The sequence below is a fragment of the Zootoca vivipara genome, chromosome 12 (genome assembly GCF_965207765.1).
Source record: "Zootoca vivipara chromosome 12, rZooViv2.hap1.1, whole genome shotgun sequence".
Taxonomy (NCBI): Eukaryota; Metazoa; Chordata; class Lepidosauria; order Squamata; family Lacertidae; genus Zootoca; species Zootoca vivipara.
In genome coordinates this window covers 45,583,217-45,727,395 of record NC_142595.1, presented here as the reverse complement: position 1 = coordinate 45,727,395, position 144,179 = coordinate 45,583,217, and the positions used below count along the sequence as shown (strand labels likewise).

The 144,179-nt window shown below is 43.8% G+C and overlaps 11 protein-coding genes across 11 annotated transcripts in view; 9 read left to right on the top strand and 2 right to left on the bottom strand.

Annotated features, from left to right (window-relative positions):
• LOC118095039 (vomeronasal type-2 receptor 26-like) overlaps positions 1-2,231 on the top strand; it is a 14,088-nt gene extending 11,857 nt beyond the window's left edge. Inside the window, exons 5-6 of the mRNA XM_035135909.2 lie at positions 1,110-1,236; positions 1,336-2,231. Coding sequence (XP_034991800.2) covers positions 1,110-1,236; positions 1,336-2,231 — 1,023 coding nt within the window. The remainder of the gene's footprint in view (positions 1-1,109; positions 1,237-1,335) is intronic.
• Positions 2,232-61,591: 59,360 nt separating this feature from the next.
• On the bottom strand, positions 61,592-62,593 carry LOC118095689 (olfactory receptor 6X1-like). The gene has a single exon (XM_035136920.1). It carries the CDS (start codon positions 62,591-62,593, stop codon positions 61,592-61,594), a length of 1,002 nt encoding a protein of 333 aa, XP_034992811.1.
• A 5,533-nt stretch (positions 62,594-68,126) lies between these two features.
• LOC118095690 (olfactory receptor 6X1-like) lies at positions 68,127-69,161 on the bottom strand. Its single transcript, XM_035136921.1, has one exon. The coding sequence runs from the start codon at positions 69,159-69,161 to the stop codon at positions 68,127-68,129; it is 1,035 nt and encodes a 344-aa protein (XP_034992812.1).
• Positions 69,162-85,722: 16,561 nt separating this feature from the next.
• Positions 85,723-86,685, top strand: LOC118095691 (olfactory receptor 6X1-like). Its single transcript, XM_035136923.2, has one exon. The coding sequence runs from the start codon at positions 85,723-85,725 to the stop codon at positions 86,683-86,685; it is 963 nt and encodes a 320-aa protein (XP_034992814.2).
• A 3,925-nt stretch (positions 86,686-90,610) lies between these two features.
• On the top strand, positions 90,611-91,558 carry LOC118095692 (olfactory receptor 6X1-like). Its single transcript, XM_035136924.2, has one exon. It carries the CDS (start codon positions 90,611-90,613, stop codon positions 91,556-91,558), a length of 948 nt encoding a protein of 315 aa, XP_034992815.2.
• Positions 91,559-95,703: 4,145 nt separating this feature from the next.
• On the top strand, positions 95,704-96,657 carry LOC118095693 (olfactory receptor 6M1-like). The gene has a single exon (XM_035136925.1). It carries the CDS (start codon positions 95,704-95,706, stop codon positions 96,655-96,657), a length of 954 nt encoding a protein of 317 aa, XP_034992816.1.
• Positions 96,658-100,446: 3,789 nt separating this feature from the next.
• On the top strand, positions 100,447-101,394 carry LOC118095694 (olfactory receptor 6X1-like). Its single transcript, XM_035136926.3, has one exon. It carries the CDS (start codon positions 100,447-100,449, stop codon positions 101,392-101,394), a length of 948 nt encoding a protein of 315 aa, XP_034992817.1.
• An 8,992-nt stretch (positions 101,395-110,386) lies between these two features.
• LOC118095695 (olfactory receptor 6X1-like) lies at positions 110,387-111,337 on the top strand. Its single transcript, XM_035136927.1, has one exon. It carries the CDS (start codon positions 110,387-110,389, stop codon positions 111,335-111,337), a length of 951 nt encoding a protein of 316 aa, XP_034992818.1.
• Positions 111,338-116,810: 5,473 nt separating this feature from the next.
• Positions 116,811-117,728, top strand: LOC118095696 (olfactory receptor 6X1-like). Its single transcript, XM_035136928.1, has one exon. The coding sequence runs from the start codon at positions 116,811-116,813 to the stop codon at positions 117,726-117,728; it is 918 nt and encodes a 305-aa protein (XP_034992819.1).
• Positions 117,729-125,859: 8,131 nt separating this feature from the next.
• On the top strand, positions 125,860-126,789 carry LOC118095697 (olfactory receptor 6X1-like). Its single transcript, XM_035136929.3, has one exon. The coding sequence runs from the start codon at positions 125,860-125,862 to the stop codon at positions 126,787-126,789; it is 930 nt and encodes a 309-aa protein (XP_034992820.3).
• A 9,707-nt stretch (positions 126,790-136,496) lies between these two features.
• LOC118095698 (olfactory receptor 6M1-like) lies at positions 136,497-137,444 on the top strand. The gene has a single exon (XM_035136931.1). It carries the CDS (start codon positions 136,497-136,499, stop codon positions 137,442-137,444), a length of 948 nt encoding a protein of 315 aa, XP_034992822.1.
• Positions 137,445-144,179: the final 6,735 nt, after the last annotated feature.

The following is a 144,179-nucleotide window of genomic DNA, read 5'->3' as shown; positions in this document are numbered from 1 at the left end:
GAGGAACGAGGTGGGGAAACAATGAACGGGACCTAAATTAAGCGAAGGCACGAGGCAAAGGCAAAAAAAAACCAAGGACTGCGACGAGTGCTTCTGTTCGCTCCGGCGAACAAGGAGAAAGAGAACGGGCCCCGGCCGCGCGAAGGGGTTTAAACGCTGCGGCCCCGCCCCCTCATCCCTATTGGACAAGGGGGCGGATGACGCAGGCGGGCACTACCATTGCGTAGGGGCTGACACTGCAGCCCCCACGCAATGGGCTCGTCGGGCTGCCCACAACTCCACCTCCGGCAAAGGCACGGAAGTGGCTTTATTATTATTATTATTATTATTATTAACACCTAACATGGTTTTCTGGTGAATCATCAAGTTCTGGAAAGCAGTCAGTGCCACCTAAAACTTCAACACTATTTGAAAGGTTGCAATGCCAAAAGAAAGGGGGGGGAACGCAGGTGGCACTGTGGGTTAAACCACAGAGCCTAGGGCTTGCTGATCAGAAGGTCGGCGGTTCGAATCCCTGTGGCGGGGTGAGCTCCCGTTGCTCAGTCCCAGCTGCTGCCAACCTAGCAGTTCGAAAGCACGTCAAAGTGCAAGTAGATAAATAGGTACTGCTCCGGCGGGAAGGTAAACAGTGTTTCTGTGCGCTGCTCTAGTTCGCCAGAAGTGGCTTTGTCATGCTGGCCACATGACCTGGAAGCTGTATGCCAGCTCCCTCGGCCAATAATGCGAGATGAGCGCCGCAACCCCAGAGTCGGTCACGACTGGACCTAAAGGTCAGGGGGCCCTTTACCTTTACCTAACATGGTTTTCTGGTGAATCATTAAGTTCTGGAAAGCAGTCAGTGCCACCTAAAACTTCAACACTATATGAAAGGTTGCCATGCCAAGTATCTCAATTCTTATGGGGAGAAATGCATTTAGTATATTGTTTAAACTTATTATATTACTTCTGAATATACCCTACTCTGGGAACATATGCTGAAGGGTGGGTCAAGGGTGCTGATAATGAAGGAATACTATTTCTTCATGAGCTACCAGGCATGCTACTGGGCTAGACAAGCTCCCCCCCCCCCAAATGCCACCCAACATAAACATTTTCATGTCTATGGATAGGTGCTTCCTCTTTCTATGTGTAATGATCACTGCCAGCCTGGTCATCAGAAGAAGAAAAAGGAAGGAGAAAAGTTTTGCTGCTATGATTGCACCCCATGCCCAGAAGGGAAGATTTCAAACCTGACTGGTATATCATGTCATTTTGCCATCATAATTAGATGCCCTCAATGAATATACACTGAAGCTAGATCTCTCTCTCTCCAACACCCCTTGTTCTATTTTTCAGATATGGATGACTGCTTCAGATGCCCAGAAGATCAATATCCAAACAAGAATAAAAATGGGTGCATCCCCAAAGTCAAAACTTTTCTCTCATATGAAGAACCAATAGGGATCACTTTAGCCTCACTTGCAATTTCTTTTTCTCTGATCACGGCCTTGATTCTAGGAACTTTTATTAAGCACAGAGACACCCCCATAGTCAAAGCCAACAACCGGGAACTTACCTACACTCTCCTCATCTCCCTCCTGCTCTGCTTCCTCTCTTCTTTGTTATTCATTGGCCAACCTGGGAAAACGATCTGCCTTCTCCGACAACCAACATTTGGCATTATCTTCTCAGTGGTTGTTTCATGCGTTCTGGCAAAAACAACCATTGTTTCTCTGGCATTTATGGCCTCAAAGCCTGGCTCTGGAATGAAGAAATGGCTGGGGAGAAGACTGGCTTTTTCCATTGTCCTTTCATGCTCCCTTATTCCAGTAGGCATTTGTGCTGTGTGGTTATCAACCTCTCCCCCATTCCCCCATTTAGACATGTATTCAGTAACTGAAGAAATTATAGTGCAATGTAATGAAGGGCTTGTTGCAATGTTTTACTGTGTCCTGGGCTACTTAGGTCTTTTGGCCATTGCCAGCTTCATTGAGGCGTTCCTTGCTCGCAAGTTACCAGACAGTTTTAATGAAGCTAAATTTATAACATTCAGCATGTTGGCATTTTGCAGTGTGTGGGTCTCTTTTGTTCCAACCTATCTAAGCACAAGAGGAAAACACATGGTGGCTGTGGAGGTCTTCTCCATCTTGGCTTCCAGTGCTGGTGTACTGGCTTGTATCTTCCTCCCTAAATGCTACATCATCCTCTTGAAACCTGAACTGAACTGCAGGGAGCAGCTTAGCAGGAAATAATAATGGATAGCTGTACTTTATGTGGGTTATATTGTTATGTAGATAGTGTTCAGGAATACATTCTTTACTGTGAACTTTGTAGTTAAAGTGTCAATAGGGAAGATATTTTAATGCATCAGACTGTTATGCCCTGTTCATAAAACATATTCAGTCAAAATATAATTTACAGTATGATAGAGGAGAGCAATGGTAGTTGCGATCTGCAGTGTATCTTTGACACCCCTGCTCTTTTCTGGGTTTCTCCTTTGCACTTTCTATCAGAACATCCTGGCCTTGGTGTTTGCCATAAAAGAGATCAATGACAATCCATAGACCTTGCCCAATGTCACCCTTGGTTTCCACATCTATGACAGCTATTCTGATGGGAGAATGACCTATCAAACCACTTTGGACCTTCTTTTCAAATGGCAAAGATTTGTCCCCAACTACAAATGTGACACTCAGAAAAACCTCATGGTTGTGATTTGGGGGTCTTACTGACACTTCTATCCACATGGCAGATGTCTGAAGTCTCTACAGGGTCCCACAGGTAGAATCAGTGCATAGGGGAATGCGGGGAAGTTTCTTTTGTAATTCTTTGATTCAGAAGGAAAAGATAAATATTAGTGTGTGAGAGAAATAACTTGGAAATTTCATTATTTCTCCATAACTAGAAATTCAGCCAGTGGGTTTTTGTTTTTTGGGTTTTTTTACTAATTCAAATTGTACCTACAAATTTCTTATGCAGATGTTCTTCTAAATTATCATTTTCTTTTAGGTCAACTATGGCTCATTTGCTTCAGAAGAGAGTCAATCAATGCAGAAGTCTTTTTATATCATGGTCCCAAATGAAGAAGAAGGAGAAAGAACTTACGCACAATCTTTGTTTACTGATTCTGTTGCTGCTGCTGCTGAATAAATGTATCTGGTTGAATAGTGAAAGCACTGAAATATAATAGGCTAAGTTGGATGGGGGATATGTGAGGATGAAATGTTCTTATGTAATGTGTACTTAAAATCAAAAAGTCCATTGCCCTCATTAGGTGATTAGTTTTGGTTCTGGAGTAACCTTCTGCCTTGGAGCTCCATTCACTCTTCATACTTTCTTTGACTTTGACCAGGTTGCTCCAGTGATCTTCTAGGCTTAGTTTGCAGATGACACCAAATTGGGAGGGGTGGATAATACCCCAGAGGACAGGATCACACTTCAAAATGACCTTAACAGATTAGACAACTGGGCCAAAGCAAACAAGATGAATTTTAACAAGGAGAAATGTAAAGTACTACACTTGGGCAAAAAAAAAATGAAAGGCACAAATACAGGATGGGAGACACCTGGCTTGAGAGCAGTACATGTGAAAAGGATCTAGGAGTCTTGGTAGACCACAAACTTGACATGAGTCAACAGTGCGATGCAGCAGCTAAAAAAGCCAATGCAATTCTGGGCTGCATCAATAGGAGTATAGCATCTAGATCAAGGGAAGTAATAGTACCACTGTATTCTGCTCTGGTAAGACCTCACCTGGAGTACTGTGTCCAGTTCTGGGCACCACAGTTCAAGAAGGATACTGACAAGCTGGAACATGTCCAGAAGAGGGCAACCAAAATGGTCAAAGGCCTGGAAACGATGCCTTATGAGGAACGGCTTAGGGAGCCGGGTATGTTTAGCCTGGAGAAGAGAAGGTTAAGGGGTGATATGATAGCCATGTTCAAATATATAAAAGAATGTCATATAGAGGAGGGAGAAAGGTTGTTTTCTGCTGCTCCAGAGAAGAGGACACGGAGCAATGGATTCAAGCTACAAGAAAGAAGATTCCACCTAAACATTAGGAAGAACCTCCTGACAGTAAGAGCTGTTCGGCAGTGGAATTTGCTACCAAGGAGTGTGGTGGAATCTCCTTCTTTGGAGGTCTTTAAGCAGAGGCCTGACAGGCATATGTCAAGAATGCTTTGATGGTGTTTCCTGCTTGGCAGGGGGTTGGACTGGGTGGCCCTCATGGTCTCTTCCAACTCTATGATTCTATGATTCTAATGATACATATTATGTAAACCTGATATATGCAGTAGTAATATTTTGCCACTGACAAAGATGTGCTTTGTGAGTTATACTCTGCGCTTTGTGGGTGTTAAAAACCAGCAGCACAACCTCTTTTTTTAAACCACCACCACCACCTTAATTTTCTTTAATCTTCAGATAGAGGACAGTGCGAAGAAGAAGAAGAAGAAGAAGAAGAAGAAGAAGAAGAAGAAGAAGAAGAAGAAGAAGAAGAAGAAGAAGAATCTATTCATTCATATGATGTCATGCTCTGGTGAAATTTGTAGGCCATCTGCTTCCTGTGTTATCCCATGTGGGAGATGGGAGAAAAAGAATCTCCGTGTTATTTTTCGGTGAAAAGACAAAAAGTCCCCTCAGTTCTGACGACAGTGCCTCTTGTGCTCCCCCACTAGACAATGCCTTCTAGAGTTGCTTCGCCACAAGAGTTTTTGAATGATCACATATGCATTTTCTCTCACTGTGTCTCTCGCACAGTAATAGACAGCAGTGTCTTCAGGAGTCAGAGTGTTCATTTGCAGATAAAAATTGGAGCTGTCCTTGGAGGCCGTGAAGCGTCCTTGGATGGCAGGCAAATAGTAATTGGTTTCTGAAGATTTCCAGTAACTCACCAGCCATTCCAGTCCCTTCCCTGGTTTCTGCCTTATCCATCCCATATAAAAGTCATTCAGGACAAACCCACTGGTGGCGCATTTCAGTCTGACAGACTCTCCGGGTCTCTTCAGTTCTGAACCCAGTTGTGTCAGAACAACACTTTGTGAATATAAACCTGCAAGGGAAATGTGAAAAATGAAAACAGCAGCAGTTATGATCAGAGAAATTAAATTACTTCATTCACAGTAAAGATCAGTATGTAAGATATTGTTTATAATTACAGCCAAGGAAAATAATTTTTCCCCATATTTAAAAAGGAGGAAACTACCTTCCCACGTTGTAATGAGAATCATCAAATGAAGCCAAAGTGTCATTATTTTTAAGCGTTTGGGAGATATTCTAAAAGTGATTTCTTGATATTTTCTTCTGAAATGGGGAGGTGAAGGTTGATCCACCTAATGTTGTTTGACTGGAACAAGGCTGATTTATAGAAGTGTCTTCTACCACTATTTGCATATTTCTCCATAGGGCAGACACATTCAGCCTTATAAGAATCCGCCTTATTATGAACCAGACCATTCGTCCATCTACCTGAGTATTGTATACAGTAAATGTCAGCAGCAGTTCCAGCCCTACAGAGAGATGCTGAGCTTGGAACTGGGCATCACCTGAATACAAGGGTTGTACTCTATCACTGAGCTATGGCCCTTCACATTTAAGAATCTCCTCTGAGTTATAACTTTAGGTGCTCAAGATGTATAACAAGATAACTTCTTAAATCATGTCTGCAGTCTTTTAACGTTTTGACCTTTTTCTGTTTGATCTTTCGGCAGGTGAGGTGACATGTTTTTTGAAAGGCATTTAAACCAATTAAAGATGCATGACTTCCTTGCGCTGCCAAACACCCTCCCTCCCTCCTTAGTTTTAGGCGGTGCTGCTTTGGCCTTGCTTTGTTTTGGAACAGGGGCTGGGTAGGATTCCCCCCCCCCATTGTGGCAGATTGGCTGTGGCCACTTGGTTTTCGCCTACCCCCTTAAGCAATCGTCACAACTTTGTAAGGTTAGGCAGTTAGGCATTGGCTTATTGAAGTGTGTGGGAGGGGAGGTGCGGCCATCACCTTCCCCTCCATGAATAAGGGTATTCCGGTAAAGGAATCTGGTGGTCCTGGATCTCGTCCGAAGTCCGCTTGAGGGGCTAGGGCCATGGCAGGACCACACAAGGTCCTTTAGCAGCCAACCATCAACTTTATGTGCATGCAATTCCCCCAGTAACCCAGAGCAGTGGACACGCAAAGAAACAAAACAGAAGGATTTATTTACAATTAAACAGTGTATAAACTTTTTACTTTACATTCAACTTTTTAAAAAACAACAACTTGTTTTTCTAAATTTATTGGTATCAGTAGTGCAAAGCCTGAAGTCAAAGTCTGAGGCATCTGTCACAAACTGACCTGAATCACCTTATGAATACACAGTGCCAACTAATAATTTCAAAATCACAAACTGTCTCATTTCTTTTGACTGTTGTGAGAGCAGAAGGATTCTGGACTTCTTTGAACCTTGTCCTGATCCATCAAAAATCTCTTCATGGGAAATGGAGGACAACATGGAACACACTGACATCTATCCCACAGTTCAAAATATTATTCTGCGGACGTTTTCCACATCTGAGGTTCAAACTCATCCCTCTTTTTAGAAATCAGATGGTGATGACATCCCACAATATTATATGTTTTCATAGCTGCCAAGTCTCCCGCTGAAAAATGCGGGATCAGCAGCGGCGCGGGACCGGAAGTCGCTTCTACGCATGCCTGGACATGCGTAGAAGCGACTTCCGGTGCCGCTCTGCCCGATTTCCGGTGCCCAGACATGGGCAGAGTGGCACCCGAAATGGAGCCTCTGGCAGGTAGGAAATCTGGGGGATTTCCAGGATTTTCTTTCCATTCGGGAGAACAGCGGGAAACGGATTAAAATCCGGGGGTTTCCCGTGAAAAATGGGAAACTTGGCGGCTATGTATGTTTTGCTGCTGAACTCTGCTGGGCTACATGCATCTGTGCTGTATACATTTCTTTGTGGTTTGCCTCCTGTGTTTGCTGTGTGTCTGCTTCCCCCTTGCCATGAACAGAAAAAGTGCAGTCAAGAAGACTGAAGATTTTGTCCACTGACTGATAGCTTTTCAGTCACTGTGTTTCTAGCACAGTAGTACAAGCCTGAATCTTCCACCTTCAAACCATTCATCTGCAAGTAGAGTGTGCTGATGGAATTGTCCCTGGAGATAGTAAATCGACCCTTAACTGAATCAGCATAGTATATAGTAGTGACATCAATAAAGGCAACCCATTCCAAGCCCTTTCCAGGAGCCTGTCGCACCCAGCTCATTTGGTAGCTGCTGAAGGTGAACCCAGAGGTTCGGCAGGTGAGGCGGAGAGACTCTCCTGGCCTTTTTACATCCCCTCCAGATTCTTCCAGTTGAATCTCTGATTGGACACCTAGAAGGAAAGAGATGCCATAAATTCTGCTTCAGATTAATAATACGCGAACCTGTAGCCCTCTAGTTGTTGTTAGAGTCCCATCACCCCCAGTCAGGAATGCCAGCGGTCCAGAATTATGGGAGTGTCAGCAGACTAATGACACCTGAAAGGTCACCGTTTCCCTGTCCCTGCATTAGCCCCTAGAACATACTGATTTTTTGCATACTAACTGCATCTAATGGATAATTACCTCTGATGGCTGCTGAAAACAAACCAAAACAAATCCACAGAAGCATTTCGCTCCACTGATGTTTTGAGGCAAATTAAGAAGAAACTTGACACTGGCTAACAGGGTTGTGAATCTCTATACCTGTATCTCTTATAGGCAGGGAAGGGCTAGTGCACATTTACATAAAGCTCAGGATAAAAGAGCAACACAGCCCTTTGGCAATCAGAAGCCTCTCCAGCTTTCATGATTGAGGAGAGATGATTGGCCGTCTCTTACTGTTTCCATGAGATGGCATTGGGCGGTAATGATTATTTCCATGTATATGATTTAAAATCAGGTTTAGGTTAAATTTTACTTGAAATAAAAGCATGACAAGTCTGCAACGGAAGAATCTATCTCTATATCTAATCTGAATAGTTTTCAGGTAAATTTAACCTGGTCAGTCCAAGGCCTGAAATGGAAGAAACAGGAAAAAGCTATGGGATGCATCTTTACACGTGACCCCTGGAAAGATGACATACCAGCAAGTCAATAGGCACAGGACCTTGTTCCAGTTCCCGTTTATTGATTAAGAGGTTTTCTCAATGTATACACTAAATCCACTTTAGTCTATTGCTCCTATCACCTGGCACTGGTTAGAAGGGGAGCAGTGGAGAGGTTTGGACCTTGGCACACTAAGCTTCGTTGCCTGGCCCTCAGGACTCTTCCAATGCCACCACACCACACCCTCTCTCTGGGCCATGCCACTCCCAGGCTTTGCTTCACATCTTCATTGAGTGTCTTTGTCTGGCTGGAATGTGTTTCCCTATGTGGCCTGTAGGACCTTGTCGCTTCTAGGTCCAGCCCATCAGCCAGATCCACTTCCCTCCCCACAGGATGCTCTACCACTTGGGATAACATGTGGGTGCTTCGTGTGATATATGTGGAGAATCTTTATTCTAAAGAATAGCAAAAGAACAGTAGGAATGTTGCATTGTGTCTTCCAGGAGTCGTTTTAAAAATGGAGAGGCTGAAAGAGGACTCTGTTTTGGGCTAGACAAAAAACCCTTGCATGGCTGATCCCTCATTTTCTGGAGGGTAGATTTTGTACTGCCTCTCAGAGGAATTTGCTCAGTGTGGGGGTGCATCTCTCGAACAACAGCAATACATGGCAGTGTCTTCAGCCTTCAGGGAGTTGCGTTGCAAGAAAACTTGATTTCTGGCAATGTCTTTTGTGATGCTGATCCAATTTTAGAAAGCATTGTTTAATATGTCTTGCCATTACCCTGGATGAGTCCGACCCACTTTCATCCCTTCCCTGGTGACTGACTGATCCAATGTACACCAATGCTGTCTGCAGAAAATCCAGACACTGTACAGGTCAGTTGTAGAGTCTCTCCAGATCGTTTCATTCCACCACCTGCTGCTGCATAAGACTCTGCTGAGATACCTGCATGACAGGAAAGAATATATAGACAGTAAAAATGCATATGAGTAATAGGTACCACATCATCAAGATTGTCACCTGCACAAAGGAAGAAATTAACCCTTTCTTATATGCAGGGGTGCTCATTAAGATACTTATCAAGAGCTTCAGTTTCATGATTCTGACAGGGGGTAACAATTCCTAAAACTGGAAGGATGTGGGGTGGGGATGTGCCACCCCGAGTGTCATCACTGAGGGGGTGACATTTGGTGTGCCGCCTGCCCATGACTCCCAAGCCTACCCCAAGCTGTCAGGGGAAGGGGCGGAGCTGCGCTGCCTTGCTGGTGGTCTTCCCCCCTTCCCCCTTTGTTTTGACAGCTCGGGGGAGACTTGGGAGTCGTGGGTGGGCAGCATGCCTTTGCCTCCCCGCTTCTGGTCTGCTTTCTGGGGGGGGGAAGCCTCTCAGGAAGCAGCCCCCATGGGCGTCTTGCCCCCTGGGACTCTCGCTGCGGCGGCTCCCTGGGACACTCTCCACAGGCAGCGCCCCCCTGGGACGTTCACTCCACCCCCATGGCCCTGCCCCCAGGTGCGCAGCATGTGAGCCACTCAGGGTGTTGGAGAAGCTAGCTCCACCTCTGGGAGGAGATGTCACTGGACTTACAGCTTCCCTGGCTCCCTGAACCAACAGCTTATAAACTATGTACAGGCTGGATTTGTAGCCCCTGTTGATCCAACATACAGACGCAGTGACCTCACCTTTGCCTCAAAGATGGGCCAACCCTAGCGGGTTGTATCCCTATGGGAATAAATTATGAGAAGATACAGAAATGAAGCCATTATTTATGCTGTGGAATGAGAATGCACTTTGCAAGTACACAAGAGCTTGCTAGGAGGAAAATAAAACTGGGAGAACCCTGCTGATTTCTTTGTTCCCAGGGGCATGGAGGTTAGGATAAGGAATTTGCGGGCTAGGATAAGGGGGTTCTGTCGCCTTTGGCATTAGGTGGGGAACTAATGTAGAAAGACTTGATATGCTTGTGGTTTATTCAGTACAATCATTTGAACTGAAAGCTCTTCAGTGCCACCTGCAGTCTTTTAATTTTACACACAAAAGTTTTAGACTGAGCTCAAATTCAATTTCCACCACTGTGTCTCTGGCACAGTAATACACAGCCGTGTCTTCTTGCTTCAGGCTGTTCATCTGAAGATAAGGGTTGGTGCTGTCCTTGGAGGCAGTGAACCGCCCTTGGATGGTTGGGGAGTAATAATTGGTAGCAGTTGAAGAGTAATAGTATATCAGCCACTCCAGACCTTTCCCCGGAGACTGCCGGACCCAGTTCATCCAATAGCTGCTAAGATCAAAACCTTTCGTGGTACAGGTTAACCTCACAGATTCTCCAGGCTTTTTCATTTCTGGGCCTGACTGAGTGAGGATAACCTGTGAACTGGCCCCTGCAGAGAGAAGAGACATGCTGCTTAACTGGGTGAAAGCAAACACACAAAAACAGGTACCTACCTCATCTGGATTGAAAAAGTGACCGAATGTGGAAATAACTCCCCACACCACTAGTAGATATAATAAAGATACATAAGAATTGACTTACATGGCAACATGCTTATAATCATGATGAAATGCAACAGCTACAACATTTTAAAAATTATAATGGATGAGTTGAGAACCAAAGAAATTACTGAAGCAGATCCACTGAGCTTTGATTCAGTCTGAGGGATCTGGTGTTTACCTTTAAAGATGAACTGAAAGCTTTTGGTTTTGCATATTTTGGGCGGGCCTGGAAACCTCTGATATAAAAGAGATGAGCCGTACTGGACCTCAACTTCAGTATTTTCTTGTTCAGTTGAAATTTCCCTTGTTGGACCTAGGATAGGACCTTGGGCCAGGAGAACCTGTCTCCAAATCCTGGCTTGTTCATGTTGTGACGTTGCTGCAGATGGTTTAGTTCCTCCTCCATTTACACCATCACCTCATGCATGAGTCCTCTGAGTTAGCTTACAAAGCACACCATGAATAAACACAAAGAAAGCAAATCACTATTATATGTAAAAAAAAAAAAAACGATGCCAATTTACTTTAAAATGAAAGCACCCATTGAAATGCAAATCTGAGAAGCTAAGGTTATAAAATGTATGTTATTCATAATATCTGGTTGCCTATGGTGGCCGATTATTGGGATGGCAACTCCATTAACTGGAGCACCAATACCAGAAAAAAGGCCATCTCCTTTTTGGTTATCCATTTCACTTCATTTGTTGGAGAACAAACTAGCGGTTGGACAGTTGATTCTGTCTCACTTCAGTCTCACTGACACTGCATCATAAGTCTCTTGTGTTCTAGTGAATCCCGATTCACCCCATCCATTCATTTCCACTGTACACATTTGGGACACATTTTGGGCATACTCCCCCCCCTCCAATAACACACACACTTCTCAGATCTGAAAATTCGACTCCAATCCACAAGCAAGTATCAGTGTCCTGGCAAAAAAAGTAGACTGAAATAAATCCTCCCCAGTTCGTGCTTTACAGAGTAAAATGTGAATTAGCCAGAGACCCAGACAGTATCACATCCATATCTCGTTTTGGAGGAAGACATTGTTCCTGGACCATATAACTCAAAGAGTAGGTATAACTCGAAGAGTAGGTGCAGTTAGCACAGCACAGTTGAAGTTGTCGCAATTCAAGGAAATATCCCCTGGGTAAATGAAAATGATATTTAGCTATAGAGCAAGATTGTGACAGCAAGGACAGGGACTGTCTTGTTAGGTCTCACTGAAAATTTGGAACTGGCACTTATATTCTCTTCTGAGTGAAAAAAATACTAAGGAATGGAAAGAATGTGAGAAGAAAGAAAGAAAGAAAGAAAGAAAGAAAGAAAGAAAGAAAGAAAGAAAGAAAGAACAACCCTTAGATGAAGAGATAACATGGTTCAGGAGAGGGCCAGATAAAAGTGAAACATTAAATGTCCACATTCTACATTCATTTGCTTCAAAAGAGCAGTTCCTAGACACCTGCTTCCTCTGGTGAAAGGAGATGTCCCTCTCTAGTATCTCTCCTACTTGTGGTTTTGTGGTTTTTCTGAGTTTCAAGACACCTGTGGTTCTGTGGTTTTCCTCAGTTCCCACCACCACGGAACAAGAGCACCACCACCAGCAAGTCATTGGCTTAACTTACAAAGAAGGTTTCTTCTTCATTTGCTGGTTCTTTAGGAGTCCTGGCTGCATTGCCTTCACAGTACATCACTGGTGCAGCAATTAATGGTTGCAACACTAAACTGCCTCATTTGGGGCTGATCATTTGTTGATCGAAGTTGAAGCCATCCTTTGAAGGGTTGAGTTACCCTTGGCTTGTGGTTGAAGAAGAGCCACTGCTTTCTTCCATTGTGGATACTTGGGATGGAGGCTTCTTATTGGAGCAAAGGATTAAAGCTTCCCTCCTCCCACACCATAGTCCAGATTTTACTCCTCTCATGCTTGCCATTTATTTACTTAAACATCAACTATTGAAGGCAAACCATGGGGAATCCATTATGTATGTCTGGAATAGCCCCAAGGTACAATTTCATCACAGAGTGGATCCTGGGATGTTCTCACTGGTAGTAACTGGCCAGAGGTCATTTCTGTCACTTGCTATCTGTTTCTTTTAATGGATTGAACCTGGGATTTCCTGCATGCAAAACACATTCTCTGTCTCTGTAACACCCTCTGTTATCACTCATGGAAACTGAAGGTTCCATTGAGATCTGAACTCAAAATCAGTGGCTTCAAAGTCCACAGGGCTCACCACCCTTGTAAGTATTTCAGTTCTCCTATGTTGAACAGCTAAAAAGACACTCAGATAAAATAAGCCCCATCCAGAGTGCCACCCCCTGAAGGAAAAAGTTGCAGTAGTGCCACATGACTGTGTTTTGAGAGTAATGAGATCAGATGGGAGTTATAGTTAAGGAACAGGGCCACAGGTTTCCTAGTGATGGACTTTGTATATAGCATCTTTCTTTGCTCCTGTGATATAAGACATTCTAAGGCAGGGGTCAGCAAATATTTTCAGCAGGGGGCCGGTCCACTGTACCTTAGACCTTGTGGGGGGCCGGACTATATTTTGAAAAAAAATTATCAACGAATTATTATGCCCCACAAATAACCCAGAGATGCATTTTAAATAAAAGGACACATTCTACTCATGTAAAAACATGCTGATTCCCGGACCATCCACGGGCTGGATTTAGAAGGTGATTGGGCCGCATCCGCCCCCCCCCCAGCCTTAATTTGGAGCCCCTGTTCTAAGGCAATTTTGAAGGATGTTTTCCCATTGTTTGCTTTTCAAAACAGAGCACACTTCTGTCATTAATGAATTCGAAGGGAGAGGAAATGAACAGGCAGAAAAAACAAGGCTATTTCAAGCATATGCAACACTGAAGTCTGGTTCTCATTTGGGGTGGTTTTTGTGCAGTCCTGGAGTTGAGTTGTCTCACTGTGTCTCTTGCACAATAGTACATGGCAGAGTCTTCAGACTTCAGGGTCCTCAGTTGTAGGGACACCTGGCTTTTTGAGATGTCCCTTGTGATGGTGATCCGGTTTTGGAGAGCAGCGTTATAGTTATTGCTTCCATCATACCGCATTCGTCCAGTCCACTCCAGCCCTTTTCCAGGAGGCTGACGGATCCAGTGCACACTATTGCTTGATAGAGAAAATCCAGACACTGTACAGGTCAGCTGCAGAGTCTCTCCAGGTCTTTTCAGCCCATTGCCAGACTGTGTGAGGGTAATCTGTGAGGAACTGTCTGCATTTATCAGAGAAGAATAGAAGAAGACAAAAAATAAATAAGAAACACGATGATATTACACACAAATTACCCCTTCTTAAGAGGAAACAGGAAACCTTCTTACATGCAGGGAATATCATTAAGAAACCAATCAAAAGATTCCTCTCCATGACTTGGATGGTTGCAGGACCAGAAGAAGATCTGGATGCTTCTGAAAACCTCGAATTTGGTATCTTTGACCTGCATGCCCTCTTTAAAGAAGGCGGTACCAGAAACCCATTTGCATGTTGTCCTGGGTGCCTCTAATAAAAGGGAACTGAAGGCTGAAAGAAGATGCAATAATAGAGTAGCGAAGAATGAATGTCGGGATCCCACCTTTCCTACCTGTGTTTGCCCATCATGTTTTCTGGAAACAGGGGTGTGAGCTGATGCCATCTTGCCCAGAGTTTCTCTGGCTTTGGGAGTGAACAGAAATTACAATGCAGTACTTAAGGCACTCAAGCTATAATTGAGAAATGCAGTTATTTAGAATAGCATTGGTCCAGTATAGGGTGGGGGACATTTTTTAAGGTCTTTCGGACAACCTGCCGTGAGCCACATGGCAGTGTTTTGGGGCAAGTTCAGCAGCAAACATTTGTGAAAGTCTTTGCAAATCCCCTCCCCCAAATATTGGCTCCCTGCTGTTGGGGATGTCAAAGTGATTACTACCTTCTGTCCTGAAGCCATTTTGGTTCGCTCTAAATAATGTCCTTTTGCAGATCGTTCTCTAGCTGCACTGGTGGGTCAAAGGGGCAAACAGCCTCCATAGGAGATAAGTAGACAATCTACTTCGAGATGGATTCATCCAGGGTCGGCTCTAGGTTGAGTGCCGGTGGTGCAGGGCACCAGGGCACCGGGCTGGTAGGTGGGGCGCTGCACGCTGCGAGGGTGGGGGCGCCAGAGCGATCTCCGCCCCTCAGCTCCAGGGCGCCCGACCTGCTCGAGACTGCCCTGGATTCATCTGTCAATTTCAGTTTACCCCCGTTGCTCCTTTTCCCATTCAGTTCACCACATTTCTACGTCACTTAAAACTTCACATTAAAATTCACCTGCACTTTCATGACCATAAAAATGTTGAGCTTATTTAATCCTATATAATAATGTCCAAGTTGTCCCTGCGTCCAAGCTGTCCCGTGTGTCCCTGGGTCACTGCGCATGTCCCCCAGAGACACAGGGATTGGACGGAGAGACTGCACCCGCGCGCACACACACACGCTCCCCCCCGCCAACCGCAGCTTGCCCTCGCCCTCGCCTCTCGCATTGCCGTTAGAGAAGCCGCAGCCCCTTAGCCCACACAGCCAACGAACACGAGGGAGGACATAAGCAGCCACCACGGAGCTCGCCGACGGCACCTTGCCTCCGCTCCCACCTCATTTAGTGAGGGGGAGTGAGGCGCTCAGCACAGCACAGTTTGCAACATAGCAAGATACATTAAAATCATATTATTTAAAAAGCAACTGCTGCAGATGTAAGAAATACAGTTGACAGTCAGGGAAAGACTCAATAGTCTCTCTCTTTCTCTCGGCCCTCTCTGCACCCCGCCGGGCAGGTCTACTCGGGAGGAAGCGGGCTTCAGAAGGCTGCCCTCCCCTTCTCCTCCCAGACGCAGCAGCCGAGCGCAGAGAGGGAGGTTAGGAGGAGCAGCGGCGGCAGCAGCAGCAGCCTGGCTGCACCAGGCAGCTCATGGAAAGGCTTTTCCGCTTTCTACCCACCCCTGCCCCTCCCCCAGCCCAGCCTCCCCTGGAGAATGAGAGAGAGAGAGAGACCGGGAGAGAGAGAGCTCTAGGCGCTCGCTGCTTTTTGCCTTGCAGCCTCCCATGGAGAGCTTTCCCGCACGCGCTGGCTTCCCTTCGCAGAAACAAGCTCCTCCAGAAAGGGGTGCTTTCCTCTCCCTCTCTCGCCTTGCCTGCTTTGCCTCAACGCCCCCCCTCCCCACCACACTATAGGTAGGCATTGTTTGAGGCGCAAATACGGTGCCTGAGGTGGCTCTCCCAGCAAGCACCCTCTCCAGCTCTTGCCTGCAGCGCTCTTTGAATCCTGTCTCCATGCTACCCACGGCATTTCCCCTGCGCTAACACCAGCCCTTACCTATAACTCTCTGGGGCATGAACTCGACCCTTCCTGCACTCAGCCCCAAGGGATAAGAATCTACAGCTCTTAAGCACCTCTCTATTCCCCCCATTTCATCCCCAGCATATTCTTGCACTCTAGCTCAGGTTTTAGACTGTGTGAGATTGCTGTGTGTGTGTGTGTGTGTGTGTGTGTGTGTGTGTGTGTGTGTGTGAGAGAGAGAGAGAGAGAGAGAGAGAGAGAGAGAGAGAGAGAGAGAGAGAGAGAGAGAATCAGAATTATAGAGCTGGAAGGGACCTGGAGAGCCCTGTAGTACCCTTCCATGCAGTGCAGGAATCTTTTGTCCAACGTGGGGATCGAACCCAAAACCCTGAGAGGAAGAGTCTCATGTTCTACCTATGGAGCTCAGGGCTAAGAGAGAGAGAGGTGTGTGTGTGTGTGTGTGTGTGTGTGTGTGTGTGTGTGTGTGTGTAAGAAGGGGGTATGGTTTGGCCCTGCCCACCACCTGAACGGGCTCCCCAAACCTTTTCCCCCAGAGAATGTATTTGTCAGGTTCCCCACCCCTACCTTCAAGGGATTGTTGTGGATACCTAACCCCAGGCATTCCTGTTTAGGGCCTCTAGCTCAAATACAGCTAGCTGGCTGACTCTCCTCCCTTGCAAAAAAAAAAGTTGTCATCCTTTCACTGCTCCTGTGTTTCCCTGCTGTGAAGCCATCATGCCAAAAGGGCTTTTTTTGTGGTGCCTCAAGGCTACCCACTTCCCCAGTTCAGTCATACCTACCTACCGTACATATGTTCCACAACATATGTTTCACCACATATGTTCTAGCACCCGTTATTTTTAACGGGCTTCAAGATACTAGTATTACATAAAATGGTTTATAACTGTGTGTGAACTATACCATCTATACATCATCTTCATATAATTCTCTTTTAGCGATATTTCACCGGTTAAATTAGCACAAATATATAAAACTGAACAGAGGGTATGTTTGAGGTGCAAAGAAGTTGACGGTACTTTTCTCCACATGTGGTGGGATTGTAAAGTTGTTAAAACATATTGGGAATAAAAATTATTTTAAAATAAAAAAATAAAACGTATTGGGAAAACATACAGTATTGGGTAATGATATATAATGAATTGAAAATAATGTTTAAAATAACATTTGTTAAGCAGTCAGAAGCCTTCCTGTTGGGCATTTTAGGCCAAGACCTGCCGAAAGAGAAAATGACATTTTTTATCTATGCTCCCATGGCGGCGAGAATATTGATAGCACAAAATTGGAAGACCGGAGAAATTCCAACAAAAGAGCAATGGCAAGAAAAAATGATGATGAACTATGTGGAGCTGGCAAAGCTGATGGACAGACTTCGGGGAAAAGACAAAAGTGACTTTGAAAAAGAGTGGGAACCTTTAATATTATATTTACAGAAACAAAGAAAGAATATGAACTCGATTTGATAGGGATATTGATAGGGAACAAATAATGTAACAAAGGGAAGATATGATACATTGTTTAAAAAAACCCAGCAGAATACAATAATGAATATAACAAATTGGAAATGGGAGTTGAGGGAAGTCCAAAGGGAGGGAAGGGGGTGATGTTATGTGAATTGCATATTATGGATATATTTGTAATGAGAAAAACGAAAATCAATAAAATTTCTGTGGGTGTGTGATTGGGTGAACTGTATTTTTAAGTTACTGTGAAAAATGTATGAACACGTGATGAAGGCTTGTATTTTCCGATTGCAAATATTCGGGGAAGGTGCTAGGTTTTGTGACTGAGCGACGGGTCTTTGGATAACATTTTGGAATGTTTACTTATATTAAGGAAGTAGCCCACACCATGGATTCCTGATCCCAGAAAATGGATCTTACCTATATTTTAGCACTCTGCTATCCAAGCCTTCATTAAATTTAAGTACTGTGGGGGATATGCCCCCCCTAAAACTTATAACAATACAAATATTTTCATACAGAGGCAGTGATTAATTGATGATCATTCCTATGCTTCTTTTCCCTAGATCCTCTTCACTCTGTGAAGAGGATCTAGGGAAACCTCATATGACCTAAAAACTTCATATATTTCCACATTTAGAGGAGAAATCCTAGACACCTGCTTCCTTTGGTAAATGAAACTTCATTCTTCACAAACTCTTCACACTGTGCTTTCATCTCATTGCTGTGTTTTTCTTAATACTTTTGTTGTCGAACGTGTATGCCCCCTACAGGATTTCTCTTTCCTGAGCTTACATAATGGAATGGTTTTTGCCAGACCCGAAACTAGCTTTTCATCACTGTGAGCCTCTGGCACAGTAATACGTGGCTGTGTCTTCTTGCTTCAGGTTGTTCATGTGCAGATATAAGTTGGAGCTATCCTTGGAGGCAGTGAACCGCCCTTGGATGGTTGGGGAGTAATAATTGGTACCAGTTGAAGAGTAATAGTATATCAGCCATTCCAGCCCTTTCCCTGGAGGCTGGCGGAGCCAGTGCGTGTCAGCGCTGCTAAGATCAAATCCGGCTGTGGAACAGGTGAGTCTCACGGATTCTCCAGGCTTTTTCAATTCTGGGCCTGACTGAATGAGAACAATCTCTGAACTGGCCCCTGAAAAGAGAGGAGGCACACAAAGTGGATTTATAAATAAATATAGAGCGGATGTTTTCATGGAGTGCACTTAGCTAGATTGAATGCTTCCGAAAGATAATGATTTGTTCAAATATAACTTTTGAAGAATTACTTACAAGCAATCCCAGTTATGAATAGAATGGAATTCAATAGCCAGAACATTGTGAACAGAGAGATGAGGAACCCCACAGACGGTTGAAGCAGGCTCAAGGAGATCTTTTGTTTCTCCAGAGGAGGAGAAAAGTTAGCCATTTAAAAGCAAATGAGAGTGTTTGATTTTTGCATATGCTGGGCAGGGCTGGGCACAACTTAGACAAAAAGGGAGACTCTCATCAGTGCAGGGAATGGAGTGAAGTAATAAAAGCTAAGAAGCCTAAAGAGGGAATTCCAAATGGTCTTCAACCATCAGTAATACACATGGCGTTTACGTTACTGTAAATTTCCTGGGGAAGTTTAAGTGAAATGAATGGAGCCCTTGTTTATTTTAATAAACATCTGTTTGGTTGTCAAACATCTGTTTGGTTGTCAAACATCTGTTTGGTTGTCAAACATCTGTTTGGTTGGATCTGGTGTTTACCTTTAAAGATGAAATAAAAGCTTTTGGTTTTGCATATTTTGGGCGGGCCTGGAAACATCTGGTATAAAAGAGATGAACCGCACTGGACCTCAACTTCAGTATTTTCTTGTTCAGTTGAAATTTCCCCTGTTGGACCTAGGATAAGGCCTTGGGCCAGGAGAACCTGTCTCCAAATCCTGGGTTATTCATGTTGTGACTTTGCTGCAAATGGTTTATTTTCTCCTCCATTTACATCATCACCTCAATGCATGAGTCCTCTGAGTTGGCTTACAAAGCACACCATAAATAAACACAAAGAAAGCAAATCACTACTATATGTAAAAAAAATGATGACAATTTACTTTAAAATGAAAGCACCCATTGAAATGCAAATCTGATAAGCTAAGGTTAAAAATGTATGCTATTTATATGTATGTTATCCTCAGATAATGTATGTTATCCTCAGAACAACCCTATGTGGTAGTTTAGGCTCAGAGACTGACCCAAGGTCACCCAGTGCACATTCTTAACACCCACACAACACTAGATGTGAAGATTTCTGGACTATTGTTTGAGTCAACAACATCTGCTCTGAAGCAACATTAAAAGCTCCTGATGTTTTACAAGATCTGTGCCAACTCTGTGATTTGCTTGATCACCCAACGGAAATTCCAACAGTTTTTACAACCCTTAGAAGCCACCAGATTTTTTTTCTTCATGCTATCCTCCAAATGGGTTCTTGTGTAAACTCAGATTCACTTTCCACCACTGTGTTCTCTACCACAATAATACATGCCGGTATCTTCAGCTTTCAGACCAGTCATATGTAGATAGACCAGTATTTTGGAATTGTCTGTGGAGATTGTGAACCGTCCTCTAGCAGAATCTGCATAATAAGTGATGCCCTTAGTAATTTGTGAAAGCCATTTGAGTCCCTTTCCGGGAGCTTGATGGACCCAGTGCACCCAGTAGCTGTCTATGTTGAATCCCGATGTTGTGCATGTCAGTCGAAGGGACTCTCCAGGTCTTTTCACATCCTCACCAGATTCCACCAGAGAAATATCTGCATGGACCCCTGGAAAGAGAGGTAGATTGAGTTGCAAACCTTACATATGTGGATTAGAATGGCTTCCTGATACATCACACCAACTGCATTCCAACCAAAGGGGTTAAATACCATTGAAAATGAAGAAGCTAAATATGAAAGGTATCCACAGAATCATTTCTATTGGTATGTTTGGATGAAAAGCTGGCGTCTGTCTACCAGATGAGGATATTTCTACAAACTCAGCTGGAACCCACAGCAAGAGGACGGCTCAAGTTTAAAGTGTGGACTGTTTCAATATTTGCATATCCTCCTCTATATATAATATTTCCCAGAGGAGATTTGTCAGTTGAAATGCTTCTCAGTCCTTAATGCCTTTGTTTCCATTTGCCTCTATACACATTGCCTTTGTCGTTTTGTAAACAGAACTTTTGGTCTAACATAATTCTCCCCAACATTAAGGACACATTATTTCTATTTTTTAATCTACATTATCAATATTATAGGATCTCTCCTCTGATTTTTTTTATGCCCGCCAATTCTTGTTGAAAAGCAAACAACTGAAGTCCTGAATTATAATAGAATATCCTTTTAAAAATGCCAATTAACAGGCAATAAAATTGTAAGCAAACGAAAGACAGGAGGTAGAAATAGATGATGAAAAACAGTGATAATAGTATTAATACGGTATTTCTAAATGAAAAAATAAGAGACTACTAAAATATGGAGCCACATATACCTAAGTGGTTTATAATGTGATCTTTTGCAAATGGTTGCCATTTGTATATTCTTAAAGCTAAGGTTATAAAATGTATGTTATCCATAATATCTGGTTGCCTATGGTGCCAATTATTGGGATGGCAACTCCATAACTGGAACACCAATACCAGAAAAAGGCCATCTCCTTTTTGGTTATCCATTTCACTTCATTTGTTTGAGAACAAACTAGCGGTTGGACAGTTGATTCTGTCTCACTTCAGTCTCACTGACACTGCATCATAAGTCTCTTGTGATCTATTGCATCCATTCTGTTCCACTGTATGTAATTAGGACACATTTTGGGGACACTTCTCTCCCCCCCCCCGAATAACACACACACACACCTCTCATTGCTCTTAATTGCATTCAATAGTAATATGTGTGGTTTGTCTTCTACCAGAGATCCTGCCCCTCCCCATAGATCACCTCACCTGACGACACAGGAGCACTATTCTACTTATGTATCCCAGCAACTAGTATTTAGAGCCATGCTGTTTCTGATACTGGAGGGACACCATAGGCAGCATAGATTGTTGACATGAATTCATCTAATGGTCCTTGATAGCCACCCAATTTGTGCTCACTATAATGCCAGAACTCTGCCAAAGTGCATTGGACTGCAGAAAACCACTGAATTTTCAGACATAAATGCTGACAGAGTAACCGGCTATGTGTTTACTACAAGGGACACATATGCAGTGCACGGGAGCCAGGGATGTGATTGGCTGGGTGGCCGATAGCATGATTCATAAATGCCAGTGCACATAGAGGTTTTCATGAGTGATGACCAGGGCCGTCTTAGGTGTACCAGACGCCGTGGCGCGATGATCCCTCCGGCGCCCCTCGCGCTACGGGACACTTCAGACGGCCCTGGCAACACCCGCCGCCGCTCTGCACCTTGCACTTCCTAAACTGGGGATCCCCCGTTTGCAACGAGGAAAGCACACATGCGCCATATGCAGGAGAAGGCAGAGATGGAGAGCCAAGCGCCGCTGCTGCCTTCTCTCGCCTTCCTGGGGCAGCGCGCAGTGTGGGACTGGTGCCGAGTCGAGAAGCGCTCTCGGTAGCAACTCCTAACTTGGGGTGGGTAGGGGTAGGTGGGGGTGTGGAGAGGGGAGGGGAAAGGGGGTGATTCCCAGCCCGCAGTGCCAACAATCGCAGCGCAGCCTACCGGGAGGCAGAGCATGGCAGCGGCTACAGCAATGCAGGGAGCCATGTCTCCTTCACTCGCCAGCGCAGCAAAAAAGGAGCGGAGCGGCTCTGTGTGCTTACATGATGTGCCCCCTGCTGGGCGGGTGCCCTGGCACACCACGCCAGTCAGCCCAATAGGAAGGATGGTCCTGGTGATGACCCATGATTTGGAATTTTCTCCCCCACCCCCACCCCTTAGGACTCCATAAGTACAGTATCTGACTCCTCCTCTTTCAGAGAAATATAGGAGGCTCAACGTATTCTCTGTCCTCCCAATGTTTTACAAGGCCACTCGGTCATGTGGTGAAGTGGCAGTGTCATAGCTGCCAAGTTATCCCTTTTTTTAAGGGATTTTCCCTCATGCTGAATAGGCTTCCTCGCGAGAAAAGGGAAAACTTGGCAGCTATGGGCAGTGTCTCCATCATCAAGATTGCCACCAACCACCCATATGAGCCAACAGCAGCTCCCTCCCCCTGCAATTTCATAATGCCTAGTGTTGACTACTGCATGAATACATAATCATGCATCCCACAGGACCACCCACTTCTAACATACAGCTATTGAATATATATTTATTTTATTTAAATGAAGAAATCAGTAGTCAAATTGAATATATATTTGGCTTCTATGTTGTTGTTGTTGGTGGTGGTGGTGTTGCCCCAGGTTTCCTCCAAACAACTCAAGTTTGCATGTAGGGTTCTTCCTTGCCCTGTTATATCCTCAGAACAACCCTATGTGGTAGTTTAGGCTCACAGATGGACCCAATGTCACCGAGTATGCAAAATCTTAACACCCCATAATACACTGGATGTGAAAATTTCTGGACTAGGGTTTGAGTCAACAACAACTGCCCTGAAACACCATCAGAAGTTCCTCTGAGTATTACAAGATCTTTGCCAACGATATGATTTGCTTGATCACCCAACGGAAATCCCAACAGCTTTTACAACCCTTAGAAGCCAACAGATTCTTTCTCTTTATACTATCCTCCAAATGAGTTTTTGTGTACACTCATATTCACTTTCCACCACTGTGTTCTCTAGCACAATAATACATGCCGGTATCTTCAGCTTTCAGACCAGTCATATGTAGATAGATCAGCTTCTTGGAACTGTCTGTGGAGATTGTGAACCGTCCTCGAGCAGAATCTGCATAATTTGTTCTGCCCACATTAATTTGTGAGAGCCATTTGAGTCCCTGTCCAGGAGCTTGATGGACCCAGTCCATCCAGTAGCTGTCTATGTTGAATCCTGATGTTGTACATGTCAGTCGAAGGGACTCTCCAGGTCTTTTCACATCCCCACCAGATTCCACCAGAGAAATATCTGCATGGACACCTGGAAAGAGAGATTGAATTGCAAACCATACACTTGTGGGTTACATAGGCTTCCTGATAAATCACACCAACTGCATTCCAACCAAAGGGATTAAATACCTTTGAAAATGAAGACGCTAAATATGAAATGTATCCACAAAATCATTTCTACTGGATTGTTTGGATGGAAAGCTGGTGTCTGTCTAACAGGTAGAGGATATATCCACAAGCTCAGCTGGAACCCACAGCAAGAGGACGGCTCAGATTTAAAGCGTGGACTGTTCCATTATTTGCATATCCTCCTCTATACATAATATTTCCCAGAGAAGCTTTGCCAGTTGAAATGCTTCTCAGTCTTTAATGTTTTTGTTTCCATTTGCCTCTATACACAATGCCTTTGTCATTTTGGTAGCAGAACTTTTGGCCTGACGTATTTTGCCCCAACATTAAAGACACATTATTTATATATATAATTTTATATTATCAATGTTATAGGATCTCTCCTCTGATTTTTTTATGCCTGCCAATGCTTCTTGAAAAGTGAGCAACTAAAGTCCTAAATTATAATAGAATATCCTTTTTTAAAATGCCAATGAATCAGGCAATAAAATTTTAAGCAAACAAAAGACAGGGGGTAGAAATAGTTGATGAAAAACAGTGATAATAGTATTCATATTTCTAAATGGAAAAATAAGGGACTTCTAAAATATGGAGTCACATATACCTATAGACAGTGGTACCTCAGGTTACAAACACCTCGGCTTACACACAGTTTGGGTTACAGACTTTGCTAACCAGGAAGTAGTACCTTGGGTTAAGAACTTTGCCCCAGGATGAGAACAGAAATTGTGCGGTGGCAGCAGGAGGCCCTATTAGCTAAAGTGGTACCTCAGGTTCAGAACTGTTTTGGGTTAAGAAGAGACCTCCAAAATGAATTAAGTTCGTAACCAGAGGTACCACTGTGGTTTATAATGTGATCTTTTGCAATGAAAAGGTTGTTTGGGTTTCCATTTGTATATTCTTAAGGTTGGCAAGTCAGTGGTGGACCTTGGCATCTCAAATTTCAGTGGTACTCTGTGTTACTCCAAAATCTGGCACCTTCCATTTGACATCATTGCTGTGGCGCTTGCTGTGGAGTCCCAGAAGCTCTGCAGCCATTATGAACAAAGCTGTCGTGCTGCCCTAGATCTCTCTTGGTGTGAGTCGTTTGGCTAATACTGTTGAGGTTCCATCTCTAAAGCTTCAGAGAAGCTAATGCCTTACAAGCTTCTTCTATTGTCTCTCCACACACACACACACACACACACACACACAGAGTACCGTTTTATTATGCCTTATTATTACTATTACCAAAAAAAATGAATGTGTATTTTATGGTTGCAAGGAGAACTGATCAGTATTAGACATAGGGAGGAATATTACTTTTTGGTGTTGCTTTCTTCCCAGCTATTGCACAAATGTGAGCTTTGACCTCCCATCTACACACTAGCATGAGGAGCAGTTGCTGTGGATTGTCGCATTATGCTATCTATTGATAGATGTGTGTTGTATCACTATGGGAATTTATTCTGAAAATAGACAGTAAATAAATTTATTATTTATTGTTTGGGGTAATCTTCTTTGGTGATCACCCGTAGTTGTGTAAGATTGTCTTCCATAAACACGGTTTTCACAATGAGTCCGCAAGTGACTGTGGAGGCCTATTCTGGACCTACATGCAGGGGCGTAGCGAGGTGCCGCGGCACCCAGGGCAGCAAATTGCCATGCACCCTGGGGGCGCGGCGTTGCTACGTAACGACGCATGCGTCGCTATGTAACGACATGCTAGATCCAGCGCTTGTGCAGTCCGTTTGGGGTGCTGCTGGCATGCGGCGGCTCCACAGAGCACCGTTTGCACACGGCGGCCCGTTAAGGGGTGCTGCGCGAGAGCGGCACCCCGCAAGGGCTGCCGAGCATGTGAGGCACACTGTGGAGCCGCCACACGCCAGCGGCACCCCAAATGGACTGTGCATTTGCTGGCAGAGGCAAGGGGCTGGCCAGGGAGGGGGCGGCGAGTGTCACCCCACCCCAGGATAGCACCCGGGGTTGCCCACCCCCTGCTACGCCCCTGCCCACATGTCCTTCCACAGTGGGGACATTGGTTCCTAGGTTGATCACGGTGTGGATTTGCCAAGCGTGCCTTCCTCTTAGCATGTTTCTCCCTTGCATCCTGAGATCGAGTTTCTTCAAAGCCCACGACACCTTTGGTAAAGGCTGTTCTCCAACTGGAGTGCTCGCAGGCCAGTGTTTCCCAGTTGTTGGTGTTTATACTGCCTTTGGAGAGTCTTTAAACCTCTTTTGTTGACCACCAGCATTACGCTTTCCATTTTAAAGTTCGGAATAGAGTAGTTGCTTTGGAAGATGATCATCAGGCATCCACACAACATGACCAGTCCAATGAAGTTGATGATGAAGAATCATTGCTTCAACACTGCTGATATTTGCTTCATCCAGTACGCTGATATTAGTTCGCCTGTCTATGTACTTTGGTACAAAATGTTCTTAATTGCCTTGAAACTTCCGGGTATAGGGCAGTATATAAATTCAATTGGTGGTGGTGGTGGTGGTGGTGATGATAATAATACTTTGCACTTCCCTGTATAGCAGGGAAATAAAGCCAGCGGAACCCATTTGATTTATTTGATCCCAAGGGCTTTGGGGGCTAAGATACGGAGATTTTGCCATATTTGTGGATAGATCGGGAACTAATGTAGAGAGAGACTTGAAATATATTTATTTCCTTGTGGTTTATTCAGTGCAATCATTTGAACTGAAAGCTCTTCAGTGCCCCCTGCAGTCTTTTAATTTTACACAAAAAGGTTTTTGTCTGAGCTCAAATTCAATTTCCAGCACTGTGTCTCTGGCACAGTAATACACAGCCGTGTCTTCTTGCTTCAGGCTGTTCATCTGAAGATAAAGGTTGGTGCTGTCCTTGGAGGCAGTGAAACGCCCTCGGATGGTTGGGGAATAGTTATTGCTGGATGGGGTGTGATAGTAAACCAGCCATTCTAGCCCTTTCCCCGGAGACTGCCGGACCCAGTTCATGCCATAGCTGCTAAGATCGAAACCTCTCACGGCACAGGTTAACCTCGCAGATTCTCCAGGCTTTTTCATTTCTGGGCCTGACTGAGTGAGGACAACCTGTGAACTGGCCCCTGCAGAGAGAAGAGACATGCTGCTTAACTGGGTGCAGTTTAAGGCAAACACACGAAAACAGGTATCTCATCTGGATTAACAGAGTGACCCATTGTAGAAGTAGCTCCCCACCCACCCTATGTATATACAATAAAGATTTTTTTAAAAAATGTATGACTTACATGGCAACCTGCTTATAAACACGAGGAAATTGAACAACCACAGCATTTTTAAAAAGTATAATGGAAGAGTTTGAGGACCCAAAGATATTACTGAAATGGATCTTTGATTCAGCCTGAGGGGGCTGGTGTCAACCTTTAAAGGTGAAATGAAAGGTTTCGGTTTTGCATATTTTAGGCAGGCCTGAAAACATCTGATATAAAAGAGACGCAGTTCACTGGATCTCAGCTTAAGCATTTCGTTGCTCAACTGATAGTTGCCTCCGGGTTTAACAATCAAGTCTTTTCCCCAGGGAACTCTGGGTATTGTAGGTCTGTGAGAGGAATAAGGGTTGCCTCAGCACTCTTATCACCCTTAACAAACTACAGTTCCCAGGATTCTCTGGTGTAGCCACAACTGTTTAAAGCGGTTTGATCCTGTGTAAAATATAAAATGCAGATGAAATGTAGGATAGCATCTTTTGTCTGAGGCAAGTTAACTTCAGATCCTGTTTGTGTTTTTCTTGCATGTACACCACCATCGCATCACTCTGAGTTACTCACTCATTCTCTGAGTTAGCTCACAAAGCCTAGTGCAGATAAACACAAACAAAGCCAAATATTAGTATATTTTTTTAAAAAAACTTGAAATATTCCCAATCAAATTTTTAAAATGATAACACAAATGGGAAGCTGAAGTCATAAAATATGTTGTTATGGAGTTATAAAATATGTCTGGATGTATATAATAAGCTTCACTTGGTCCCAAAAAAAGACCATAAAGATGATGCAAGTCATTGGGATACCAAAGGGGGGGGCACTCTCAATTTAGGTTTCCATTTCATTCATTGGGTGAAGGTGCTCAGAAGAAACAAGTGGTTCAGCAGCTAATTCTATACCTCAACACTCTCTCACTGGTCCATAGGTCCAATCAGTGGTTTGTTTGTTTTTCTACAAATTGTTTAGGGGTACTCTCATTTTGACTCAAGAAAATCACCATTATTGTTCAATAAAATAAACACAGTGAATGGACAAAAGTACCAAGATTCACAAAATGTTTAGGGGTATGCGTACTCCTGCTTCCCCCCCCCCCGAAAAAGGACTGGGTCCAATCCACCCTAATCCATTCCATTTCACCCCATCCATTCTGTTCTACTGTGGTTTGGATATATTTTGGGCAGACCTTTTCCACAACATACACATTTCTTCAGTTTCCTTCAACACATTCACTAGTAGAATATGTGTTTTGTACTCATCTTTTCTGTAAAATGCTATTTTTCATGTGCACGTGAAGAATGCAAAATATGGAGACATGTATAATCTAATTGACGGTTGTCTCGCTATCCACAAGGAACCTCAGGAGTGCTGGTTTGGGTTAGTCCATCTTACAAAACAGGCCAAACAGATTCCTCTCCATACTTTGTTGTGAAAAGTGTGAAGTGGCCAGACACTCAGAAAACAGGACAGTCTAATCTCATTTCAATGAAAGGCAATATCCCTGGATCATGTGACTCAAAGAGTAGGTACCGTACGTTGGCCACACTTGAGGAAGACAAGTTTCCAGTTCAAGGAAATGTTACATCCCTTCAGTATATGGAAACAATATTTTGTTAGGGAGCTAGATTGTGAGACTAAGAAGAGAAACTCTCTCAATTTTATGTGAAAATTGAAATTGGCTATCTCTTTTGGCTGAATAGCTTAGAAATTGAAAGGACTTCAAAAGAAACGGAGAAAGAAAGAAAGAAAGAAAGAAAGAAAGAAAGAAAGAAAGAAAGAAAGAAAGAAAGAAAGAAAGAAAGAGGGACAAACCCTTTCTTTTCCTTTCTTTAGGGAGGCTTTTAATGTTTAATCGAGCCAGATGGGTGGGGTATAAATAATAAATGATTATTATTATTAAACCACAGGTGAAGAGATTAGGTGGTGCAGGACAGGGCCAGATGAATGTGAAAAATTAAATTTGTGCATCCTGTCTTCATCTACCAGTATTTCAAAAGAGCAGTTCCTAGACACCTGCTTCCTCTGGTTAAAGGGGATTTCTCTCTCTAGTATCTCCTCTACTTGTGGTTTTGTGGTTTCTATCATTTTCTAAGTACCTGCTGTTCTGTGGTTTTCCTCAGTCTCCACTACCATGGATCACAAGCGCCGCCATCAGCAAGTCATTGGTTTAGCTTATGTAACAAAAGGTTGCTGTTGTTTTTTTCCGTTCACTGATTCCATATAAACCCCAACTGGATTCCCATCTCTATGCAGCTCTTATATGCCTATCTCTGGCAACGAGCCGGCTGACCAGCAGTAAGAAGATTCCCGTCAGTTCAAGGTAGTTTTATTCACAGAAACAAACATCCAGACCGTCGCTTCACACTCCCTCTCAGCAATGATAGGTGCTCTAGTCTGAATCAGACCCCCGCCCCCAACAGGAACTATGGAAGAACCTTGTCTTTCTACCCCTCCTCTTCCGTTCTTTGAGTCTTTCTCATTGCCGGGAGCGAGGACAGAGAGCCTGGATTGGCCCTTCCACACTGTCAGTGGACAGAGATTTCTTATCTGTTTGCAGCCCAGCTTTGCCTTGGCTGCCTTCTACCTTTCTCTCTTCATCCGAGCTAGCAGTGTCTGGCCTGGAAAGGACGAGCTATGGGCTGTCAGCTCTGGAATTTAACATGTTCCTGACATCTTGTGCTTTAATTAATGGGTGCAATGAGCTGCCATGTCCTCTACTTTCAGGCTGATCATTTGATGATAAAGATTGAACACCATTTCTCCCCGTGGACAGCATAAATCATGCCTGCTTATATTATACCTGTGGGATGTAAAGCTGCAGTCAAGTACAACATTCCTACAGTAGACATGTGACTTGAAGTGGGTGTGGTCTGTTGTACTAGCATGGAGGAGCACATGTAGGGTTGCCAGACTCAATAGAGGACAGGACTTCTGTGCCTTTAATTGCCCTGCTCTCTTTTGAGTCTGGAAACCTTAAAGAGAAACCAGCAGACCCTTTGTTTAATTTCCAAGCAAAGGGTCTGCTGGTTTCTCTTTAAGGTTTCCAGACTCAAAAGAGAGCAGGGCAATTAAAGGCACAGAAGTCCTGTCCTCTATTGAGTCTGGCAACCCTAAGCACATGGCTATGCCCCACCTAAGGATCTCTAAAATCCTGATGCCCCCCCCCCCACCTCCGTGACATATAACCCTGAGGCCTCCTGCCAAAGACAGAGGACACCAGCAAGCCCTATTCTTCCCTCGAGGGACCAATATAGAGACTTTATGAGTATTGTATTGTGTTCAGTTTAGTGCAATCATTCTAACTGAAAGCTCTCCAGTGCCACCTGCGGTCTTTGTGTTTAAAAGGGAAAGTTTTTTGTGTGAGTTCAAGTTCAGTTTCCAACACTGTGTCTTTCTCTGGCACAGTAATATATGGCTGTGTCTTTTTGCTTCAGGCTGTTCATCTGAAGATGAAATCTGGAGCTGTCCTTGGACACAGTGGAACGCCCTTTGATAGCTGCAGAGTAGGTATAGCTAGATGATGATTGATAATGAACCAACCATTCCAGCCCTTTCCCTGGAGACTGGCGGAGCCAGTGCATGTGAGCACTGCTAAGGTCAAATCCTGCTGTTGAACAGGTGAGCCTCATAGCCTCTCCAGGCTCTTTTACTTCAGGCCCCGACTGGGTGAGAACAATCTGTGAACTGGCCCCTGAAGAAAGTAGAGGCAAACATAGGTTAACCAGCTGCATTTGTAAATAAATATTGTGCTTGGATCAGATTGTTATTTTTCTTGATTGACATTTTGCTAAAATAAATGCTACCAAAATGCAATTGCTTGCTCAAAAGTGTCTGCTGAATAATTTACTTACAAGAAAGCCCAGTTATGAATACGAAGGAATTCAATAGCCAGAACATTGTGAACACTGAAACAAGGAACACCACTGGTGGCTGAAGCAGGTTCCAGGAAATCTTTGTGTGTTGTTACTTTTTTCCTGAGGAGAAGAAAAGTCGGCCTTTTAAAAGGAAGTGAGAGTATATGAGTTTTACATATTCTGGGCAGGGCTGGGCATAGCTAAGATGAAAAGGGTGGCAGGTGGTAAAGAAAAGGACAAAATGCTAAGGTTTTTCAAGGGGGATATCCAATTGGACTTCAGCCATCATAAATGCACACAAGGGACAATTAATTGGGAACTTCGCATGAAAGGAATGAAGCTGTTCTTCATTTCAATGGAGCAGCGATGGGTGAGGGAAACTACCAGATTCTGACCCATTAGACAGATCTATCCAGCTCCACAAGACCTGTTGAGAAGAAGAGGCTTGTCGTGCTTCAGAGGTTTGCCTAAATGCCATGTCTTCCAGTGACCAACCACTGAGGTCTAGGGGATCCTCACAAGCAGGACGTGAGTGAAATAGCCCTCTCTCCACTTGTGATTCCCAGTGTTATGCAGGGGCATATTGCCTCTAAGAGTGAAGGGGAGAGCATAACCACTGTAAGGTGTAGTCGGGGGGGGGGTTTCCTTCCAGTAGCACCTTAGAGACCAACTAAGTTTGTCATAGGTATGAACTTTCGTGTGCATGCACACTTCTTCAGATACTGTAAGGTGTAGACATGGATAGACTTACCCTCCGTGAATTTTATAACCTCCCATGTTGTCATAACCCTACCAAAGTGCATTTGTCTGTAGTTATCAGCTGCAGCTTTCCATGGTTCTTTGACACCCTGGGTTTTTGTGCAGAAGGAAACCACTGTGCTGCCCCCATGTTCACCATGCTAAATTCTCATACATAAAGGCTAACAGGGAACTAGAGAAACCAGCTGTGTGCTTTTCTCAGGGGAGGTGAATTCAACATGCTTGTGTACACACAGATGTTAATGACTTACAGTGGTACCTCGGTTTATGAACACAATTGGTTCCAGACGTCTGTTCATAAACTGAAGCGTTCATAAACTGAAGCGAACTTTCCCATTGAAAGTAATGGAAAGTGGATTAATCCATTCCAGACGGGTCCGTGGAGTACTCAACCTGAAGCGTACTTAACCCGAAGCATGGGTGTAATTGGTTCTGGAAGTCTGTTCATAAACTGAAGCGTTCATAAACTGAAGCGAACTTTCCCATTGAAAGTATTGGAAAGTGAATTAATCTGTTCCAGATGGGTCCGCGGCGTTCATAAACCGAAAATTCATAAACCGAGGTGTTCATAAACCGAGGTTCCACTGTATCACTCTTTTTGGGGGGGGAGGGATTTTTTTCCTTTTTAAGCAGACTTGGAGCATCAGCACCCCACTTAAGAGCAGGTCTCTTGCACAATAGCATGGGCAAATGTTTTCATGCTTGCAGGAACACACCAGTGGGATCCTCTGGTTTTCTGTGCCTTGTGATGTTGATCCAGCTCCAGAAAGTGCAGTTGTAGATAGATAGATAGATAGATAGATAGATAGATAGATAGATAGATAGATAGATAGCAGGGGTGTCAACTTGGCTGAAATATTGGGGGGTGGGGTAAGCCCCGGCCCACACAATCAATTGCATCATGTGGTGCACAAACATTTGAATGACAATGACCATCAATTTCAGGGGGCCTGGCCCCCTAAATGTTTTATGGGGTGGGGGAGATGGACATCAGCTCCTAGAAGTTGCTTCATATGGCGCAATGGGAATCAGCAAAATCCCCCCCCCCAAAAAAAATTTGTTTGTTTGTTTGTTTGTTTATAATTTTCAAATTTATACATTTCACTAATTTTATACACTTCACTAGTTTTACAATCCTTTTGACATTTCAAAACTTGACTTCCTTCTCCCTCTTTCTGCGGTTCCTTAAATTTGTTTTTAATATCTACTCCTGCATATCCCAATTAACTTAATTTGCTCATTTATTCATCTTCATTAAATATATACTCTTATAAAACTGCAGGTTGTTACAAGAACCCTGTCAATGTTTTTATCTGTTTATAATTTATCTGTAAATATTCAGTGAAACATTTCCATTCATATATATATATATATATATATATATATATATATATATATATATATATATATATATAAGAATTGTTATCTTGATTCCTTATTCTTCCGGTAAGTTTCACCGTTTCTGCATCTTCCATAGATTTTGTTTCCATTCTTCCTTTGCTAGCACTTCTGCTTCTTTCCATTTTTTGGGCAAGTAACATTCTTGCTGAGAATCAGCAAAATTAACACTGCTGACATGGGCTGCTAGATGTCCGGATTTCTCCTGGACACTGCTTGTGGCTGCAGTTTTCCGGCTATGTCTGGGAAATTCTGGACATATGCAACCCTAGACATACTGCACCTGTATATATCTGTATCTGAACTGCCTATCAAGCTGGAACATAAGTTAAAGGGACCCCTGACCATTAGGTCCAGTCGTGAACGACTCTGGGGTTGTGGCGCTTATCTTATTTAATGGTCAAGGGAGCTGGCGTACAGCTTCTGGGTCATGTGGCCAGCATGACTAAGCCACTTCTGACAAATCAGAGCAGGGCACGGAAATGCTGTTTACCTTCCCGCCAGAGCGGTACCTATTTATCTACTTGCACTTTGACTGCTAGGTTGGCAGGAGCAGGGACCAAGCAACAGGAGCTCACCCCGTCACAGGGATTCGAACCGCCAACCTTCTGACCAGCAAGCCCTATGCTCTCTGGTTTAACCCACAGCGCCACCCACATCCCGCGTATTTTCAAGCTGTTTGCTGAGCCTGAGACTACTACTTCTACAGCAGTAAAACATTTGGAACGTACTCTGCTTCCATGTGGTGACTATTACTGTGAGCAAGATCCACATTTCCCACTGTGTGTCTATCTCATATCAGATTCCCAGCAATTTCCCAAGGAACTGTGAATAGAATTGTCACTGTAATACTAAAACAGTGTTTCTCAACCTTTTTTGGGCCAAGGCACACTTGTTCCATGAAAAAAATCACGAGGCACACCACCATTAAAAAAGTTTAAAAAATTTAACTCTGTGCCGCCCTATATTGACTATATCATTATGACTGTAAGAAACACTTGCCAATTGCTGTGTTGGTTGCAATCTCCTGTAATAAGGCTTCAAAAGCCGCTGATTTCTCTGCCAGCACAATCCTTTGCTCAGCAAGTTTCAGGTTGAGCTCATCCAGCCAGCTTCTTTAAGTTTGTCTAAAACCACCCTCCCGTGGTGGTGGCTGTTGAGAGCTGCGCTCGCTCCGCGTCGTGACCCGGCCGGCTTCCTTTCCGGTGGGTCAGTGTTGTGTATTGGCGGCCGCCAGGCACGTGACAATGTAAATCGCCCTTCTCGTCGGCGCACGTCGCGGCACACCAGCCAGCATCTCACGGCACACTAGTGTGCCGCGGAACAGCGGTTGAGAAACGCTGTACTAAAATATCTGGTATCGATGTGTACTGCTAGGTCTTTGGTGAGCACATATAAGCAACTTTCCCTAACCAGGTGTCATCCAGATGTTTTCATAGAATCGCAGAATTGTAGAGTTGGAAAGGACCCTAAGAATAATCTCAATGCAATGCAAGAATGTGTAGTTGTCTCATAAGGGGATTGAACCCGCGACCTTGGCATTATGAGCACCATGTTTTAACCAACTGAGCTATTCGGGCTGTACAATCACTTTCATCAGCCCTCGTCAGCATGAGGACTATGGGGGCTGGAGTCTGTCCGTCTGTCCGTCTGTCCGTCTGTCCGTCTGTCCGTCTGTCCGTCTGTCCGTCTGTCCGTCTGTCCGTCTGTCCGTCTGTCCGTCTGTCCGTCTGTCCGTCTCTCTCTCTCTCTCTCTCTCTCTCTCTCTCTCTCTCTCTCTCTCTCTCTCTCTCTCTCACACACACACACACACATTTACCAACACAATTTAGATCCATGCAACTTCATGCCTATGTAGAATGTCATCACGAGCTCTTGTACTTCAATAAATTATCATTGATGATTACAAATTTTGATAGGAACATATTTCTGAAATTCAAGGTTATTGTGTTTAAAGGTAAAGGTACTCCTGACCATTAGGTCCAGTCGCAGACGACTCTGGGGTTGTGCACTCATCGCGCTCTATAGGCCAAGGGAGCCAGCGTTTGTCCACAGACAGCTTCCGGGTCATGTGGCCAGCATGACTAAGCTGCTTCTGGTGAACAAGAGCAGCACACAGAAACACTGTTTACCTTCCCGCCGGAGCAGTACCTATTTATCTACTTGCACTTTGACGTGCTTTCGAACGGCTAGGTGTTTAAAGGAAGGCTATTGTGACATGAATACTGTGGAACTGAATGCACCAGTGATTCAGGAAATGAAATGTCTAAAGAGTAGTGCACAAAAATAGCTGTCTGTAGTGCACAAAAATATATGTATCACTGGTTTTCCAGAAGAGTAGTTTTTGCACAGCCTGTGAGAGACATTTTCTCTCTGTGTGTCTCTTGCACAATAATATGTGGTGGAATCTTCCAGTTTCAGGCCACGCAGTTGCAGGAACACCTGGTTTTTTGAGGTGTCTCTTGTGATGGTGATCCGGTCCTGGAGACCACTGTTATAGTTCACATTTCCATTGGACCAGATTCGTCCACTCCACACCAGCCCTTTCCCAGGAGCCCGATGGGCCCAATCCATGAGACTGCTCACTACAGAAAATCCAGACACCGTACAGGTCAGCTGTACAGTCTCTCCTGGCCTCTTGACACCACCACCAGACTCTGTAATGGTAACTTGGGATAAAACACCTGTATCAGGGGAGAAAAAATTGGAAGATTGAAGAAGAAGAAGAAGAAGAAGAAGAAGAAGAAGAAGAAGAAGAAGAAGAAGAAGAAGAAGAAGAAGAAGAAGAAGAAGAAGAAGAAGACTATACAGTGACTCAATTGCTTGGAGAATTTCCTTACATGCCGGGAAGATCATTAGGGAAATGGTCAAGAGTGTTAATTCCATGATTTGAACGGTTGGCAATAACTCACAGGTCCTGAAGGGGAGCTGTATTCTACTGAGAAGCTATGCATTCTCTGTTTCCTTTAATGAAGTCCACAAGTAAGAATTATTTGCATGGTACCACAAACACCACTAATAAAGAAAAGAGAAACCTCCAGGATCTGCCTAGAAAGGTCTTTACTAGAAAGGACCCCTGGATGGTTAAGTCCAGTCAAAGGCGACTACGGGGTTGCAGCGCTTCAGGCCGAGGAAGCCAAGTCATGTGGCCAGCATGACTAAATTGCTTCTGCTGCAATGGAACACCGTGACAGAAACCAGTGTGCACAAAAATGCCAGTTACCTTCCCGCCGCAGCGGTGCTTGCACTGGTGTGCTTTCGAACTGCTAGGTTGGCAGGAGCTGGGACAGAGCAACGGGAGCTCACCGTGCATGGGCGTAGGCAGGGGAGCAGGAGGGGGCAGTTGCCCCCCCTAGAAGCAGGGCTGCTGGTGGCCTGCCCCGCTGCCCGCTGCCGCCCGCTGCCGTCTCCCTTCTCCCTGGCTGGCTGGGGGTGGGTGGAGGGAAAGCCCCAGAGCCGCGCAAAACATTTGGCTGGCTTTCCCTCCGCCCACCCCACAGCCAGCCAGGGAGAAGGGAGACGTCCCTTCTAGCCGGCTGGCTGTGGGGCGGGTAGAGGGAAAGTCAGCCAAACGCTTTGCGCGGCTCTGGGGCTTTTCCTCCACCCGCCCCACAGCCAGCCAGCTAGAAGGGACGTCTCCCTTCTCCCTTGCTGGCTGTGGGACGGGTGGAGGGAAAGCCAGCTTTCCCTCCACCCGCCCCGGCGATCGTGGAGGGGGAGGAGGGCGTTGGAGCAGCCCAATTTTGGGCTGATCCTGGCGCCCCCTTGCCCCTGCCGATTGCGGAGGGGGAGGAGGGGGTCAGAGCAGCCCGATTTCAGGCTGATCCTGGCGCCCCCTCGCCCCTGAACTACCATGGCTTTCCTTGCCCCACTGTGGCCCCTCCCCCGTGCCTTGGCCCCACCCCTTACCCCCCTAATTTTGATCCTGGCTACGTCCCTGTCACCGTGTCATATGGATTCGAACTGCCAACCTTCCGATCGGCAAGCCCAAGATGCTCAGTGGTTTAGACTACAGCGCCACCCGCATCTATGAGGTACCAAAAGCATCGATTCCACATCTCCTCCTGCATCTGCCCTGCAATGTACAGATGTACTTGCAGAGATAGGACATCATGCCATCTTGGCCGGAATCCAGGACTCTGAACTACTCTTTCTTTGGAAACAAGCATACACAATTGAATGTGGGTACACAATAGAATAGGATGCAGGTGGCGCTGTGGGTTAAACCACTGAGCCTAGGACTTGCCAATCAGAAGGTTAGTGGTTCGAATCCCCGCAGTTCAAAAGCACGTCAAAGTGCAAGTAGATAAATAGGTACCGCTTCAAGCGGGAAGGTAAATGGTGTTTCCGTGTGCTGCTCTGGTTTGCCAGAAGCGGCTTTGTCATGCTGGCCACATGGCGCGGAAGTTGTCATGTGGCCAATAATGTGAGAGGAGCGCCGCAACCCCAGAGTCGGTCACGACTGGACCTAATGGTCAGGGGTCCCTTTACCTTTACACAATAGAATAGGGTTACTGCTAAAACCATGCAAAAAGTCCTCTGAAAAGTAAGAGATTATATAGTTATTTCTTGTGGTTTTCTTCTTCCTACATCAGTAGCAGCTTTTCTGTCAAAATAGGAGATCCTAGACATCTGCTTCTCGTGGCAAAATTATATTTTTATTCTCTGTCTCTCTGTCTGTCTCTCTCTCTCTCTCTCTCTCTCTCTCTCTCTCTCTCTCTCTCTCTCTCTCTCTGTGTGGTTTCTATTCCTAGGTCATTGTCCTTAGTTGCCCAATTACATGAAACACTCTGCTTTCTACTGCAGAAGGTTTTTTGCCAAGAAGCAGAAAAAAATAAAATAAAAATGGTCAAACAAAACTGAAGCAGATCAGAAGTCCCAATGGGGTGTTACAAACCCTATAACGACAGGATGTTTTGCTGAGTTTCCAACCAAGATCTCAACGACTGATTCATAAATAACCCTCCAGGAAACCTTTGCCAGCTTCACCATGGGTATTTTCCAGAGCTCAGATTCACTCTGCACCACTGTGATTCTCGCACAGTAATACGTTCCAGTGTCTTCAGCTTTAAGGCCTGTCATACGCAGATCAATCCACTGATTGGACATATCCATGGAAGTTGTGAATCGGCTTTTAACAGAATCTCCATAATATGTGGTGCTTCCTGAAACCCATGACACCCACTCGAGCACCTTTCCTGGAGCCTGGCGGACCCAGGCCATCCAGTAGCTGGCTATACTGAAGCCTGATGTTGTACACATAAGCCGAAGGGAATCTCCAGGCCTTTTCAGGTCTCCTCCATTCTCTACCAGAGAAATGTCTGACGAAACACCTAGGAAAAAGGACAAAGTTACAAACCTCCCTGAATACATTCTCAGCAAGTCCAAGTCAGATCATTGCAACCAAAGGGAGGAATTACCTTTGAAAGCTGAAAGAGTTAAGAGGAGATGGATCCAAATAATCATTTTTATTGGATGGTTTGCAGAGAAATGCTCCTTAGGAGGATTGGTAGCTACAAGGGAACTATGGTTACTCTGCAAGATCAAAGTCTAGGGCAGGAGGGAGGGAGTTTTAAAGAATGGACTGAATCAATATTTGCATATGCTCTGCTATATAAGACACCACCAGTCCATGAAAAACTTCAACCCCCCCCCCAGAAGGGCTTAGCAATCAAAAAATTGTGTCCCTAGAGACAGGGGTCATAACTCATAACAGGGAGGACAAAGGAAGCTGCCGAATGGAGAAGATTATGTAATTCCTAACAATTCTCAGTCCATATCATAGCTCCCACAACACTATTTCACATTAACAACTTCTTAAATTCTTCTTCTTCTTCTTCTTCTTCTTCTTCTTCTTCTTCTTCTTCTTCTTCTTCTTCTTCTTCTTCTCCTCCTCCTCCTCCTCCTCCTCCTCCTCCTCCTCCTCCTCCTCCTCCAATTTCATATTTATTTAGATAAGCCTCAATCCAGGCACTTCCTGTGCACCAGGTGTCTGGTGGCTCGGGGCCCAGATAATTGGATCAAAACTGGAGAAGCTAGAGATCTGCACAATTCAATTCCCATCCTGTTGTGGTATCTACTACTGGGCTGTTGTGAGCAATTGCCCAGCATCATGGAGTATGAGCACCACCATCAGGCAATTCTTTCCTGGGCATTTTTCTAGGAAGTTTTCTGCCATGAACACAGGTAGGTGTCCTAGCATGGCATGTCTCTAGCACAAAAATACATGGCAGTTTATTTGCGTGACCAGGCGGCGACCGCCCCAGTCCCCAGGGACCACCAGAAAGGAATAATGACTCTGACAACAGGTTATGGAATTAAAATTTGGCCATAACTTTATTAAACTCTCAAATGTAGGAAGACCTTGGCTTAGGCATTGGGTGTGTATCCTTCCCAGCCCCCCAGCTGGGGGAAATGGGGCTTCCCCAGAGTGGCTGGGGAAACCTAGCCAGATGGGCGGGGTATAAATATATTATTATTATTATTATTATTATTATTATTATTATTATTATTATTATTGGGATATGGGGGTGGTCTGCAAGATGTATGTGGACACAGGCAGCTCACCCCATATCCCCACACACAGGGTAGTTCACTTTCAGTGTATGGCCAGTGACACCCATTTTACAACCCCTTTAAGAGGGGACCCTGGAATCGCTGCCGCGGGGGGGGGGGAGTCACCACTTCACCCCCAACCCCCAATTTTAGGGAAGAAAAGACTAAAGGATTCTGCCCAAGGCCTTAAACTGCCAAAGTTGTGACAAATTGCTACGGGGGAGACAAAACCTGCCAATGCAGGAAAATTTCTTCCCGGTTTTTCAATGGCAACCAGTCAAAAGACCATAGCACCACCCAGTAAACAGGAAGAAAAAGGTTAACATGCAAACAAGAAACATTAAACAAAGGGAGGGTTGGGTGGGTGAAGCTCCTGAGCCGACTGCCTGGCTGCTGCCGGCCCCGCCCCCTATTTATGCGACTGGCCCCACCTCCCAGCAGTGTAAATTGACTAACTGAGGCTGGGCATGAACCTCCAAATAATGACACTCAGAGGCAGGCCAGCCCACACAACCGGTAAGTTCCCTGGAGTCTGAAGCACCGTGAGCGATCCCGCAACGGGCACCCATAGTGTAAAGCAGGCATCCCCAAACTTCGGCCCTCCAGATGTTTTGGACTACAATTCCCATCTTCCCCGACCACTGGTCCTGTTAGCTAGGGATCATGGGGGTTGTAGGCCAAAACATCTGGAGGGCCGCAGTTTGGGGATGCCTGGTGTAAAGTGTGAGTGCTCATTGCAGGCAGAAGCTGGAGCTGTCTTTGGAGGAGATTATCACCTTTGAATTGTGGGAGAATAAGCATCATAATTCATCATGCGAAAGGCTGGACTAGATGAATCCCAAGCAGGAATTAAGATTGCCGGAAGAAATATCAACAACCTCAGATATGCAGATGACACAACCTTGATGGCAGAAAGTGAGGAGGAATTAAAGAACCTTTTAATGAGGGTGAAAGAGGAGAGCGCAAAATATGGTCTGAAGCTCAACATCAAAAAAACCAAGATCATGGCCACTGGTCCCATCACCTCCTGGCAAATAGAAGGGGAAGAAATGGAGGCAGTGAGAGATTTTACTTTCTTGGGCTCCTTGATCACTGCAGATGGTGACAGCAGTCACGAAATTAAAAGACGCCTGCTTCTTGGGAGAAAAGCAATGACAAACCTAGACAGCATCTTAAAAAGCAGAGACATCACCTTGCCGACAAAGGTCCGTATAGTTAAAGCTATGGTTTTCCCAGTAGTGATGTATGGAAGTGAGAGCTGGACCATAAAGAAGGCTGATCGCCGAAGAATTGATGCTTTTGAATTATGGTGCTGGAGGAGACTCTTGAGAGTCCCATGGACTGCTAGAAGATCAAACCTATCAATTCTTAAGGAAATCAGCCCTGAGTGCTCCCTGGAAGGACAGATCGTGAAGCTGAGGCTCCAATACTTTGGCCACCTCATGAGAAGAGAAGAATCCTTGGAAAAGACCCTGATGTTGGGAAAGATTGAGGGCACTAGGAGAAGGGGACGACAGAGGACAAGATGGTTGGACAGTGTTCTCGAAGCTACGAACATGAGTTTGACCAAACTGCGGGAGGCAGTGCAAGACAGGAGTGCCTGGCGTGCTATGGTCCATGGGGTCACGAAGAGTCGGACACGACTAAACGACTAAACAACAACAAGCATCATAATTGCTTCTTATTTCAAAACCATTCACAGTGAATTTGAGCAGGACTGATTGTCCAGGTCTCTTGATATTCAGACTTGACTGGGTAAGAATAACCTGAGTGTAGGCCTCTGAAGGAGCGAGAGAAAATCCTTATTAAATTATGGCACTGAGAAGCCATTTGCTGTAATTACTTATTGATAGTTTCCACGGGTAATCTATCATGGAAGCATACCTTCCAATTGCCCTGTTTTAAGTGGGACAACCCAGCTTTCTCTGAAGGTGCCCGGGGCTCTGCCTTTGTTCTGGGGCACCCCAATTTCTTGGGGACTGTGGAAGCAGCTCCCACAGCGGCAGCAACATTGGGAAGGCGGCATGAGAACTGGAACCCTCCTGCCTCCTTGCCAAATCTGGGCAAGCACTTTCCGGGTTTGGGGAAGGAGGTGGGAGAGCTCTTGGATACTCCCAGAGCCCTCCTGCCTCCATCCCTAAGTTGGGTAAGCACTTAGTGGGCTTGGGGAAGGAGGCATGAGTCTCTAACAGGATCCTGGAGCCCTCTTGCCTCCTGCCCAAAGTCAAGCAGGCTTTGGGAAGCAAACAGGAGGGTTCTTGGTTCCTGCCTATGAGCATGAGATACCCCACCCTTGAGTTCAGAGATTCATTGGAAAATACGACGAGGAGCCCAGTTTGCAGTTCTTTACTCGCAATTCTAGCTTGTCACGCAGAATGGCAAAGTGGTGACTGGATGGTGTGGGACGTCTTAGAATCATAGGATCATAGAGTTGGAAGAGACCACAAGGGCCATCCAGTCCAACCCCCTGCCAAGCAGGAAACACCATCAAAGCATTCTTGACATATGCCTGTCAAGCCTCTGCTTAAAGACCTCCAAAGAAGGAGACTCCACCACACTCCTTGGTAGCAAATTCCACTGCCGAACAGCTCTTACTGTCAGGAAGTTTTTCCTAATGTTTAGGTGGAATCTTCTTTCTTGTAGTTTGAATCCATTGCTCCGTGTCCGCTTCTCTGGAGCAGCAGAAAACAACCTTTCTCCCTCCTCTATATGACATCCTTTTATATATTTGAACATGGCTATCATATCACCCCTTAACCTTCTCTTCTCCAGGCTAAACATACCCAGCTCCCTAAGCCATTCCTCATAAGGCATCACTTCCAGGCCTTTGACCATTTTGGTTGCCCTCCTCTGGACACGTTCCAGCTTGTCAGTATCCTTCTTGAACTGTGATGCCCAGAACTGGACACAGTACTCCAGGTGAGGTCTGACCAGAGCAGAATATAGTGGTACTGTTACTTCCCTTGATCTAGATGCTATACTCTTGAATTTGTCTTGAATTTGTCACTGTGGAAACAGATGGGATGAATAATGAATTGCTTTCCAGCTGTTGTTCACAAGCCCATGAAAGACAAGTGCATGCTTCTTGTACTGCCACTTATAACATTTTCCTCACAGTGTTGTTCTCTTCCACAATACCGGTAATACCTGCCTGCTTCTTCGGGCTTCAGGCCAGTCAGTTGCAGAGTCACTTGGCTTTTTGAGGTGTCTCTTGTAATGGTAATGCGGTTTGAGAGAGCACTGTTATAGTTAGCGTTTCCATTTTTCCACATAATTCCCATCCACTCCACCCCCTTTCCTAAGGGTTTTCGGATCCAGTGCACATGATAACTTGTTAGAGAAAATCCAGACACTGTGCAAGTCAGTCTCAGAGTGTCGCTTGGCCTCTTAAAGCCATCACCAGTCTCCGTAAGAGTAATCTGGGATGAAATACCTGTATCGGAAAGAAAATATGGGAAGGAAAAATATATGAAAAATGTTACACAGGAAAATGCCAGGTGGCTCATATGAAGGGGGAAATGAAGATTTTTCTTACATGCTGGATAGACCATCAAGAAACTTATCAGAAACTTCTGTTCCATGTCTTCACTTGATGGCAAACCCTCCCACAGACTTGAAGTGGAAATGAATTAGATCATAGACATGAACTATGGCATTCTCTACATGTGGCTTCTTTTTAATGAATAACACCCCAGGAAATCATTTGCATAATGTCATCAGTGTTACCAATATTAAGCAATGTACAGAGGCACAAATAAGAACTTATGCAATAGGTGTACTTTCCATGGGGAAAAAACACAGCAATCCAACATCTCCTGTGAAGTAAATTCTTTTGAATGCTGATGTTTGATATGTTGCTATCACAAGCAGATGTTTCTGTGGCTCCTGTGAACAACAGCCACTGAAACGTAGTAGCAAATGTAGAACTTTTTTATTATTGGAGGTTTTTAAGCAGAGGTTGGATGGCCACATGGCATGGATGCTTTAGTTGAAATCCCTGCATTGCAAAGGGTTGGACTAGATGACCCTTGGGGTAACTTCCAACTCTACAATTCTATGATTCTATGGAAAGAACTATTTTAAGGAGAAAGAGGGGAGATTTGCTTTAGCAACAACCAGATTCATTCTTTGCTTTGGGCTGACCAAACGGAAATGGATGGGACCCAGGGAAACTTCACCACATATGTAAGAAACACACACACACACACACACACACACACACACACACACACACACACACACACACAATGTGCACCCTCAGGCAGGTAATATGCATGTCTATTTATTTATCTTCCCTTATCTGGTTATTTGCAGATCAGGAAAATCCTAATTTTTGGGGGGGGGGGGGTTACTGGATTCCACACATGGATGCTACACATACAGTAGAGACACAATCAGCTTCAAATTCCCATTCACTGGACCAAACCCATGACAAATATCATGATGTTATAAGAAAAAACTGCTCCTTTCCCCCTTATGGGGTACGCAAGAACCCGTATAGAGCCCTTATGTAGGTTTTCTATCGGTAGGAGAAAATAACAGAGGCCAACCAGAGAATATTGAGAAGCAAAGCAGCTAGTAAGCATGACTAAACTGTTGCAACAGGGTGCTCACCCCACCAAACGCAGGAGGGAGGAGGAACCCAGAAAAATGGTGTGCAAGCCCTTATATAGACTTTTGAAATTGCCACCCTGTAGCTCAAGACCACCCCCAAATACATCATACATACATCACAGAAGGGGTGGTCTACAGCAGAATCCTGTCTGGCAGGAAACCTGTTGATGGGTTTACCTGGAGAGCCTGGCCATTCTTTCGTGATGATAAATACTTAATTTCTGAGTCCAGGTCACAGGCTTACCCTATTCATACACAAATGTGCCCTTAAGGCAAGATTTGTGAGCACAGAGACAATGGGGAGGTTTTTTCCATTTCCATCCAAACTGCAGAGGAATATTTGAGGTCACTGAAATAGTCAAAATGTCTTTAGGACTGTTTTCCTGTACCGTTTCAGACATGTAGTTTATATATTTGTATGTGTGTTTGCCTGGTACATTTATGAATATTTATTTTATATCTTAGACCTTATAATTCTCATAACAATGATCTGCATGTCTAGGCTTAATTTGCAGATTAGAACTGAACTGTCCAATAGCTTTCACACTAATGTGTGTCAAAGAGCTTTAAATATTATTATTATTATTATTATTATTATTATTATTATTATTATTATTATTATTTATACCCCGCCCATCTGGCTGGGTTTCCCCAGCCACTCTAGGCGGCAACCAACAGAAAAATAAAATAAAATAACCAATTAAACATTAAAAGCCTCCCTAAACAGGGCTGCCTTCAGATGTCTTCTAAAAATCTGGTAGCTGTTTTTCTCTTTGACATCTGATGGGAGGGTGTTCCACAGGGCGGGCGCGACTACCAAGAAGGCCCTCTGCCTGGTTCCCTGCAACTTGGCTTCTCGCAACGAGGGAACCGCCAGAAGGCCCTCGGTACTGGACCTCACTGTCTGGGCAGAACAATGGAGGTGGAGCAGCTCCTTCAGGTATACTGGACCGATGCCATTTAGGGCTTTAAAGGTCAGCACCAACACTTTGAACTGTGCTCGGAAACGTACTGGGAGCCAATGTAGATCTTTCAAGACCGGTGTTATGTGGTCTCAGCGGCCGCTCCCAGTCACCAGTCTAGCTGCCGAATTCTGGATTAGTTGTAGTTTTATTAATTTATTAATGGAATAAATATTTTGAGGGCATGGGAAATAAGAATGTATATAAATATTTTAAAAAGTATAAATATGCATTTGAATAATTTTCTATTTTAAAGGATTCTCTTATTCATGCCTTAAAATAGTTCCTCCATTGGAAACGGAGAACCCAGACATCTGTTTCCTGTGAAAAAGGAGATTTCTTTCTCTACTACCACTTTTCCGGTTATGATTTCTACTGCTTAACCCTTGAGAATGGAACACGAGCGCCGCCACCAGCCAATATTTTTCTGTGGTTACACTACAGAAGGTTTTTGACATGAGTCCAGAAGGGTTTCCTCTCACTGTGTGCCGTCTTTAGTACAATAATACATGGCAGTGTCCTCTTCTCTCAGGTTGTTCATCTGCAGGTAGAAGCTGGATCTGTCTTTGGAGGCTGTAAACCGACCTCGGAATGCAGAAGGCTGAGCTTCGTATCCTGGTTTCCTGAACCGAGACAACCCTTCGAACGTCTTTCCGGGTGCCTGCCTGACCCAATCCATGTAAAAAGTTTCCATATCAGCATCCAAACCATTCACAGTGCACTTGATCATTACCGAGTCTCCAGGCCTTTTGATTTCTAGACCAGACTGAGTGAGAGTCATCTGAGAATAGGCTCCTGAAAAGGGGGCATTAAAGCAGGAGGGTGACAGATAAAAATGAATAAAGAAATGCTTCAATTATGACAAGGAGCAGCTGTTCAATTCCCCATCCCCAAATACATTCCGGAACTATTTGCCAATCTCCAGAATATTTTTTTGCCTGTAAAAATGTACAGAGAAGCATACCTCCCAACGCTGATAGAATGAAAAGTAAGTGTAGTAAAGTCATCTTTTTCTCTGTCTCTTCCTCCAGTCCTTTCTTTCTAAATGACTTCTCTGGGAAAAGAATGACGGAAAAGGCCAAGGGTAAAAAGCAAGATGACAGCAGACAGCAGAAAGAGGCTTTATCAAGTGCTCCATGAGACTCTTTGCATACGGTCCCCCATTTAAAAGGCACTGGGCTACTCAGGGGCGTAGTGCCATTCACCAGCACCTTGGGCAGGGGCGGAGTCAGGGGCGGAGCTTCATGCTCCGGCACCGGGGGGGCGGAGAGCAGGCGACGGCATGGCTGTCACGTGTCCCGGGGGCATAACACGCATCCTGGGGGTGTGGCGTGCCACCCACAGGGGTGTGGCATGTGCTCTGGGGGCATGGCACCCAGTGAGGGGGGGAGCTGCAATGGCACCCCACCAGGATTGCCGCTCCCCTGGCCCCCTCTTCCTCTGCCAGTGGGCAGAGTGCGCTTGTCCAGACTTTGCTGCTGACACCGCTGGGTGGACGCTCACAGGCAGGGCATAGGGGGTGAAGAGCAGGGGCGGGATACAGAGGGTGTTCTTCACCCTTTGAACTCACCCAGCCCTCACTGCCGAAGCCAGGCAGGGCACGATAGGGAACTCTGAGGGGAAGGCATGCTGCACGGAGCCACCATGGAGTCCGCCTGCCTCCTCCTCCTCAGCTGTAAGGCACCTGAGGGGGAGGCGGAAGGCAGACGCAAGCCCCACACTGACACTTTGGGCAGCATGGAGCCTGCAGGCGCCTGGGCCACAGCGTCACTCCCAGGAGAGATGAAACAAAATGAAAAAAAATCTTTCCAGCAGCACCTTAGAGACCAACTAAGTTTGTCATTGGTATGAGCTTTCGTGCGCATGCACACTTCTTCAGATACACTGAAACAGAAGTCACGAGACGCTTTATTTTGTTATATTTTATTATTATTATTATTTTATTTTTTATTTATTTTTGTTTATTTATTTTTGTTTCGACTGCATCAGACCAACACAGCTACCTACCTGTTCCCAGGAGAGATGTGTGGCTTAGGCATGCTGCAGGCCAGGGTGGTAAGTGCCACCCCGGCGGTGTGGCACCCAGTGTGCCCTGCTGCCCTGCTCCCTAACTATGCCTCTGTGTAATTGAGAATGTCTATGAAGCTGCAAAAGGCTCCCTTGCCCCTGGTCTCACAGGACCAGGAGAAGTATGAAGCAGGGGGAGCAAAGGCAAGCACACCAGTGTAGTCTCAGATTGCTTGGGAAAGATGCGGGAGAGGATGAGACCTAGGCAGCTGTGATAAAACCTTCAGTCTCCACAACTGCCTCACAGGGGCAAGATCTATCAAAGAATGGTTGCTGAGCTCATTAGGCCTGCCACTCCTGAGCAGATCCTGTTTCTTCTAATAAAGAGTTAGCTTCACTTACTCTGTGTGATTTATTGCTGGCTCACTCTGGCTTGCTTCTGATACCCACCTTCAGTTGCCTTTCTTTAGGAGAAAATAAGTTCCCCTCTCTCTCTGTTTAGCTGCCAGTGGAACAAATATGCTGAATTTTCAATGCCCAGATCCTGTAAATGGTAAAATCTTAAACTAACTTGGGGGGTGGATTTTCAATTCCACTAACATGAAAAAATAGTCAGTGGAATAATAAACATATAGCAGTTGCATAACTTCACAGTTAAGCAGCAGTTAAAGTCTTTCTTTTTTGTGTTTTTAACAGTTACATTTCATTAGTTGATGATTTCTTGACTGATTTAGTACATCAGATGGTTGGAATAGATGGCCTCTATGATTCTATAAGTCAGTCTCAGAATTAGATGCATTTAGGTTAGCTAAAGTACTTAACATGGAAATCCTAGACAGCTGCTTCCTGTAGCAGTATAAGATCTCCTCCTTCTTGTGGTTTCTACCAGGAGGTCAATTTGCTCCATTGCAATATTGTGAAAAATAAGCCCAATCTGCTTGTGTTTGTTTCAATAGATTCCTTTCCACTGAAAGTTTTCTAGCACCACATGCAGTATTCTCCTTTTATCTATATCATATATTCTTCTACCATTATTTTTGTCTGAAATCAACCTCAGTTTCTACAACTGTGCATCTCTGGCACAGAAATAGACAGCTGTGTCTTCTTGCTTGAAGCTGTTCATTTTCAGGTAAAAGCTGGAGCTGTCCTTGGTGGCAGTGAAACAATTTTGGATTGCTGGAGAGTAGCCAGCACCGCTTGAGTAATGGTAAAGGAGGTATCCCAGCCCTTTTCCAGAAGACTGTCAGATCCAGTGCATAGTATAACTGCTGGGAGCAAATCCACTCACAGAACAGATGAGCCTGGTAGATTTTCCAGGCCTTTTCAGTTCTGAGCCTGACTGAGAGAGAACAATCTCCGAACTGGCCCCTGAAGAGAAAAGAAACACAAAGTGTAAAAAATCATATGAATTACAAGCACAGCCTTACTGGCTCAAATGGTTTTGCCCAAGATGGACTAAGTTTACCCTAATGAGTCCTTTGATTATAATGGATCTGCTCTGAGTATGACTGACCTGTTGGAGACCAATCATAATAATTTGCTTCCAGATAATAGATGCAGCTCTAAAAGGAATTGACCTACATGACAATGTACTAATGAACATGAAAAGAATTAAGAACCATAGCATTTTGAATGGTGAAGCTGATGACTTGAAGACACCCTGATATAATCAAACCGGATCTAGGGAATTTATCTGACTATGTTGAAGTCAACCTATTTAAGGAATTGAGAGCTTTGAGCCTTTGCATACGAGCTGGGCAGTCCTGGGGTCATCTGAGATAAAAAGGGATGGAATTCCTTGAATCTGGTAACAGAGTGCTTTGAATGCAGAAGGCCCCATGTTCTACCCTTAGCAGTTTCAGCAAGGGCTGGGAGAGACCCCACTCTAAAAACCTGGAGAGGCATTGCCAGTAAGAATAGTACAGCCTTTCCCAACCTTGCACCCCAGATATTATTGGACTACAACTCCCATAATTCCTGGTCGGCATGCCCAGTGGTCAGAAACAATGGTGTTCTAGTCTAACAACATGTGGGAAAACAAGATTGGTAAAGGCTGCTGTATAGAAAACTGAACCAGGTAGACCAAAACACTCAAATTCAGTATTATTATTATTATTATTATTATTATTATTATTATTACAGTATTATTATTATTTAGTATTTGTACCCATCCCATCTGACTGGGTTGCCCTTGCCACTCTGGGAAGCTCCCTATGCTAATAATAATAATAATAATAATAATAATAATAATAATAATAATAATAATAATAATACCGGTAGATTTATTTATACCTTGTCCACCTGGCTGGGTTTCCTTCACTTCCCCACTGAGTTTGGAATTGAGATCTCTCTCAAACCAGGCACAAAGAGGGCGGGATGAGGTACATTGTCCAGAGAAAGGGGGGGAGGGGAGTGGTCTGGGTACAATCCCAAGGGATGAATAGAGAACTCTGGAGGGCCACACTTGTCCTTATATCATGTGATGAGAGATGCATTATGGAATATAATGCCTGTGATTCTCTGTGAGCAATGGATTTGTTATTCAGGAAACAGATGGGATGATAAACGAGCTTCTTTCCAGATGTTGTTCACAAACCCATGAAGAACAAGGTCATGTTTTTGTATTGTGTCTCAGAAAATTTCTCTCACTGTGCATCCTACACAGCAATACCGGGCAGAATCTTCAGGCTTCAGGCTATTCAGTTGCAGGGACACCTGGCTTTTTGAGGTGTCTCTTGTGATGGTGATGCGGTTTTGGAGTGCACTGTTATAGTTAGTGGTCCCACTGGCCCAGATACCTCCAGTCCACTCCAGGCTCTTTCCCAGGGGCTGACGGATCCAATGCATGTTGTAGCTTGTTAGAGAGAATCCAGACACTGTACACAGCAATTGCAGAGTGTCCCCTGGCCTCTTAAAGCCATCACCAGTCTCTGTGATTGCATTCTGGGGTGAAATATCTGTAATAGAAAGAAATATGAGTGGAAGAAAAATAGGAAATATGTCACAGAGGAAAATGTCAGGTGGCCCACTTGAAGGGGAAAAAGAAGGTCTCTCACATGCAGGGTAGATCAATAGGAAGCTTATCAGAAGGTTTGAGTGCATCACTTTAACAGATGGCAAACACTCTCATAAACTTGAAGTGGATTTCAATTATGCCACAGACATCAAATACTGCACCCTCTACATGTGGCTTCCTTTTAATGAGGAAGAAACCAAGAAATCATTTGCATAATGTCACCTGGGCTGCAAATATGAGCAAAGGGACAAATGAGGACTTAAGCAGTTCTTCTTTGGCGATCATTCATAGCCGAGTAAGATTGTCTTCCATAAACACGGTTTTAACAATGGGTCCGTAAGTGACCGTGGAGGCCAATTCTGGGTCCACACGTCCTTCCACAGTGGGGACATGGGTTTCCAGGAGGAAGTTGATCACGGTGTGGATTTGCCATGCGTGCCTTCCTCCTAGCACGTTTCTCCCTTGCGTCCTGAGATCAAGTTTCTTCAAAGCCCATGACACCTTTGGTAAAGGCTGTTCTCCAACTGGAGCGCTCGCAGGCCAGTGTTTCCCAGTTGTCAGTGTTTATACTACATTTTTTAAAGATTTGCCTTGAGACAGTCTTTAAAACCTCAGGTCTTCATCCTTGGATAAGAACATGGGGGGAATTGTACCTTTTAAATAACAAAGAAGAACCATTGAGTCACTTACATAAATTGAAATCTACCTTTTTCTTACATGCTATAAAGTCCTGATGCAAGGAAAGGTAGGTATATAAAAAGGAGAACTACTGAATGCCAGGATACAAGTTTGGGGCAACACAGATTTAGAGTCAGAAATCATGAAGCAACGTAAGGTATGGAAATATAAGCTGTCAGACATTTGAAATATGGCCTTTAAAGTGAGTTCCAAACTTTCCCTCAATAGTTGATGAAGGGCACAAATGACAAAAGTCTAAGAAAATGAAATTAGTTTAGGACAGTTCAGTCTGGGGTAGGGCAAACTTAGCATCTAGTTTGGTCCTAAACTTGGGGATGTAAAGGGCACTGTCCAGTCAAAGGATTGCATACGGCAGACAGTTAAGTATTTATTGTCAAAGATAACACTTCCAGTCATTTCTACAATTCTAGATATCTCCACATACCAGTCTAGCTTCTTGGCAGCAATACCCAGGCCCACACACTATGGAGCAGTTGTAGCAACAAGGGACCACAGCCCCTCCACCAGTTTATGTACCTTCCACCAACAAACTGCATGCACACAGCCAAAGTCCGTGCCTGCATGGAAAATTCCTCTGCTCATCATTTTCCAATTCCCTCTTGGTTCTGGGAAACAGTGGTGCAGAAGAGGGAGGAGAGGGAAGGAAAGCGCTTGGCAGGGACGTAGCACCTTTTGCCAGTGCCTGGCGTGGGTGCAAAAGCATATGTGGCATGTGGGAGGGGAAATGTGCTTGCAAAGCCCTTGCCACTGCTGGGCGGGCACTTGAGTACTGGGCGGGCGTAGGGTGCAGAGGGTGCTATTCACCCTCCGCTCGCCCAGCCGTCACCCTTGAAGACTGGGTGCTCACATGCCAAGCATGGGTGGGTGGGGCACAGAGGGTTCTTTTCACCTTCTGCATTCACCTTGACTGCTGGAGCCAGGCAGGGCAGAACAGGGAACGCTGCCTCAATTGTGCAGCCCGGTCAATGGGTCCCTCCCCCCCCCACCTTATGCTACTGGCACCTGGCCCTTCACTTTCCTGACATCCCCCTCCCCCTTGTTCTTCCAACCAATCCTGTGCTATAGCCTCAAACTCTGCAGCTTCCCCTGCTTCTGATTTTTGCTTTCTGGCTGGTACAGGTTCCCACAAACCGCTGCCCCCCTTTCCTGAATCAGACCCCCCGACGCCTGGTGCACACTCATCAGTGTCCTGCCAATCCCAGACAGGGGAGGATTAGACATTACTGACATTTTTCTTTACTAAGCAGTACAAGTTGTACCCATAGCTGCCAAGTCTCCCGTTTCTCACAGGAAACCCCCATTTTTAAAGCCGTTTTCTGCTGGCAGCCCAGAATTTTTTAAAACCCCGTAAATCCCCCGGATTTCTTACCAGCCAGGGGAGGCTCCTTCTGCACATGTTTCTGGCGCTGCGGACATTTTGGAAATGGGCAGAGCGGCACAGGAAGTCACTTCTACGCATGTGCTGGCGCTGCTGATCCCGTATTTTTCCTTCCAGGACTTGGCAGCTATGGTTGTAACTCTTTAACAAATGGATTTTGAAAACACATGGAAGAGGTGTGCTGGCAATTCTATTTTTTGCAGTTCAACATTTGTAAACAAAGAAGTCTGTTGAGCGCAGAATGCTACCTGGCATGACATCATGCATATGCTTTTGATAGAGCAGATTATAGACGGCATTGAACCCAGCTGCTGCAAGAAAACATATGAATGACTTATATTTTCGTTTTCAGGAAGCAGAGTTTTTGTACTACCCGTTAGAACATTTAGCTCAATGTGTGGCTTGAACAGAAATACACTGCAGAATCTTCAGGCTTCAGGCTGGTCAGTTGCAGGAACACTTGGTTTTTTTGAGTCGTCTCTTGTGATGGTGATCCGGTTTTGGAGGGCACTGTTATAGTTAGTGCTTCCACCACCCCAGAGAACTCCAGCCCACTCCAGTCCCTTTCCTAGCGGCTGACGGATCCAGTGTACTCCATAGCTTGCTACAGAAAATCCAGACACTGCACAGGTCAGTTGCAATGTTTCTGCTGGTCTCTTCACACCACTGCCAGACTCAGTGAGAGTGATATGTGAAGAAATATCTACATTCATGGGGGAAAGAACATAAAAGAAGGGAAAGAGTCATGAGAAAAGCAGAGCAAAATCATTGGCTCATCTACAGAAATGAAATTGGGGACTTATCTTACATGCTGGAAAGAGCAGTAAGAAAACCATCAAGAATTTCAGTTCCATGATGGATGGCAAGCACTATGAAGACCTGAAGTGGAGCTGAATTATATCAAGGACCTTGAATTCTGAGTCCTCTACCCGTGGCTTCTATTTAATGAAGGACCCGCAACTACGGTAAGTGATTTGCATGATGTCATCCCTGCTACCAATATAAGTAGAGACATGCAGCTGAGACCACATGGAGGAAGAGTGGTGTTTCCACCAAAAGAACAGTAATGCCATTTCCCCACCCAATTTCTGCCTAATAACCAATAAGCAAAGCAGATGCTGCTGCGAATAAAAGACAGCAGCAAATGAAAACGTATCACTTTCAAAACTGCAGCTCATCATCCACTCCATTGTCTTCTAAAACCAACAGTTTGGTCAGCAGAGGAATAATTTGGAGGCGAAAATATTCTAGGCCTGTGCTGAAATTACTCCCTGCAAGTTTATAGACCCCTTTAAAGGCAGAGGGAAAGCATGTTGCAAGTTAGGGGGCGTACACAAGACCACAACCTTTTAGAAGGCAGTAGTATTCAAATAGGCATCCCATTTTAGTTCCTAAGAATTCCACTGGGAATGATTTCCATGAAGTCTGTGTCACAGCAGCAGGGTGGTTGAATGTTCCACTTAACATTCTCCAAAATCCATCCATAGATGTAATTAGGAGGGAGAAGCATGCAGGCCTGGGTGCTGAGAGCCAGGTACATCCTGAGCCAACAGCCAGCATATGCCCCAGAGCCTGATCTTGCTGTGTATTAACCTTTAGCTCTCTGGGAAATAAAGTTATTCAGCAAAATGCCCAAGTACTAGTGTGATGATGCCCGCATTATCTGAATAGGGACCAGATCGAGTGCAATAGAGATGTTGCAATGTGACCCAGAGCAATCTGCGGCTGACCTAACCTGTCTAGTTGTAGAGAATTAATTCTGTTATGGAACAATTGGTGTGGGGCATCATATTATGCTTTTGTGGTTGAGGGAAAACACAGGATGGCATATGGCCTTGCTCACTATTAGAATGTTTTGTTGTTGTCCAATACTCCGAATTGGCAAATAACTATGAACACAACTATTAGCTGTGTTGTAGAAGCATTGTAAAAAACTTCTTGCCCAGCACACTTCCTTCACGAAAGTCAAACCTCGTTTCTAAATGTCCAGGAATTTTTCCTTCTGAAGTTTGCATAACAGTCTGCAGTCTTCTGTGGCAGCGGAAGTCTTATTCAGCTTTCTATGCTCTTGCGTGCCTGAGAAATAAATCACTTTCACTCCTGTGTTCATTAAAACAGAGATTTATTGCTTAAGGCAACTCCAGCCAGGAGAAGACAGGTCCATCTCGGCTGGAACTGTGACACAGACAGACAGAATTAAAACATACGGTGTCATATGTTACAGAACACAACAGCAACAGGTACTACTTCCTGTTTCCTGTTTACATGACACATCACAGACCCCATGATCCAGGACGACTGCTGAGCTATTAACCCTCTCAGCTCACACTCACAGCATATAAATATGGGAATGAAATGGAAGCATTCAGGAAAATATATAAAGAGATAAGGTTAAGGGTTGTCCCCTTCATCCATTAAAAATGTCACCTCCATATAAAAGGGATATCCTAGACAGTTTATTTCTGTGGCAAAATTAGATTTCTCTCTCTGCCTTCTCTTGAAGGTGGTATTAGGCCTTTGGACTCCATTGCCCATCATCATGGAACGTGAGCACCACCAGCAGAATTTTTTTCCTCTGTGTTTACATCGTAGGAGGCTGTTCAGATGACTTTATAGCACAGTAATACCCAACAGAGAATGAAATGTTTCTGTGCAACTGTCACATGAATTAATTCTGTTATGGAACAATTGGTTTGGGGCATCATATTGTGCTTTTGTGGTTGAGTGAAAACACCAGATGAAATACAGCCTTGCTTCCAGATGCTGTCCACAAACCCACGATTGACTTATATCTTGCTTTCAGGAAACAGAGTTTTTGTACTGCCTCTGAGAATGGTTTGCTTACTGTGTCCCTTGAACAGTAATACATGGCAGAGTCTTCAGGCTTCAGGCTAGTCAGTTGCAGGAACACCTGGTTTTTTGAGGTGTCTCTTGTGATGGTGATCCGGTTTTGGAGGGCACTGCTATAGTAGGTGCTTCCATCACTCCAGATACTTCCAGCCCACTCCATTCCCTTTCCTGCTGACTGACGGGACCACTCCACTGCATAACTTGTTAAAGAAAACCCAGACACCGTACAGGTCAGTTGCAGTCTCTCTCCTGGTCTTTTCACGCCACCTCCAGACTCAGTAAGGGTAATCTGTGAGGAAATATCTGTATATGGAGAAGAAAAATGAAACATGAAATGAAATGGAATGACACAGCAAAGCAACGGATTGTCTACGGGAGTGGGGAGAGAATTTTTCTCTTACATTCTGGGACGAACATAAGGAAAATCATCAAGGGTTTCATGATCATTGGCATTATCTCCCAGGACCTGAAGAAGACCTGCATTATATGAAGGACCTTGAATTGCATCCTCTGCAGAGGACTTCTTTTTAATGAAGGCCCTCCAGGATGTAATTTGCATGGTGCCATCAGTGCTGTCATTATAATCGGCAAGCAAAGGCACACATGCAGTAGGTGTGGTTATCATGCCAAGAACAGCAGCTCCACATCTCCCTGCAATTTCAAAGGCCCATTTAAGAACAGAGAAAATTGAGAAATTTCATAATGATACTCATTTCATTATATTCCATTTACAAAAGCACATTCCAAATCTAAAGACTAATATAACATAACAGCAAAGGAAACTCTCTTTTCATAGGTGATATGTGACTGTAAACATTTATTGGGTTGTACATTTGTCTTATCAGTATCTTTAATGTATGCAACACTTTGATCAGCTGCATTAGATGAATAATAATAAAAAAGCAAAGGAAACTGAAATCAGCTATGATGGGGCCTTTAAAAAGAATTACTAGCCCTCACCATTTGCATATCTAGAGAACCAGGAGAAATAAAGTACCAGTGCCTGAGGAAATCAATCTTTAATCACCAACTTTTAGTTCATGTGCATTTCACAAATCTGCTATGCAATAAATTCCATCCGCTTCAGCGGTTTAAATGTGTAAAAACATACATTTAAATACATATTTTGAGACAAAGGTTGAATACGCACAAACACACACATGATTTATTTTAAACTGTTTTATAAACAAAATCATATATATATATGGGAATGAAATGGAAGCATTCAGGAAAATATAGAAATAAATACGTTTATTTTAAGGGTTATCGGAGGGGACGACAGAGGGCGAGTTGGTTGGAAAGTGTTCTCGAAGCTACGAACATGAGTTTGACCAAACTGCGGGAGGCAGTGCAAGACAGGAGTGCCTGGCGTGCTATGGTCCAAGGGGTCACGAAGGGTCGGACACGACTAAACGACTAAACAACAACAACAACAAGCAACATTTTAAGGGTTGTCTTCTTCATCCATTAAAAATATCATCTTCATCTAAAAGGGATCTCATAGACAGTTTCTTTCTGTGGCAAAATTTGATTTCTCTCTCTATTTTCTCCAATGCCCAACATCATGGAGTGTGAGCACCACCAACAGCATTTTTTTTCTCTGTGCTTACGACATAGGGGGCTGTTCCCATGAGTTTATAGCACAGTAATACCCAGCTGGGAATGTAATGTTTCTGTGCAACTGTCACGCTTGGAAAGAAGTGAATCCGAAAGGTATATGGAGCAGACGGCCAAAATTAGCTCTAGCTGTGATTCCTTTTCACTCTTGACATAATTTGAAAACACTTGGAAGAGTTATGCTGACCAATATGTTTCAATTTCCCAACATTTGTAGAGAATTAATTCTGTTAAAGAACTATTTATGTGGCATCATATTGTGCTTTTGTGTTCAAGGGAAAACACAGGGTGAAACATGGCCTTGCTTCCAGCTGCTGCCAACAAACCCATGACTGACTTACATCTTTCAGGAAGCAGAGTTTTTGTACTGCCTCTGAGAAGGTTTTGCTCACTGTGTCCCTTGCACAGTAATACATTGCAGAGTCTTCAGGCTTCAGGCTAGCCAGTTGTAGGAACACCTGGTTTTTGGAGGTGTCTCTTGTGATGGTGATCCGGTTTTGGAGGGCACCACTATAGTAGGTGCTTCCACCACTCCAGATACCTCCAGCCCACTCCAGTCCCTTTCCTAGTGGCTGACGGATCCAGTGTACTCCACTGCTTGTTAAAGAAAACCCAGACACTGTACAGGTCAGTTGCAGTCTCTCTCCTGGTCTTTTCACGCCACCTCCAGACTCAGTAAGGGTAATCTGTGAGGAAATGTCTGTATATGGAGAAAAAAATGAAACATGGAATGGCATGGAATGATACAGCATAGCAATGGATTGTCTACGGGAGTGGGGATGGGATTTTTCTCTTACATGCTGGGAAGAACATCAGGAGAATCATCAAAGGTTTCATGATCAATGGCATCATCTCCCAGAACATGAAGAAGAACTGAATCATATGAAGGACCTTCGATTCTGCATCCTCTACACTGGACTTCTTTTTCATGAAGGCCCCCAGGATGTAATTTGCATGGTGCCATCAGTTCTGTTATAATAAGTGGCAAGCAGAGGCACCCATGCAGTAGGTGGGGTTACCATGCAAAGAACAGCAGCCCCACATTCCCCTGCAATTTCAAAGTCCCATTTAAGAACAGAGAAAATTGAGAAATTTCATAATGATACTAATTTCATTATATTCCATTTAAGAAAGCACATTCCAAAACTAAAGACTAATATAACATATCAGCAAAGGAAACTCTCTTTTCATACGTGATATGTGTCTGCCTGTAAACATTTATTGGGTTGCACATTTGTCCTATGAGTATCTTTACTGTATGCAACACTTTGAGCAGCTGCATTGGTTGAATAATAAAAAAGCAAAGAAAACTGAAATCAGCTATGATGGGGCCTTTAAAAAGAATTACTAGCCCTCACCATTTGCAGATCTAGAAAACCAGGAGAAATAAAGTAACAGGGCCTGAGGAAATCAATCTTTAATGAGCAACTTTTGGTTCATGTGCATTTCACAAATTTGCTATGCACTAAATTCCATCTGCTTCAGTGGTTTAAATGTGTAAAAAAATGTTTTTAATAAAATAATAATAATAATAATAATAATAATTTATTTATACCCCACCCATCTGACTGGGTTTCCCCAGCCACCCTGGGCGGCTTACAACAGAAAAATGAAATAAAATAATTAAACATTAAAAGCCTCCCTAAACAGGGCTGCCTTCAGATGTCTTCTAAAAATCTGGTAGCTGTTTTTATCTTTGACATCTGATGGGAGGGCATTCCACAGGGCAGGCGCCACCACCGAGAAGGCCCTCCGCCTGGTTCCCTGTAACTTGGTTTCTCGTAGCGAGGGAACCACCAGAAGGCCCTCAGTACTGGACCTCAGTGTCCGGGCAGAATGATGGGGCTGGAGACGCTCCTTCAGGTATACTGGACCGAGGCCATTTAGGTCAGCACCAACACTTTGAACTGTGCTCGGAAACGTACTGGGAGCCAATGTAGATATTTCAAGACCGGTGGTATGTGGTCTCAGCAGCCGCTCCCATTCACCAGTCTAGCTGCCGCATTCTGGATTAGTTGTAATTTCCGGGTCACCTTCAAAGGTAGCCCCATGTAGAGTGCATTGCAGTAGTCCAAGCGGTAGATAACCAGAACATGCACCACTCAAAATGCACCACTATTTTGAGACAAAGGTTGAATACACACAAACACACACATGATTTATTTTAAACTGTTTTATAAACAAAACCATATAAATGTGGGAATGAAATGGAAGCATTCAGGAAAATATAGAAATAAATACGGTTATTTTAAGGGTTCTCTTCTTCATCCATTAAAAATAGCATCTTCATCTAAAAGGGATATCCTAGACAGTTTCTTCCTGTGATTTCTCTCTCTATTTTCTCCAATGCCCAACATCATGGAGTATGAGCACCACCAACAGCATTTTTTCCTCTGTGCTTACAACGTAGGGGGTTGTTCACATGAGTTTATAGCACAGCAATACCCAGCTGGGAATGTAATGTGTCTGTGCAACTGTCACACTTGGGAAGAAGTGAATCCCAAATGTATATGGAGCAGACGGCGAAAATTAGCTCTAGCTGTGATTCTTTTTCACTCTTGACATAATTTGAAAACACTTGGAAAAATTCTGCTGACCAATATGTTTGAAGTTCCCAACATTTGTAGAGAATTAATTCTGTTAAAGAACTATTTCTGTGGCATCATATTGTGCTTTTGTGGTTGAGGGGAAACACAGGATGAAATACAGCCTTGCTTCCAGATGCTGTCCACAAACCCATGATTGACTTCTTTCTTGCTTTCAGGAAACAGAGTTTTTGTACTGCCTCTGAGAATGGTTTGCTCACTGTGTATCGTGAACAGTAATACATGGCAGTGTCTTCAGGCTTCAGGGTAGTCAGTTGCAGGGACACCTGGTTTTTTGAGGTGTCTCTTGTGATGGTGATCCTGTTTTGGAGGGCACTGCTATAGTAGGTGCTTCCACTACTCCAGATACCTCCAGCCCACTCCAGTCCCTTTCCTGCTGACTGACGGGACCACTGTACTCCATAACTTGTTAAAGAAAACCCAGACACCGTACAGGTCAGTTGCAGTCTCTCTCCTGGTCTTTTCACGCCACCTCCAGACTCAGTAAGGGTAATCTGTGAGGAAATGTCTGTATATGGAGAAGGAAAATGAAACATGAAATGACATGGAATAACACAGCAAAGCAATGGATTGTCTACAAGAGTGGGGAGAGGGTTTTTCTCTTACATGCTGGGAAGAACATCAGGAAAATCATTAAGGGTTGCAGTTCCATGACCAATGGCATCATCTCCCAGGACCTGAAGAAGAACTGAATTATATGAAGGACCTTGAATTCTGCATCCTCTACAGATGACTTCTTTTTAAATGAAGGCCTTGCAGGACGTAATTTGCATGGGGCCATCAAGTGCTGTTGTTATAAGTGGCAAGCAGAGGCACATGTGCAGTAGGTGTGGTTATCATGCAAAGAACAGCTCCCACATCTCCCTGCAATTACAAAGGCCCATTTAAAGACAGAGGAGATTGGGAAAGGGGAAACAGCACCTTGCAGATTGCAGGGATATAGATGCAATATGGAATGACTTGCAGAATGATACTCGTTACATTTGATTCCATTTACAAAACCACATTCCGAAATTAAATACTGGCATAACATATCAGCAAATGAAACTGTGCTCTCAGCTTCTTCCCGTGGCAAAATTATATTTCTCTCTCTATTTCCTCTATTGCCCAACATCATGGAGTGTGAGCACCACCAAGAGCAATTTTTTACTCTGTGCTTCCATTGTAAGGGCTGCTCAGATGAGTTTACAGCACAGTAATACCCAGCTGAGAATGTAATATGTTTGTGCAATTGCCTTTGTTTCGAGAGATGTGAATCCCAAAGGTATATGGAGCAGACAGCCACCATTAGCTGCAGCTAAGAATCTCTCTGCTTCCTTGATTGATTGCGATTTGATTATTTAATTTCTATATGATTTAATATATTTAAAATCCCTCTAAGCAACAACAGACAAGTTAAACAAAATATACAAAAAGTACAGAATTACATATAAAAAATGTCACATCAATGCAAAGTTACTAACATATATGAATCAACATCAGTCCATTTTCCTTCTGACACGTGCTCCCTCTCAGCCTCTGGGTTCTCAGCCATGATCCATACAAACTCTTAGCTCACCCACAAAAGTTTCACAACAAGAAACTTCTTCTTCTTCTTCTTCTTCTTCTTCTTCTTCTTCTTCTTCTTCTTCTTCTTCTTTTCAATCTTAAATTCAGTTCTTCACATTTCTGTAGCAATTTCTGGTTTTTGTTTTGTTTAGAATAAGGTTACCAGATTTTTTCCAAATGAATCCGGGGACACTTTTCAGTTTCAATGGATTTTGTATGGGGACTGATTTGTAAATCTGGGGACTGTCCCCGGGAAACGGGGATGTCTGGTAACCTTAGTTTAGAAAGTCTAATGTAACTTCACCAGCATTTTAGTGTAAATTCAACAGTATTTTCCTGTGACTTTTCCCTAATAGATTCATTTTTCTATGCAGTTTTGACTAATATATTGATTTTTTCCAGAAAGTGTCCCTTAACAGAATGCCATTTTAAGGCTCCTCCCGCCCACTAATTTATGAATTTGTTATGCACACTTCACCCTCACATATGCATTTCAGTTCACATTGATTGGAGAACCACATCGCAAAATTCAGAGACATGCAAATTTTGAAGTATGACTGTTTTGCTTCATTTATTAGTTTGAGTAGTGTGTTTGTGCAATAGAGTACCATGAAAATCAAGCCTGGCAGCACCCTCTCTAGTGTGGATATGGGTGCATAATTTGAGTTTATTGCCACAGAATGTGTGCCATTGTTCAGCGAGACCACTGCTACCTGTTTTCAGTGCAAATGGCCCAGGCTTTATCAAAGAACACAGTTGGTTATTCCACAGGCGTTTACATGCCATAGACAGAGAAACTTGTTTTGTTTGTGCTCAGTGCCAAGAGTCTGCAAGCTTCTCTTTCTGACCGAAACCAAGAGACACTTCTCCCCTGTTGGTTTCACTGCAGGATTTTGTAAATGTTTCAATTCACTTTCTGTTTGCCTCTTCTGTGCAGTAATTGATACCTCTGTCCTCAACTTTTAGGCTTCCCATATGCAGATAACCTGCTTTTTGGAGCTATCCATGGAAACACCTAACAATATGCCATTCATCTCAGTAGTAGTCTAAAGTCATTAAATAATTTGTTGAGGACATTTTTTCAAGGACCCCATCTTGGTTAATTTCATGACAGCAAAGGAAGGGAGGATGCAATTTCTGTGCATTGCTCTTTTTGCAGCAGTTTTGAAGTCACTGTTTCGGATTGTGAAGATGAAAGGGCTTAGGGGAGGCAAAGCAACAATGGTCACAAGGAACACGACTTTGTTGATTTGGGTGTCACTTTGGGTCGAAGGCCTCAGGTACATGAAAAACATTGCTCCATAGAATAGGCAAACAATAGTGAGATGAGAGGAACATGTGGAAAATGCCTTGGAACGTCTATTAACAGATGGAATCCGCAAGATGGTGTTTATAATGCTGGCATAAGAGATAAGTGAAAAGAAAAACGAACCCCACATAAGAATGGTGCCGTAAAAGAGACCTACAAGCTCCATCACAGTTGTGTCAGCACAAGCCAATTTCAAAACAGGCCCAATATCACAGAAGCAATGATCAATGACATTCTGTCCACAGAATGGATATGTCCACAAAACTATGGATTGAGACAATGTAGCTATAAACCCTACAACCCAAGCCATTAATGACAGGTGGAAACACAGTCTATTAGTCATCATCACATTGTAACGAAAGGGCTTGCATATGGCTGTGTAGCGATCAAAAGACATGGTGGCAAGGTTGATGAACTGTATAGCTCCCAGTGAGAAGCTAAATAAAACTTGTACCAGGCAACACGTGAAGCAGATGGTGTTTTGGTTCAAGAGGATATTAGTCAGCATCTTGGGTATCACTGCTGTGGTGCTACAGAGCTCAGTCAAGGAGAAGTTGCTGAGGAAGAAATACATGGGTGTGTGGAGTTTGGGTTCCATGAAGACCACTGAGATGATGAGACAGTTGCCTGAAATGGACAGCAGGTACATCAGAAGGACAGTCCCAACAAATGGCACCCTCATTCCATGAAATTCAGGGAATCCCAATAGAATGAACTCCGTGATCGATGTTACATTGGCTGCCTCCATTTCCTTGTTTTCCTCCTTTAAAAAATAAATAAATTAAATTAAGTTGCAGCACAACTTATCATAAGTACACAAGGATACATATGTCTACTGATATGCATTGTAGTAAACAGTGCATGAATTTATCACTAGGTGTTATGTTTAGTTACATACAGTAATATGAATATTTCTTCACTTTCATGAAATGAATTCCTATCCCATGACACTTTCCCCGTTCATCTGCATGCATGTATCAGGGAGGTACATGGTGTAGTAGAAGTGGATATAGTTTTTAGAGGTGGTTCATGAGGGACGTAGAAGGCAGCGGTACCTTAGGAGCATCAGTGGCGCATCGCTCATCAGGATGGAGATGGGATGAGGCTTCTAAGGCAAGGCTGGGGGAGCTCTGGGTAGTGGTTGGTGGCAGCACCACAAATACAAACACACATATTTAACTTCATCTATCAATTTTGATTTCTTTAAAGTTTCTCATTTTCTCGATTTTACATTCACTTCCACGCATTTTCAGCTCAATTTGTGCATTGCTTTTTTTATAGAAAAAAGCCCTCATGAAAATTCACCAGCATTTTTTTTGTGTATTTCATCCTCATCCAGTAATAAGTATTTCTGCAAGAAATTTCCCTTGTTATAATTAAACTGTGTGTATTAGTTTCAGTGATTTGTGTCTTAGCCTAGCATATGCACCACTTGGTTGGGAAAGTGCATTACATAATTCAGAGAAATGTGAACCTTGAAATATGGCTGTGTTTTTGGTTCTCAAATTGTTTCAGAAGGTGAGGATTGGGTACTTCGGCCTTGTAATGCAAGCTGAATCAAATTACCTCCCCATCCCTGCCTGCACATCTCCAAGGCCACTGCTACCGTGAACCTTCTTGTACAGTGGTGCCTTGACTTACGAATTTAATCTGTTCCGAAGGCACCTTCATAGGTCGAAAAATTTGTAAGTTGAAAAACGTCATTGGAAACACGATTTCCCATAGGAATGCATTGGAAATGGAAAAAATTTGTAAGTCGAAGCAACCTATCTAAAAATTCGTAAGTCGAAAAATCCCTATCTAAAACCTCTGCGGTTTGCTTTCGGATGTCAAGACATTCGTAAGCGTGCGGCCATTACCCCCATTCATAAGTCGAAAAATTTGGTTGTCGAGTCATTCGTAAGTCGAGGTGCCACTGTATTTCATTGCTGCTACCTTGTCCCACTGCATCTCCCACCCAAGTAGTACAACAGTGAAGAGGATGCTACACTTACAAGTTAGGAAAAGGCATGTGCATTAGGCCTGCATTTCTCAGCTACTCCTAAGTGTGCGCCCGATGAAGCAGATGCAGCAATAGAGAGGCCTCACCACTAACCTCAGCTTATGTATCTTCCCCACCTGAGCTGCATGCAAGTAGGCAAAAACTGAGCCTGCATGTAGTCTGTTTCTGCTCCTGCATCTTCAAGCCTCTTCTGGTCCTGGGAGGAAGTAGAACAGGAGAGGTAGAAGCAGGAGGAGGAGGTAGGGAAGCCTTTGATTCTACACCGATCTCTGGCTCCTCCTGCACGTGCTCTTCATCCTCCAATCCTGCAGCTTCTACTGCCTCTGAATCTCATCTCCTGGCCATTACAGGTTCTGTCGGAAAACTGACCCTTCTTCCAAATCAGTCTCCAACCCCAGTTCTCCTGGTGTCCACTCATCAGTATCCAACCACCACTCCTCAGTGTCCAGCCAGCCCCTGACATGCGCTAACATTCTGATCAGGTACAACACCAACGGACCCCAGACACCAATGTTCTCAGGTTAATTCATAAAAGTACATACCCAGTAATGTCAAGAACCAGGGGGAAACTCTCTGATGTTCCGCATATTGTTTTGTTCTGTATACATTTGACGAAAGGTAGCTGGGAATAAATACACCATCTCTCTCTCTCTCTCTCTCTCTCTCTCTCTCTCTCTCTCTCTCTCTCTCTCTCTCTCTCTCTCTCTCCATATATATATATATAATATCGGTCGAAAGAGACAGAGAAAGTAGAAAAGCTGAGATTTTCTTTAAAAATTATTGTAATCCTATTGCTAAACATCAGTTTTATGAAATTATTTCCTCTCCCTTCTCTGCTTGTGAACAGTTCATTAGTGCCTCCTGGGGCTGAAAGAGAAAGCCTTTGAAGACTTCTATAGTTTATCCCATGTCAATTAAAATCCCTAATTAAGGTTTTAGAAGTTGTTGGGTTGTTGTTGTTTTTTTAAAAGCAAAGTTAACTTAGGAAGTAGCAGGAATGGTTGACTCAGTATGAGGGAGCTTCCTAATTTCTCCTGCATCCCCATCCCTTGCCCAAAACTCCTCCAACATTTCTAATTTATAGAATTGTTTTTATATGCATAGATCTCTCTATGCTTCGAGATGCTGCTTGGGAAGTGATTCGTGAAGGAAACAAATAAAGAAGCAAGCAAAACTATTTTGGCACTAAGTGGTATATAAACAAACCAATAATAAAACAAACCAATACTAAAAGAATCAATAGTAATGAGGGATTCTTTTTTCCTATCCCCTTCTTGTTTAGTAATTTTATTATTATTAAATGTAACAGCAAATGGGAGAAATATATTCTGTCGTTGCAAGTTTTTTAATGAATCAGTTAATAATGCAACCACTTTCCAAACACAATCTAGTGAAGATGAAGGATCTGAGCTCCCTTTTAGGCTCCAACCATTCCCTCAATGAAGCCACACATAATCACATTGAAAGCTCCCCCCCCCCCTTTCCCTCCAGTAATTCCAGAACCTGAGGTCATCTGAAGGAACTAATTCAAAAGGAATTTAGGACAGACTTCTGTCCACTTCATCACACAACACTTAAATAATGGTTTGGAATTTGCTACCATAGCATGGAGTGATAACTAATAGCATAAAGGTAAAAGGTAAAGGTACCCCTGACCCATTCGATCCAGTTGGGAATGACTCTGGGATTGCGTGCTCACCTCGCTCTATAGGCCAAGGGAGCCAGTGCTCGTCCATAGACAGCTTCCAGGTCATGTGGCCAGCATGACTAAGCCGCTTCTGGCAAAGCAGAGCAGCGCACAGAAACACTGTTTACTTTCCCGCCGGAGTGGTACCTATTTATCTACTTGCACTTTGACGTGCTTTTGAACTGCTAGGTTAGCAGGAGCTGGGACCGAGCAATGGGAGCTCACCCTGTTGCAGGGATTCGAACTGCCGGCCTTCCGATCGGCAAGCACTAGGCTCTGTGGTTTAGACCACAGCACCACCTGTGTCCCAACTAATAGCAAAGACGGCTTCAAAAGTGGATTAGACATATTCATGGATGAAATGACTATCAGTGGCATTTACTTATAATGACCTCATGGAACTCACCATAAGTTATTTTTGTTGCTGCTGTTGTTTAGTTTATTTACTCATGGAAATAAACCAAATTGACTTACAAACATATTAAAAATACTAGAACCATTTTTCAATAGGCACAATAAAGAAATAAATACCCAGAACACAGGTGTAACAGGTCCTGGCCTACTGAAAGAGGCCACAAATGCTCACTGGAGAGAACATTCCACTAGTGGGGAATCATTGCTGAAAAGGCCAATGTCATATTGCCACCTCTGGGCAGGGGGTGGAATATGGAATAGGGCCTCAAATGACAGCTGGAGGATTTGAGTTGGTTCGTGTGAGGAAAGGTACAGGGATCCTGAGGCATGGATGATGATGATGATGATGATGATGATGATATTTATACACTTCTGTTTCAGTGTATCTGAAGAAGTGTGCATGCACACGAAAGCTCATACCAAAATAAAAACTTAGTTGGTCTTTAAGGTGCTACTGAAGGATTTTTTTTATTTTGCTTCGACTCAGACCAACATGGCTACCTACCTGTAACTAGAACTAAAGAAATAGTTATACAAAAGGATTGAGTTGGTGGGGGGGAGAGAAGAGGGGAGGGTCATCCTGCAAGGTTATAGTCTGCATTTGGAATGTATGTGTGATATTTTTGTACTCTGCATTTGTACTTTATTATGAAACTCAATAAAAAATAATTAAACAACCACTGAAGCACTTTGAATTGATTCCTAAAACTACAGTAATTGTTAAACAGTTTCATCAGAACTGGAGTTACATGCTCAGATCTTCTTTCCCTAGTGAGCAATCTGCCCACTGAATTCTGCAATAGCTGTGGTTTCTGAACTGTATCGAAAGACAGCCCAACGACAGTAATTTAAGGTAGAGGCTACCAGAGCATAGGCAATTGAAGGTAGCCAGTCTGTATTAGATGGTGGGCTTCCCAAAAGCACCTGGCTGGACACTGTGGGCTAGAAGATGCTGAACTTAATGGGCATGTGCTGTGGTCCAACCAGTCTTTTCCTATACCTTAAATAATGATTTTTGGAAGGAGGATTGCCAAAGACCTTTAACTTGTCAGAGTCAACAATAGTTGTCTATGTGGGTCAATGAATGATAATATAGATTCATATGAAAGGCCCCAGGTGTCAAAATATATTTAAAGCCTATGACAAAATGTATTAAGGCAAAAATCAAAAAAATCCTAAAAAGAAAAATAATAAGAGCTAGATGCTATAGAAGTGGTTCAGGAGAAAGACAAAGCACACTAGAACCAGCATTATAAACATTAGGTTTTAAGTATGAGATTCTTCCTTGATTAACATCAGCTTATTTCTGGAGAGAGATGTTCTAAGGCAGCTGCTTCCTGCAGTAAAATTAATTTATTTCTCTAGTCTTTCTTTTAATTAGGATTTCTGTTAGCAGCTCATTTTGTACACTTGCTATTATTGTGGAAAGTCCACACCATTGTCAGAGTTTAATTCCAGAACCAATAGCATAAACAGCATCAATAGCAGCAGAGAAATAAAACTGGATCCATCTCAGTGATTGAGAGTCTTCTATAGTAAGAACATTTGATACTTATCCCACCTAACGAAAGTATTCAGAAGACCTTACAGAATTTAAATGAGACATCTTTCTCATTAAGCTATGATCTCCATTCTTCAAACAATAACAATCAAAACTTTGAACTGATCTTGAACACCAATATTATGTCCTGAAATTGTCAGAAATAAACCAAATAATCACTTGTACATAGAACCACTGTGAAATAATAGCAAGCAAGCGACATAAGATTCAGTTCCTCTTCTTTCTTCATGAAAAATAGAGAGAAGGACCAACAAGCAGCAGGATCTGCTTTGAGTTGAGATATATGTGTATATTTTTTTAAGACTGGAAGAGCCTGATGGGATCATGTAGCAGAGCTCTTTGAATTCCACCCCAAAGCTCCTGGAAACAAATGATAAACAACTATTTTTGCAACTTTAGACAAAAGGAGAGTATGGGTGGTATTCAACTGAGTACTACTCAAACGGACATGACTGCTAGGTCCATTCATTTAAATGTGCCTACACTGAGCAAATGTTATTGCACTATCAGGGAGAACCTGAATTATATCTACCAAATGAGCACCCTGAGTATTATCACATTTTCCCTTCTGTTAAAAAAAAAAGTTATAAGAAATAGCTGACAATATACCCCCGATCTCAGTGACACTCCAAAGTCTTCTGATTATGCTTATTGAAGAATTTGCTGAATGTGCTTTGCAAGGAACACTGCTTGATCAGTCTCATGACCACAGAGGAAGGCAGCTGGAAAATTCTGCCCATTGCTTTTCTCGCAGCAGTTTTGAAGTCATTGTTTCGTATTGTGAAGATGAAAGGGCTTAGGGTTGGCAAAACAGCACAGATCACCATGAATATGACTTTGTTGATTCGGGTGTCACCTTGGGTCGAAGGCCTCAGGTACATGAAAAACGTTGCCCCATAGAAGATGCCCACAACAGTGAGATGAGAGGAACAAGTAGAAAATGCTTTGGATCTCCCGGTGACAGATGGAATCTGAACAATGGTCTTTAGAATGCATGCATAAGAGCCCACGGAGAAGAGAAATGAACCACACGTAATGATGACACTATAAAACAAGCTCGCAAGCTCCCACACAGTTGTATCAGTACAAGCCAATTTCAAAACAGGTCCAATATCACAAAAGAAGTGATCGATGATATTGCCGCAGAATGGGTAAGTAGTCCACACAACTATGAGCTGAAAAAATATAACTGTAAACCCTACAGCCCAAGCCATCAATGATAGGTGGAAGGAGAGTGTGTTAGTCATCTTGATATTGTACTTAAAAGGTTGGCAGATGGCTGTGTAGCGGTCAAAGGACATGACAGTGAGGTTAATGAACTGAATGGCTCCCATCGAGAAGACCATAAAAGTCTGAGTCATGCAACACGTGTAGCAAATGGTGTTTTGGTCCAAGACCATGTTGGTTAGCATCTTCGGTATCACAGTTGTGCTACTGCAGAGCTCAGCCAAGGAAAAATTGCTGAGGAAGAAATACATGGGTGTATGGAGCTTGGGTTCTATGAAGACCACGGTAATGATGAGGCAGTTGCCTGAAATGGAGAGAAGGTACATCAGAAGGACAATCCCAACAAAGGGCATTCTCATGCCATGGAGTTCAGGAAATCCCAGAAGAATGAATTCAGTGATTGATGTAACATTTCCTTCTTCCATTTCCTTCCTTCCTTCCTTTAAAAGAACAATAAATTTAATAAAATTTGCTCATCACCACACCAGCAAACATATCTATAACAATATGCTTTGGGATAACCCATGGCTGAATATATAAATAGGTGCTACGTTCAGTTACACTATATGGATACTGTTCCTTTTATGCAGTGAAAGCAATTAGGTAACAGCTCAGAATGACTAGGAGCAGTTTAAATGAAACTCAGTTTAGACTGTGTCATCTGCTGCATTGGGAGGAGGGTGGTTCATTAGGAAAAATGGGGGGCAGTACCCAACCAACCTCAGTCTGCCCTCTGCAATCCCCCCTCATGCTGTCTTACTTACATCCATTCCAGAGGGTGGCACTGCCTGTCAAATTCCTCCTCATTTGTCTCAGCGGAGCTCTTATAAAACTCAGCACAGACCAGGATGAGGGAAAAACTAGAATTAGTTGGATGTGACTCCACCTAGTGTTGGTCCTCCTGTCTTATGTCCTATGGAATCCAGTGAGCACTGTTTTCCCATTAACTGGTAAAGGTAAATTCGAGAACAAGGGGGAAAGCACCCTATTCCACATACATATTTTTTTCTTCTGAAAGCATTTGCCCAAAGGTAGATGAGAACACACACACACACACACACACACACACACACACACACACACACACACATTGAAGTGAATGTTAAAAGAAGCAGAAGCAGAATGACAAATGAGTGGGCCACTGTAATAGTCCTAATGGAAAACATCATTTTTATGAATTCTCCTGTTCCCATTTCTACTTGTGAACTTTTCATCAATGGCACATGGGATTGCAAGAAAAAAGTCATCCAAGATTTTAATAGTTTTCCCCATGCTAATTAAAAACACTAATTAAAGAGTCAGAAAGTTTTAAAAAGGAAACAAGGGCAACTCATCAAGCAGCAAGAATGCTTTGTTATGTTTTAGGCATAAGTTGAAAATGAAGCAGAGATTATATGTACAAGGATTGCTGGCTGTCCCCTGAGATGGTGAGCCTCAGTTGACATCACCATGAGACCAAGTCCTTAGTGTCATTGGCCCAGTCCTGTGGAATGTTCTTGCAGTAGAGCTTCAGCAAGCAACTTCTATTTTATTTGTTAGAAATTTTATTTTATTTTATTTTATTTTATTTTGCTGTCAGGTTTACACAAATAATTTAGAAATACTAGCATTAGAAATTATTCACCCCACTATTAAAAAGCATTGTCAAACATAAACCCACTCATCTTTTTTTGTTGTTGGATTGCAGTGAAATAATCAAAAGTGACAGAAGAGCTAGTTCCTCTTCTGTCCTCATGAAAAAAGAGGAAAGATTAACAAACAGCAGTTTCAGCTTTGCCACGAGCTGTTTGTATATGTATTTAATAAAATAGCAAGTTTATTCAGGCCAAGAAAGCATCCCTGGTTACAAAAATGCTAATTAAGAGACTACTTAAGGTTGTAGAAAAGTTTTTTTTTTAAGTACTACAAATTTTATCTGAGATTGCCCACACCAACTAATAATGCTAATTAATCTTTCAGAATGTCCCCCAAACCCTGAGAATAGTTAACTCCTTACAGAAGAGGCAACCCAGCCAGGTAAAAGGTAAAGGACCCCTGGACGGTTAAGTCCAGTCAAAGGCAACTATGGAGTTGCGGCACTCAGCTCACTTTTCAGGCCGAAGGAGCCAGTGTTGTCCACAGACAGCTTTCTGGGTCATGTGGCCAGATTGACTAAACCGCTTCTGGAGCAATGCGACACTGTGACAGAAACCAGAGTGCACGGAAACACCATTTACCTTCCTGCTGCAGTGGTACCTATTTATTTACTTGCACTGGTGTGCTTTCGAACTGCTAGTTGGCAGAATCATAGAATCATAGAGTTGGAAGAGACCACAAGGGCCATCCAGTCCAACCCCCTGCCAAGCAGGAAACACCATCAAAGCATTCTTGACATATGCCTGTCAAGCCTCTGCTTAAAGACCTCCAAAGAAGGAGACTCCACCACACTCCTTGGCAGCAAATTCCACTGTCAAACAGCTCTTACTGTCAGGAAGTTCTTCCTAATGTTTAGGTGGAATCTTCTTTCTTGTAGTTTGAATCCATTGCTCCGTGTCCACTTCTCTGGAGCAGCAGAAAACAACCTCCCTCCCTCCTCTATATGACAACCTTTTATATATTTGAACATGGCTATCATATCACCCCTTAACCTTCTCTTCTCCAGGCTAAACATACCCAGCTCCCTAAGCCGTTCCTCATAAGGCATCGTTTCCAGGCCTTTGACCATTTTGGTTGCCCTCTTCTGGCAGAAGCTGGGACTGAGCAACAGGAGCTCACCTGTCGCATGGATTCAAATCACCAACCTTCCGATCAGCAAGCCCAAGAGGCTCAGAGGTTTAGACCACAGTGCCACCCATGTCCCCAAGCCAGGAGAATGCACCAAGGAAAGGGAGATGTGATATCAGATTTGCCCATCCGTGCAATGAATTCAAGACGCAGAGGTTCAAGAGTTTGCTAAAGGCCAGCAGTCCGGCAGGTGCAGACCAAAACACAAAACAGAAGCAGAAAAGTGTCTGCTGGGTGGATCGAGTGATTACCCACACAGAGATAAGGGCAGCATTGTGACTTTTTGATTGCATGAATCTACGTTTTTACACGGGTCCAGGATCCTTTTTGAATGCATGTGCACCCACAGGATCAGTGGTGTGAGATTCTAGCCCTAGAACCTGACCAGCAGACGGAGTGAAGGCATAGCAGCAATTTCTGGTTTCTGTATGATTCCGTTTCACTGTGGGCGCTGCAGTAATAGAGACGACTGTCTTCAACCTCAAGCTTCCTTATCTCTAAGTAAACAGTGTTCAGTGCGTTATTGCGGGAGATGGTAAATCTTCCCTTCAGAGGCTGGTGCATACCAGTTGTTCTGCCATCTGGGCTGATCTCTCCAATCCACTGAATTCCCTGGTCACCAGTTTTCCGACTCCATTGCATCCAGTACTGATCCAAAGAGGAGGAACTTTTGCAAGTCAGGGACAAGGTCTCTTCTGGGCGTTTGATTTCTGAGACAGGCTGGATCAGGGAAATCTGGGACTGAGTAGCTGGAATCAGAATGGTGGAAACAATTTTTGACCATCAAACCGGCATCAAATATGTGCACAAAGCATTTACATCTTTAATCAAGTCTTTTGCCCAGCAATTATGTCTGAAACATTGTCAAACCGTAGAAGGCCATTGTGCTCAAAGTCTGGTTTGAGCTTCCCAACACTTTATCTGATGGCCTGCTGATATCTTGATGGCTGGAATTTAACTGCATTTTACATATCCACAAATAAAGCAACAGAACGGTGGAGAGAGGAAAGAAAGTTTCTGGTGTTTGGATAGAAAGGAACAGACAAGCGTAAGAAGTCCACTCTGTATAACACCAAGGCAACCAAGTTCCACACCTCATTTCCCAAAAAGAAATGTCCCATGCTGTTTCTGGAATCCCTATATTCTAATTGGCATATAGAAATACTCACCAAAGAACAAGCTCGTGAGTATAGAGGATGTTAATAAAGTCTGCATGATAATGTGTTTATGGGCATAAGCAATTGATGAAAGCTATGTATTGGAAGGAACAATGTGCCAGAAGGTATTTGAGCAGGGAAAAGGGATACTAGAGGAAGTATCATTTGCATGAGGATGCCTATAAGAAGATCCAGTTCACTGTTTCATATGCAGTTGTGTGGAGAATGGAAGACCAGGGGAAAATAACAACTCAGCAGCAGATAGGGACGGGCAAATCTATCATTTTAAGTTTCTCATTTGCCCGATCTAAAGTCCAGTTCTCTACATTTCAACATCAATTGGCAGGTTTGGTTGTTTGGGTGAAATTTCATCAGCATTTCTCCTAAAATGCAATTTTGCCTAATCTTCATATCTTTGCAACACAGTTTTCTGTGCTATGATGCATTTGTAATGTTATTTTAACTAATGTATTGCATTTCTGAACATATTATGCATGTATGTGTATGTATGTGTATATTTAGAGCTTTTGTACCCTGCTCTTCGGGCACCAGAGCAGCTTCCATACAATCAATTACTAGAAGAGAACTGCATTCCAAAATTCAAAGGCTAGCTGGTTTAATTCACCTATTGTTTCAGAAAGTGTGAAGTGGCGCTGTGGTCTAAACCACAGAGCATAGGGCTTGCCAACTAGAAGGTCGGTGGTTTGAATCCCTGTGACAGGGTTAGCTCCCATTGCTCGGTCCCTGCTCCTGCCAACCTAGCAGTTTGAAAGGACCTCAAAGTGCAAGTAGATAAATAGGTACCGCTTCGGTGGGATGGTAAACGGCGTTTCCGTGCACTGCTCTGGTTCGCCAGAAGCGGCTTAGTCATGCTGGCCACATGAGTCCTGGAAGCTGTCTGTGGACAAATGCCAGTAAAGTGAGCTGAGCGCCACAACCCCAAAATCATCTGCGACTGGACCTAATGGTCAGGGGTCCCTTTCCCTTTCCCTTTCCCTTTCCCTTTACAGTGTGTGATGATTTCCACTGTAGGGAACTCAAAGCACACCATGGACACAATTCCTATCTGGAAAGCATGAAAAACAGCTAAGAGCAAAAGAACACATGTTTGTTTGTTTGTTTGTTTTAATTTTCTGTATGTGGTTGCACAAGTAACTTAACAGAAAATAAGAGCTTTGTTTTTTGAATATCAAATAATTTTAAAATATGCTTACTAGGCATTTCACACATATAGATACCTAGCCAAATCAACGAAGTGGAAACATAGACAAGATGTCCTCTGTGTTGCTTGGAGTCTCGGGACCTCTAATGACTATGGGAGGAAGCTGTAGAACTCATAACACAACAATGCATGGATGGGGAATCTGGGGTCTTTGAGATCTTGTATAGATCTCAAAGCAGCTGTTTTATTACAGAAAATTTTCAGAAACAGACTGGAAAGAGAAGTTGCTGAATTGCAACTCATTAGAAAGCTTAAAACCATGGAGCCACCTGGAATGAACAGAGACATAGGATTCTTATCTCATTATACATGGTCAAGCTTTCCTTAGCACCTCAGCCCTTGCTTCCCCCCCCCCCCCGCAAGACCAATTACAGTCATTAACAGTCGTTAACAGTCATCAAAAGGTTTACCACTCCTATCAGCCCATCACCCATTCCCATCACCCCCACCCTCTGAATATACATAAGAGTCTGGTTACTTCTGTTTCAGTGTATCTGATGAAGTGTGCATGCACACGAAAGCTCATACCAAAATAAAAACTTAGTTGGTCTTTAAGGTGCTACTGAAGGAATTTTTTTTATTTTGTTTCGACTCTATTTTGTTTAGTTACAGGTAGGTAGCCGTGTTGGTCTGAGTCGAAACAAAATAAAAAAAAATTCCTTCAGTAGCACCTTAAAGACCAACTAAGTTTTTATTTTGGTATGAGCTTTCGTGTGCATGCACACTTCTTCAGATACAGTGAAATGGGAGTCCCCAGGCACTTATGTAGAGAAGGGGTGGGGAGGGGTGGGGAGAGGGAGGGGGGATCACTCAGAAGGGTGGTGGAAATGGGTGATTGACTGACTGATAGCTGTTGATGACCGGAAATGACTGCAAATGGTTTTGCATGAAAAAGCAAGGGTTGAGAGGCTGTCCAGGAGAGGCTGTAGATCTCTGATGATGCGTTGTACTGTTTTAACTTGGGAGCTGTATGTGATTACTAGTGGTGTTCTGATGACTAGACAGAAATCTGACATCAGGAACCAGAAGACAGAAAAACCAGTAGGAGAACACTTCAATCTCCCAGGACATTCTATACAAGATCTCAAAGTAGCTGTCTTACTACAAAAGAATTTCAGAAATAGACTGGAAAGAGAAGTTGCTGAATTACAACTTATCACCAAGCTCAAAACCATGGAGGGACCTGGTTTGAACAGAGATATCGGATTCTTATCTCATTATACATGATAAGCGATCTTCAGCCATCTCAACCCTTGCTTTTTCACGCAAAACCATTTGCAGTCGTTTTCGTGCATGCACACGAAAGCTCATACCAAAATAAAAACTTAGTTGGTCTTTAAGGTGCTACTGAAGGAATGTTTTTTTATTTTACCTGTAACTAGAACATTGTTAAATTGTTATAAATACATGACACCAGAGGGTGGTGTAGAACAATCAATGGAAAATTGCATTGAGAGCTATATAACTATTTTTAAGGGTTTTTACAGCTCGGTGTAGATCAAGCATAGGCAACCTTGGCTCTCCAGATGTTTTGGAACTACAGCTCCCATGAGCCCTGACCACTGGCCCTGTTAGATAGGGATCATGGGAGTTGTAGTTCCAAAACATCTGGAGAGCCAAGGTTGCCTATGCCTGGTGTAGATCCAGCCAAGATCCGATTGAAGGCCCAAGAGGAATCTCCATGCATCACTTTCTAATACAGATTAGCAACACTCTGGATTAGTATATTTTATTTTTGTGCCAAATATGAATTGAGTACTTCGTGTTAATCCTCCCATCTGGGTGCCTAGTAGGGATCTTCTGCCATGCATGACCTTTGCTGGTTGTAGAGCAGGGAGTATGTATATGTATGTGTATATGTGTGTACAGTGAATATGTGCTTATAGTACATCCTTATAGTACACATGTGTTGTAGACTTTGACTATGTCCATGCTTTGCAGTTCTTTGATTTCTGCACCAACAGTTTAGCAGGTTTTTTGCTTTGCTTTGTTTTGCTTTCTCTGCCACTGAGTTCCCCCCAGAGGGTTTTTGACTGCCTGTGCATGTAGTCTTGCCCTGTGTGTGCCTTGCACAGTAATATACAGCTGTGTCTTCAGCTTTCAAATTGTTCAGCTGCAGATATAAAGTGCTGATGGAGGTGTCCACACTGAGGGTGACTTGACCTTTGAGAGACTCAGGATAGAATGTTTTGAAGTTATCTGTCCGTATAGTACCGACCCACTCCAGTCCTTTTTCCGGGGCCTGTCTGACCCAAGCAAGTGAGTAGCTGGTAAATGTATATCCAGATGCCCTACAGGTGAGTTTAATTGATTCTCCAGGGCTTTTAATTTCATTGGCAGATTGAAAAAACTGGATTTGAGACTGGACATCTGTGGACAAAAAAAAGAGATATTATAATTCATTCTTATACTCTGCTGTCTATGAGAATAATGTACTGACTGTTTCTTCCCATTCTGCCAGACTTGTCTTTTTATTTAATTTATTGTCTAAATTCAATAGAAGCCAATAAACTGGTCCTCTTTTTTCCCCTTCAGTCTCTTTTGAGACTGGCCAAACATGTGCAGTATACGTTTCCTAAATAAATGAATGCAATATTTTTGCTGTAGCATTATCCAACCAAACAATCATTGTTTCTCCAGTATAAATAATAGTTTGGTAGATAAATACTACCATGTATATATCTACCTTGAGAACTGCCATGACCAAAAAGACCAATAACATTTTGATGTATATTTTGACCTAGTGCTCAAGGAGTAGGGAATTGATGTTCCTCGTGTCCCATATAATACCGTATCTGTCTTCTCTCTCTTCATTGTCTTCTTCGTTATGCATCACAACATTTTCAGAATCTATGACTGACAAACAAAAAATATAATTTAGGACAGATCATTCACAGGCCATCTTCCTTACCTGCTAATGTCACTGCCCAGAAGAAAAGACACAGTGTAAAACTCATCGTGTCTGTTTTCAAAGGCAAGAGGATGATGCCAGCCTGCTGGCCAAAGCATTGCTTTAAAGGTTTCTAGGAAAGGAAACATAGATTTCTGATTTGCATATAGACATTACAGTAGCTTTAAAAAACAGAGCTTTCTGCGACGTTGCCTCTGAGCAGTTGTATGTCTCATCTCTCACCTCTGGAAGGTAGTGTCTTTAGTTTTACATACTGTTGTTGTTGTTGTTGTTGTTGTTGTTGTTGTTTTGTTTCCGCAACAATGTTTCTTGCTTTTACAATTTTGTATGTTTTTAAACTTGAAGTCACATGGAGATTCCCCTGTCTTGGGTGAACAGCACATTTGATTAATTTAGTAATAACCAGACAATAATCATTCTGAGAGTCAGTTCTTCTAAATGGGAAGATACACGAGGAATTTCCTCAACACAAAACAAACACCCAAGATCGTCCATAGTGTTGTTTGTTTGTTTGTGTGTATGTGTGTTCCCTTATGTGCATGTTCACAAACTGTGATCATCTTTGGTGCCGTGATCCTACTCTGTGTGTAGTTGAGCAGATTTGCCATAAATTCTACCCATGTCAGGATGTTAAGAGTAGGAAGCTGAAATATACTCGGAGTCGAGAGTGAATTTCATGCTCTTTATTCAGCTCATATTCATCAAGGAGAAGAAGAGAAGACGAATGGCTCTTTTCCCAAAACCATCTGCTTATATACATTATTTACACAATGGGCCTTGCGTGATTGGCTACTTCAGGGCTACACCTGTGGGCCAATTATATTGTGGATTGACTTCTGCCTGCAGCCTGATTGGCTGCTCCTACAGGCCAATCAGGTAGCAGATTCACTTCTGCCAGCCGCCTGATTGGCTGCTCCAGCAGGCCAATCAGGTTGCGGATTCACTTCCACCTGGAGTTGGATTGGGTAGCTCCCGCTGATTCTGAATCCTATTGTTCTAAAAGGGGCCCTTTTATCTAGGAGTCTGTGTAGGGGCTCCGCTACCGCTGCCTTATGGGGAAGGAAGGCATGGTAAAAGTTCAATAGTCCCAAGAATGACTGAAGTTCGGGCTTGCTCTTGGGCGCTGGGGCCTCACAAATGGCCCGTACCTTGTCACCGGTTGGATGGACCCCTTCTGCGTCCACCTTAAATCCCAGAAAGTCCACCTGCGGCACTCCCAGTAAACACTTTTCCCGCTTCACCTTGAGGCCCGCCGTCTGGAAACGGTGCAGGACGGAGCGGAGGCGGTCCTCAAATTCCTCTGGTGTGGGCCCGGCGATCAGTACATCATCGAAGAAGGGGGTGACGCCAGGAATCCCTTTAAGGAGAGAGTCCATTAGATTCTGGAATATGCCTGGTGCCACGCTAACGCCAAATTGCAGCCGCTTTACTCTGAATGCCCCTCTGTGCGTCACAATCGTCTGAGCCTCTGCTGTGGCTTCGTCCACAGGCAACTGTTGATACGCTTGGGCCAAGTCCAGTTTGCCAAAGATTTTTGACCCAGCCAGGGTGGCGAGGACATGGCTGACCACTGGCACTGGGTATGCATGGGCCGTGAGAGCCTTGTTTATGGTGCATTTGTAGTCTGCACAGATGCGGACCGAACCGTTAGGCTTGACGGGTGTGACAATTGGAGTTTCCCAGGGGGCGTTGGGCACCGGCTCCAGCACTCCTTGCTCCACGAGCCGGTCCAATTCCTCGTCTATGCGGGGTTTCAGGGCGAACGGGACCCGGCGGGCCTTGTGCCTGATGGGTCGTACAGCGGGGTCTAGCTGTAGGGCAATGGGGGGTCCTGTATATTGTCCCAATGCCCCATCGAAAACCCCTGGAAACTCTTTGCATATGGCGTCCACGTCCACTTGTAAGCTAGTGCGGTTCACCCCGGTAACGGCTAGCCCCAGAGGTCCAAACCATGCCAGTCCCAGTAAGCTAACGTAGGGGCCCTTAACTACCAGCAAGTCCAATTGTTGCTTTCGCCCTCGATATTGCACCCTGAAGGTCCCCACCCCCATTGTAGGGACCTTACGTTTCTGGAAGTCCCGGAGGGTGAATGGGGCCGGCCTTAGTTTGGGACCCCCATTAGGGCACAGTTCCCTTAATGTTCGGGCCGAGATTATGGATAGAGTTGAACCCGTGTCCAGCTCCATGCGGCATGGGGCTCCCTCTATCTGTACCTCTATATAAATTTTCTCTGTGCTGGGATGGGGCAACTGGAATACCTGGTAGTCCGTGATCTCCGTCGAGTTGCCTTGGTGCATGGTGCCGTGTGACCTGGGGCTCCTGGGTCGGTCATCTGATGCTTGTCGACGGGTGAGTCGAGCCCGACACACCCGGGCGATGTGTCCCAATTTTCTGCACTGCCTGCACTCTGCGTTGCGGAAACGACAGGTCCTCCTCTCGTGGTTCTCCCCGCAGCTTGCACAGTTCCCTCCTTCTCGTCGAGGCTGCTGTGGTGTGTGTGCTGCTTGAGTGCGCCGCTGTACTCGGTGTACTTCCTCCCTGTCAGATTCGGATTCGTCGGTGAGGTCTTCGTGGTAGACCCTCGGTTGGGATGGCGGGGCCGGTCGTGCCTCTTGCGTTGACCTCTCGGCGGCTTCGGTTGCCAGGGCTTCCTCCAGAGCAATCTGGAACGTGAGGTCTTTTTTGGCGTAGAGGCGTCGTTGCAACATCTCGTCCCTCAGGCCACCGACGAGGCGGTCACGAAGCATGTTCTCCAACTCTGAGAAGTTGCATAACCGGGCGGCTTGGCGGAGGGAGGTCACAAACCCAGTTATGGTTTCCCCCGGGGCTTGCCGCTTTGCGTAGAAGGCATTTCGGCAAGCTACCACCGAGGGCTGTGGTGAAAAGTGCTCCTTCAGCCGTTCCATTATTGTTTTGTAAGAGACGGTAGCGACATCTCTAGGTGCAAGGAGAGCCCGGGCGATTTCAAACGTCTCCTCTCCACAGACGCTGAAGAATGTCGCCCTCCTCATGGCATCGTTGGTGACTTCTTTCGCTTGCAGGAGGAAGTTGAAACGGGCGGCGTACCCTTCCCAGTCTCCTGATGCTGGTTTGAATGGCAAGAAGCTGCTGTCGGTTGCCATTCTGGGTTCCTTGGGTCCTGGAGCTGAAACCTGGATGCACGGTGCGATGCAGCGGTGCAGCAGGTGGCGGTGCTGCGGTGCAGTGCGTGGTGGCGGTCAGCTCAGCAGGATCCCACCTTCGTCGCCAGTGAAATATACTCGGAGTCGAGAGTGAATTTCATGCTCTTTATTCAGCTCATATTCATCAAGGAGAAGAAGAGAAGACGAATGGCTCTTTTCCCAAAACCATCTGCTTATATACATTATTTACACAATGGGCCTTGCGTGATTGGCTACTTCAGGGCTACACCTGTGGGCCAATTATATTGTGGATTGACTTCTGCCTGCAGCCTGATTGGCTGCTCCTACAGGCCAATCAGGTAGCAGATTCACTTCTGCCAGCCGCCTGATTGGCTGCTCCAGCAGGCCAATCAGGTTGCGGATTCACTTCCACCTGGAGTTGGATTGGGTAGCTCCCGCTGATTCTGAATCCTATTGTTCTAGGATTCAGCTCAGTACATAACAGAAGCAGTCAGATCCGGCACCTTTTCCCATCTTTTCATAATTTTCTGTAGAGTATTTATACTGGAGGAAAACATTGTGGCCAGCTCCCACAGTGATAGATTCTCATTGATATGCATCTGGGCAATTCTCAGAGGAACATCTCCTCGGGGATAACGTGGTGGTGGAGGGAGATATATTTAGGCTAAAAAAAAAAATTACAGGAAGCAATGGTTCCCCCCCCCACTTCAGATACTGGAAAACAGGAAATGATTTAATCTGTTCTACTAAAATGCTAGTGGTGTTATTAGTAGAACAATTCGAGAATGAAGCACATCACTGCATTAAATGCAACGTTGTATACACGTATATAGCGGGACGCGGGTGGCGCTGTGGGTTAAACCACAGAGCCTAGGGCTTGCCAATCAGAAGGTGGACAGTTTGAATCCCCGTGATGGGGTGAGCTCCCGTTCCTCGGTCCCTGCTCCTGCCAACCTAGCAGTTCGAAAGCACCTCAAAGTACAAGTAGATAAATAGGTACCGCTCCGGCGGGAAGGTAAACGGCGTTTCCATGCGCTACTCTGGTTCACCAGAAGCGGCTTAGTCATGCTGGCCACGTGACCCAGAAGCTGTATGCCGGCTCCCTCCCCCTAATGCGACATGAGTGCCAAAACCCCAGAGTCGTCTGTGACTGGACCTGATGGTCAGGGTTCCCTTGACCTTTACCTTTATACACGTATATAGGTGAGTAGTTTTGTGAGAGGCAATGTAGTGTTCAAAGGCGGAGGGGCAGATTTGGGCAAAGATCTATTTTATGTGTGCTAATTAGAATTATGGCATTGGAATCTGAATGGCGGGAATCCACAGAGGAACCTCAATGGTAATATATTTCAAATCCCTGCTGATGCGACAAATCTACTGCTATAACATCCCTAATAGGTGTCGTCCCAGCCACCACTTAAAAACCACTGGCAAAGGACAGCCCACCACCTTCCAAGGCTTTCTGTTCATCTCATACAGCCAGGCAGTTCTTTTTAATGCTTTGTTAGAATTCTTCTCACTTGAACCCATTGGTTTATGCCCGACCATTTGCAGCAACGGGAAACAAACTAACCCCATCATCTACCCCAGGCATCCCCAAACTCGGCCCTCCAGATGTTTTGGGACTACAACTCCCATCATCCCTAGCTAACAGGACCTGTGGTCAGGGATGATGGGAATTGTAGTCCCAAAACATCTGGAGGGCAGAAGTTTGGGGGTGCCTGATCTACCCTATTGCATTTGTGCAAGAAGTTTGAGGAATAGGTGTATGCTTATAAAGGCTTATAAACCCTTTATGCTTATTGCACATAACCAATGCAGCTGATCAGCCCTGACCTGGAGTACTGTGTCCAGTTCTGGGCACCACAGTTCAAGAAGGATACTGACAAGCTGGAACGTGTCCAGAGGAGGGCAACCAAAATGGTCAAAGGCCTAGAAATGATGCTTATGAGGAACAGCTTAGGGAGCTGGGCATTTTTAGCCTGGAGAAGAGAAGGTTAAGGGGTGATATGATAGCCATGTTCGAATATATAAAAGGATGTCATATGGAAGAGGGTGAAAGGTTGTTTTCTGCTGATCCAGAGAAGCGGACACAGAGCAATGGATTCAAGCTACAAGAAAGAAGATTCCACCTAAACATTAGGAAGAACTTCCTGACAGTAAGAGCTGTTTGACAGTGGAATTTGCTGCCAAGGAGTGTGGTGGAGTCTCCTTCTTTGGAGGTCTTTAAGCAGAGGCTTGACAGCCATCTGTCAGGAATGCTTTGGTGGTGTTTTCTGATTTAGAATACCAGATCATGGGTTCCTTCGAGTTTCTTGAGCACTACCACCCACTAGTGGTCATGGAATATGAGAACTCATGGTATACCAGCAACTAGCTGAGTTTCTTTGTCACTACAAAGTCTTTCTCATTCCAGTGGGCATATCAAGGTGATGTTTAGATTTATGCTCAGTGCCAGTTCCATGAATCAAAACAGTTGAATGGACACATGTGAGGTATAATATTTCAGCCTATATGCTACTCCAGGCATATAACAAATATTGTCTGCTTTAGATACATCTACATATGTCACATGCTGACGTTGGATATCAAATCTTCACTATCTAATTCACTATCAACATTTGGATATGTTTTTTTAGACTCTCTCTCTCTCTCTCTCTCTCTCTCTCTCTCTCTCTCACACACACACACACACACACACACACACACACACACACACAACACACACACATTTCTCTTTGAACTGTGAGTTTTCTTCTTCTAAATCAACAATTCTGTTTGCTAAACTACATTGGCAGGTTCTAGTTACAGGTAAGGTAGCTGTTGGTCTGCCGTAGTTGAAACAAAATAAGAAAATTCCTTCCAGTAGCACCTTAGAGACCAACTAAGTTTGTCATTGGTATGAGCTTTCGTGTGCATGCACACTTCTTCAGATACCAGGTTGATGGACTTCCATTTCATGCGACTCAATGTGGTGCCTTCCACAGTTCTAGTTACAGGTAGGTAGCCATGTTGGTCTGCCATAGTCGAAACAAAATAAAAAATAAATCCTTCCAGTAGCACCTTAGAGACCAAATAAGTTTGTCATTGGTATGTGCATGCACACGAAAGCTCATACCAATGACAAACATAGTTGGTCTCTAAGGTGCTACTGGAAGGAAGTTTTTTTACATTGGCAAGTGTATAAGTTTAGCAATCCCAGTTAGAGGAATAATAAGTGTACAAGAAGGAAATCCCTCTTAATGAGGTCCCTGGAGGATATTATTGTTTGCTGCTGCTTCAAAACAAATTCATTGTTTGAAATAAAATCATTGAAAACATAAAATAACTCAGTTCCAAGATGACGTTCCTCATAATACTGAGAACTGGTATTATTTATTGTGTCCTCATAAAATCTGCACTCATTATCTTGCTGTCACTTACAATTTGAATATATCTTCTTTAGTGCCTTGAGTTTAAAGTTTTAGATTCTATTAAAGAAATGTTGGTTGTGTCTTGTTTTTTGTTCGTGATCTAAGACAAATTTCTTGCAGTTGAAGGTCCATAGGCTGTATGAATAGACTCATCCTGGCTGATCTTGCCATTTCTTCATATCATTTATTTCATGTTCAGTAAGTACATTTTACCTACTATGCCTATGTTGTATTTTACTATGTTGTATTTTACACTGCAGAGAGTTTGTGCTCCTGCAAGTAAAACCTGAAAGCGGGGAAGGCACAGAGAAATAATGTATGCTTAATTTGAACATAATTTGACTTAGTTACAGGTTTAGTCGCATCAGGGCGAAGGAAATTTTAGAGCACAGAGCAGCTAGGGAGCATGACTTTATATTTCTCTTTTCTCTCTCATCATTTTAAAACAGATTTCTCACACCACTGTTTCTGAAGATCAGTTTGGAAGTTTGTGGGTAGCGTCTGGAGATGGAAGGATATATCAATTACAATTTCATTTTATTTATTTCTCCCCCTCGCTTTTCGGAATCTTAAATTCAGTTCTCTGCATTATGCAGCAATACAATTCTAAAAAGAAATTAACCAGTATTTTAGTGCAATTTTTCTTAATCAATACCTTTTTTATATGCAGTTTGGACTAATGTACACCTTTTTTGCAAGTAATTTCTCCTAATAAAAAGGATTTTGTATGCCCTTCCCTACTAACCTTTTTCATATTTTATACACTTTCCCAATAAAATGCATTTTTATTAATATTGCTAGGTTGGAGAACTTCATTGCAAAATTTAGTGTGAATTTGGAAGCACAGCTGCATTTCGGTTCTCATACTGTTTTGGAAATTACACATTTGGTAGATTTGGACTGAAGTGCACACTGAATCAAATCTCACCTCCATCCCTTTTCAAATCTCACATGCCAGACATCTGTGAGCATTATTCCTGACTGGTTGAGTTTTAGTAGTGGGATTGGTTTTTGTCATTGCCCGCTACTAGCAGGAGCAGAATAATATACATAATATATTAGGACCCATTGAAATAATTGATTTTTGATGTGCAACTATGAGTTAAATGAATGGCCTTTTAAAATGCAACCATCTTAGTCTTGGTTGTGTGTTTTAAGTGAACCAAATTCTAATGGGAAGTTTAAGTGCCAAGTCCCAAGACTTACGTGTTAAATTAAGATTGAAATGTGAAGGAGGTTTAATAAGTTCTGATTGAAGATTTAAGCAAATTAAGTTCTGCTTTCTCCTAAAATATGTTTATTCATCTGGAGGGGGGCATACCATTTTCCCTTGCTTGTTATTGCTCCACCACGGCTGGAAAAATATTAAGCAAACTTATTATTCTGATATGAGCTATAATAATCAAGCAGACATTGCTGTGTCTATCTTGGTGGAAACCAGGAAGGTTAACTTGTGGTTGTACATTTGCTAGAGAAGGACCTTGCAAAAGTTTCAACTTTTGTTTCATTTCCCTAGACGGAACAAAATCTAAATCTAAATGTCTCTTTCTCTTTATACATCATTCAATTCCTGCCTCAAGAATGAATTCACTGGATTCTCAAAGGGAACTTTCATCCTACTTGCAATACTCACTTTAAAAGGTTGTATGGATTGGTGAGAATGTATGGAATGCAATCCCACAGATCTATACTAGGAGCAGCTGGTATGGTGTCCTCCCCTCCCCCTTGTATAACATGCCTATTGCTTTAACATAGGGTACCTGAGCCTGTTCTGAAATTAAACTAGAAATCTAAGCAGGCTGGTGATACAGCTAGTTTGTTAAGTATAATTGTATAATTGACACCGAAAGGGGAAATGCCTTTGTGCATTACGGAAGGTTTTAATGTGGGGTTTTGGGCTCTCTAAACTCCTAGATCTGTTGATAACTAACTATTGTTATTCTCTGCTAGCTAACACATGAGTGTTTAACCTTAGATCAGGTAACAAAGGTACCAGGTAGCAAATCCTGGTTGATAATGGAGCTCACTCTAGGAGCACATAACCTCAGGCTGTAATGAAGGCTGTAATGGGGGAGAGCTAGAGTTTTGACCTCAGTCCTGTTTAAAGTTATTTTTAAGATAATGAACTTGGATATTACAGAACTGTTTGGATGTATCATTTACTGTTGTTGTTGTTTGCTCTGTTTTGAAGAAAGTTATGCAGGTAAAGCTTTGAATCAAACTTTTGGGCGTGGACAATCTTTTATTTCAGAAATGAGTCAGTTGTTATGCATTCAGTCCCTTCAAGCTGCACAATATTAATATCAGCAATAGTTTGCTGTCTTATTCATCTTTCCCCCCCACACTCTTAGCAGGTATATAGAAAGGAGTCAGGCAGATGAGTCTTCTCCGGGAAATGCCTCAAACAAATCAAACTGTCCTCACTGAGTTTATCCTCCAAGGGTTTCCAGGCTCCGCAGAGCTGCAGAAGTATCTATTTGTTCCTGTTCTGCTTATGTACATCCTCACTGTCACAGGCAACATCCTGATTGTTTTCATCATCATCCATGATCACCATCTCCACAACCCCATGTACTTCTTCCTAGGGAACTTCTCCTTCCTGGAGATCTTTTATGTCACCACCCTGTCGCCCAAGATGCTGGCCAATTTCCTGGCAGAGAGGAGGGCCATCTGCTTCTACTGTTGCATCACCCAAGCCTTTTTCCATTTCCTTCTTGGGGCTACTGAATTCTGCCTGCTTGCCTCAATGTCCTTTGACCGCTACATAGCCATCTGCAACCCACTGCATTACAGCATCATCATGAACAGCAAGCTTTGCCTGCAGTTAGCCTTGGGGTCTTGGCTGGGAGGTTTCTTCACTGTCATAGTGCAGACCATCTTGATCTGCCAACTCCCATTTTGTGGCCCCAACCTAATCAACCATTTCTATTGTGATGTGACCCCATTGCTGAGCTTGGCTTGCTCTGATACCCACCTGCTCGAGCAGATAGTGTTAGCGGGGTCGGCCCTTCTCCTGTTCAGCTCCTTCTTACTCACTGCCATTTCCTACATCTTCATCATCTCCACCATACTGCGCATCCCTTCTTCGTCGGGGCGACAGAAGGCTTTCTCAACCTGTGCCGCCCACCTGATGGTGGTGTCCATACAATACGGAACAGTGATGTTCATGTACGTGAAGCCCAAAGCAAACTCCTCTCTGGAGGTCAACAAAGTGGTATCTGTGCTGAATACAGTTATAACCCCGCTCCTCAACCCTTTCATCTACACCCTGAGGAACAAAGACGTCAAAGAAGCTTTGAGGAAGGCCGCAAATATTAAAAAGAAAATTCCACTGAACTGATGCGGAGTGACTTGATTTGATTGCCGTTTATTGCCAAAGAGGGTTAAAGATAAATAAATTTGGGAAACCGTTTGTCTCTGTCTTCCACTGTGCCAAAAAAATTAAAAGAAATCACAATGGCCAATCTTCAGCAGTTTTAAGCAACACTTTCAGAAGGTCTAGGTATCTTTTGGTCTCAGACAATGGTGTTATTTGAACTCACAGGATCCAGAGGACATGCCAGCTAGCATAAGATTCTAGTGTGCCACATCAGCTGTGAGAAAAAGCTAGCCCATATCAGCTTTTAGCTGCAAATGTCTTCTGGTAGCAGACACAAGCTTTGATGCAGCACTGCTCATGTTCCTTTTCAAGAGCTGGGTCATTGCAGAATCCAGGAGGGTCCAGCAGGTCCTTGTAGAGTTGGGGGCAGCCAGGTAGATTTGCCCTGGGTCTTGGAGGGCTAAGCTGGCCGGGGCTGAGGGACAAGGGACTGGCTGCTTTTATTATAACAAGAATTCTGTGTCAGATCTCTGACAAGCCAATGGTCATAGATTTGCAGTCCATCACATCTAGAGGGAACTGGAAAGCCCAGTCTTTCTTGGAAACAGGCACTGGAGGTAAACTCATTATTCAAATACAGTAGACGGGGGCCCCAATTTACTCTTCGGCCTCAAGGCCCACATTGGCTTTCTACTCTCATTCAATTCTACAGAATGTTCCCTCTTCAAGTAGTTCCTCCACATCCAGGAACTAAATATAAACACAGGAACCATGTGTTGACTACTCTTTGCCTAAAAGATGGCCATTTATCCACATGTTTACCTTTATATACTTCTACTCCCACAAGGCACAGGAAGAACTAAACTATTAGAATCATAAAATTGTAGAGTTGGAAGGGACCCTGAGGATCATCTAGCCCAGCGGTGGCCAAACTTGGCCCTCCAGCTGTTTTGGGACTACAACTCCCATCATCCCTAGCTAACAGGACCAGTGGTCAGGGATGATGGGAACTGTAGTCCCAAAACAGCTGGAGGGCTGAGTTTGGCCACCACTGATCTAGCCCAGGCATCCCCAAACTGTGGCCCTCCAGATGTTTTGGCCTACAACTCCCATGGTCCCTAGCTAACAGGACCAGTGGTTGGGGACGATGGGAATTGTAATCCAAAGCATCTGGAGGGCCGAAGTTTGGGGGTGCCTGATCTAGCCCAAACCCCTGCAATGAAGGAATATGCAGCTGTTCCATACAGAGATTGAACCTGGAATCTTGGTGTTATCAACACCACGCTCTGACCAACTGACTGGTTACAACCACTTGTAATTTGCTTTGTTTTTAAGGAAAGCATTGGAGACATCCCTAAAGGATGATTCCAACAATGGCAATTAGCCATGAGACCTAAACAGGTTTTCCATGTTCATAGGCATTATAATTCTCTTGGCAAAAAGAGAGGGATTTTTAAAAATGTTGTAGGGCAAACCCCAAGGGAAAGCTGTTGCCTTCCTCCCTTGCATGTATGATCAAGGCAGGAAGCATCTGGCTAGCAATTTTTGGAAGCGGGATGCCCCCCTTTTCTGCTGCTCTGATCTAGAAATGCATTTTATGGTCTTACAGCTTTTACTCATCTCCTAGACAGGAGTTCAACAGTACCCTGCCCACCTGATATTCACAGGCCTACTGCCTCTGGCAGTGGTGGTAGAACTCAGCCACCATGTCTAGTAGCTCCTGGTAGCCTTTTCCTCCGATAATTTGCCTAAGCCCCTTTTTAAGACATCCACTGTTTCCTGTGCAAGCAAGTTCCGTATTTTAATAATGTGTTATGGATTCTCTGAGTATATGATGCTAGCAGTCCACCAGCAGCAGCTCCACAGCATTCAAACCCTCCGTCTTTGTCCAGGCTCTTGCCAAGGAAAACACATCTTAAGTTCCCCAAAGTGCTTCTCTGCCTCTCTCAGGTGGTTTAATTTCCCTAGTGGGAATGGTTGGGACTGAAGTACTCTTTCCCATATATTTAAACTGCTCCTGTAAACCTGCACCAACGAACTTCATTGTGGTCTACAGCAAGTAGAATGCAAAAAGATATATGCCTGAAGTATTTGTTCTTTTTCTTCTCATTTCTGTGCTCATTTGCGCATATACAGGCATCGAAGCAAGAGGCAGACAGTGTTATAGTTTGATAGCGTCTTTAGCTGCTATTAAGTATCATGCTCTATATTGCATATATTGTTTTTCTCATTATTATAAGTGCTTTGAAAATAGTGGATACTGTACAAAGACTAGAATATGTGACAATGTTTTCCAGGAAACAAACAGAAAATGTTTACTCTGAGTACCAGTCGGGATGTGTAATAATGTGAGTTCCCTCTTTATTTTTCAATCATAAGATGATGTGTGGCTTATTTTTTTACATCAGTCAAGTGCTATTTGTTATTGAACAAGGTGGTTGCAGCACAGTGGGGTGGGTGGTGAGCCAGGGACCCATATTTTCATTGATTGTGCAAAGTTATCAATATATACTTTATTCGACCGATAGTCAGAAACAAACAACAACAAAAAACATTTCTCAAGACAAAGATAAACATATAAAACTGAAGGCATCAGAGGGATACATAAAAATATAAAAAATATAAAACTGAAGGCATCAGAGGGATACATAAATGGGGTATGACCGCGCTACTAAACCTCCTACAGATAACCCACATCAAGACATTCGATTATACGTTTCCGACACTTGAGCGCCAGGAAGAGGAATTTAGCCACTGAGAAGGTTATTTTCCCAGTGGGCTTGTTTAGCAAATATGCTGCCTGACGTTCTCTTGGTCGGGAACTAAACTGAGATAAATACGGGTCTATAAGATATTGCCTTAAATCATTATAAAAGAGACAACTCAGTAGAATGTGTTCTGTGGATTCTACCTCACCCAAGGCACAATGGCACATTCTCTGACCGTATGGGACTCCTCCAAATCTTCCCCTCAAAACCGCCGAATTAAGGACATTCAGTCTAGCCGCAGTAATTAGTCTGCGGTATTCCACGTAGTGGATATCCGCCAGGTAACGGGCTGGTGCAAGTGCTATTTGTTATTGAACAAGGTGGTTGCAGCACAGTGGGGTGGGTGGTGAGCCAGGGACCCATATTTTCATTGATTGTGCAAAGTTATTGGTCAACTGCAAAAGCTTTACTCAATTGATAGTCCTATCATGCCACTTAAGGAACTGAGTGGCAATGTTTGAAAATCTTACAGCAGAAAACAAAAGGAATTAAGTATATGCTTTACTTCATCTCCATCTATTGCTGTAACTTTTATGTGTGAATGTTTTGAGGTTCTAAACAGCACCGTGTCTTCAGAGCCACAATCTCACACCTTTTTAAATAATAATAATAATAATAATAATAATAATAATAATAATAAAGTATACACTTACTCCAGAACATTAAATGAATATTTTTTTACAGAGCCATATAAGTTTTCTGCCCAAATTGCAAAACTAAATCTGAAATGCTATTTGCAACCTGGACTTTACCTTCTAATTTTCTTGAGTTCAAATCTGACATTTTAAATTTTGATTTCAAAATCCCTAAAGCTCACTTTAAAGTGAAATCATATGGTTCAATTATCTACATGTGTGGAGGTGTAAGGAATGTATGGAGAATTGTGTGTTTTGTTCTCCTTAGAAGGAAGGCTAAAGTGGTACAGAGAGATTCATAGAATTGTAGTGTTGGAACTGTTATATTCTCTTTTCCAGAGAATGTAATCATTTCTTCATGCTGTATATATGGATAGTTAAAAAGCATACAAAATTGGTTTCGAAATGTGAAGAGGCTAGATAAAGGAGAAACAGAGAGAACCACAAATTGACAGATTCACCCATCCCTAATAGAATCATCTTCTAGATAAAAGATCTCTCTGACCCGGTTTTGTAACTCTTTCCTATGTTTTAATGCAGGTGATGATGGAAAACCAAACAGTTGTGGTCGAATTTATTTTACTGGGCTTCCCCAGCATCCAAAAAGTGCGAATTCTAGTGTTTGTGGGTGTCTTGGTGATCTACACCATGACTGTCACTGGGAATATTGTCATCGTGGCCACTGTAGTCCATGACACCACGCTACATAAGCCAATGTACTTCTTCCTTGGAAACCTTTCATTCTTAGGAATCATCTATGTGACTGCAACCATACCCAAACTGCTGGCCAACTTACTTTCAGACAAGAAATCGATCAGCCTAGCTGGCTGCAAAGCTCAAGCATTCTCTCATTTTTTCCTGGGGGCCACCGAATTCTTCCTTCTCACCGCCATGGCGTATGATCGCTACATGGCTATTTGCCACCCTCTCCACTACCATGCCATCATGAGCAGTAGGGTTTGTGTTCAGCTGGCTTGTGGCTCTTGGCTTGGTGGCTTGATGACGGTCTTGGTGCAGACGATTCTAGTGTTCCGGCTGCCTTTCTGTGGCCCCAATATCATCAATCACTTCTACTGCGACGTTGGACCGTTGCTGAAGCTGGCTTGCACCGACACTCGCCCCATCGAGTGGATCGTCTTCATCGTGGCCACCATTGTGGTGTTCTGCAATTCCCTGATGACAGTGGTTTCGTACATCTTCATCATCTCCACCGTGATGAGAATCCCGTCAGCCTCTGGGAGGCAGAAAGCTTTCTCCACTTGCATTGCTCACTTGATGGTTGTCATCATGCTGTATGGGGCGATCATCTTCATCTACGTCAGGCCAAGCGGACATGCCTCGTTGGGTTGGAACAAGTTGGTGTCCCTCCTAAACACCCTAGTCACTCCACTGCTGAACCCTTTCATATATACACTCAGGAACAAGGAAGTGAAAGAAGCCCTGAAAAGGGGATTCACCAGGAAAAAAGTATTTGAGGACAACAAATGGTAAATGAAAGGAGGATTATGCACAAGGCGGATGGTATTGGGTCTAGTGGAACTTTTCACTGGGAGATGTACAGAACTCAGAAATAGCATCTGATCAACCCAGATACTTGTGCTATTTTCCCCAGGTATGGAGGTGTCAGTTTATAATGGACAAGAAATGGATAATGGACAGTAGGCACCTGAGGTTTAGGGAATATGCTATTACTGTTGGGGGGGGGATAAAGGTAAAGGGACCCCTGACCATTAGGTCCAGTCGTGACCGACTCTGGGGTTGCACGCTCATCTCGCATTATTGGCTGAGGGAGCCGGCGTATAGCTTCCAGGTCATGTGGCCAGCATGACAAAGCCGCTTCTGGCAAACCAGAGCAGCACATTGAAACGCCGTTTACCTTCCCGCTGTAGGGGTTCCTATTTATCTACTTGCATTTTGACGTGCTTTCGAACTGCTAGGTTGGCAGGAGCTGGGACCAAGCAACGGGAGCTCACCCTGTCACAGGGATTCGAACCGCTGACCTTCTGATCGGCAAGCCCTAGGCTCAGTGGTTTAACCACAGCGCCACCTGGCTATGCCTGAGAAATGAGACATTAGATCTTAGCATCTTCATATACATACCCACTGTGACTATGAACTCACTTAGGTGGCATTGGGCAACTCACTCATAGCTCAGCATGGTTCCTTTTCATGAAATGGGGACTTACTTTATAGAGATGTTTCAAAACTGGGTGAGAAATTAAAGGAATTGACAAAATGTGGGCAGAATAAATTTGTGGCCAAAGCGTAAGGAATAGTTCGAATTTTCATGTACAGTTGGATACTTTTTTTAAAAAAAGAAATAATCAAATTGTGTTGAATTGTCAAATTACTGTTGCATTCTTTTGAAGTTGAAAGGAAAGAATGGCCCACAAAGATCAAATAAAGCAATTTTACTTCTTTACTGAGAGATCGTGTCACAAACAAAGCATATACTACTGTGGGCAAATTCAACTTTGGCTTTCTTATTGTTTTAGTTACTTTTGTACTATAGTTGCTTTCATGCATTTTTTATCTCTTTTTTTTAAAAGTGAAATAAATAAACTAGTACACATTAGGTTGAATTCTTTTCCCTACAATGACATGAATAAGGGAAGATCTGTGTGACAGGAGATGCCTGGAGGTTGTCACCTCCTAAACCCTATCTGGAAGGAGAGGTATAGATGCTCCCAGAGAGGGAAAGACAACTGGAATGATCACCAACACCACATGTAACATTAAGGGCTATAACTTTAAGGAGTTGTGCTTGAGCTTGATTCTCTCTCCTCCCTCCCCTTTCCTCTTTCCTTATGTGTCATGGCTTTTTAGTTTGTGAACCTAATGGTGGAACCATCTTAGAACTTACTCTGTAACCTGCTCTGAAAGCATTTTTAAAAAATAAAGGGTAGGGTGTAAATGCTGTAAATGAATAAAATAAAAAATGCAAATCTTTTATAGGACGTTGCAGTTTCCCCCCTGCCCTAAGGATGTGTTTGTGTGAATGTGACATTTGTAGCATAGCCATAGGATGGTGCTGGCAAGGCTTCAGTGTTGGGTATGATGACTCGTGTAGTCTAATGAGGTCAGGGGATATTTGGGCAGGTTTGCCACAAGTCAATTCCAAAGTATTAAATGGTGCTTCTCTAATTCATGATGTGTACTGCAGCAAGAAATCTAGAAAACTAGAAAGTGTGTGCATGTATGTATTTCCTGATTAGCAGTAAAAGCCTACAAGATCAGACCAGACTTCAACAAGTGGTTCCTGAAAGCTAATGGCAATGAGGATGTCAGACAATTATGTGCCTGCCTTAACTTATGAAATACTTCATATTTTGGGAACATCTGAATAGGTTTCCAATCCTCATCCTGTAAATAAAACATACAGTCATATCTCATGTTATGTTCGCTGCAGGATACGTCTTTTCATGTTGTGAATGGGCCGAACCTGGAAGTCCTGGAACGGGTTACTTCCAGCGTCCGTAACCTGCACGCATGGGCAGAAATGCTAAATCATGCTTTGAGCATGCGCAGAAGCGCTACATTGCGTCACGCGTGTGAGATCTGGGGCTTCAGGATGCGGCCTTTTCATGTTGCAAACGGGCCTCCGGAACGGATCCCGTTCGCAACCAGAGGTACCACTGTATAGGCAAAGATAAGCAAAAAGTGGGTGCTAATGAGATTGCAAAGAAAGTCCTGTAATCCTCTAAAGTCTTTTAACTGCTTTGAGGGGTTTTTTCTTTACGGTATATCAATTTTTATGAAATAAATAAGATAAAAAATAAATCATCAAAAGAGTTAACTTTGTCTGGAGTACTTTGGATGAGTTTGTTTTCTTCTTCAAAAGAGTTGTCCCTTCACAGATAACATGCCCTTGTTGATTGATTTCTGCATTAATTTTCTGCTTTGTGGAACAGAGAAGGTCTTCACTCGATTTCCATCTTGGAGACTTATGCTATTGAACAAGCTCTGAGAGCTAGAAATTATCCACAAATTGGCCCCTTGATGATTATGGAAGCTCTTAAGGTTTTAAAATCTCTTGGGTTTGAGAAGAATCTGAAATTGCACTAAGATGTACTTGACAGTTCCAAAACCACTGAGAGTGGATGTTTCTGTCTGAATGGACAAGGAATAAGAAGAGTGAGAAGTAACTTAGACAAGAAATCAACTCTTAAACACAATATGTGATAATTACTGACTAACTGGAGATAACTTATCCGTACTTCAAAATCAAGATCCTTAGTTACTTTTAGGGTGGAGAGTATTTCCATTGAAAGCTGTTGTTCCTCAAAGTTATCTGGATGTTTTTGCTTCAAATTTAATTGGAAGAGCCAACTACATCTAAGGGAACCTGGTACTACTTAATTATTTTATTTCTTAAAATTTATTTGTCATTTGATTTGTAAAAAACAAAAACCTATTGTTTATGCCCCTGTTCTTCCAGCCTATTGGTATCTATTTATCAATCCATTCATAACCTGACTTTTAACCATAGATTCTGAGGGTTTTCACAACACTTAAAAAAAAGCAAAGCAATAACATAAATTATAAATAAATTCAAGTTAAATTAAGGAAGCATTTGAACATCCAGTTTTGAGCAGTAGCAAAATAACATTAATAGAACACCCAATTCCCATTAAATATTGGGGTGTGTGAGAGAGAAGTGTCTCCTGCTGTCACATGAGAGCCATTGAAAAGGATCCAAAGCAGAGGGAAAGTAAAAGGGGGTTCCACTACACTTAGAAATAGCAGCATTTAAAATATCTAACAAGGTGGAAGATGTTCATCCCTCTGATTTCCTGTCTTCTCCACCCTTTCCATTTGTGAATCTATGGGACTCCAAGAAGCTTCTCTCAATCTTTTGTTAGGAGCACTCATTTATATGCAGTCATCATAACTTACTAGGTTTGAAGTTGATCCCATTAATCAACAAGCCAAGGAGAGACACATCTGGTTGGTAGGATGTCAGTCTTCCTGAACATCAGTCAGGTGAGTTATTTTCTAAATAGTATTCACTAAAAACTGCCTGTTAACCAGAAGGTTGGGACCCAGGTGGCGCTGTAGGTTAAACCACAGAGTCTAGGGCTTGCTGATCAGAAGGCTGGCAGTTCGAATCCCTGCAACGAGGTGAGCTCCCATTGTTTGGTCCCAGCTCCTGCCCACCTAGCAGTTCAAAAGCACATCAAAGTGCAAGTAGATAAATAGGGACCGCTCCGGTGGGAAGGTAAACGGCGTTTCCATGTGCTGCTCTGGTTCGCCAGAAGCAGCTTTGTCATGCTGGCCACATGACCCAGAAGCTGTCTGCGGACAAACGCCGGCTCCCTCGGCATATAGAGCGAGATGAGCGCCGCAACCCTAGAGTCGGACACGACTGGACTTGATGGTCAGGGGCGCCTTTACCTTTACCTAACCAGAAGGTTGGTGGTTTGAGCCCACCCAGGAATGGCTGTGAGCAGGATTCCTGCTTTGTAGGGGCTTGGAGGACTAGATGAACAGCAAGGTCCCTTCCATCTCTATGTTTCTATGAAAAAGCTAAAAAGCCTTAGAAGACTAACACATTTTGTGTGTGCATGAGCTTTCCTGGGAGCAACTACCTTTATCAACTTTTGTTTTTAAATATGTTCCATTGCAGAGGGCAAAGAATGGATCCGGAGACCAACAACCAGTCGTCAGTGAAGGAATTTGTTTTCCTGTCTTTCCCTGCCCTTCGTGAGGTTCAGATCCTCTGCTTTGTGGTCCTGCTTTTCACATACTTGCTCACCCTCATGGGAAACGTGGTCATCCTCTCCATAATATGGACTGACCTGCGACTCCACACTCCTATGTATTTCTTCCTCAGTAATTTGTCTTTTCTTGACATCCTATTCACTACCGTGATTGCCCCCAAAATGTTGTCCAGCCTCCTGGCTGAAAAGAAAACCATTTTGTTCACAGGCTGCATCACCCAGACCTATTTCTATTTCTTCCTGGGGACGGTGGAGTTTATCCTCTTAGCGGTCATGTCCTTTGATCGGTATGTGGCCATATGCAATCCATTAAGGTACACCATCATTATGAATGGACATGTGTGCTTCCTTCTGGTCCTGGGCTGTTGGGTAGGAGCTTTCCTATCAGTTCTTTGCCCTACAGTTGTCGTCTCCAGACTTCCGTACTGCCGACGCAACATCAACCACTTCTTTTGCGACATTGCACCTCTGCTGGAAGTAGCCTGCGTGGACACTCACTTCATAGAGCTCCTTAACTTCCTCCTGTCTTCCTTGGTGGTCCTCAGCTCCTTGGTGCTCACTGTGGTCTCTTACAGCTATATCATCTCCACCATCCTGAAAATCCCATCTGTCCAAGGGAGGCAAAAGGCCTTCTCCACCTGCGCCTCTCACATCACTGTGGTGACCATCGCTTACGGGAGTTCCATCTTCATGTATGTCCGTCCAAATCAAAGCTACTCTCTGGCTTTTGACAAGGTTGCTGCCATCCTGACCACAGTGGTGACTCCTCTTTTGAACCCTTTCATATACAGCCTCAGGAATGAGAAGGTCAAAGAAGTTTTGAGGGAAGCCCTAAGCAGGATATTTTGCTCTAAGGAGGTGGTTTCTTGATTCAGGCTTGTGTGCCATTTCTTCCCGCTTAAAGAGGTTAAGGACTGGCAATACCCTTTTGGACTTTAGAGGGCAACACCTTTGGAGCAGCAATTTAAACACATTTACCTGGGAATATGTACAACTGATCTCAATTGAACTTATCTCTCGTTATCTCTAGTTATCTCTCGCTTGGACTACTGCAATGCGCTTTATGTGGGGCTACCTTTGAAGGTGACTCGGAAACTACAGTTAATCCAGAATGCGGCAGCTAGACTGGTGACTGGGAGCGGCCGCCAAGACCACATAACACCGGTCCTGAAAGACCTACATTGGCTCCCAGTATGTTTCCGAGCACAATTCAAAGTGTTGGTGCTGACCTTTAAAGCCCTAAATGGCCTCGGTCCAGTATACCTGAAGGAGCGTTTCCACCCCCATCTTTCTGCCCAGACACTGGATGGTGCATTTGGGGCACATACAATATTAAGGCTGCAATCCCAACCCCATTGACCTGGGAGCAAGCCTCACTACCGTACATTCCATGTGAATAAGATCTGAGTGGGCATGGTTTGAGCTGCAGTAAATTTTCAAAATGGCAGTGTGTTGTTGTTTTTAATTATTTATTAAGGTCAGTTTTTTACATCATGCACAAATGCCAAGCAGTTTCCTTTCATTTGTGGAATGATTCGCACCTTTGTGTACTTGTCACTTAGTGAAGACCATTAAATTCCTTCAAACTTGTGGCTTTGCTATTGGATTTATCAGTTACTACTGCAAGCCACTGATGGCTACTCAGTGCAGAAAGGTGGGATAGACTTTTAAATTTAAAAAGACATAAAAACAACCCATTGCATGTGTACTCTGAGGCCCTCTGTATTCAGTATATACACATTAGAGGCTTAAAATACAGCGAGGTCTCTTTCAATCTGCAGTTTCATGTACACATCTGAGATGGAGTGAAGATGTCTTCACCCAACATGCATTGCCTGTTTGGTTTCTCTGCCTTTGCCACACACACACTCATACACTCCCACGCTGGAACTCCTATTCATGAAACTGCCTTCTGCGCATAGATGCTCACCAGTGATGCACAAGAGCTGTTTCAAATGTACACACCTGACTTAAGTACAATGTGAACATGGCTTAAGTTTTCTAGTCAGATTGAAGCTTATTTGAGAGAGAGAAAAGAGGATCAAACAGCAGCATTGCTCAAGAAACTAGAGAATCAATATGGACTGTGGCTAATGCCATGATGTATGCGGTTTCAAAAACTAGCAGTGGGAGTCAGCGGCGGAGCTTCATGCTCTGCCACCGGGGGCGGAGAGCAGGCGAGCTGCCCCCAGTGATGTGGCACACATTTGGGGGCGGGGGGCGCAGTGGCGGGGTGCACATTTGGGGGTGGGGTGGGCAGCAGCGATGGCACCCCTGGGATTGCGTTGCTCGGGGCACACCGCCCCCGCTGCCCCTATCCTCCTACACCCCTGGCAGGAGTTCAATGAACAAGGAGTTAGGGACAATGTGTACAAAACTAGGATTACAAAAATAGGCAATTGATTGATTGATTGATTGATTGATTTTTGCAATGGGGAAGTTAAATCCCTTCTTGAATATCTCCCATTTAAACCAATGAAGTGTTTAGTTTTGCTCGAGTGTGGCCTTTTGTTGTCCATATACACTTCTGAAAACAATGTTTCCTACGTATCATTCTGTGTTTCCAGATCTTAGAAAAGAAAGACCACACAAACACACACACACACACACACACACACACACACACAGCCCTGATGCAGTCTTGTACTGATATTTCTATAGCCCAACTCTGTAAGTTGTGCACTACAGCGAATTTCGTATGATCTAATATTTAACAGGCATACAATCTTGCCAAAAAGAGGGGGGAAAGGATCAGATTAAAATGAAGGTAGCATTCATGATTTGTCTACTGGCCCTTATTAAACCATCAAACGTTTGATAGGGACATTGGAAGATGCATTATAATGAGTCAGACCACAGGTCTATCGAGATCAGTATTGTCTACACTGGCTGCAGCTCTCCAGGGTTTCAGACTAGGGTTATCAGTAGCAGTAGCAGTCAGTGTGCTGGGGCAGAGCTACATTTCTTTTAATTCCCCTAACAGACACTTCGTGTAACATCTTGTCTGATGAAAAGATGTTGAGAACTCAAATGCTTCTCACAGCTTGGTGACATATTGCTTGTGTCTACTAAAGATATTGACCAGCTGTGGACTCTCTCCTCCACCATGCACACTCTATATGAACCAACCAACCAACTTCACATTTTAGGCATTTTGAATATTATGTCAAACTGTAAATGTAAAGGTAAAGGGACCCCTGACCATTAGGTCCAGTCGTGACGGACTCTGGGGTTGCGCGCTCATCTTGCATTATTGGCCGAGGGAGCCGGCGTATAGCTTCCAGGTCATGTGGCCAGCATGACAAAGCCGCTTCTGGCAAACCAGAGCAGCACATGGAAACGCCATTTACCTTCCCGCTGTAGCGGTTCCTATTTATCTACTTGCACTTTGATGTGCTTTTGAACTGCTAGGTTGGCAGGAGCTGGGACCAAGCAACGGGAGCTCACCCCGTCACAGGGATTCGAACCACCGACCTTTTGATCGGCAAGCCCTAGGCTCAGTGGTTTAACCACAGCGCCACCTGGGTCTCCATGTCAAACTGTAGGTGGTTGTTTATTAAGACAGCTGAGATTCCAAATATGGATATTTGTCCATCTGAAGTATACAGAAACACACGCATGCACACACAGTCCAACTTCACCAGGCCTCTGTCTTACATAATTTTTTTCTAGAGAAAACTCTACATAACTCCAGTTTTATCTAGATTAATACTCATGAGACAACCCTTCCCCCTTGGGCATCATTCTCATGAGAAATCATGCATATCCTACAAAACTATGTGTTATATTATGTTGAGAGACTTGACAAAATAGCCTCTCATGAGAAATACTTGGCACATGGACAAATTGGTTTCTTGGAAGATCAAAGAAAATAAATGACCCGCTCAAGAGCCATCCTTTCTAATGAAGATTCTCTAGTCCTGTGGAACTGTAGTAAGGATAAACATTGAGTTATCATAGCAATTAAATGCAGTAGACGCATTCATGTAGAACACAACTTTGTCATGTGATGGTGAAAATAGGTGCAAGATGGGGTCTAAAAAAGACAAGAGGCATCACAGCGGGTGTTATTTTGTTGTTGTTATTCTTACAGAGTTTCATCCTGTTGAATGTGTTGAAGACTTACCTTTATTATGTATCTCTCAATTGCTTTCCTCTCCAGAATCATGAGACATTATTTCTCACTATTGGAATAGACATGTAATAAATCTTTTAAAAATAAGTAGTGGCATTTTTAATATATTGCATATACTGTCCTGGTTATTCATAAAGTGTTATGCACTACTAGAGACTTCCAACAGCATGAAAAAGAAGCTACCACCATGAGCTATCTTTGAATAACCAGGGAAAATGATAGAGGATTTCTTAGCTGATGGTGTAAATGTAATGCAGAACTTTAAAACAAAACTTCACAAGGAACTATCTTCATTAATGGTAAGTTTATTTTCCTTCAGTGTTTCTGCTTATTATATTCAGGATGAATTGCTATTTACTCCATAGTTTACTATTTTTGACTTTTCACATGGCTTTCCATTTTTCTTCTTTTGCAGCCTAGGCCAGTTGAGTTCTGTCAATCTGGGGGGAAAACATTACCGTATGTGTGAAGTTTTGGACATACTTTGAACCACCTCAGAGGATTATTGGAGTTGTTCTGCTGTGATGACCATATCAAATACCTCAACGGTAGATGAATTTATTCTCCTGGGGATTCCTTTCTTCCATGAGCTACACAGTATCTTCTTTGTAGTAGGTTTATGCATGTACATCATAACTATTCTAGGGAATGGGTTCATCCCCATCATTGTAGTCATTGAACAAAAGCTTCAGACACCGATGTACAAATTCCTGAGCAATCTTGCTTTTCTGGAGATCTGCTACTCCACAACAGTTGTCCCTAAGTTACTACAAACACTAATAAAAGCACAGACCACTATTTGTTTCTATTGCTGCATGACTCAGAACCTGTTCCATTTTACTTTTGGCGGTACGGAGCTTTTAATCCTCACGGTGATGTCCTTTGACCGCTATTTGGCCATATGCAAGCCTCTTCAGTACCCCATGATTATGACCAAGAATGTTTGTATTCAGATGTCCTTGGCTACGTGGTATGGATCATTCATAATTATGTTTCTTCAGTGTGCTATTATGTGGACGTTGCCTTACTGCAAGTCCAATATTATTGACCACTTCTATTGTGATTTTGGTCCCTTGTTAAAACTAGCCTGTTCTGACACCAGGGTCAGTCAATTACTGGGATTTATCAGTTCCATTGTGTTTGTCGTCATGACCTTGATCTTCAACACAGTGTCCTACATCTTCATCATTTCCTCTATCCTTCGGATACCTTCAGTCAGGGGTCGCAAGAAGGCGTTCTCCACCTGTACATCTCACCTGATGGTTGTTTCTATACTGTATGGAGCCTTGATCTTCATTTATGTCAGGTCCGATGTCCTTGCCCAGTCTCGCCTGAGCCGAGTAGTAGCCGTCTTGAACACGGTCCTCATTCCAATGCTAAATCCTTTCATATATACAATAAGGAATGCAGACGTGAAAGCTGCTGTCAGGAATGCTATCCATAAAAAGAGTGCGGCCCTGGAAAAAAAATGATTTTTTAAAATGTGCTTCGGAAAACTGGTTGGTAAAAGTTGTCTTGTGAGAATCCTGAAAATCGAGACGTTAGTATTTGACATGGATGGTGAGTGCAATGCAAGGGACAAATGAAATCTCACCTTAGTGTTAAAGGCACACTGTAGGGTATGTTCAAAAATATATTGCACCATAATGGTAATATTATATTAGATTTTGCTACAGTATGGAGCTTTCACTAATGCCATCCATATTACAGTTATTACTAAGTATGATTGCCAATGGTTGTGTCATTGTTATTATTGGGTTGTATCCAAGGCTAGTTCTACTAAGAGGAGACCTACTGAGGTTAATGAAAATGACTAACTTAGATTCATTAACTTCAGTGGGTGTACTCTAAGCAGAAGTAGCATTCTGCTTGGCTGTACTCCTGGATCCACCGTATTGCTGTTGCTTGAGACTCAGGTAGCCTCAGTGGCTTGGAGTGCCTTCCATCAGCCTCACCTGGTGGCCCAGCCTAACTTCTATTGTCTACTCTGGAAGCCTCTAGGTTAGATTACTGCTATACATTACATGCACAACTGCCTTTGAAGACAGCTCAAAAACTTCAGCTGGTGCAGAATTTAGCAGCCAGCTTGCTCACTAGGGCTAGAATAAGGCTGCCCTAAACAAAGAAATAGGGGACCCAGGTGGCGCTGTGGTTAAACCACTGAGCCTAGGGCTTGCTGATCAGAAGGTCGGCGGTTCGAATCCCTGTGACGGGGTGAGCTCCCGTTGTTTGGTCCCAGCTCCTGCCAACCTAGCAGTTCGAAAGCACGTCAAAATGCAAGTAGATAAATAGGAACCGCTACAGTGGGAAGGTAAACGGTGTTTCCATGTGCTGCTCTGGTTTGCCAGAAGCGGCTTTGTCATGCTGGCCACATGACCGGAAGCTATACACCGGCTCCATCGGCCAATAATGCGAGATGAGCGCGCAACCCCAGAGTCGGTCACGACTGGACCTAGTGGTCAGGGGTCCCTTTTACCTTTACCTTAAACAAAGAAATAAACACTTAAAACATTAATCAAGATCTCCTTAGAATTTCAGTCCCACACCAATATTCTGATGTTTGGTTCATGTTACCAAGTGAAGGCTTCAAGTACAGTGGTACCTTGACAACCGAACGATTCGACTTCCGAAGGTTTTGACTTCCGAAGTCGACAACCCCGGAAGTCTTTTCGCCCCGTGCGCCCTGCTCCTGCGCAAAGCGGCGCGCACGGCCGGCGCATGCGCAGAAGCACAAAATTGTGCTTCGCGAATGCGCAGAAGCAGCGCTTCAACTACCGAAGACTTTGACTTACGAAGACGGCCGCGGAACGGATCGTCTTCGTAAGTCGAGGTACCACTGTAGTTTTAACACTGAGAATTACTAATCTTCTATTATTTCAAGCTGTAAAGTAATGACATTTGTTTTAAATCTGTTTTTATATTTTTGTATGATGTGAAAAACCTTTTAGACTTGAACTGTACAGTGCAAATGTATGTAAACTGATTAAATAATATGTGTGTTTATGCATCCCAAATTCTTCAATTGTTGCTTCTTGTTGAATAGAATTGTGGGACAACATAATTTGTTGAAAGATCCTTATTAAATCACGAAGGTGACACTTTTATTTAATCATGACCTATGGATTGTTTTTATAAAAAGCGACAATAGCCCTGAAAACTAAACCTGATTGCTACTAATTAACTCAGGGGCTGGTGGATAGAAACAGCAATGGTGGAAAACGTCCCCTTCTCTCTGGTCCCACCATGCCCCCAAAATGCCCCTTTTCATTAGGGTTGCCATATTTGAAAAAGTGAAAATCTGGACACTGGGGCTACCTTTGAAGGCTCCCAGGCTCCCAGGACATTTCCGAGCACAATTCAAAGAGTTGGTGCTGACCTTTAAAGCCCTAAATGGCCTCGGCCCAGAATCCCTGAAGGAGCGTCTCCACCTCCATTGTGTTCTGCCCGGACACTGAGGTCCAGTGCCGAGGGCCTTCTGGCGGTTCCCTCGCTGTGAGAAGCCAAGTTACAGGGAACCAGGCAGAGGACCTTCTCGGTAGCGGCACCCGCCCTGTGAAATGCCCTCCCACCAGATGTCAAAGAGAAAAACAATTACCAGATGTTTAGAGGACATCTGAAGGCAGCCCTGTTTAGGGAAGCTTTTTAATGTTTAATAAATTATAGTATTTTAATATTTCTGTTGGAAGCCGCCCAGAGTGGCTGGGGAAACCCAGCCAGATGAGCGGGGTATAAATAATAATAATAATAATAATAATAATAATAATAATAATAATAATAATAATTCAGCAATTTCTGACCAAACACTGCTTCCATAAGTCTTCCATAAATCTTCTATTTCATCAATGAGGAAATTACCATCAGTAATTATTGCTTGTTCTTTATTCATCTAAATCATCTAACTCAACAAACAGGTGCTTTCCAGATGTTTTGCACTACAACTTTCAACAGCCCCAGTCTTCATGGCTGATGAACAGGGATAATGGGAGACATAGCCAAGGGAGCTAGATCTGGGAAAGCTATTCTAAAGTATTAATTGGCCTGTATTAAGGAAGTCTTGAAATTCCCCAAATGGGTATTCAGTAGATGAATAATCCAATTTCCCATTTGCCTTTCTCGTGTGATTTTGCAAAGTTCAACCTGCAGAAAACTTTCTGAAACTTGTTAATAGCCATGGGAGAACTCTGCATTAATGGAAGTTGCCCATGTCCCTTGGGAAACATGAAGACTCCTGTGTCCTGAGAAATACTTAATAAAATATATTCTAAGTCATGTTCAGAGATTTGGACAAGTGTTTATTGTTAGAAAGTGGACAAATGGAACAATCAATTGATTGGAAGACGAAACTGAATAAATGACCCCCAACGAAAGCTGTCCTTGATAGAAGAGAATGTATATTTTGGTCAAGCTGTCAATAAGGACAGCTTGTTACAAACTGACTGTACAAACAGTAACATTCAAACATTTTAGCAAAAACCTGTATTTGAATCATTTATCCCCATCCAAAACGTCTCTAAAACAGAGAATGGAAGATATACAGCAAAAACACTTAGGGGTGAGTGAGATCGCTGTTATTTAATTGTGGTTTTTCAAAATGAAAGTGTGGAAGCCTGTTATGTACTGAGCTGAATCCTAGAACAATAGGATTCAGAATCAGCGGGAGCTACCCAATCCAACTCCAGGTGGAAGTGAATCCGCAACCTGATTGGCCTGCTGGAGCAGCCAATCAGGCGGCTGGCAGAAGTGAATCTGCTACCTGATTGGCCTGTAGGAGCAGCCAATCAGGCTGCAGGCAGAAGTCAATCCATAATATAATTGGCCCACAGGTGTAGCCCTGAAGTAGCCAATCACGCAAGGCCCATTGTGTAAATAATGTATATAAGCAGATGGTTTGGGGAAAAGAGCCATTCGTCTTCTCTTCTCCTCCTTGATGACTATGAGCTGAATAAAGAGCATGAAATTCACTCTTGACTCCGAGTATATTTCACTGGCGACGAAGGTGGGATCCTGCTGAGCTGACCGCCATCACGCACTGCACCGCAGCACCGCCACCTGCTGCACCGCTGCATCGCACCGTGCATCCAGGCTTCAGCTCCAGGACCCAAGGAACCCAGAATGGCAACCGACAGCAGCTTCTCACCATTCAAACCAGCATCAGGAGACTGGGAAGGGTACGCCGCCCGTTTCAACTTCCTCCTGCAAGCGAAAGAAGTCACCAACGATGCCATGAAGAGGGCGACATTCTTCAGCGTCTGTGGAGAGGAGACGTTTGAAATCGCCCGGGCTCTCCTTGCACCTAGAGATGTCGCTACCGTCTCTTACAAAACAATAATGGAACGGCTGAAGGAGCACTTCTCACCACAGCCCTCGGTGGTAGCTTGCCGAAACGCCTTCTACGCAAAGCGGCAAGCCCTGGGGGAAACCATAACTGGGTTTGTGACCTCCCTCCGCCAAGCCGCCCGGTTATGCAACTTCTCAGAATTGGAGAACATGCTTCGTGACCGCCTCGTCGGTGGCCTGAGGGACGAGATGTTGCAACGACGCCTCTACGCCAAAAAAGACCTCACGTTCCAGATTGCTCTGGAGGAAGCCCTGGCAACCGAAGCCGCCGAGAGGTCAACGCAAGAGGCACGACCGGCCCCGCCATCCCAACCGAGGGTCTACCACGAAGACCTCACCGACGAATCCGAATCTGACAGGGAGGAAGTACACCGAGTACAGCGGCGCACTCAAGCAGCACACACACCACAGCAGCCTCGACGAGAAGGAGGGAACTGTGCAAGCTGCGGGGAGAACCACGAGAGGAGGACCTGTCGTTTCCGCAACGCAGAGTGCAGGCAGTGCAGAAAATTGGGACACATCATTGACCATTTCTACTGTGATTTTGGCCCCATGCTAAGCATAGCTTGTGCCGATACCACCCCCAGTCAGTTGCTGGAACTGTTGAGCTCCATCCTATTTATTCTCTCAACCTTCTCTTTAAACATTCTGTCTTATGTCTTTATTATCTCAACCATACTTCGCATACCCTCTGCCGTAGGGCGCAAGAAGGCATTCTCCACCTGTGTGTCTCATCTGATTGTGGTGTCTATTTTGTACGGTGCTCTCATCTTTGTGTATGTGAGGCCCAGTGTCCTGCACCCATCCCCAGGAACTAGGGCTGTAGCAGTCTTGAACACTATCCTCACCCCAATGTTGAATCCTTTCATATACACCATAAGAAACACAGAAGTGAAAGAGGCTGTCAGGAGTGCAATCCATAAAAGGAGGTGGTTCCTGAAAGAAGGCATTTAAAATGCATTCCAAAGGGAAGAATTGAAGAAGTTCAGAATCCTGACGGAATTATGCATATGGATTGCTGCTCATTCCTATTTCACACATTAATCTCAATGAGAAGTGAGGTTCAAATCAAATAGCATTTTTGGCATCACAGTATAAAACATTTAAAATCACTGGGATAATTAAAAGGACAAGGGTGAAGCTGTCAAAGATCATAAGAAATCTATATAAAAAATAACAAACAAAAAAATGTCCAGTAGCACCTTAGAGACCAACTAAGTTTGTTCTTGGTAGAAGCTTTCGTGTGCATGCACACTTCTTCAGATACCTTATATATTCTGCTTCATCCTGTCTGTTCCCTGAAAGGATGGTTCATTAAGAACCCTTTCAGGTAAAATTGTGGCTAAAAAGGAAGCTACTAAAGCAGTGATATCTTTGTCCCGATCTGCCAGGAGAAACCTCATTTGGGTTCTTCTCGGAGTTACCCGGAGGTCCAACATTTTGCTCAGCATCAGTTGTCGAGGTCTGCTGTGTAAAGAGCAATCTAAGAGAATGTGGTCTATTGAATCAGGTACTCCTTGGTTGCAGGCACAGAGACGGGCTTGATATGGAGTATGTGAGAATCTGCCTTTGGTCACTGCAGAAGGGAAAGCAAGTGAGGTTTTCCCTCCCAGATCTGCTAAAAATACAAACAAATCCTGAAAAGTATATGCATTGTTACAAACATTTTTATATGAAGGAAGTTGTGTATACTATATGTTATATATTCACACACACACTATAAAAAAGCACAAAAATTATATACAACAATGTCTATAATTATATGAATAATTTAGGCATTAATATGTTTATTCAGTTATGAATAATAAATATGGCACAGCATATTATTTGTATTATGTGTGTAACGTATTGATTTTTGTGTATAACTTGCCATATAATTATTCTTAAGGGGTGTGTGTGTGTGTTTGTTTGTTTAAAAATGATAATGCAGAAGTATTTTGGGTGCAAGTGGACACTTGATATTAAGATGTGGTCCAAGACAAGCAAAGCTTGATAGAGTTGGAACCACCAGATGCCATGAGTAAATCCATTTTGAACAGATTCACCTCCACTCTTATGCAAATTGAGAAAGAAGCAGACTAGCGGCTGATACACACCTCATTTTGCTTTGTTACTTTCCCCCTGGGGAAACCCAATTTTTTGAGTGCTGAATCGGAAAAAAAACCAAAACAAATCGGGTCCTCCCTAACAAGGGGGCACGTGTTTCGGTGTGACTTGCCAACCAGACCCTGTGTTGTGGGTGGGAACATTTGGATGGCCACAACACCCTATTGGAGGTCCCTCAATGCTGGGTGCAATCAGACAATGGGATGCCAGCAAATTTGTATTGAGGGACCTTTACTTAAGCCCATGCTTCCTCTTTTGGGCCAGTGCATCGGAACACCCACCACCTCTCCCTATATTTAGAGCTTGCACGCATGACCTTGCTATGCCGTCATGTGTCATCTGTTGTTGGGACAAGGGCATGGCAGGAATTTTCCCCACTTGGCTGTTTGGCTGGTGCCATTTGGGTTTCGCCTGCCGCGTAGCAAATCGCCACAACTTGTAAGGTTGTGGATAAGCTCTGGTTCAGGTGATAGGGGTGGCAGAGCAGTCTGGCCATCTCTATGCGATGGATATTCCATTAAAAGAATCCTGGGACTCTTGGTTGGTCAACCCTGAGAGGGGTTGTGCCCGGAGCCAGAGTCCAGGGGGGCATCTGGCTGATGGACTGGCTTGACCGCACCTTCCACTATGCCGGCTGTTTACCCAAGGCTGACCTGCAAGGGTGCAGAGAGCTAGTCGAACCAGAGCCTATGCAACCACTCGCTTGATTGTAATCAATAAAGTTGTGACCTAAATTCTGCCAAAAACCAAACCAAAAAATTGAGTCTTGTCTGAATTTATTTGGGGATGGTTAAAGGGTCTACACATGCAATAGGGTTTTCTGCAGATTGTAGTTTGTTCTGATATAGCACTAGAGAACAGATTTTTCCAGGGGAGAGCATTGGGACAAAGGCAAACTGTTCGGAACTGTGCCTAGAAAGAGGAGGAAAACTGCTTGGACAAGGCACACAACAAGAGGAAGAGTGGATAAGCCCTAACATTAGAACTACAGTATTGTGGGAGAGTGAGGGAATAGGGACACTAGAAACAGAATCCTATGGGAAGGAGGAAGGTACCTTACACTAAGTGAGGCCATCTAGCTCACAGCTGTCTCACTGTCAGCAGCTGTCTTCGGGTTCAGGAAAAGGGTCATCCCCCAGCCCCAAGTGGAAACTGGTGATGTGTAGGAGATGTCATGGGGTAAAGGAGTAATAATAGGCTGACAATGAGCATCACAGTTGAAAACTTCCTTAACTGATAGGCAGGCTCAGTTGAGTAGAGGGGGAGTACCAGATTTATAGAGGGAAGGGAGAAAACCTTAATAAAAATATTTATAATGCAAGAGATTCACAGAATGGAATCACAGGTACCCTGATGTTGAAGAAAGGAGCATGAAACTTTAATCAAGTGAATTAAAGCTGGAGTTTGGAAAGAGAGAAAAAGCAACATATGCACAAACACACAAAATAAAAATAAAAATAGAGCATATCTGTGGCAGGAGAACATCAAAGAGAAATTTGTACAAACCTAAGGAAAAAAATATATAAGAAAAAGGAGTGAATAAAAAAATGTCTTCTTCCATTTGCAAAGGGGCTCTGCTGAATAATAATCCAAAACATCCAAAAGGACATCCATTTGGGGATCACTGTCCTAGAGGAAGGGTTGTTTACCTTTAAAGAAGCCATTCTCATTGGAATTAATGCATAACTATTCCAAGATTTCTGTGGGGAGAAGGGCATGGAGGTGAATGGAAGGGCAGAAATATAACACTATAGTGATATTAATGTCAATGTCCTTGAGCAATCAATAGGTTCTTGGGGGTGTAATATCTCATGAGAAATTCATGGAAAGTGAACAAATAGGGCATTTGGAATACTGAACACAATAACAATCCCCCCAGAAGTCCTCCTTTATCAAGAGGATTCTGCTTCCTGTTGACCTGTGCCAAGCGACAGAGCAGAACAGTCTCCGAATTTCTTTTGCAGTTGAATGAGATTGAATCATTGAGGAAGCAATTGACCTTCGGGGTCAATATGGAATGCAAGATGCTGACCATAGAGCCATTTGTGGATTAAGGCAAAGCATCTTAAATGTGTTGTGATTTTCACTACATAATTTTAGCAAAAGGTAAGACTATGGCCTTTTCCAGCAGGATGCTGGCTGCCCGGCATGCGGTCTGTCTTTTTTTTTTGCTGTCCCTTTCTGTTCAGTGTTCTATAGCATGTGATTTCCTTTCCTTTCACATTGCTTCCTGCCTATTTACTTACCTCTTTTGTTTCTTGCTCCCATTTCCATTTTTCCCATTTCCCCCCTTTCTTCCCCTTTTCCATCTTCTCCCTCTTTCTACATCCTCTCTCCCCCTCCCCCCTGTTTAGTTGTGGTCTTTTCATTTCCTTCCTTCCATTCTGATCAACAGCCTCAAATTATTGTGGGTTTTGCCTCCCACCAAGCTGATATAGGCAGATCACAATGTGTATGTGATGGAGGAGGGGAGAGAGTAGGATATGAAGAATAATAATATGTTTTCTCTTAAGTCCCACATAGTTCAATGAGGTTTACTCTAACCCAAAATTGCATTGGAAGGGAGGGAGGGAGGGATAGATAAAGGGGTGAATTGAATTAGCAGTCTGAAAGATGCAACAATACAGTGCAGGGATGGGGATTAAATTCAGGCTTTGCACTTCCACTGGAACTCTTTCCAACACTTCCTACTTCCCTAATATTACTTTTAAAGCAGTCATGAACAAATCCGATTGATTTAAATACTTTATTGTGGGTTGGGGTATATTTTGGCCATTCCTAAATTTGATTGCATGTTAACTGAAAAGCTCTAGTTGATGCAACAGCATTTATCTTTCACTGTTGAAAAGTGAGGACATCCTGCTAAAAAGAAGTTCATGTTTTGTTTTTGTTTTCCTGCACCCCCAGTTTCCATGCCAGTTGTTCTGAAGAACGCTTCTTTGCGGATTTTAAAAATATTGGATATCTTCAGAGCCATACTAGTGGATTATTTGGGCTGTGTGCATTTGTGTCTTTGCTAACATGGAGGTGATGAATGCATCGACAGTGACTGAATTTATTCTGCTGGGGATCCCTTTTCTGCATGAATTACATGGAGTGTTTTTTGTAGTTGGTTTATTCATGTACATCATAGCCATTGTAGGCAACGGGTTCATCCTCATCATTGTAACCATTGAGCCAAGGCTTCAAACCCCAATGTATATTTTCCTGTGCAACCTTGCATTTCTGGAGATCTGCTACACAACTACCGTTGTACCAAAAATGCTGCAAACACTTTTGCAGAAGAAGACCTCTATTAGTTTTGCTTGCTGCATGGCCCAGGGATTTTTCCACTTCATCCTGGGCAGCACAGAGCTTTTCATCCTCACAGCTATGGCTTTTGACCGCTATTTGGCCATATGCAGGCCACTTCAGTACCCAATGATTATGACAAAGCATGTTTGCATTCAGATGTCTTTTGCCACCTGGTATGTAGCATTCATAATTATGTTTCTTCAGTCCATCGTTGTGTGGAGGCTGCCTTTCTGTGGGTCCAACATTGTTGACCATTTCTACTGTGATATTGGTCCCATCTTAAGCCTAGCCTGTACAGATACCCACTTGATTGAATCTCTGGGACTGCTGAGCTCCATCCTGATTGTCATCATGACCTTGATCCTTACTGCAGTGTCTTACATCTTCATCATCTCCACCATCCTCCACATACCTTCAGCCACGGGGCGTAAGAAGGCGTTCTCCACCTGCACGTCTCACCTGATTGTAGTGTCCCTGTTGTACGGAGCCCTCGTCTTCATGTACGTGAGACCCAACGTCCATTCCTCATCTCGCCTAACAAGGGTAGTGGCCGTCCTGAACACCACCCTCACTCCAATGCTGAACCCTTTCATATACACAATCAGGAACACAGAGGTCAAAGAGGCAGTCCGGAGCGCAATCCACAAGAGAAGAGGATTTCACAAGGACGACTTTTAAAAATATGTATTCCAAACTATGTTCATTTATGGTGTGGTGGTTGCAGATTTATGCTTGCTTTTTTATGTTGGGTGCATATAAAGCATATTATTAATAAATCAAGAAAAAACAAGGTTGGTAGGCAACTTTCGTGATGTGAGATTTCAAACACCAAGACACATTTATGCAGAGCCATCGTTTCAGGTTTTGGGTGGATTGGGCCAAAGCAATTCATATATTCAATATTTGATTGTAACCCCCAACGCCCCCAAAAAACTCACCTACAGTTTATGATCTGCTGTGGTTACTCTTTTGCACCTTACAATAAGATTGGAGAGTTACAGTAGCACTCATTAGGTAGTCACTCTTCTTTAAAGCAAAGTAAGTTCTGTTTTGACCCATTTATCTTGTACAAAAATAAGACAATTCAATAGTACAATGCTACATATGTCAATTCAGAACTAAGAACCATTGTTTCCCATTTAACTTATTCTGATGCAAGTGTGTCTTAGGGGGAGTGAAGCAGACCAAGACCCTTGAGCCAAACTGGGTAGCCTCCAAATTGGCCCAAGCTGAATTGGGCTTTTCTACCCATCTTCAAAGTGGGTTCTGAATGGAGTCTTCTGATCAGCACAGAATAGATAACCATGTTCTCCAGTGGCCTCCTTATCCCTCCCAGTTATGCTTAAAAATTGATTCCACCATATGTTTTTTCCCAGGTGAAAGTCACCAGCTGCCCTCAGTGACATCTGTCATTATTTCCTGCAGTGTGATTTTAGATAACAGAAGGAAGAATATCCTGACCAATGGAAGAGCATTCACACCTAATTTGAGCCCCAGCTGAGGCAGAATAGAGTACTTTTGGTGGTGTATCTCAGGCTGAGCTGAGGAACTTCAGTCAGTGTAGCCATGGCTGAGCTCAAACTCAACCAGAGATCAACCTACTCCAACCTCTACTTATCCCAGTGAATCTTAGGATGTAGTCTTATGGCACAATCTACCAAGATGAGCAGCTTACAATGCAGTGGCTCTCTGGCTCAGAAAGTTGATTCCCTGATCAGCTGCACTGAAAGAGCGTTCAGCTCCCAACCCTAGTTCAGCCCAAGATAAGCCATCACAACCTGTTCCTCGTGGCTCAGCCACACCTTTACCTGTCTGCAACCGGATGGTCACTTATGTCAGGTGTGGGAAAGTGCTTGTGGTTTGAGGAAGAAGGACAGCTTCTGGACTTAGGAGGTTCCCTTGTGCTGCTTTGGAGGTAAAGGTAAAGGTAAAGGGACCCCTGACCATTAGGTCCAGTCGTGACCGACTCTGGGGTTGCGGCGCTCATCTCGCATTATTGGCCAAGGGAGCCGGCGTACAGCTTCCAGGTCATGTGGCCAGCATGACAAAGCCGCTTCTGGCGAACCAGAGCAGCACACGGAAACACTGTTTACCTTCCCACTGTAGCGGTTCCTATTTATCTACTTGCATTTTGACGTGCTTTCGAACTGCTAGGTTGGCAGGAGCTGGGACCGAGCAACGGGAGCTCACCCCATCACAGGGATTCAAACTGCCGACCTTCTGATCAGCAAGCCCTAGGCTCTGTGGTTTAACCCACAGCGCCACCTGCGTCCCTGCTTTGAAGGACGACCAACTAAATTCCTCCCAACTAATGAACATTTGCATGTCTCACTAGGTTGATTTTAAAAAGAAACAACAGAAATCAACAACGCACTGCAAGCTTATTTCCCATGGAGATGATTTCTGTAGAGCTTCTTCATACCCGGTCAGAACACTTTCCCCTTGAGCTCAGTATTGCTTATTGGCAGAAGCTATCCAGGGTTCCAGGCAAGGGTAGGCTTATCAGCCACATCATAAATGCTGGTTTATGTATGCTTGTATTTGATTCTACTATGAAGTAGCTAATCATTCTTTGTCAATGGTTGCATATGAAAATTGGAATCAACATTCCCTCTGGCACCCATGGACACCGTAACACCCAGATACATCTTTCTTGTAAGTCACCAATGCCTCTTGCCCCTCCTGTTATTTCCACTGCTGTTGATGCCTTTTTGTTTGTTGAGTTGGTCTCCAATTATTATTATTTTGGTGGGGGAGTTCCTGATTTTTTGTATGTTTAGGTATGGATGTGGGGACTTTATAGGTGTTGTGTGTGTTTTTTCCTGTTGTGGGGGGAACTATATTCTTGGAATCACTATTTTCTATTCTGTGAAATGGGTATTTTGTAGCACCCAATACAGTTTCTTAGTTTTCCCAGTATGTCCCTGGGCCCCAAAAAGTTTGGGAATCCCTGCATAAATTCAGGTGCTACAAATCTCAAATGGGGAGGGACGTCAGGGCAAGTCTAAGGCTGAAGACGCTTAAGATTCTTCCTTCAATCAGAAGCATGGCATTGCCAAGAAATATTAAACAAACAAAAAAAAACCCATCACAAATAATAAAACAACTTGCTTCTGCCCAAAGAATGGAGGATTGGCCATACTCCTTTGTGCCTCATTAGGTTGCAGTGAACCATTGTTGATTAGTACAGTCATACCTCAGTTTAAGGACACTTCAGTTTGAGTACTTTCAGTTTAAGTACTCCACGGACCCGTCTGGAATGGATTAATCCACTTTCCATTACTTTCAATGGGAAAGTTCGCTTCAGGTTAAGTACAGATTTCCGGAAACAATTACAGTCACACCTCGGGTTAAGTACGCTTCAGGTTGAGTACTCCGTGGACCCATCTGGAACGGATTAATCCACTGTCCATTACTTTCAATGGGAAAATTCGCTTCAGGTTAAGTACGCTTCAGGTTAAGTACAGACTTCTGTAACCAATTGTGTACTTAAACCAAGGTACCAATGTAATTCATTATATTCCCTGACTGTCTGACCAAACTGTGAAAGACAGGAGTGCTTGGCGTGCTCTGGTCCATGGGGTCACGAAGAGTCGGACATGACTAAATGACTAAACAACAACATATTCCCTGTTGTGGCTGAAGCCATGCAGGCATTCATTTTGAATTCTTTGGCAGCCTTCGCAACATTGGTTGTGCGCCTTTCTGGTAGCCATGAGGGCGTTTGTCATTCATAAAACTGAATGGAACAATTTCATTTTTATAGTCTGCATGTCTGATCCTGATTACATTGTGTGCACCCTGGAAAACTTACACATTGACCTGGGTTGGAACTTACACTCACTTGGTGTTTTAATTATTTTTTTAAAAAAAAACCAACCCAGAGAAGCAGTAGCTAATTGGGCTTTATCTTGTAACATTATAATCCCCTGGGTTAAGTAAAACATAGATTGAGCATTAATTAGTTGAGGTAAGAACTATACTGCAGTTACTTAAAACATTGGGAATCGCTTGATGGGTTCTTCTTCAGAGGTCCTACGCGAGTTTTCTTTGCCTTGGACATCTGAATGATTCTAAAAAAAAAAGGAAATGCTACGTACACAAAGGGATGTGAGTATTCTCCCCTGTTTTGTGGGTGAACCACATTAACTCTTGTCCTTATATTAACTGAAATGCATTATATGGTTAAACTCTATGTGATGTACTTGTGACAGTTTGAGGGGGCTGAGCATTCAAATAAATCTGGATTAAGGTTTAATGGTTTTAGATATTTAGCAGTTCTTTAATTGGATTTTCTTGTTTTCTGCCCTGGGCTAATACTAATATTAACACTAATGCTACTAGTAAAGGTAAAGGTAAAGGGACCCCTGACCATTAGGTCCAGTTGTGACCGACTCTGGGGTTGCGCATTCATCTCACATTATTGGCCGAGGGAGCCGGCGTACAGCTTCCAGGTCATGTGGCTAGCATGACAAAGCCGCTTCTGGCGAACCAGAGCAGCACACAAAAACACCGTTTACCTTGCCACTTGGAGCGGTCCCTATTTATCTACTTGCACTTTGACGTGCTTTCGAACTGCTAGGTTGGCAGGAGCTGGGACCGAGCAACGGGAGCTCATCCTGTCGCAGGGATTTGAACCGCCGACCTTCTGATCAGCAAGCCCTAGGCTCTGTGGTTTAACCCACAGCGCCACCTGCATCCCTTAATACAACTAGTAATAAACCATAAAACCATGCAGGTGCATCTAGAAGCTTTTTTCATGATCCAACCCAATAAAACTTCAGATATTTCCTAGTTCAGGGAATGCCATTTACCTTCACGTGATGACATTGAAAACGAAACATTCAGCTGGATAGTTCATAAAGTAGATTGCAAATGGTTTCAGGCAAGTCTTCTCCAAATATTGTCATATTTATGGGACTTCAATTTTCCCAAAATGTTTCGTTCAATGTTCCCCAAAAGATACAACTCCCACATCCTGCCACCTCACTATACATAATCAGTAACTTCTCCATATTCCCATCAAGGTTTTCAACTCAAAGAATCCAAAATGCAGGTTATCTTCCACTCTACTCACCATGGACATTTTTAAATGGAAGAAAGGGGAGAATTCAACACACTGCAGTATTACAAATGTTCAGTCTGTGCAAGTATAGACATTTCCCAGATAAAATGACCCCCTGCTCCTCTTGTGTGCTGTTCTGGGGTGTGTGTGTGTGTGTGTCTCCGAACGGCTCCCAGAGTCAGTTTCAGACTGAGTCATAGTGGGGAGGGCTCATGAGGGAGGGGAGGGAAAAACAACCTATTGTGCTGGGCTCCAACTCACAAAATTCATTGGGTGAATCCCACCAATAATGTTTTGATGTCACACTGCACATTTAGAATCATAGAATCACAGAGTTGGAAGAGACCACAAGGGCCATCCAGTCCAACCCCCTGCCAAGCATCAACGCATTCCTGACAGATGGCTGTCAAGTCTCCGCTTAAAGATCTCCAAAGAAGGAGACTCCACCACTATCCTTGGCAGCAAATTCCACTGTTGAACAGCTCTTACTGTCAGGAAGTTCTTCCTAATGTTTAGGTGGAATCTTCTTTCTTGTAGCTTGAATTCATTGCTCCGTGTCCGCTTCTCTGGAGCAGCAGAAAACAACCTTTCACCCTCTTCTATATGATATCCTTTTATATATTCGAACATGGCTATCACATCACCCCTTAACCTTCTCTTCTCCAGGCTAAACATACCCAGCTCCCTAAGCCGTTCCTCATTTACTTCCTTTGACTATGACTGCCATCGATTGATCCATTCATTGAAAGCTCAAAAACTATACCCTAGAACAAACTTGGATTACTATTTGTAGTTGGTTTTGTCTTAATTATTTACATCTGTTTTTATCCTGTATCTTATTCTGTCAACCTTCTGAAATCTTGTGATGAAAGGTGGTATATAAATTTAAAATAATAATAATAATAATAAATATGGATCACTCCTGCTAAAATCAACTGAGATTAATCATGCCAATGAACCCTGTGTCCATCTTCTTGCACTCCCTCTGCATTCTTGTAGGAGTACTTTTGTTTTAAAAATTGCCTAATCCTTTTGCTCATTCATTTGTTCATTCACATGTTTTTCTTCCTAAGACATGAGTCAAATATGGAAAACGACACATCAGTGCATGAGTTCGTTCTTCTGGGCTTCCCAACCCTTCGGCGGTGGCACCTCTCACTGTTTGTACTCATCCTTGCCATATACATTCTCACCTTGGCAGGGAACGGCCTCATCATCATCATCGTGAGAGTCAGCCAGCAGCTCCAGACCCCAATGTATTTCTTCCTGAGCAACCTTTCTTTCCTTGAGATCTGGTACACAACCACGGTCATCCCGAAGATGCTTGAGACCTTCTTGATAGCCAGGACCACTATCTGCCTCCGTTGTTGCGTGGTACAGTCCTTCTTCCACTTCTTCCTTGGCATCACTGAATTTCTCATCCTCTCCATCATGTCCTTTGATAGATACATTGCCATCTGCAAGCCTTTACATTACACCACAATTATGACCAAAAACCTCTGCGTACTGTTGACACTAGGTTCCTGGTCACTGGGATTTGTAGTTATCTTCACCCAGGCAGCTTTGCTACTGAAAGTGCCATTTTGCGCTGGCAACACCATTGACCATTACTACTGCGACATTGGCCCCCTTTTGAAACTGGCCTGTGCAGACACCAGCCTCATTGAATTCCTTGGTTTGTTGGGGACAGTCAGCATAATCCCAAGTTCCTTTCTCTTCACTGTGGTCTCCTACATCTACATCATCTCAACCATTTTGAGGATTCCCTCCAGCAAGGGACAACGGAAAGCCTTCTCCACTTGCGCTTCCCATCTCACGGTGGTCACCATTTTCTATGGAGCTGTTCTCTTCATGTACTTGAAGCCTACAGCACACTCCTCCGTCCGCAGCAACAAAGTGGTCTCTGTTCTCAACACGGTAATAACCCCATTGCTGAACCCTTTCATATACACCATACGGAATAAAGAGGTGAAATCTGCCTTGTGGAAAGCTATAACCAAGTGAAGTGTTGCAGGGAGTAGCTGGTGGCGCCATTGTGATATATTTTCCAGCTGTGGTACTGTATTTCCAGAATGATTTTAGTAGTAACATGTTTTACGTCTGTTTGCATGGTGTTTTCAGTGGGGAGTGGACAGCTTTGCCTGCCCCCTTGATATGGTCACAAGCGCAAGATAAGACTTGGTCCGCCTTCCTTGCAATGGGACTGACTTTGAAATGACTGTTCTACTCAACCATTCTTTTCAAGAGAAAAGATGAGGGGGTGGGGATGAACTCCAGGACTTTCTGCATGGACTCTTTGCTTGAGATGACTGGTCTGAATCACGTGAATCATCTAGTAGCTACACAATATACTTGTCAGGGGTGGGGTGGGTGGTTATTGAGGAAATATGTGTACAGTGGGACCAAAATTTATGAATTTAATCCGTTCCGAATGCACACTCGTAGGTCGAAAACTTCGTAAATCGAGTTTCCCATAGGAAAACTGGTTTCCCATGGGAATGCATTGGAAGCGGAAAAATTTGTAAGTCGAGGAAACCACATCTAAAAAACTCGTAAGTTGAGGAAACCGCATCTAGCCGTGAATGGGTTTTCCGTTTGGATGTCGAAAAAATAAGTGCGCAGCCATTTTTTTCACTCGTAAGTCGAAAATGTCATAAGTCGAGGTCCCACTGTATATTCTTGGTAAGAGAGTAGTCTCAGTACAGTGGTACCTTGGTTCTCAAACAACTTGGAACCCAAACACTGCAAACCTGGAAGAAGGTGTTCCAGTTTGCAAACGTTTTTCGGAAGCCAAACATGCTCCATTTTGAGTGCCACACTTCCGTTTTGAGTGTTACGCAGAGGTCTGTTTTTGTTATTCTTTTGTGGTTTCGCGGCTCTTTTTTGTTTTGTTTTTGTGACTGTGTGGAACCCAGTTCAGCTACTGATTGATTGATTGTGTGACTGCAGGACATTCTTTGCGTAGACAGGCGGAGTCCCCCAAACCCCCAGGCAACCCCCTGAGTGGATAAAGATGCAAGACAACGAGCAATGGGATTCAAATTGGCCACAACTTTATTAAGATTCAAATGTAGGGAGACCTTGGCTCAGGCATTGGGCATTATCCTTCGCAGGCCCCAGCCAGGGTTCTGGGAGGCTTCGGGGTTATCCACATGTATGGGGGTTGGGGCTGGCTCTGGAGAACATATGTTCAAGCAGAGAGAGCCCTCCCCCCATTCACCACCGTTGGAAGGGGGAAGCAATGACGCCTATTGGTATGGTCAAGGCTTCCCCCAATACCCTGATCTTGTTGCCGCAAGGGGGTGAAAATCACCAAAGAATTCCACCCAAGGCCTGACACCACCACCCAAGGCCGCAAAATCGCGGCCTCGCCGCCAAGACTACCTGCACCTGAAAAGACGCTTTGCCATTCTCCAGCCATTCCAAAAGGCCATGCCTAATGTCGCTTAGCCAGTCATCACTGCCGATGTCTGAAAGGTGCACACCGTCAGGCCTAAAGACTTCTTTTCTGTATCAGGCCTAAAGAGTTCTTTTCTGCTTCACTACCCGACACCCCCCCCATGTGCAAAGTTGCCGAGCGCAATGCCCTATTTATTTTCTCAATAGTGTAATTCAGTCTGTTAGGTTTGAGGTTGCCATTGTAAGTGTGGGAGGAGTTCCGACCAGAAAATAGTTATGTTAGGGTGCAGGGCATGCAGACTTTCCAGGTCTGCAATTGCGGTTTTTATGAGCGCTATGCTTTTCTGAACAACCAGGTCATTTTTCACCAAGGTGGAATGCAACCGCATCTGGTGGGAAACGGAACGCAAGTTCAGGACGCAACCAAGGTATCAACGCTTCCTAGCGCATTCCATGATGGCCGAACCAAGCAATGTTGACCTTTGCCTGAAGGCCGAGATGTTCGCCCAATGGCCCAGATAGCTGCCCAGCGCACTATGCTGTGGTCGAAGATCCACACCTGTTTTGGGGATAAACCTGAAAGACAGAATCATACAGTATTTGTCAGTGCCCGCGGATCATGCCTGATATAGCCCATGAAGGCAGCTGAGCGCCACCGCCCCATTGCTTTTTTGTGCTCTGCTGTGAGCCTGCTACGCCAATGCAGAAGGAATGACCTGAGAATTGTGCTGGGTCACCCCACAGGCATGGATGGCCTTCCATAACACTGTGGTGAATTTACCATGGCTCAGAGGGTGACCTGTTGCATGCGTCAAGAAGGGGCCCTGCCTAATGTCACTGCCTAGAAATTTGCGTGTGTCTGAGACTGGGCAGGGGCCTGCCTCAATGGATGGTGCCAATGAAAGGATGGTACCCTTGCCTAGTTGGTCAGTCTTTGATGTGCGTATTCGAATGAGTAGCTTGCGATTGCTAAAACTGGTGCTTGGAGGTAAGATTCAAATTCTATTGTGTGAGCCGGAAAGTCCCTTCCCTTACCTGGCCATCCCCTGGCAACACCTCCCCAGGCAGGATTGGATGCTAGGCTTGGGTAGGCAGAGCCCCCTGGCATCCTACCTTGGAAGGCGGTGCCAGCCCCGAACTACCAGGGAGTCGCCCTCTGGGATCAGGGGGCTGCACGTAACCACGCAAAAGTCACCCCTCATTTGATGTGTGGAGCGATCATTATTGCTTTCATTTTATGAATCAATGGTCTCGTTAGATAGTAAAATTCATGTTAAATTGCTGTTTTAGGGGTTGATTTCAAAAGTCTGGAACGGATTAATCCATTTTGCATTACTTTCTATGGGAAAGCACGCCTAGGTTTTGGAACGCTTTGGTTTTGGAATGGACTTCTGGAACGGATTAACTTTGAGAACCAAGGTACCACTGTATTGCTGCTTCAGTCATGGAATGCTTTCCATAGAGACGCTTGCTCCACACCTGCATTAGTGCAGATTACGTGACTTCTGTTGAAATTCCCTCCCCAAAAGAACTATCAAAGATGGAGAAGACTTGTCCTCTTTTCGCCTTGCTGACCACCCCACCCCACCCTTTGTGCATCCAGGGCTGGCTCTAGGTAGAGCCCCGGTGGTGCAGTGCGCCAGGGCGCTGGGCTGGTAGGTCGGGCGCTGCGTGGCAAAGCCGCACGGAAACCATGCTGTGCCCTGCAAGGGCGGGGGCACCGGAGCGATCTCCACCCTTCAGCACCAGGGCACCCAACCTGCTCGAGACTGCCCTGTGTGCATCCATGTTCACAGACATGCACCTGGACACCAGGAATTGCAACTGAATGAAAATTTGTTCTAAAAACAGAAAGACTGTGTATTTTTCCATATTAAGCTGGTTTGCTACATCAGATGCATGGTGACTTGCTATTTGCAACGTTATCCCTTTTGTTTATCCATAAGAGAGTGATGCAAGCAGGATTTGTATATAGAGTAATGGATTTTTTTTACTTATTTCATAAAATTTATATACCGTTTGATATTGTACTTTTTATAAGTGGGTGTTTGTTTTAAGGGCAGAGTTCATTTAAATAAATGAATATATTACCCCGGGCTCATAATCAAACCTCTCAACTTGGGGAGACCTAAAATAAATAGCAATAACCTTGCAACCTGCACTGAATTAAATATTAGTGAGCTATCCTATGCAGAAAAAGGTGGTGTAAAGCAAACTGGTGTAAAATAAGCTGGCGTATAGTTGCATCAAATCCCAACCCTGTTCAGCCTCAGGGGCCCTGCTGTTGCTCCACCCAACGAAGGTAGAACAAGCTTTTAAAATAAGGTTCAGTGCCGGGTTGCCAGGTCACATGATCAAGCTAAACAGTCTTGGGATCCAGCCTAAGCCATCCATCACCATTCTGGTCCTGTCTCTGTTACATCCCCAGAAACGCCTTTTGCAGAATATACACTGGCCTCAGTTAATCCAAATGAGTCAGGATGACAAGTTTCATCTGTATATCTTTAACTGAACCTTCAATTGAACCTGGGTTGGGCAATTAAGACCAGCCCAAGAGAGCTGAGTCAAGAAGCAGCCAGCTAAGATGGAGATCTGCTGCAACCAAACCTGTTCTTACTATAAGACCCCCGCACCGCAATGTCTTGTAAACAATTATGCATTAAGATGGAAATGTTTGCAATTCATCTCCCTCTCTTTCTCCTCCTGGAACAGTGAAGCAATACAGAATTGTCATTATATTGTGCCATTAAATCTCCTGGGGTAGTAAAACAGGTTGTTGTTTAGTCGTTTAGTCGTGTCCGACTCTTTGTGACCCCTTTGTGAATTGTCACACATTACGTTGACCATGTTACATTGGCCAAATGTCACTTGCCAGAAAACCTTTCTCCCATAGATTTTCCCCACAGATGTCTCAGGGACATCTACACGTCCACACAATGAAAGATGGCAGGATCCCCAAGGATGTGCTCCACAGGGAGCTGGCTTCAGGCACCAGGCCCATTGGCAGACTAACTCTGTGTTACAAAGATCTCTGCAAATTGTGACATGAAGGCTGACTACATCAGCCCTGCCATTTGGAAATCTCTTGCAGACAACCACAGTGCCTGGAGTCAGACAGTCAGTGTCAGAAGTCCAGGATCCCGGCTTGATAACACAGCAAGCGTAGGTAATTAAAAGGGAGGATTTATTGAAAAAACAAACAGATAGCTCCAGACAGCTCTAACAAAGCCACTGGCATTATCACTCAAGATGACCCTTCTGAAGACTTCTTCCAGTTCCTACAGAATATATTGAACTGTCACCCCTTACATCTCTTGTTTTGCTTCCTGTCTAGCAGCACTCCCATTCGCCGACTCTTCGGACTTATTGGATCAGCTCCAGACTTTTCCTGTTCCACTAGGAGGTGGCTCATTCCTGACAGGCAGGTTGTGCATCCATAGCAGTGACCAGAGGAGGAATGAGTGCTGGGAGAAGTGCAGAGAGAAGAAAGCCTGCAGCAGCAAAACTGGACACCTTCATCTGTCCCAGCTGCAATAAAACATGTCTCTCCCATATCAGTCTCTATAGCCACAGCAGGTGCTGTAACCTTCCAGCAACTTGACCTCACCCTAAAGGCTCACTCCTCCATTGTCTTCTGAAACAGACAGCTACAAGCTGTTATGGAAATAATCTTACAGGTGTTAAGTTAGTTACTAGTGGAATTACCCTGGTTCCATCTCATCTTCTTTTAAAAAGAAAACTTATTCAACATTAATTAGTTTTCTTAATTGGCTGAGGGAGATGTGGGAAGTCTCCTTCTCTTGGGAGATAAAGAAGTTACAAGATGTTGGGGGGAGAGAGAGAATGAGCTCACACAGTCTTAAGGAACAGGATTGATATCTTGGCCGTTCCTTGTGGATATTGCCTCCTGGCTACATGTGAAGGTGCATGTGGGTATTGGGGAAATGTGTCTTTATAGACTGTGGATATGTGAATGCCTTTGACTCAGTGGCACCTGGGTTGTGCCTTTTCAGAATCCACTTTTGTCAGAAGGGGCGCGGGTGGCGCTGGGGTATAAACCACTGAGCTTCTTGGGCTAACCAATCGGAAGGTCAGTGGTTCAAATCCTCATGGCGGGGTGAGCTCCCATTGCTCTGTCCCAGCTCCTGCCAACCTAGCAGTTCGAAAGCATGCCAGTGCGAGTAGATAAATAGGTACCACTGTGGCGGGAAGGTAAGCGGCGTTTACATGCCCTCTGGTTTCTGTCATGGTGTTCTGTTGCACCATAAGTAGTTTAGTCCTGCTGACCACATGACCTGGAAAGCTGTCTGTGGACAAACGCTGGCTCCCTCGGCCTGAAAGCGAGATGACCGTCCAGGGGTCCTTTACCTTTCTTTCTTTTTTTCTTTTTACCATTGTCTGTATGCTTCTGGGGTGTTTTGTGAATGAATAGTCATGCATTGAATATGTTCATTTGGATGCCATGGGGACAATTCTCTCAGCTCACCTTCACTTTAAGTGATTTAGCTACATGCAGCGGACTGATGGATCGATTTTAAAGGTGGTTCATTATGTCCCCCACATACGCAGTTCTCAAGGCTGTGGTTACCCCCTCTAAGGTAAGAGATAGAAAGGACATGTCTGCTATTAGGAAACTCCCTTGTACTGAGACCATGCTCCCATCAAGCTTTGCACTGTCATCACTGACTAGCAGTGGCTCTCCAGAATTTCAGACAGGGGACAGCTCTACTGAGAAGTGCTTGGGATTGGACTGTAGACTTTCTGCATGTAAAGAGATGCTCCACCACTGAGGTACAGCCACTTCCTGGTGAAATGTGATAAGTCATTCTAGACTTCCCAGTTCATGCAAAATAGTCCTTTCATTTGCAAGGATGATGAGACACTTCCTTTTCCCAAAGAAAGTCTCTTATGAAATCTGATTGTGTTTTCTATTGTCTACTGTTATTGTTGACAGTAGAGCTCAAAGGACTTGTCAATTTTGGCAGTGAGGGTAGAGATGGATTGCTCCTCTCTCATCCCCCCCCCCCCGCAATCTGAAATTCAGTTCTTCACACTTTTGCAGAAATTTGTGGGTTAAAACTGCCATGAAAAATTGTCATTCCCCCCCCCCCGTGTCAGTTTCAACTATTCATCACATTCTTGCATGCAGAGTGCTCACTAACACACTCGTATTTTAAAAGTAGCCCCTAATGTAACAAACTCTTGTTCCTAATATTGGATGGTATGAGCTGTTAAAGATGTTTGTATTACTGCTCTCCCTCCACTCCCAAATAGAAATTTAAGACCTCAACTTTAGAGTTGCTTAGGAAGAGGGATTAGTATGTTCAACCACTCTAAGCACTATAGCTTTGTGAGGGGCATAGGGGTCTTCTAACAACTCCTAGAAGTCATGAAAAAACCCCAGAATCTACAATTCAAATGCTTGGTTTTGCTTCTTTAACTGTGTAATGCAAATGGGATCTGGGTTTCTTTAATGAATTACCTCATTCAGGACCAGGGAGTCCCCCACCACCACCCATCGCCTGTCCCCACAAAACAGGACTTCTGTCTTGTCAGGATTTAAACTCAATCTGTCAATCACCATCCATCCTCCAATAAGAACAAGAAAAAAGATTTAATTGCATTTTTCCACACTCCCGTTTTCTTTCTCTACCTTTTTTTTGTCTTTTTTGTTAATTTTTATAAGCTCTTCTTTTTTCCATTATTATTATACCAATGATGATAAAGGTAAAGGACCCCTGACAGTTAAATCTAGTCATGAACGACTCTGGGGTTGCAGCGCTCATCTCGCTTTATTGGCCAAGGGAGCCGACATTTGTCTGCAGACAGTTTTTCCAGGTCATGTGGCCAACATGATTAAGCCGCTTCTGGCGAAACCAGAGCAGTGCACAGAAATACCATTTACCTTCCCGCCAGAGCAGTACCTATTTATCTACTTGCACTTTGACGTGCTTTCAAACTGCTAGGTTGGCAGGAGCAGGGACTGAGCAATGGGAGCTCACCCCGTCGCGGGAATTCGAACTGTCAACCTTCTGATCAGCAAGCCCTAGGCTCTGTGGTTTAGACCACAGCCCCACCCACGCCCCTACCAATGATTATAAAGGTAAAGGTAAAGGGACCCCTGACCATTAGGTCCAGTCGTGACCGACTCTGGGGCTGCGCGCTCATCTCGCATTATTGGCCGAGGGAGCCGGCGTATAGCTTCCAGGTCATGTGGCCAGCATGACAAAGCCACTTCTGGCAAACCAGAGCAGCACATGGAAACACCGTTTACCTTCCCGCTGTAGTGGTTCCTATTTATCTACTTGCATTTTGACGTGCTTTCGAACTGCTAGGTTGGCAGGAGCTGGGACCAAGCAACGGGAGCTCACCCCTTCACAGGGATTCGAACCGCCGACCTTCTGATCAGCAAGTCCTAGGCTCAGTGGTTTAACCACAGCGCCACCTGGAGCATAATTCTAAATTTAAACTCTGTTTGTTAATTATATATCACAGGGCGAAGTATTTACCATTACTTGAAAAATCTGGACGTTTTAGAAATCCAGCAAGTATGCTTCTGTTCAGACAATACTGTGAATTTTACAGAATTTTATTTCTGGGGAGAATGTAAAATATGTCCCCCTTAACCAGGGTCATTTGCCCTTTCTATTCAAACTATTCCCATGAATAGTTAAATATAATACTGTTCCTATATATTATTGTTGTGCTTTCAGGAAAGAAGGAAGGAGCGTTAGAGATGGCTAATGCAACATTTGTCACTGAGTTTATTCTTCTAGGATTTCCAGAAATTCAAGAAATGAACATGGCATTTTACACCATTCTCCTACTGATGTATCTTCTCTCCTTAATGGGACATAGCTTAATCATCTTTGTTGTTTTCATGGAACCCATGCTCCATATTCCAATGTACTTCTTCCTCGTCAACTTCTCCACAGCTGAGATCTGCTGCACCACAGCAGAGATACCAAAGATGCTGGTCAATGCCTTCTCGGGCAAAACCAACATTTCCTTTGCATGTTGCATGTTACAAGGTTTTGTTGTCTTCACAATGGGGTCTGTTGAATTCATCACTCTTACCCTCATGTCTTTTGACCGCTATGTAGCCATTTGCAAACCTTTGCTCTATAAAACCATTATGACCAACAACCTCTGCCTTTTCCTGACTTTGTTAGCTTGGCTTAGTGGATTTGTTATCATTTTCCCTCAATCAGCTGTGGTGTGGACTTTCCCATATTGTGGACAAAATGTCATTGATCATTATTTCTGTGATGTTGGGCCTGTTTTGAAATTGGCCTGTGCTGATACAACTTTGATGGAGCTGATAGGTCTCATTTATGGTGCTATTTTCATGTGGGGTTCCTTGGGTATCTCATTAATTTCTTATACATACATCATAGTCACTATCATTCGGATGCCTTCTGCCACAGGGCGATCCAAGGCATTCTTCACATGTGCCTCTCATCTAACCGTTGTTATCATCTTCTACACGGCAGTTATGTTTATGTACCTGAGGCCTACAACCCAAGGTGACACCCGAGTCAACAAAGTGGTATCGCTTGTGCGTACAAGTCTCATTCCCATGTTGAATCCTTTCATCTACACTATCCGGAACAAAGACTTCAAAGCAGCCCTAAGGAAATATGTGAGAAGGAAAATGCTGTTATAGCAATTCCCAGAATACTTTTGTGGAGATGGATCTCATGCCCTGAACCTCTGAGTTCTGCTCCACTGCCCAGTAAGGGAATTAAGATAAAGAAGTGGAACCCAGTTAGTCTTATGATTATCACAAATGTAACACTATATCTCACTTCCAGGATAAGCTGACCCTTTTTCAAGTACCAAATTATGACGTTTGCATACATTTTTGCTATTATTTCAGGACAAAGGGAGAGGGGAAATGCTACAATCATCACCAAGTTTATTCTTCTGGGATTTAATGAATTTCATGGACTGAATATGGTGCAGGATGCGGAGTTGCACTATTGCATGACCTTTCCAGCAACTTTTTGTATTAAAGTGAAGGATCAAACTCAGAAATGTGAATCTCCTAACAATCTTGAAATGTTTGTCCTGGCAATGACAACTGAAGGAAGGCTTACTTACTTACTTACTACTACTACTACTACTACTACTAATAATAATAATAATAATAATAATTTGCAGCCCACCCATCTGACTGGGTTGCCCCAGCCATTCTGGGTGGCTTCCAGTATATATGAAATACGGTAATAGTAAATGATTATTTACAGCCAGAATAAATAAATAAAGAATAAATAAATAAATATCAATATATCATGTTCTGATCTTGTCCAGTATTGAAAGAATATCTATTTCTTCTTCTTCTTCACCTCCTGCCCCTCCTTCTCTTCTAGGCATATTCCCAAGACATCTGGACTGTGTCAAAAAATAATTATATATATATATATATATATATATATATATATATATATATATATATATATTTACACACACACACACATACAGTGGTACCTCTACTTACTAATATAATGTGTTCCGAACGCACATTCATAAGTCGAAAAAATTGTAAGTCGAATCCCATAGGAATGCATTGGGAGAGAAAAATTCATAAGGCGAAGCAACCCTATCTAAAAATTCGTAAGTAGAAAAAATCCTATCTAAACCGCATCCAAGATGGCGGAAGGAGCTCCGTTCGTAAATAGAAACATTCGTAAATAGAGTTATTCGTAAGTAGAGGTACCACTGTGTGTGTGTGTGTGTGTGTGTGTGTGTGTGTGTGTGTGTGTGTGTATTCATTCAGCTACAAGTCTTTGGACTTAATGCCAGGGGAATTAGGACAATATGCCAACATCAATATTATTCCCTACTTCAAACATAGTAGAACAATACTGAATACTGTGGACTGTCTTACTTTTTTTAGCTTACTTGGCTGAGTGCAGCAAATCCTAACATGGCTTATGAGTGATCTGTAATTTCATCAATACAAAGAGAGAGCTATCACAAACCTATCTCATTCAGGAAGTCATTTTTTTATGGGTTCTTTTTTTTATTACAAAAATGATATATTATGTTTATGAATGCAAGAGAGATATTCAAAAATACATTTTCTATGCAAAATTAGAAAAGTTGACTGTTAGATGTTTGGTAAGTTGTTTAAGTCAAACAAGGAAGAGATATTGGAAGAATATTGATAAAAGGGTTAAAATAATCAAAAATAAATTAAAATATGAAAATAGTCTTAATGTTAAAATGCTGTTTAAATATGTACAAGTGAATCAATTAGTGTTGTTGAAGAGTTTAATCTTCTTCTACAAAAAAGGTGCCTTGATAGTAATTAGCTTCGGCATGGGATATCTCTGGTCTCCAAAGACATTTCCTTATTTTGGAAGCCTTAAGGTGTGAGTATGTTCCAAGGAAGAAAAAATAACCTTACCAAATCAAATGCACCAGAACTTTTGGCTCTTTCATAGCCAATGCTATTTCTGGAACACGTAGAATACTACTAAGAAAGTATGCTAGAGCACTTCCTATATTGCAATGAAAATGGGGTTATAGTTGTGAATCATAGACCCATATAAGGACCCAAGGGTCATCTAGTCCAACCCCCTTCAATGCAGGAATCTCAGCTAAAGCATCCCTGACAGATGGCCATCCAATCTTTGCTTTAAAAACCTCCAGTGAAGGGGAGTCCACCACCTGCTGATGTAGTCTGTTCCACTGTTGAACAGCTCTCGCCATCAGAAAGTTATTCCTGATTATTTTCTGTTCAGTTTTCATGTTAATGTCTGCAACATGTAGGGCAATACACCGAAAGTCATTCACATGATAATAGATAATAGATGATAGATAGATAGATAGATGGTGATAGATATGATAGACCAGTGTTTCCCAACTGGTGGTCCGCGGACCCCCAGGGGTCCGCGAGCTATGCGAGAGGGGTCCGCAAGACTGGGACTCTGGCGAGGCAAGATGGCGGCGCGGAGCTCCTAAACTCGACGAACGTGCTAGCGCCGCCAAATCAGCCCCCAAACAAGCAGAAAACCACGCAAACCGCAGCCGCTGCTGCGTGGGAGCCGAACCCTTCCCCTGCGAGCCCACCCGCCCACCGCCCGCCCGGCCGCCGGCCGCCAGCGCCCGCTGCCTGCGCCCGCTGCCTGGGACTCCCGCGTCTGCAGGGGGGCGTAGTCAGCCCCCTGCACCAGCCCCTCCCCGTCGCCGCATCATACCCCTCTGCCAGCCAATAGGGCTCAGGGGGCGGAGTCCAGCTGCGGCGGGAGAATCTTTCCAGCTTCTTGTTGGACTTCCGGCGAGGCATTATTGGCGCGCGCCGCGGCGGCACCGAGCTCCTGAGGGCAGCCAGCGTGTTCGCGCTGCCCGAAGGGCTCCTGAGCCGCTGAGACCGCCGCCGCCGCGTGCATTCTTGGCCAAGTGAGTTGCGATTTATACCTCATTGATTTCAATGGGCCTTAAGCATGAGTTGGATTGGGATAGCTGATTGTGAGGGTCCTTTATTCTACGGCTACTGCTTTAGTTTAGTATCTGAGCAGTACAAGTTAAAACTTGGTAATTTAATGAAATTAGGGGGCCTTTCACACCTCTTTCCTATATTGCCTTACTCCCTATAACAGGGACAAGTAAATAAGTATATTTCTCATTAATATCAGTTCTGTATATGTTCAAGTCATGAGTCCATCCATATTAGCCTGCAGATTTTTCTCTAAAAGTCTGCAGGAAAATTCACATTTAAACATGAATTTTTTTAAAGGGCCTTTCTCTCAAAATGCACATTTTAAATGTTATTTGCTGTCCAAATACAGTATGCATTTCAAGTACATGTTGTTGATGTATTTATTTTTTTGGTGGTGTTTGAGCCAAGAGCAGTATTGAAAGATTTGGGAACTAAACAAGCCAGTGGTTAAATTGGAACTGTACATTATTTCAATACTTGCATTTCAAAACAAGACCAGGGCAGGCTAAATCCTGTGTTTTTGACAGAATTACAAGCCTGGTAGATGAAGGGAATGCTGTGGATATAGCCTATCTTGATTTCAGCAAGGCCTTTGACAAGGTGCCCCATGATATTCTTGTAAAGAAGCTGGTAAAATGTGGTCTAGAACTGAAAATTAAAACTAACTGTATACTGATGGAGTACTCTGTTGTAACTAAAAAGACTCTTAATTTGGCTCTCACTTTTTAATTTTAGGATTAGGAATTAATGGGGGTCCTTGTCACAATAGCGGCTCGATGAGGGGTCCTCGAGAAAATTTTGTTGGGAACCCCTGTGATAGACGATAGATGATAGATGATAGATAGGCTATGGGAAGCAGGTGTGAGGCTCTGACAAGGTCCTAGAGCCCTCAAGCCTCCTCCCCAAACCTTAGTTAGCACTTTCCCAGCTTTGGGAAAGAGGTGGGAGGTAGTGCAAGGTCTGTGGGTGGGGCGCCAAATTTTGGCCTCACACCAGGACACCATAATACCCAACTTCACCACTATTGAGAGACTCAGGTCTCCAGGGCAGAATAAGATATCTGTTATTAATGACAGAGATGGAAGAATGCTGCCCTGCAAGAGGGATACATCTGAGTGGAAGGGGAGTCTGTATCACAGTGGGATGTTCCCCTGAAGTCTTGCTTCCAATACAGCATTGGACTTCAAAATAACACATCTGCAAGAATGAGAAATGTTCTCAGGAAGTTGTACCACTGCATTGTTCTTCAGCACCAAAGGCTTTTAGCAACAGAGAGAATGACTCTGGTGCATTTTGTTTTGACTCAGCATGAGTGAGAGGAGATGTAAGAGCACTCATAATCTTGTTTGTCTACTTGAAACTTTGATTAAACCCCTGCATCCTCTCTAGTGTCAAATGTCAGAGGGAAAGGGGGGCTTAGACTACAGTTTACTCCATTGGATATGGTTTATTTCATAGCCTATGACATGCTTCCATTGTTTTTTCATTGAGATGAGGATTTTGTGGGATTATGGAGCAGTATTTTTTATATTGTGGATGCCATTCCCTTGTCATGTCTTGTAGAATAATTAAAGTTCACTATCCCCTTCTCCCCCATTCTATCCCCCCTTTCTTTCTCACTCCCCTCTCTCTCCCCCCGACCTTATACCATATACACCATTAAAGTCTCACTTTGAATATAATTGATCTGTAACCAGGCTTTATGACCAGAAAACAGAGATGATGTACATACTCTTTTAACTCAAGAAAATCTTTAATAAATATATTTTTTTAAAAAAAAATGTCAGGGGGATAGAAGTACATATTGAGCACCTTGGTGTTCATATGACAAAAATTGTATAAAAAAAGATGCAGGACAACTATTGGTAGGGAAAGAGTTCCACAGTCTAAGGCAGGGGTGTCAAACTCAAATTCATTGGGGGCCGCATCAGCAGTTTGGTCACCCTCAAAGGGCCGGTTGTATCTGTAGGACTATGTGTCCACTCTTTATTATCATAAATTATTGTCACTGCATTCAATTATTACTGTTTTTTGTAATAATGTAAGTAATAACTAACATAGTCAGAATAATGGCAAGTAGATATTCAAATGTACAATTATTGTACAATTTATTGAAAAATGATTTTTGGTAACTGCACTGGGTGGTGGAGGCTCGCTAGGGTTTCATGCAGGAGCTTTGCAGAGCTACTGGTACCTGGAGATGCTGGGGTCTTTCTGCATGCAGGACAGATGTTCTGCCAGTGAGCCACCACCCTTCACCAAAGGGACTGGCTGAGGTTGACTCACTGGAGCTGTTCTCCTGGTTCCAGGGTTTAAGGGCCAGAAGTATAAAGCAGCATCCTATGTTTCTGAGGAGAGGGAGAGGGAGGGGAGGAGAGGGAGGGAGGAAGGAAGGAAGGAAGGAAGGAAGGAAGGAAGGAAGAAGAAAGAAAAGAGGGAGTGGGAGGGAGAGAGGAAGGAAAGAAGCGAGAGAAAGAATAGTAGGAAATAAGGAAGGGAATAAAGAAGGAAAGAAAGGATAAGAATAAGAATGAGGGAGAGGAAGATAGATGGGAAGGACGGAAGGAAGGAAGGAAGGAATTAAGGAAGAAAGAAAGAAAAGAGGGAGCAGGAGGGAGAGAGGAAGGGAAGGGGAGAGAAAGAAGAGTAGGAAATAAGGAAGGGAATAAAGAAGGAAAGAAAAAGAAAGAGGGAGAGAAGACAGAGATAAAGAAGGAAGGAAGGAGAGGGAAAGAAAAATAAGAACGAGAGAGAGGAAGAAAGAAAGGGAAGGGGGGGTCGCCGCCTTGATTCAGCGCCAGAAAAGAGCGCGAAGGGACCCAGGGGCAAAAAGCATTTCCCGTGCAGCGTGAGGCAGCGGGTGTCCGTTTTAGGAGACGTGCGTAAAGCCTCGGAGTTGCACGTTCGTGAGGCTGAGCCGCTGCTGAGCTCACGTTCATGAGGCTGAGCCGCGGCAGGAGGAGGAGGAGGAGGAGGAGGCTTGCCAGGTAGGTGCCCAGCAGCGCCGTACGGAGAGTCCCGAGCCTCTGGGACGCAGCAGTGCTCTGTAGCACTTTGAATCCTCCTCCTCCTCCACGCAGCACTGCTGGGTGCTTTGTCTGTGCTTCAGCAGCAGCAGCCGCCGTTTCCAGGCGCCGAGCCGTGGCAGGAGGAGGAGGATTCAAAGTGCTACAGAGCACTGCTGCGTCACAGAGGCTCGGGACTCTCCGTGCGGCGCTGCTGGGCACTGACCCGACAAGCTGTCTCCTCCTTCTCCTGCTGTGGCTCGGGGTGCTCCACGCAGCGCTGCTCCGGCCGCCTTTCTACCCCCCCCAGGCCCCAGCTGTTCGTTGGCGCTTTGTCGGCGCGGCGCTTCAGCAGGAAGGTCCCGCTGCTGGGTCCCACTGGCTGGGGCACTCGGCAGGCCACATGACGAGGTCTGGTGGGCCGGATTTGGCCCCCGGGCCTTGTGTTTGACACCCGTGGTCTAAGGGATGCCACAGAGATTTGTCTCTGCTGGGCCTGTATCACTGCATGCTTCTTATTAATTTGTTCCTGTTAATTCTTGATGTCTTCTTCCATTTGGAATTTGAGTGCATACTTTGAAGAACTTGCATAATCAACAACAAGTATCATGGGATTTCCAAGTTTACTGCACCTCCCATGAGAAGAACAGCAACTCATTAGTGCATTTACATTTTCCACTGGCAACTTTTGGCTCAGCTTGAGTTTCAGCGAAATTGGATTGCAGCAGATAGTTTTAATAAGTGACATTCTAAGGAGATAGACAAATGAACTGGACTCCAGGAGAAGGCATTTATTATTATTATCTCCTAGTTTTTTTCATTGAAACAGTTCTTCTGGGTTCCTCCATAGCAATCAACAACAAACCTTTCTAATGGAGGAATCCTTTCGTCCATCACCACTCAAGTTTCAAATATTGTTGGGGGATATTTCTTAAGGTATGTGATGGCACGTCTATTGATGACTACTAGTCATAACGGCTGTGTACTACTGAGTAACAGTTGCTGCTACTGAGCTCATGTATTTTCCATAATATCCTAACTAGACTAAAGGATGTCGAGAGACAAAATATTGGGGCAGTTGTAAACAAATTTGCTCCCCTATATTCTATGATTTAAATATCCTAGATAGCAGACCCAATTAATAATCCCAGCCCAACATAGGGCTTTTATGTTGGCCCGTCTGAATGTCTTTCCCTCTGCATTGGTCAGCGGAAGATATCAAAACATTCCTAGAAACAAGAGATTCTGCAGATATTCTATGAATGTCCCGGACACTGTAGAGCATATTCTCTTTCATTTTCCATTGTATAATACGCTCCGTCAACGTGTGCTGTCCCCTCTTTTGGGTGGTCTGGAACCCCAGCAAGGTGAAAGTGTGGGATTCTGCCTATCTGACATTGACCAAAGGGTAACGGCGGGGGTAGCCGAGTTATTGGTAGCAGTCCTCCAAGGAGCAGGTTAACAGGGAAAACCCCAGATTCTACATATAATATATACAGTATGCAATCAGTCTATGTAGCCAACTGCTGCCTTTTAAATATATATTTCAAGGCTCTTATATGTGGTTTTCTCTTTTATGGTTTTATTTGTAAAATGCCTAATAAAGGTTTGATAAGTAAGTAGTATTTCTTGTGGACTTCCCATGGCCATCTGGGTTTGCCTTTGTGAGAGCTGGATGCTGGACTAGAAGGGGCTTTGGCCTAATCAGTAGCCAGGTTCTTATGAAATTTATAAGAAGAAAATAAAGTCAAAGTTGGCCTTGCTTGAAACGATAGTGCAAATATTACATATACATAAATCTGTGCATCACATTTAAAAATTATAGGTAGACATATGACCTTTGGGTTCTACCACATCTGTATCCTACCTTTTCTTCAAGGTTCTTTGGGGCTTCTGATGGGCTCTCTACCACCGATTCCTTATCTCTTAACCCTTTGACATTATTTTAGGAAGAGTGAAACATGCCAGCTTTGTTGATTTGTACTGTAGACTCTTAGGCATTGTAATTATGTCTAAACTTAAAAGCATAGGGACAAGCCAACTAAAGCGAACAATTTCATTTAAATTCAAGTTACAGGTAGGTAGCTGTGTTGGTCTGACGTAGTCAAAACAAAAAATAAAAGAAAATTCCTTCCAGTAGCACCTTAGGTAAAGGTAAAGGAACCCCTGACCATTAGGTCCAGTCGTGACCGACTCTGAGGTTGCGCGCTCATCTCGCATTATTGGCCGAGGGAGCCGGCGTATAGCTTCCAGGTCATGTGGCCAGCATGACAAAGCCGCTTCTGGCAAACCAGAGCAGCACATGGAAACACCGTTTACCTTCCCGCTGTAGCGGTTCCTATTTATCTACTTGCATTTTGACGTGCTTTCGAACTGCTAGGTTGGCAGGAGCTGGGACCAAGCAACGGGAGCTCACCCCGTCACAGGGATTCGAACCACCGACCTTCTGATCAGCAAGCCCTAGGCTCAGTGGTTTAACCACAGCGCCACCTGAGACCAACTAAGTTTGTCATAGGTATGAGCTTTCGTGTGCATGCACACTTCTTCAGATACCCAGGTATACCCAGATACTTCAGGTATCTGAAGAAGTGTGCATGCACACGAAAGCTCATACCTATGACAAACTTAGTTGGTCTCTAAGGTGCTACTGGAAGGAATTTTTTTATTTAAATTCAAGTGGTTTTCAGGGGTTATGCTGCTGCTAAACTTTGTGATAGAAGCAAAAGAGACTTACTAGATCAATGAATCCAAAGGTGATGTTCTATGGAGAACAGAAAAAAAACAAAGGTGCTATTTCTGTGTTGGCGCATAAATGGGGGGGGGGCAAAAATCTGCATTAGGTCAATGTAGCTTCATGAGGCTTTCCAATATGTTAAAAAGTACCATAAAGACTTATGAGTTCTCCAGAACTCTTCATCAGGCTTGATGACAAGCAAAATGGAGGTGGATGGAGTTAGCTGGTGGTTTATGTTGACTTCTGGAACAAGAAACCAAATGGTTTGCCAATACCTTATACATTACCCATTGCATCATTTCATAGGAAATATTAAGCAATATACTTAGCTATCCCCAGTTATGATGATTAGGCTGGACAAATTATTTAAACTGATTGGATCATGTTTTAATAATTTGCAAAACAAGAAAGAAATAAGAAATCTGTAAATATTTAAAACAGAAAGGAGAAGGATTTATTCCATCTCTGACCGGCTTGCTGTTATATATTTATATCCATCCAATAGTAATAATAATAATAATAATAATAATAATAATAATAATAATAATAATAAATTTATACCCCACCCATCTGGATGGGTTTCCCCAACCACTCTGGGCAGCTTCCAACAGAATATTAAAATACAATAATCTATTAAACATTAAAAGCTTCCCTAAACAGGGAATCCAAAGGAACATTGTAATTTTATATAACCTTGCACTATTACTATGGGGACTTGAGTGGCACTGTGGACTAAACCACTGACCCTCTTGGGCTTGTTGATCGGAAGGCCAGCAGTTCAAATCCATGTGACTGGGTGAGCTCCCGTGGCTTTGTCCCAGCTCCTGCCAGCCTAGCAGTTTGAAAGCACACCATCACAAGTAGATAAATGGGTATCTCTGCAGCAGGAAGGCAAATGGTGTTTCTGTGCACTCTGGCACTCATCACAGTGTCCTGTTGCACCAGAAGCAGTTTAGTCATGCTGGCCACACAACCCAGAAAGCTGTCTGCGGACAAACGCCAGCTCCCTCATCATGAAAGCGGAGATGAGAGCCGCACACACAGTCAAATTTGACTGGACTTAACTGTCCAGAGGTCCTTCACCTTTACAATGGGTTTAATTGTCCTCATTTTGCTCCCGATTTCTATCTGCCTCAAACTCATGAAACTTCCTGTATTCCTGCAGGCATTTTAAAACAGAAGAAGCCATGAGATGTGGAAATCACACCGTGGTGAAAGAATTCATCTTAGTAGGTTTTCCTGGCATCCAGAAAGTGAAGGTTCTTGTGTTCCTGACCATGGTGGTGACCTATTCATTAACATTAGTTGGGAACTTCACGATCATATTCCTAGTTTGGAAAGATTACCGTCTTCACACCCCCATGTACTGGCTCCTTTGTAACCTCTCCTTCTCAGGAGTCTGCTTCACCTCTGCCATTGTCCCGAAAATGATGGTGAACATGATCACAGATACTAAAGTAATCTCCTTCCTGGGCTGCATGATCCAAATGTACTTCTATTTCTTCTTGGGAACTTGTGATTACATTCTGGTGGCTGTTATGGCCTTCGATCGATACGTGGCCATCTGTAATCCATTGCGTTATCCCATCATCATGAGTGGCTGGTTCACATTCCAGCTTGCTGTTGGGACTTGGCTGGGAGCCCTTCTGTCTGTCCTTTCATCAACCATTGTCTTGTTCCAGCTCCCATTCTGTGGTCCAAACGTCATTGACCACTACTTCTGTGATATCATCCCAGTGTTGAAGTTAGCCTGTAGGGACACAACTGCACTTGAGTGGCTGAGCTACGTGTCGACTGCCATTGTAGTGTTGAGTTCACTGCTGTTAACATCGGTGTCCTACCTGTGCATCATCGCCACCGTAGTGCGCATCCCATCCGCCACTGGAAGGCAGAAGGCTTTTTCCACCTGCACGGCTCACATCACATTGGCTTCTGTCTTCTACGGATGCTCCATTTTCATGTACTTGCTGCCAGAGAAAACCCATACATCAGGGTTTTACAAAACTGTGGCTATTCTTCATACTGTGGTGACTCCTTTATTTAATCCATTCATATATACACTCCGGAATGAGAAGGTGAAGGAGGTAATGAAAGACACTGTAAAGCATATATGCTTACTTGGAGAAGAAAAGTAGAGATGGGGGCAAGAGTTGGTCTGCCTTTCACTGCACAACAACCTGTTGCTGCCCCAAATTGTTTGAGGATCAGAATGAAACTCCTAGTCAGGTTATACATTTCACCAGATGCACAAACAGTACAGATGGAAATACTCCCCCCCCCCATGTTTATTTTACCGGTGAATGCATTGAAAACTGTGTATTTTACATTGGAAGTGCACAGAATGCATGCAAAATGCACACAATGGAACAGGAGGATGCAACAGAACAGAATGGAAGAGAACAGAGCTGCAATTGTGTTCCAGTGAGACTGAATTGGGGTGGAGTTAGCTGCTTAGCCCAGCTCTAAAGGGAAGTAGTAAATATATGCCTACAATCAGTTTTGCTGTACGGATCGACAGGCACTGGCACCATGGAGTTTGTTTCCTCGTGTGGCCTGCTTGTTCCAAAGTCTCCTGTTCCAAATATGCTTGGTTGAATGGTTTGGCATGATGGCTTCCTAGTCCATTATCAGCCCAACCAGCCTTGAATGCCTGTGGATAAAATTCATGGGTACATTGCGGCAACCAATGTACAGGGACACTGTGCATAGAAAGTTCAAGGGAGGGATGGTTGGCACATCAGCTCCTATCTTCCCAGGGCGGTTAACTGCTCCAATGGCCAATTTTACAATGATTGCTATACATTAAAGCTACTCCAAGAGGTTAGAAGCTGTAGAGCAGGGGGATAAAGGCAGTTCTCAGGCAACATTATAATATGTGGATTGTTTATCCATTTTTGTAAAAGAATTGGAATAGTTAGGATAGTAAATGTGACTAAGGAAGTAAAATAAAAAATAAAAACCCAGGGGACACCAATTTATGTGGTAGGTAAGGTAAAGGTAAAGGGACCCCTGACCATTAGGTCCAGTCGTGACTGACTCTGGGGTTGCGGCGCTCATCTTGCGTTATTGGCCGAGGGAGCCGGCGTACAGCTTCCAGGTCATGTGGCCAGCATAACAAAGACTCAAGGAACGAGGCAGTTGACGGACCCATTGTTAAAATCATGTTTATGGAAGACAATCTTACTCAGCTATGAGTGATCGCCAAAGAAGAAGAAGAAGAAGCCGCTTCTGGCAAACCAGAGCAGCGCACGGAAACTTCGTTTACCTTCCCACTGTAGTGGTACCTATTTATCTACTTACACTTTGACGTGCTTTCGGTTGGCAGAAGCTGGGACCGAGCAATGGGAGCTCACCCCGTCGCGGGGATTCGAACCGCCAACCTTCTGATCCTAGGCTCAGTGGTTTAACCCACAGCGCCACCCGCTGTGGTGGGTAGATGATCTAAAACTAACAGCAGGGCTTATGTGGATGCAGACAGCAAACAGAGAACGCTGCAGAGAACTTGAAGAGGTGTATATCCAAGGATGGAGGTGAGGTGCAGAGGAGGAAGAAGAAGATCCATTCATTTCAACGGGTCTGCTGTGAGTAGAGCTAGCTTTGGAGACAACCTTCCCGGTTGATGAGGACCTTCTGGCAAGCTTTTATTTCATGAAGCAGACAATGTTTTGTTTTGTTTTAGTTTAAACTCTGTTTTCCTGGAAATATTTTTGTTCAGGGGTGGGTAAGGGCAGTTGACTATTTTCCAGAGCCTCAAGAATGGTTGTTGTTGTATGTTGACTCATTTTGAAAATGTTTTATGATTTTTAAGTGCTGACTCCATCTTCTGTCACCATCACTCAGTTCTTTTATATTGAATTGCAATGATATGCACTGTGGTATGGTATTGTAAAACAGCCTGAGTGGTGTGGGTTGGGTTTTTTGCTTCGTTTTGTTTTTGTTTCTTTTTATATATTAGGATGGCAGGAAACATATGTATCAGCTAAATAGTTAGACAAACAAACTCCCTCTTTCTGACTCCCATAAGTAAAACCACTTGCTCTTAAACCGTTGCTCATTCAAACAAGGAATGGAAACCAATCAAAAAGTTGCACTGAGCAATATGTTTGAGGTCCTCTAGAGGATATTGTACAATGACAAGCCTGACCTACACTAGTGTGGCTGATCTGGCACAATAGTAGACACAAGCATCTGAAATGGTCAGGGCACTCATCGCTAGCTTTGCTGTTGAACCACTGGTAGAAGGTGTCACACGTCCTTTAAATTCATTGGCAATGTATGCAGTATATCCAGTTCGGAAGCTTGCTATGATGACGAGGCCTTTCCCAGGGGTTCGACGGAACCAATACATGTGGTGAGCATCAATATCATACCCAGATACTACACAGTCCAGCGTTACAGAGCCCCCAGGGGGTGCCATTACTGACCCGGGTTGTGTCAAAGTGACAGATCCAGAAGATTCTACAAATGAAGCACAACATAGGGAATGGTGAAATAAAACACTGGACATTGGCATACAGGTATGAGATAATGGGAATAATGCCAATTAGAGAACTAAGTTTTAACAAAGATTTTGCCACTGTTACTCACCAGCCAAGAAGAGCCATAGGACAGAGCAAATGCAAGCAAAGAACTTCATCGCACCAGAGGAATCCTTGCCTTGGGTTCAGCAGCCTGGTGTCATTTATTTGCCCTGGGTATAGTAGGCAGCATCATCAATGTGTTTTTTTATATATATTCCAGAGGAAACAAAGCTAGTTTGCATTTCAAATGTGCTCCTTCATTTATTCCCTGGCGTCATCTCTCTACAGCTACACATATTCTTCCAGTAACAGCAGTTGGTAACCAGGTTTTTTTTCTAGGGTGTTAATCATAGATAACTAAGATAAATATTGCTGTGACAGAACGGTAAGGGCAAGCTATCAAAATAAGAACCTGTTCCATTTGGCCCGTGGCCCATGTAGTCCAGTATTTTGTTATCACAGGGACCAACCAGTTGTCTACTATGGGAATCCTGCAAGCAGGACGGGGCACAATAGCACTCTCCCCTGATGATGCACATGATAACAGATACTAACAGTGATTTCTGTCATTGGCTGCATCATTCAAATAATAATAATAATAATAATAATAATAATAATAATAATAATAATAATAATAAATTTATACCCCGCCCATCTGGCTGGGTTTCCCCAGCCACTCTGGGCAACTTCCAACAAAGATTTAAAATACATAAAAAATGTCACACATTAAAAACTTCCCTAAACAGGGCTGCCTTCAGATGTCTTCAAAAAGTCTGGTAGTTGTTTTTCTCTTTGAAATCTGGTGCGAGGGCGTTCCACAGGGTGGGTGCCACTACCGAGAAGGCCCTCTGCCCCGTTCCCTGTAGCTTGGCTTCTCGTAGTGAGAGAACCACCAGAAGGCCCTCGGCACTAGACCTCAGTGTCTGGGCAGAAAGATGGGGGTGGAGACGCTCCTTCAGGTATACTGGACCGAGACCGTTTTGGGCTTTCAAGGTCAGCACCAACACTTTGAATTGTGCTCGGAAATGTACTGGGGCCAATGTAGATCTCTCAGGACGGGTGTTATGTGGTCCCGGCAGCCGCTCCCAGTCATCAGTTTGGCTGCCACATTCTGGAACACATTGCAGTAGTCCAAGCGGGAGATAACCAGAGCATGCACTACTCTGGTGAGACAGTCTGCAGACAGGTAGGGTCTCAGCCTGCATACCGGATGGAGCTCATTGCAATAGTCCAAGCGAGAGATAACTAGAGCATGCACCACTCTGGCGAGACAGTGTGTGAAGTACTTTGTTTTGTCTGTCCTAGATTTTCCAACGTCCAACTTCAGTCGATGTCCCCAAGTTCTAATGTTATCAGAGAGGGAGCAAAAGTATTCTCTCTCCACATTCTTCACTGGTCTTTATGTCTAGGACAACTTGTTATTTCTCCACTGTATGTTGTATCAAACTAATTTTTACTCACGGTAGACCTGTTGAAATTCAAGGACCCCAATCATAATCATGACACCGCTACTGAATCCATTCATATACACACTTCGGAATGAGAAAGTGAAGAAAGTCTTGAAAGACACTCTGAAATGCACCATCCTTATCACCAAAGGAAAACATTTAAAATATACCTAAAAATCAACTTCATGGTAAGAAGGTATCAAGTCCTAGAAGACTGGTTTTGACAAGGGCTGCAGAGGAATAATTTTAGCTTGCTTTATGAAGCAAACTGAGAAGACGGGTGGGCCCTGTTTTCAAGTTTCCCATAGGCATCTTCTTGGCTACTGGCATAAAAGGATGCTGGGACAAATGAGTCATGGTCTGATTTAGCAGGCTCTTCTTACATTCTTGCTTATGGTTTGGAACACAACTTGTATTTTGCAGTTTTCTGGTTTTGGGAAAGCAATTACAGTGTGGAATAAGTGTGCAAATATATGCATTTTGTATAAAGTATTACAATATGTGGTGTGTATGTCTCTCTCTGTGTGTGTGTGTGTGTGTGTGTGTGTGTGTGTGTGTGTGTGTGTGTGTGTGTAGGGGGGGCAATGCTGTATACTTTTGGAAAAGCAGGGCAGCTCTGCAAAATCCCTTAGCCAATGGAAATACCCTTCCTTGTGGACTGTTTTTATGGCTCCTTAAAGTGCAATCCTATGGCAAGATCCACCAGGATAAGCAACATTGGATTCAGAAGATCTCCCACTCAGATGGCTGGTTCTTTGTTCATCTTGGCTCAGAAAGCATTAAGTCCCTTATCCTAGCTCAGCTGAAGATACACCAGCTTTCTTGCATGCCGAGGTACCAAGACACCCCCCCAATAACTCACACCTCACACAATATTTTAAGTTTAAGGTTTTTGGTATTAATTTGGCCACAACTTTATTTAAATACAACTGAATGTGAGTGGTTGCTTAGGCATTGGTTCTTGTCATCTGTCCCCCACCTGGGACAGATCTGACTCCCACTAGCCTAGTAAGGGAGCCAGTAGGTAAGCACCCTCTGGGAGAGATCGGGGCAGGGGCCCACGCCCTTGACCTCACCCTCAGATGCTCCCCGAGGCTCATGCCTGGCCCTGGTCCCTGGCGGGGATATGCGGACTACATGTATAGCCCCAGGATTCCTTTAAAGGAATACCCCTAAAGGCAGCAGCAACCATGAGGGGCAGGCCCAACCAAAATCCGTACCCCTCCACCATCCAATTTGAACCAATGCCTAACCGTCAACCTTAAAAGTTGTGACTTATTGCAGCGTAGTAGGCAAAAACCACCTGGCACCAGCCAATCAGCCAAGTGGCAAAATTCCTACCAGGCCCCTGATCCAAAACAGGCGACCCCATGACAGGCACAGCAAGGTCAATGCAAAGACACCTAAAATTAGAGGAGGGCGGGTGGGAGATTCGTTGCGAGCAGCAAAAGTGGAACTGAAAGCTGTCACTCAATCATTTGCTACATGCAATTTTCCCCAGCAACAGCACACCCACCAATCACACATGTGGTCATCCAAACTGACCCGCCTCTCCCACCCCTGGGATGTCTTGTTAACCCTTCCGCAACCCATGCTCTCCTTTATGGGAGAACCTGCTTTGGGGCATGGTAGTAATAGAATTTTGGCGGTGGTGGTGGAGATGTAGGCTGCACCTTAAGCCAGTTCAACTCAGCCATAACACTTGGCAACTTGGCATAGAACACTATTGTAAATGTTTGTTTTTCCTTTGCCAGCCTTAAGAGGAAAGTGGCAACAACCTCACTGTGAACACGGTTTGGATCTGGTGTAACTTTACGCCGGCTTCTTGTGCATAGGGTTGCCGCCTTAGTCAGTTACAGGGGAAGATTGTTTTGCTTTGTTTCCTGGTCACATCTCCATTGCCATTGTGAGAATAGACTCCTTGACTAGGTGGGTTTGGCTCTGAGCCAGTAGGACTCTTCTTATATTCTGAGTTAAGTCTGGAGGCTTCACAGTCAAACGAACTGAAACCCAGTTATGTCTTAGCTTGGGAAACTTTGCAGGGAAATGTCTCCACTCCTCGCTGTCCCCTGAAACTGTATTTTCGTAGGACTATAGAGCCCACATTTGCCATTCTCATTTCTCTTAGCAATAGAAAAAGAAAACCACTTTCTTCTTGTTGGTGATTTTCTTGCAACCTCATCTTAATTTTTTTGACTTCCATGGAGCCACAGTGCCACCAACAGCCATGTGACAAAACAGCACCTCCCTCATCAACAACAACAATAATAAAAAGTCTGTGACTCATTTATGAAACCCAACAGTAACAGCTGGAGTGCTGGTGGGTGAAAATATGGCTCAACAAGTTATATAGAAACTTTTTGTGGTTTTCACAACGGAAACTACAAAATAAGACAGCTGCCTCTAATTAGTACCGCTTTGCTGCCCCCAAGAGAATTGCCATCCAGTGTTAGATTAGATCTTGCCTCAAGTGGTCCTCCTCAAATGTGCTTCGTCTTAGCTCATTTTCTTATTCTAATTGTAGACTATGGTGGATGTGAGAGCAATGGATTGCCCCTCCGTTCATGTATGTTTTCAGCCCCTAAGTAGTTAGCCATCAAAGTGATCATTTTCTAAGTGGCATCTGCATTATACATCAAAATCACCCTTGTATTGACTTTAAAAGTCAAGGAGGATCCTGGAAACTATAGTATGTTCAGTATGATAGTCTCCCAGAGCACACTCAAAAAAGTACACTTCTCTGGATTCTCCATGGAACTTTAGCAGTGGTGGAGAATCCTGGGAACTGTATGTAGTTTGTTAAGGAAGCTGACTTCTCACAGCTTCACTTTTCAGCACCCTATTGGACTACAGCTCTCAAGGTCTCTGGCCATGGAGATGAGGACTGATAGAAGTTGGGAGT

What these genes read in the sequence shown, in the direction of transcription:
- LOC118095689 (XM_035136920.1), bottom strand. Translation starts at nt 62,593, where the DNA reads ATGGAGGCAGCCAATGTAACATCGATCACGGAGTTCATTCTATTGGGA.
- LOC118095691 (XM_035136923.2), top strand. Translation starts at nt 85,723, where the DNA reads ATGAGTCTTCTCCGGGAAATGCCTCAAACAAATCAAACTGTCCTCACT.
- LOC118095697 (XM_035136929.3), top strand. Translation starts at nt 125,860, where the DNA reads ATGGCTAATGCAACATTTGTCACTGAGTTTATTCTTCTAGGATTTCCA.
- LOC118095696 (XM_035136928.1), top strand. Translation starts at nt 116,811, where the DNA reads ATGGAAAACGACACATCAGTGCATGAGTTCGTTCTTCTGGGCTTCCCA.
- LOC118095692 (XM_035136924.2), top strand. Translation starts at nt 90,611, where the DNA reads ATGATGGAAAACCAAACAGTTGTGGTCGAATTTATTTTACTGGGCTTC.
- LOC118095695 (XM_035136927.1), top strand. Translation starts at nt 110,387, where the DNA reads ATGGAGGTGATGAATGCATCGACAGTGACTGAATTTATTCTGCTGGGG.
- LOC118095690 (XM_035136921.1), bottom strand. Translation starts at nt 69,161, where the DNA reads ATGGAAGAAGGAAATGTTACATCAATCACTGAATTCATTCTTCTGGGA.
- LOC118095694 (XM_035136926.3), top strand. Translation starts at nt 100,447, where the DNA reads ATGACCATATCAAATACCTCAACGGTAGATGAATTTATTCTCCTGGGG.
- LOC118095693 (XM_035136925.1), top strand. Translation starts at nt 95,704, where the DNA reads ATGGATCCGGAGACCAACAACCAGTCGTCAGTGAAGGAATTTGTTTTC.
- LOC118095698 (XM_035136931.1), top strand. Translation starts at nt 136,497, where the DNA reads ATGAGATGTGGAAATCACACCGTGGTGAAAGAATTCATCTTAGTAGGT.